The sequence below is a fragment of the Lytechinus variegatus genome, chromosome 3 (assembly GCF_018143015.1).
Source record: "Lytechinus variegatus isolate NC3 chromosome 3, Lvar_3.0, whole genome shotgun sequence".
NCBI lineage: Eukaryota > Metazoa > Echinodermata > Echinoidea > Temnopleuroida > Toxopneustidae > Lytechinus > Lytechinus variegatus.
In genome coordinates this window covers 64,442,576-64,558,345 of record NC_054742.1, presented here as the reverse complement: position 1 = coordinate 64,558,345, position 115,770 = coordinate 64,442,576, and the positions used below count along the sequence as shown (strand labels likewise).

The 115,770-nt window shown below is 35.6% G+C and overlaps 4 protein-coding genes and 2 long non-coding RNA genes across 12 annotated transcripts; 2 read left to right on the top strand and 4 right to left on the bottom strand.

Annotated features, from left to right (window-relative positions):
* Positions 1-2,894: 2,894 nt before the first annotated feature.
* Positions 2,895-12,336, bottom strand: LOC121411663 (ribulose-phosphate 3-epimerase-like). 2 transcript variants are annotated; one of them, XM_041604488.1, is made up of 8 exons: positions 12,202-12,336; positions 9,185-9,337; positions 8,306-8,382; positions 8,036-8,067; positions 6,728-6,835; positions 5,930-6,064; positions 5,087-5,173; positions 2,895-4,286 (listed from the first exon to the last, which is right to left on the bottom strand). In XM_041604488.1, the coding sequence occupies exons 2-8, from the start codon at positions 9,313-9,315 to the stop codon at positions 4,164-4,166; spliced, it is 693 nt and encodes a 230-aa protein (XP_041460422.1). In that variant the 5' UTR covers positions 9,316-9,337; positions 12,202-12,336; the 3' UTR covers positions 2,895-4,163. The 2 variants fall into 2 exon arrangements, with proteins under 2 accessions (XP_041460422.1, XP_041460421.1); XM_041604487.1 differs by having other exon boundaries at positions 9,185-9,340; positions 12,202-12,335.
* A 397-nt stretch (positions 12,337-12,733) lies between these two features.
* On the top strand, positions 12,734-56,824 carry LOC121411660 (ATP-dependent RNA helicase DHX30-like). Its single transcript, XM_041604483.1, has 22 exons — positions 12,734-12,917; positions 15,279-15,565; positions 16,213-16,377; positions 17,182-17,438; positions 18,512-18,662; positions 18,962-19,145; positions 19,668-19,827; positions 20,722-20,953; positions 21,542-21,619; positions 22,723-22,793; positions 24,821-24,950; positions 25,825-25,948; positions 26,769-26,900; positions 29,493-29,631; positions 30,620-30,710; positions 49,373-49,529; positions 50,268-50,386; positions 51,245-51,345; positions 51,947-52,034; positions 53,288-53,393; positions 54,675-54,907; positions 56,413-56,824. Exons 1-22 carry the CDS (start codon positions 12,773-12,775, stop codon positions 56,548-56,550), a joined length of 3,288 nt encoding a protein of 1,095 aa, XP_041460417.1. The 5' UTR covers positions 12,734-12,772; the 3' UTR covers positions 56,551-56,824.
* LOC121411664 lies at positions 43,707-48,397 on the bottom strand. The gene is made up of 2 exons (XR_005969518.1): positions 47,107-48,397; positions 43,707-44,028 (listed from the first exon to the last, which is right to left on the bottom strand). It is a non-coding gene; the product is annotated as an uncharacterized LOC121411664 (long non-coding RNA).
* A 3,159-nt stretch (positions 56,825-59,983) lies between the features above and the next one.
* On the bottom strand, positions 59,984-60,795 carry LOC121411659. Its single transcript, XR_005969517.1, has 2 exons — positions 60,640-60,795; positions 59,984-60,400 (listed from the first exon to the last, which is right to left on the bottom strand). It is a non-coding gene; the product is annotated as an uncharacterized LOC121411659 (long non-coding RNA).
* A 5,673-nt stretch (positions 60,796-66,468) lies between these two features.
* On the bottom strand, positions 66,469-91,338 carry LOC121411656 (ileal sodium/bile acid cotransporter-like). 4 transcript variants are annotated; one of them, XM_041604481.1, is made up of 2 exons: positions 90,719-91,338; positions 66,469-69,694 (listed from the first exon to the last, which is right to left on the bottom strand). In XM_041604481.1, the coding sequence occupies exon 2, from the start codon at positions 69,640-69,642 to the stop codon at positions 68,236-68,238; it is 1,407 nt and encodes a 468-aa protein (XP_041460415.1). In that variant the 5' UTR covers positions 69,643-69,694; positions 90,719-91,338; the 3' UTR covers positions 66,469-68,235. The 4 variants fall into 4 exon arrangements, with proteins under 4 accessions (XP_041460415.1, XP_041460414.1, XP_041460413.1 ...); XM_041604480.1 differs by having other exon boundaries at positions 90,723-91,338; XM_041604479.1 differs by lacking the exon at positions 90,719-91,338 and adding an exon at positions 77,051-77,405.
* Positions 79,163-112,051, top strand: LOC121411655 (serine/threonine-protein kinase DCLK1-like). 3 transcript variants are annotated; one of them, XM_041604475.1, is made up of 6 exons: positions 79,163-79,309; positions 92,956-93,639; positions 104,378-106,479; positions 107,223-107,355; positions 108,923-109,090; positions 110,944-112,051. In XM_041604475.1, exons 2-6 carry the CDS (start codon positions 93,054-93,056, stop codon positions 111,147-111,149), a joined length of 3,195 nt encoding a protein of 1,064 aa, XP_041460409.1. In that variant the 5' UTR covers positions 79,163-79,309; positions 92,956-93,053; the 3' UTR covers positions 111,150-112,051. The 3 variants fall into 3 exon arrangements, with proteins under 3 accessions (XP_041460409.1, XP_041460410.1, XP_041460411.1); XM_041604476.1 differs by lacking the exons at positions 79,163-79,309; positions 92,956-93,639 and adding an exon at positions 94,355-94,980; XM_041604477.1 differs by lacking the exons at positions 79,163-79,309; positions 92,956-93,639 and adding an exon at positions 95,607-96,445.
* The last annotated feature ends 3,719 nt before the right edge of the window (positions 112,052-115,770 follow it).

Below are 115,770 nucleotides of genomic sequence, written 5' to 3'. Positions count from 1 at the left end.
ATGTGAAGATGGTTTAATTTTCACTTACATGTAGTCTACGTTTTAATTTTGCACTTTGTCAATCAAAAGCTTAGGCAAGAGAGACAATATATTGTATTGTAATATAATGCCATTCCAAATTTTTAAAAATCAACTTTTCAGCTGTCTTATATTTCTGCCAAATGATAGTAAACAGAGTAATACGACTGGTGGAAATATCACAGAATTTTCCATTCTTACCTCTAGATTTTCTTAGAAATGGTACTATATCATACTGGGAATTAGGCTTGACTATTAAGGTAAAAATGTGTGTATTTTGAATACATACTGTATACATTGTATATATTTCAAGAAAGTGTGTACATGCATGAGATTGTATCATTTTATCTTGAATATAAATATTTGATGAATCAGAATATTTGTTTTTTCAATCAAATTCCTATATTTTATATTTGTATATTATTTTAGGATTGACATTTATATTGTATGATAATGTGATTAGATCTCTCATTGTAAGAACAGTTTTTTACATTACAAGGAATTTAATTTTTAATTGTTGATTTTCAAAGGCGATAAAAAAACCCAAACCTCAATCTGTTAAACTGATTTTGTACATTATACATGTATATATAAGGTCATTAGTTAATGAGATAATTACTTTCAAATCAATTCCTACAAACCTGTTGAGTATATACTTGTTCGTTATTTAACTCTTTTACATATATGTGAGTGCAGTAGATGTTCGCATGACAAAAATCCTCTTATTTCTTTTCATTACAACATGAAAACTACAGAAATTTGCTTAATTTACTAAAAATTTGAAATCATCTCATTTTGTAAATAACCAATCAGATGTGAACATTGTATGTAATTAATAAACAATCTTCTATTTTCAACTTTAATCTGTTCGAAGGTGCCTCCTCTGTTTTTACATGGTGTATTATAGATAATAAGAGAATGGTGTTTTAGGTTAATGTTTTATCAAAATATACTCCAAATGTTATTTCAAATTTGGAGGTTCATGTACCTTGGGTCAGGTGGTCAATGGCATCTGACAACACATAAAAAGTCCTAGGTTCAAAACCTGGCCACATTATCATTGCTCTTTACTTTCACACCTTTTAAATGGTGAGGTTAAAGGTCGGTCCAAGATTTAAAAAAAAATAATCAAATCTCATTCATACACGTCTGTAAAAGACTCAATAACACTCATGGTTCCCTCAAAAACGTAAACTGGAATAATGGTGGTGGGTGACTTAAAAAAGTGAAAGGTAGTCACTTTGTCCAGGATTCAAAATCACCTTTCAAACGACTGCAAAACTTCAAGTCAAGCAGGTTTTATATAAAGATCTACCATGCACAGTCTAACCTGTCTATTACAGCCACACAAGGGAAACAGAAAAGTAGCCACTGATAACAGGTGGACTTTATAGACAGGTTCTTGTAACACATATTCCTTCCAAGTGGGAGACAATTCTGGTGGCCACTAAAGACAGGTTTGTGTGATATAGACAGGTGGCCGACTGTATCAAGATATTTACCCCCGAATGATAGAAATTTCATGTCTCAATAGCATACCACCATACCATAATACTTCTGGTCTACATACATGTAGTTCTGTAAGTTAATGTGTGAGGGTGTGTGTGTTGCACATTGTGCGTTGCTCCATTTTTCATGTGCTGAGCTACCCGCTGGGCACTTTCATGTATGGTGTATGTCATACCTATATTACATTTCTTCTTTTCAATGATTTCCATTTGTCTAAAACTTTCATGTACTGTTGATTATACACTTGGAAGCATAAGAGTACATGTGCCTTTCATTCCTTCACAAGCTATAATATCAATCAATATAACTACAAGAATTATTGACAAATACACATAGCTTGATATCGGTTAATTGGTTTAACTTATGAATTTATTAATTATTATATTATACCTTTCTTCCAGACATATTTCAATGAGTAGTTTGCATCAAAAAAAAATTCTTTAACATACATAGAAGATCTCAAATAAAATCCATTAATACAATTTGCATGATGCTTGGCATCGTAATACAAAAAATTATTTTAAGTCATCAATTAAGATAATCAAAAGGGTCAACTTTGATATTGAATGTCAACATCTGATTAAAATCACTGCAAGTGCATGGACCATCTTGGTTTAATTATAATCTGGCTACAACCTATGATCGCTGTCAAGCCATGAAGCTACATTAAATGCTAGTAAACATCAACATTTCCTATCATTTGCTCTCTGACCATCTTGACATTGACCTAAAATCATACCAAAACGACAATAGGCCATCTATTATCATGTAATCAATGAAATGTATACTTGTATTTTTTACTTTGTAATTCACATGCAATTCAGTTTGTTAACTGCGATATGTAGAGAATTTTAATAAATACCATTTATCTATCTTCTGTTATTGCTACAAATATGTAGCAATAATATCATGCCATTATAGAATGATAGGCAAATCCCTAAAAAGTCTCAATTAATGTTGGTGGTTTTTAATAAGATAAATGGAAGACATGAAGTAGACTGTACATATGAATTTATTCACATGATATTTACAGGTTCCAGTAAGAGAACACCAACAATAATTGGTTAGTAGTACTGTAGAATATTAGTAATTTACAGCCAATTTAATTGTCCATGAAACATAATTTAGTGGAATTTCTATTTTCTAACATAAATAATTTGTTTCAAATTGATTGCAAATGTATTGTAATTGTCACACCAATGGAACAAACTCCAAGCCAACCAATTATATATCATATGGGATATTGGATTTGACATAATGGCCCGTATTCTGAAATTAAGTTTTACAAAGACCATGGTCTAACTCTGTGCTAAAATTATGGGAAGCCAATAGTGTCAAAATTTTCTTTAAGCTGTATGTTTCTTATGTTTACTGTGCTCTTTCCTGATTCATCGATGGTGAATACAATCATCGGTTTTTACTTCCTAGACAATTATGAATGACTTGAGAGGCAAAAGAGCTAAATATGATATCTGCCACTGTTAGTGATTTATGTAACAATAGGCTATCCATACTTAAACCACAACTTTAAACCTGGGTTTAAGTATGAGAATGAGTATGGATTAATTTCAATGCACTTTTAATGATGTTTCTATTAGTATGAATAGGCATAAATTGATGTGGAAACTTATTAAAAGCATATTACAGACTCCCAAAGTTTGTGATAACAGAACCACTGCAAAAATTACCATGTACACACAGTAACTGGAGTTGTAAGTAATAAGGAATGTTTTTTTACTGGTATTTTTTTCATTGCAAAATAAATGAACTTCAAATACATGAATACAAAAGATAGAAATAAATATCATTTGAAATATTTTCTAGTTCTCACACAATATTATTCATTATATAATTTGTGCAATAAAACTCAAATAGCATTCTGAAACAAATCCAATATATAACCGGCCACATTCTACAAGGCATTGTACAAAAAGCACCACTCATATAGTCCAACCATATGGAGTGACTTATAGTCCCATTTTCACGTAACATGCATTTGATGCATTAACAAGACATTTCACATTCAAGAAAGTCTAGCTTGAAGTAAAAATTGTAAAATTCTTATACCACAATGCGGCTGACCCAATAATGACAGTCAATCCTACTCTATGGGTCTAAAAAGTGGCCAGAACAATTTAAAGCCTCTTACATGTACATGTATGTGCTTTCCATAGTCAAGCATGAAAATGGCCCGGCTCCTCACATTAACCCTCCCTTGTCTACATGTTAAGCAGCTTAGGGTGCAAAATATACATATTAATTACTTTTAAACATTATCAGTAACAAAGAAAACAATCACTATCCTGCCGTCCAGTTTAACTTTGGCCAAGGTCTAACTCTGTGCTAAAATTATGGGAAGCCATTCTCACTGTATGTTTGCTACATTTACCTGCAGATTTTCCTCAAGCTTATTGTGAAGAAAACTAGTATGTTGATTTTTCCCAGAGAGTCATGAATGATTCAACTGTAAAATGTGCTGATAAATCCAGCCTGTAATGTTAGAGATATGTATAAATTGCAATTGGCTGTCCATAGTTAAACCACATCTTAAGACCAGAGCTTAAATCAAACCTGACTTGAGAATATGTGCTAATATGACTAGAAAAATATAAAATAAAACGGTACAAACATTGACGCTACCTCTCGAGATTGGCTTTCTGTATGGCATCTTGTACGCTGCCTCTCAGTGTTTGGATCACCTGTTTTGGGTTGTCACTCTTCATAATAGCGCTGCCCGACACGATCATGTTAGCCCCCGCCTGCATGAGAGGAATACATTTTGAGATATTGAAAGAATCAGCAATACATTATCTTCTGTCTTTACCTTATCTTGAACAAAATAATATTGTAACAATTTTCATAATGTGTCTCACAAAGTTAAAACAGATGAAAGCAAAAAACCTTCAATGTTTGAACTATACTATTGGATATCTAGACTCTGAAAAGTATTTAAGTCTTTAAGAGTCTCACTCAATTCCTTAAAAAAATTCATAATTGTATTCGAAATTAAATTTAATCACATACTTTTGGCCATCAAAAATGCCCAAAATAACAAAAGCTTAACTTTTTGGATCCCCTTGGGACAGTCACAATTTAATAAATAGGATGGTATGAAATGATGTTTGAAGGATTGCATGGTGGTATAGCATGGTTTATGGTACACCATGTGATGGTCCTAGAAGGACTAAGGAAAGTGGATAGAGGAAGTGAAATGGAGAGACAAGAATGCAGAAGTACAGTATTCTTTTCTGAAAATGAGTGTTGTCCTAAAAAGGGGCTGTAACCTAGAAAAGTTGAGATTCTTGAGTAGTTAGAGAGATAACAAGTGGAGTTGCAGAGCAGAATGAGACAAGACTTTAGGTTTCGTCTCAAACTCAAACAAGAGTCTCCAACTTCAGGACTTGACTGTCCGTCTCCAAATACTCAAGCCTTTTTAAAGCCTGCTCGTACTTGTCACAATGAGCAACATTTATGAGAGACAATCTTTCGAATCAAGGTACACTGTAGTGATGTCGCCATAGGAACAATAATCTAGTTTTTCAAGAATAAAGGATCTCACCTCTGCTACGGTGTCAATAGTAGAAGGGCCTACTCCTCCATCCACTTCAATGTCCAGAGTCTTGTACATCTCTCTCAACTTCTTCACCTTCAAATAAATGCAAAGACTGAATTATACATCACAGATAATTGAAAGTAGTTGCGGTAAGCACTGATTTTGCAAGAAAGTCTGTAAAACCAAGATTAATTATCACTACATCATTGTGGATCTAGATCCAGGATAGTTTCAGTTTTTATTTTTTCTCATTTCCAACAAAACAGTAGACAAAATCCTGATATAAACTGTGTTCTTAGGAAATCTTAACTGAAAAAAAGATCAGACTGTAAATCAGCAACAACAGATAATCAGCAACAACAGAGATAGAACATCTCGGACAGTGTAATATTACTTTACGAGTAAAAGGCCAATGTGCTTGAGTCATATGCTCAATTCGCTAAAATCTAAACAATTAAATAATTTCTTCCAGAATGCTTCGTTTGACACATATACTTTTTTAAAATGCACACAGACAATTGGGTGATCATTTGATTTGGGTTCTGTATAACTCATTTTGAAATTGTTCCCACATAAATGGTAACAATGGTTCCTTGCGCATAATATAATGTGGATTGCCTCCCCCATTAAAAATATGTTGGATGCCAACAAAAAGGGAATCTGAACTATGATTTGCTTTTCCTATATTGCTGAAGGTCAAACAAAGTTTTAATTTACAATTTAGAACAAGTTAACATAAGCTAAAGAGGTTATAAAGTCAAGAAACTATTTATATCTATATAGCAAAGGTACGATACTAGTTTAAGTTTCACATGGGTAAGGAAATGTAATATTGGTTTCAAACAATACCTTGGGCATCATATCACCCATGAACTTCTGTCCTCCGAATCCAGGTTCCACTGTCATGACAAGAACCATATTAACGTCTTCTACGTAGGGAAGAACTACATCTATAGGGGTAGCTGGCTTCACTGCTATACCAACCTATTTAGAGAATAATAGTATTTAGATGTTTCATGAAGGCCATGTTGACATATTCTCCAAATGGCAACATAATATCTATGGGAGTATCTGATTTTAGCAAATTAAAACAGCATTGTTTTGGAAAATAAGGATAAAGATCTAAAGCTTAGGACATCAACAGGTGGGCTGCATGATATTGAGTAGTTTGGTATTTCATTATTGCCAGCACTAAGCACAATAAGGAAATATACTGTCCCAAATGAACAGTTGGTAAAACAATGACAAGTAACATTCTCAAATACTATTTTTTAAAGCCAAGAATATCATATGCAGAAAAGGGGAATATTGATTAGGTATATTTGTATGACCCAAGTGAGTTGGATTGGGGTAATGGAATGTCTGCATTTTACCGCAATTCAAGGCGGATTTCTTGTCAGAAACACATTAAAACCTCAACTGTTACAATATCGTAATAGGCGATATAGCATGGATCCAATATCATGGTAGGACGGTTAGTTGGACATTTGGTTTCTTTTTAAGTTTAATCTTTCACTAAAATGATTTAGTTGCAGCTTTGCAATTAAATTTCTATATTATCATCACATTTTTTCAGTCTTCATCTGAAGCAAGTGGACTCCCTTTTTTTTTTTGGGGGGGGACAAAATGATGGATATGCGTACATACCTTCATGTCAGCCTCCTTGATACGATGAATAACCATCTTAGGATCATCAGTGGCTTCTACATGGAAGGTATATTGGTCAGCTCCAGCACTCTTCATTGGCTCTATCCACTAAAGAAATAAAAAAAGAGAAAAGATAAAGGAAATCAAATCATGCAACATGTATAAACAGGTTAAAAGCGCTTTATAAATCCAGCTATTATTGTTATTATTATTAATATTATCAAACACATACAGGCAAGCAGCGGCGTAAATCTGGAAGGGAGGTGATAGCAATATATCCCGCAGAAAATTTCAAATTTCATGGGCAGTCCCATACCACGGACAATGTAAATACACAGGGGAACATAAAATAGGTACATTATACTATCTATCTTCACTTTTGGTGATGGCAATTAAGGAGTATCATAACTGTTCATTTCAAAAGCTGTTTTAATGGTTTGTTGTGACATGAAACTACTTATACATTTAAAGGGCTGGCCATGACTATGAATATACAAGCGAGCAAAACAAGGGAGAAAATTTTCAGTAATTGAAAAACTGGATGGTGTCCAAAAATGTCTTTCAAGGGGTGTAAGTATGTGAGAAACTGAAAGCCTTCAAAATATACCTCCAATATCGCGAGCAAGCGTAGTGAGCGAGCCTTTAAAAAGTTGCTTCAGTCGTCTTTGATAATGTGCACCTATTAAGCAGGAAAATAAGGGGTCACTTAACAATGGGAAGAAAAGAAGGAAACAAAAAATTGTACTCTGAAACTGCGCAATTAAGGCTTGTCCAATGAAAACCCATTTACTCACTGGTTATCCTATAGGGAAGATGAGATCACAATTATCAGGAATAAGTGTGTTTTATGAAAAGAATCATGATAGAAAACTGCCTTCTTAAAGTGGATAATGCACAATGACTTTGCGTCTAGGGGTGCAAAATTGGGCCGATTGAAGCACTATAACAGCATCTAAAGATAAATTCACGCATTAAAAGTAGTAGTAAAAATCAATTGATGACTGTAAATTTTATTACTGTCTTGAAAAGTTGAGGATGTATAGACAGTCTACCCCCCCCCCAGATTTACACCAGGCAAGACAGGGTAAAATATTTTATCATTAAAAAAATAAGAATGATAGACTTCATTGGGAAGACACCAAATGTGACAAATTTTTCATATTAGTCCCATTGGGATTTTTTTAGACTTTGTTTTTCAGGTGTGGTGGGGTAAATCTCATAAGGATCCTAGGATACTTCAAATTCACCTGGGCTCAAATGTATTTTCATTATCCTTAAAAAAATTGTTTGAAACTCAATTAACTCTACCTTTTCTGGACTGAGCACCATCATATGCATATCTGCAAAAAGAAAAATAGATTGACAAAGTGAATGGGTAAATGAGCAGGATGAAAGTGCAGGGAAATTAAGAGTTTTCTTGACCACAACCCCCCCCCCCTAATGTCCACAGCATGCATGACACACATTCATAGCGCACAAATCAATGTAAAGAAAATAATAACTCATAACCCAGAAATATAAATAATTAAAACTACATTCAATAATCAAAGATAAGTTCACAAATCTATAAATACTTACCAAAAAATGCACTGGTGATCTTTTCTCTCAGACACTTGACAACAGGATGTCCAAATGTTAAATTTGGAACAAAATGGCTGGAAAACAAACGTTATAAAGCAATTATTCTGGGATTTAGTGGAGGCCAAATTATGCCAGCCTTGAACTTCAGGGGTTCCAAGACTCACATTAATACCTTGGTCACATTTGCTCTACGGCGGCCCTACGAGTCCAAAACACCCTTTTAAACATTTTTTTTGTACCAACTACATATAGGTGGTTTGCGTTAAAATTAATAAAACGGCTGTTTACGACTAGCCGTACAGCAAATGTGACCGAGGTACATCTCCCTCAATCGATAAACCACAACGATCACCACAATCTTAAGGCCTTATCTCTTGTCTGACATGCATGTATAAAATCCTTTTTAACTTCAGAACTGGATAGTGCATACCCAGAGACACAAAATAAAAAAGTGATGAAACATTGTTCTAAGCAAATTGTTGAAATTCAGACCTCTTGTGTGAAATCTCATACAAATGACAAAGGTTTTTAGTAAGTCCACCATGCTGGGTTTAAAAAAATACAAGATGTCAATGTAACTTGGCTATCAACTATTCTATTTCACAGTGAAGAGCAATCCAGATGTGGCTCAGATGTGTCGACATGAGGAAGGTCTCCAACCATAATACTTTATGTTTGATCTCTAAATCTCTTCTGGATTTGTTGTACCGGTACTTGGAAAATCTTTTTAACAACGTTATATGGACATCACATTTATATCTCATTGGCAATAGATTTTCAGGTCTGAAATTGCAACACATGATGTCTAATCAGTAAATCTTGTGGGATAGCATTTTTGCTGAAAGAACTTTAGGTGACAGTGAACAAACAAGTTACCCATCCATGACATCAAGATGTAGATAGTCAGCTCCACTGTCCATCATCCTGTGACATTCATCAGCCAAGGATGAAAGGTCAGAGTTCAATATAGATGGTCCAATTTTGCACTCATAGTGGGCACCTGCCATCTTTCGCCAACCTCGATCAGACCTCCTGGAATGGGAGTTTAAAACATGTTACATGGTGAACATATCTAACATTTAGATTCATCAGTCCTAAAGTGTGTAGTGTACGAGTATGGGTCTTACTTTAATAGTCTAATGGGGCATTGCAAGAAACTTGCGATCAATTGTGTGTTGGCTCAGTTGGTAGAGCATCCGTCTCATAACCGGGAGGTTGGAGGTTCAAACCCCGGCCGCGTCAGATCAAAAGACGTTAAAAGATGGGAGTTGCTGCTACCCTGTTTGGCGTTCAACGATTATAAGGGATAGAGCCTCGTCTATCTGGCGCTGCACAGTGGCTGCCGGGCCCACGATCAATTTGGCAAAGCAAATTTTCGGAGTATTTCATTTCATGTCTATTTCGAACAATAAATTATGGATTTTCATTTTTCAATTGCAAGTCTCTTTTCGTTCCTGAAATAATTAAGCATATGCCGTGCAATTAAGTGCAAATTTGCAATTGAATGCTAATCTGCTTCATGAAAAAAAGGAGTGTTATCTGATTTGCTAGAGCTAAAATTGATTTATCAATTGAAAAATTGCAAAAGAACATTTGCAATTGATTGCAAATATTTTCTTGCAACACCCCCTTAGCATTTGCCATCCCAGTTACATCCACGGCTTGAACATCAGGGTCAGAATCTCAAGACAATAGAAAAATATTAATGTAATCTTTTGAGATCATTGCCAATAATTGCATTGCAATGAACTCTCAATAGCTATCTGTATTGATACAAACTGTACATGTATATGTCAATATATGCATTTTTCTGTGTTTTCTGTTTAAAAAATGCTAGAACCAAAAATATTGCAGAAAAGTTTAACATGTTGAAACTTGGTCATGTATATTTCTTTCCTTCTTGTCTAAAAATTGATCGTCTTTGAATCCTTATAATTCTCTTTCATTCTTCTTTCTTTCAATTTCCTTTCCCTTTCATTTTCTTTCTTTCAATTTCCTTTCCCTTTCATTTTCTTTCTTTCCTTCCTTCTTAATATCCTTCTTTCATTTTTCTTATTTCTTTGCTGTTTTTTCTTTCCTTTCAATTTTTCTCTAGATTCTATTTTTATTTTTTAATTACTTTATTAGATCTATTTTGTATCTATTCTATTTATTCATTTATTCCTTCCTCACCAGGCAACACAAAATCCCCTTGTAAGTCAATTAAGGGATGGTCCGGGCTGAAAGTATTTATATCTTAAGACATAAGAGTAGAATTTATTGAGCAAAATGCCGAAAATTTCATCAAAATCGGATAACAAATAATAAAGTTATTGAAGTTTAAACTTTAGCAATATTTTGTGAAAAGTCGTCATGAATATTCATTAGGTGGGCTGATGATGCCACATCTGCACTTTCCTTTTTCTTATGTTATTACATAAAATCATTTTTCCATTATTTCATACTTGTGTGAATAATGTCTCCCTCATAATGAAATAAGTTGCAGCAATAAATATCTAATGCACTAAATCAGTTGTCAATCCAATTTTTCTAGTTCTTGGAGGAAACAATTTTAATAAACCTAATTTAATATAATAAAATACAAAAGAACAAGTGAAGATATGACATCATCAACCCACCTTATGAATATTCATGACTGTTTACACAAAATATTGCTAAACTTTAAAATGCAATACTTTGTTATCCAAATTTGATGAAATTTTCAGCATTTTGCTCAGTGAATTCTACTATATTTATAAAGTTTTACATACTTTCAGCCCGGACCATCCCTTTTTTTTGCAGTTCTCCCGAGTCCCCGCTCCCCTACTGCTCGCCTTACAAATTCTAAATTACTTATTGCTCCCCTCCTAATTCTAAATATAACATAAAAAAAACAAGTCCCTGTTGAGTCAATGGAAAGGCAAGTTAATACAGTATGTTAAGGTCTATTATTATTTAGACGTGGAGGTGCAGATATTTTTTGACGTCTTGTGAGATTGTTTCAAAGAGACCAGATATTAAAACTGAATATTTTGCCTCGCCCATAAACTTATCATTGGTTAATAAATGATTGTGTGCATAAAGCTATTGTTGCGTCACATGCATTGCGTATTAGTTGCCCGGAGGTGTGGGTAAAGGAGCGTCAATTTATTGAATTCAAATGCAATTGCACTATACGCTAGCGCATCTTTACTTTATTACAGATAATTCTTCTTTTAAAAATAATAATACTCAGGCACCATTCTCATGATTTACAGGATAACAATTTGTTGCAATAATTTAATGGTTAGTAAAAACATTTTTTTTGCATCAATACTTTAATGTTTAGCTTTGTCAAGTTTGTGGGGGTAGACTAAATATCTATCGAATGACCAATTTTCGTGGGATGCGTAACTTCAGAAATATTGTTACTCGCTGAAGAACAAGATTTCTTCAGCAGTACAATATTTCTTCCTATCCCACCCAAGCCTAAGGCCATTCAATATTTCCTAAACATTTAGGATAATTGTTTGTTGTGTTTTCTGTGATTGCGCAGTTGATGTCTTTTAAAAAAAATGACATATACTTCTTCATCATGAAGACTAAGTATAGCCGTAGTCACTCAGGCCTACGAACGAGGTTAACGTAAACGTTAAGACAGTGAACTTCCGCGATATCGCAAGAGAGATGCGAGGTAACCTCGCACAACAACTCAGCGATTTAGCTCCTTGGCAAATTTGAACGATATTATCACGGAAACGTGACTTATCTCTGCAACATGTGTGAATAAAAATCTCACAGAATGATAAAGCAGAGAGCGTCCATCCTGCGCAGCAATGAACTCAGCAGAAACACAGGCTTTATTAAGTTTAGATCTTAAAGTTAAACTGTAGATGTAACCGTATCGGTACTTGTAATAGGGTGACTTTACTTACAACAGCAGAGAATGAAATGAAAGCTCAGTTCACCGGCGCGGCTCGTAGAAATCGACAGTCGTCAAAAACGACTCCTTGGAGTTGAACGATAGCTATCTCAAAACTGAGTGGCCGGGGGTGTACCCTGGGGATGGCGCGGGTGTACGCCGGCCGGCCGGTCGAGCAGCTAGCGCCGCGCCGGGCAGCTGATCGACCGAAATCGACTGTGGAAAGCACGTGGAGGGTTAAATCAGGAAGTTGGGTAAATCGAATATTTTGTAGGGGTGTAATTCTAATCTAACAATTTGTGAATGTAATGAATATTGATTAAATTCTATAATGATTCACTTGTTGTTAATAAAAATATTGGATATTATCAGTTTTTCGCAGTATTCATTTTCAAATATTCACACAATTTTGTTTTGTAATGCATAAATTGATAGATATACCATATACCGATACCGGTACCTATATAAATTGCGCAATGTACAAAATGGAAACTTCCAACCAAACATTTGATTTCGCAACACATGAAGCGGTGGACAACGTAATAATTCGGTACTAGTTTTGCCTCGTCAAGTTCGTGATCAACATGGCCACAACAGTGCTCTGTCGTCCAATTTTAACTAGGAAGTGGAGGATCTTACAGTCAGATTTATTCAGTAATCCTGTATGTTTTTGTGTTCGGAATGCCTCAAAAAACTCTCGCAGATCCCAGAAGAAAAATAAAAATTCGGGTAAGAAACTGCAGTCCCACTGAACAAACAATGACAGGACTCAGGACAGGAGAGATCCTTTTGCTAGTAGTACTAGTAGTAGTACTATAAAGACTATAAGTACTATTGACATTTTAAGTTACCATTTTTTGTGATTTTGTTGAGCCAGGAAGATCGATTACGAATTATTCTTTATAAAGAGTATCACTATACTATCAGTGAATAGCGGGGGGGGGGGGGGGGCGGCACTCATTATATAATGCATAGTGGGTATGTGCCGCGGAGGGACCCCCATTTTTACACTCAAATTTCCGTTCCGAGGCATAACTTTTTTGTCTTGTTGAGAAAAAGGACAAAGAAAGCCGCTCCAAGGCATATCATTTTCTTCTTATTGATAAGAAAGAAGAGAGAAATCCGCTCCAAAGCTTCGCATATTTTTCGTTACGCCGCTCCGATCGCATCGATCTGCTACAATGAGCTGCAATTTTGGTGAAAAGCGGCCGCAGAGCTCACCCGGCGAAGGCCGCGCTAGCTGCATCATGCACGCATGACCGTTCCATAGGGATGCATACGCACTCACACGCTTGCGATCCGTTCCAAGGACCCCCGTTTTCACAAACATTTGTCGTTCCGAAGCCCGCTCCAAGGCCCCCGTTTTTTGTCTCGCCCGCGGCACACCCCCACCACTTTTTTGGTCGAGTGCCCCCCCCCCCCCGGAATATAGTTCAATAGGCCTACACTATAGTACAGGTAGACAGCTGGCAGCCATCTGTTTCGAGGAGTTTTTAAACATTTTTGTAGTTTTTTAATTTCTCCTCGTACATAGACGGCTGCCAACATTAGGGGACTTTCAATGCAAAATCCCCCCGTCGGGGCTCTTCAATTTTTGTCTTTAATGAATAAAAATTTTGAAAATAAACATGACAGAAATGCAAATTAATATTCCCTCTTGGCATTAATTGCCAAAAAACGGGGAAAATCAAGTTAAAAGGAACAAAAACAGTGACTTACCTCGGCTGTTGCGCAACTTCACTTCCTGTTTTATCTGAACTTATAGTACATAACATATGGCCATTGAGTCCCCTGTACAGATCGCACTAGAACTTCGGTCTCTGGTGAGTGAAGCCAACGGAGTTCAGCTGAGCAACCAATATAACAGAGACCGAAGCTTTTGGTCTAAATACAGGTGCAACTGCAAGACTGCACTAGTGTGACAGTGCCCATTGCCATTGTAACCTGCACCTGATATTAAGCTTAACGTGAGTGTTGTTAATGACAAAATGTTAAATAAAAAAATGTAAAGTATTCTTAACACATTTTAGAGAGTGAATGATTTTTCTTATTACACATGTTTTTCATAGACTCCCACCTGCATAACTGCAGCCCAGGCCTTGTCTCCATTGGGCATTAAGATGAGATTAAATGATGTTAATTAATTTATATACATGAAACACGTGGAAACTGATGTTTGTTTAATAATCTATGGATCGTTATATACAAAACTCCAAATACAGGAACAAAAGATGTAAAAAAAACCTGGCAATCTTGCCTAGAGGACCATATTTCCTCTGGTGATAGCCTCACCCGCTACACGAATGTCAAATACTTATAATTCTGACCCGAAAATGAAGAAGCCTCTCTGCCTGCTCCATGAATGGGGTGCAGTGCAGGAGTGAATTGGAGTAAAATCCTCTCTCCATTTTATGAAGTTATCACTCTCCATTCACAGATGCTAAGCCTTGACTTATTTTCGTCATGCAAGCTCATAGCTCTGGAATGTGATGTTTTGACCCAAAGACCATTCAGCATCACTCTTATACCCAGAAAGAGTGTGAATCATACTTCTTAAAAAGCATGAAGATTGTTTAACATTTCTACTACTTCCTGTGCACTCCCTGTGAAGGCATCTATTACTTAGAGACAAATAAGAGTAATGAAAATATATGAATTTCCATTACCTGTTACATAGATAAGTCCATAATTAGGTTTTTTTTCGTTTGATCTTTCTGACATGATGATGATGATACCAAAATAACCAATCATAATATAATGAAAAGTGGCCTTCATTTACTAATTCATAATACATTTAAAAAATGAATCGAAGAAGTTCTTACAACAAACTACATAAATATTAGTTCAGACAATTTCTAAATCTGTCCTTAAGGAAAATACTAGTATCTATTGACAGATCACAGGAAGTGAGTCCATTAGCTGAGTCATCATTGGTATGTACAAAACTAGTGTGTTTCAGCCAGCCTATTTCTGGAGCTCCTTGGATAGACAGCAAAGTTATTTGAAGTTTCCTAGAAACGGAACTCCACTGGTTACTTCATGAAAGCTATAATTTCTCTCATTTTTTTTTTTTTTTTTTTTGATAAACAGGCAATGCAGGAATCAGCGAAGAACATCAGCTGTTGCTGAAGACATTCCCCAACCCCAAAGGAATCCTTAACAATGTGATCCTCAGCAACGCGAAGTGCAGTTCTATCCAAGATGTCCTCACATACAACACGCAGGATGTACCCGGAGATGCCAAGAAGGGTGGTTCGGTCCTAAAGAAAAGCGTCTTGGCTCTTAGCTGGCCTCAGGTCATGGAACTTGAAGGGGTCGGTCGAAAGAAAAAGGATGCAGAACTTGTAGCAGCAGCACAGGCTTGTGCTAGATTAAAGGTATGTCAGAATGTCAGACACGCAAATGTATACCAATTCAGTACATTAAAGTCTTGCTTAAATTTTGTAATGAATCTATAATGTGGACTATCAGTATATCATTCCAGTGCTAGTGGGGGGAAAATTAAAAAAAGATCTCAACAAATCTCCAAGGCCAGTTAAGGGGCACAGGGGCCAATCTAAAGGTAAGCGGCAGCTATGGGTTTTGATGCCCTTGATTTGTTCAAGTCCTGGGGCCTATTTCATAAACTTGTAATAACAAATTTGCAATAACAGTTAAAAGCTACTGGAATCCTTCAATCTGATTGGCTGGTCGTAGATTTGTATAGAAAATGTGCATTTGTATAGTAACTCTTAATGAAATTTGACCCTGTTGTGTGCATTTTGTGGTATCTTATCTATTTTGTCTCTTGATTGGTGCTGCCCAGAGCAGACTGGATACTGTCTTTTTATCATTTCTAACTGGGCACAGCTTAGGTATGCATAACGAGAGATATCTTACAAACTTCCATTGCTGTGAACCAAATACATAATCATTACCCTTTTAAAAATTCATTTGATCTTCTGTGGAAGCCCCCAGTTATGGCTGCTATTCGTTGCAGTGCTCTTAAGTCAGATACCCATCCTTCTTCCTTGCTTTTTGACAGGAGCTTGGCCTGATGGATGACAACAACAACCCTTTACTTCCAGACAGGGTGGTTTACAAGAAAGAAGACATCCGTAGCTTCCTGAGGAAACAAAATCAACCCGATGTAATTGAGACGGATGAGAACATCAACAAGGAACTCTCCACCTTCTTGAAAACTCTACAGGTAACTGTTTCAAAGATTTGTTCAACAGTCATACCAATGAAGCCGACTACAAACCAACCAATGGTATGTCATTGGAATAACACATGAAAGCTTTGGTTGGTCTGGAGTCGGTTTCACCGTTGTGACTGTTTCCGTGTTCCATGTTTAGTGATCCACGGTGTGTGTGCATAAGGATAGCGATTGATCACACGCTTGATTTTCACGATTGATTGTACATTGTAGTCAATACAATCAATTGTAAAACTTTTCTTCTCTAATGGTAGTTGCTTACCTTTGTGTTACAGGCCCCTAATAAGACTTGTTAAAAAAAATTACCAAGGACCTTTGTACCCCTGTTTGCGTTGATGCAGTCTTTAAATTTTCATTGATTCGATTCAAGATTGCATCGGTTGTACATTAAATGATTTTACGGTCATTATGTACATGTACCCTATGATTAATCATTGTTACACTGAATTATTTTAGGATTGTGACTAGGTCTTTCACATACAACTGTTTGAAATAGCTTCAGTTTTTTTTTTCAATTCAATAAACATAAAGGTGCAAAATTTGAACTATTTCTTTAATATTAGTAATAATAGTATGTATGAGATGCTTTATACAGGTGTTTCAAAGCTCAACACTGACACTGATCTCCAAACTGTGTTTAAGACGTCTTTATATTGTAGTTCTTTAGTTGGATATTGACAAATTATATTAACTATCGAAATATATCAGAGATAAAAGCATGAATTATCATTGTGGTGATGATGACAATAAATCAGACCAAATGTGAGGAGTCTCACAATTTGTTTTTTTTCTCAGGACCAAGAAAAGAAGAAGTCTGAGGATGACAAGCAAGCCCAGGAAGATCATTCATTCTATTCGATGCTAATGTCAGAGGAGGAGATGCCGGAGAAGGTGATGGACATCATCTCTGACAGACCTTACCAGCGTCTTTCGAGATCCAAGAGGGATGTTAGGAATGGTGTTTTACTGCAGAGGCTTATCAACCAAAGAAACAATCCCGCTGTTGCTGAAATACAAAAGAAAGTGCAGACCCTGCCCATCATAAATATGAGGTGATTTACCAATTTTATTGTGCCTGGATTTTGATGTTTTAATGTGTGTGAAACAAAAAATATAAGGAGGAGTAAGAAAAGGAGGAGGGGGAGAAGAAGGGGGAGAGGGAGGAAGAATACTTGCATAAGTAGCGCTTTTCAATACTTTATCAGAAGTCTTGAAGTACCCTTCAAGAATGCATCATCACAACAACTTTAATCCTAAGAAGAACTTTTTCGCAACACCCGGGTACGCGGCTCAGAAATTACGCAACATTTTGTAAGTGCATGCAGACCCAAACTTGCTCAAAAACATGAATTCATGTACAAGTTCAATGCAAATAGTGTTTTAAGCCAATGTTCATAAATGTATCATTAATTTTCCTTTTACTGATTAAAATAAATCAATGCCATCTTGTTTATGGTCAAAATAAAGTCCTCAGCAATCGTCGTTGAAATAACAAAAAGTAAAGAAACAAAGAAATACATGAGAAATTTAGAAAATAAATATGATAATGAAGTACATTTTATCAGATCCTTATAAAGGGTATGTGTACCAAAAATTAGTATTTTAGGGGCATCATTTAGTTAATAAGAGCAAAATTTTGATTTTACGCATGAATTAGCATTAAGATTTGAGATTTTCGCATAATTTGATCTTACTGTTTTGTAGATTATGCCATGGGTAATATGTGTGCCAATTTTTGTCGCGATCGATGGCCAAGATCATATGGGGGGCTGAATCAGGCCCCCCCCCCCCATCTTCTTGGGCGTCGAAATAGCTATTTAAGTTTAATTAATGGCTGACAGTTGTAATTTGAAGCTGAAAACCTGTCATGCATCATATATAACTCCATCCAAAAATTTAGATCAGTTCTTCAAGCACCCTTGTAACAAAAACGGCATGATTCATATTGAAATGTCAAATATTATATGAAATATCTGCTCTTGACCAATTAAATTCTTCTCAATCTATTTTTTTCAGTCACTATTCAACAGTTATTCCAGTTATAAATAAATGAAAAGCTTGTGAATTTCAAATGTACATGTAGCTCAAATATATTTAAGTTCACATTTTTTCTTCCTTTTTACAGAGAGGAGATATTATCTCTGATAAATGCCAACCAAGTAGTGGTTCTGTGTGGAGAAACAGGCTGTGGGAAGACTACCCAGATGCCTCAGTTCATCTTAGATGATTGGATTCAACAGGATATGGGATCACAGTGCAATATAGTTATAACTCAAGTATGTACACGAAGGGTTTATAGTACACAAATAATACACATTATCAAGGGTGTTAGTAAGAATTATACACATTTGGTACCTATTGAATAGTTCTAACACGCTTGATTCATAGCTGAGGGTGTTTGGATTGTTTCAAAGGAAACAAATGCATGTTTTGATCTTGAACTCATGGTGAATAGATATCTTTATGCGATCAAGTTATATACATGTATGCAATGTGAGCAACATGACATTGCACCATTTTAGATGAAGATTCTTTGAAAAGATAACCATGAAACATGTTTGTGCCATTTTTCCAGCCAAGGAGAATAAGTGCAATATCGACAGCGGAGAGGATCGCATTAGAAAGAGGTGAACAACTTGGCAAGACGATTGGCTACCAGATCAGACTCCATCGTAGAATGCCTGAGAATCATGGGTGTATGTTGGTCTGTACCACTGGTATCCTACTAAAGAAATTGCAGCAAAACCCAGATTTGACAGGTGAGAGAATACAAGTGATAATAGATTTTGATTTTGTTCATATAAACGGGTGACTTGCATTTAAAAAAAAAAGGAGCTGAATGCTGAAATGTGCCGAGTTCAAGAAAAGCTTTAGTAAAGGGTCAGTAATATGAATTGTACTCCATTATCATTCCAGTCATTATAATATATTTATAATGATACACTTATAATCATATAAGAGTAGTGGCCATTGAATATTTTTCAACCGTTTAAAATTCAAATTTCATATTGTGGTGTATCTAGCTCCCTCTCTTGGATATATATTTTTTAAGAGCTTCTTTGACACTTATCTTACAAATTTAGTGATTGTGTATCAGAAAACTGCAGACAAATATGATATCCTTAATTTTTCAGTCCATTCCATGCTTTGGAATTGGTTTTATATAAAAATTAATAACAAGCACGCAGTTAGTTCATTTGGGTCGGGCTCCCGATGAAAATAGTTGTACATGTTAAATTACAAAATTCATCCTAACTCAAAGAGTTATATTGTTCTTGTAGGTATCAGTCATGTGATTGTCGATGAGGTTCATGAGCGGGATGTCAACACAGACTTCCTGCTTGTTCTGTTAAAGAACGCTCTTGAAAGGAACAAGAATGTCAAGCTAATACTAATGAGTGCTTCCATCAATCCAGGATTGTTCTCAAAGTATTTTAACAAGTGAGTAGAGTGGCTTCAACACTTTTCCCTTAGCTAGTGACTAAATTGTAACAATTGTATGGTTGAGGCTCGCGTTATAACCAGTTGAATCCATTTGAGACTTCCAATTATCGAACTTAAAACTTAGTAATAAGTGAATTAGTACTTGGTCTAATTGAGCAATCGTATTAAGTATTATTTTATTGTCTTATCAATGTGTTGTCTGCTTTTCCGTTGTAACAGAGATATGACACAAGTGTAATCCAACAAGTTGATTTATTAAAACAAATGGAGAAAAATCAGTCAAGTTTGAAACTGAAAAAGTTCATCACAACGAAATATGAATAAAGAAAGTCATGGCATTTTGAAGCTGTATCTAAATTTACAAAACAGTTATATGTACAATACCGGCAGTATGGATATGAGGGAACTAATTATGTCAGCCCCACTATTTCTTTTGTGTTTTATTGTATATTCATGAAGTAGCTCATATTCCTCCTCCCACATTGTTCTTCCAATTTCATTATAATTTGTCAGCTTGATCCAGTAGCATATGCCGGGGGGGGTATGGTTGCAGGGGTTCATACTCACCCTTAATTTTTTTTATACACAAACCCCACCCCCCCCTAAATTTTTTTTGGCTTGTCAATTTCTTTTAGGTATGAAAAGACGTAACATTTGTGGTGAAGGCCTTTTTTGGGGGGGAGGTAGGAAACAACCTAAAATTGGTGGTTAAGACTTTTTTTAGAGGGGGGTTGTTGTCAATATTTCATTCAGCTTGACCCCCCCCCCCCCTTTAAAAAAAACCTGCATACGCTACTGGCTTGATTGCATGATTCATCTCATTCATACAGTTCATGTCAATATTATTATAGCCTATGACAAATGTCTTTCAATTTTCATCCTATTCTTTAGCTGCCCCATGATCAATGTTCCAGGATTCATGTATCCTGTCAAAGAATACTTCCTTCCTGAAGCTTTGGCAGACCTTGGAATCAATCCCAACAAACACAAGAGCCCGCTCTTTGAAGAGGAATGCACCGCAAAGGATCAGTCCAAGAAGAGGAAGAAGAATCGGAAAGCGCCACCAACTAATGTTGACCTTGTGGTAGAGGTCGTCAAAGCCATAGACAAGAAAAAGCCACCGGTGAGTTGTTATTTTGGTTGGGGAATTTGAGAAAATTTTCTCAAAACTCAAAGTAGGGCAATTGTCAGTCTCTTCTGTTGCAGAATGAGTTGCAATCAAATGTAACTCCAAAAATCAATAACAACTTGTGTTCCATCCTTGATTATTACCAGTTTTACCACAATATTCTTTTTATCTAGAAAGTGATTACGTGATGCTTAATGTTCCTTCATTATATGAAATACCATATTCTTATTGTTCTTTTTTTTAATGATATATTGCTTGAACTTTCAAAATAGTCTTGCTACTTCATCCATTCGAATTTTCAATAGCTGATTACATTTTTTCAATTTCCGATGTAATAATATTTTTATACTAGTATATCACAGTTGTAATTTGCCTTCAGTTCCCATAGCAATGCAACTGGTATGAGGTAATGTTGGTTTGAATGTTCTTCCTGGAGGATGTTACTGTCTCACTTACCAGCCATATTCTTTCTGTATTTTAATTGACATATCGTTATTGTTGCATTCAGATGCCATAGCAATGTCTTTCCTAGAGGATGTTATTGTCATGAACCCACCTACTTATTCTTTCTTTTGATACCAGGGTGCTATACTTTGCTTCCTTCCTGGTTGGCAAGATATCAGGAGTGTTTATGACAAACTACGGGAGGCATGGGGCCAGGTGAGACACCAGAGCCCCGTCTTATAAAGAGTGATGTTTGATCAGATCAATCACAACTATGGACAGCCAGCAACATCAATATATAAAATGCATGTTTGTTCAAAAATCTTTCTAGATATGAATGTATATCCATAAATTCATTGTTTTCTTGACAATTTGGTGTGTTCTCCTTTGTTTACAACGGACATTTTGCAAACTTCCTGTAGAAAAATTTATGACACTGATGGCTTTACGATTGATTGGATCAATTGTAAGTCTTTGTAAGACGGGGCCCTGATCAACCTCAACTATATGGAAATCAATAAATTTCTTAATTTTTTCCTACCAGAAATTTTGCACAATGTCCTATGTAAACAAAGGGGAGCATACTGAATTGCCAAGAAAGAAATGAATGTATAAAAATACATCATATCCAGAGAAAAATTTGAACAAGCATGCATTTTATATGTTCACAATGTTGGCTTTCCATACATGTAATTGTGGTTGATTGGATCAATCACAACTCCTTGTAAGTCGGGGCTAGAATCATTCAGATGAATGAAAAGCAAAAAAAAGACTAAGAAATGATGAAGACATGCATATATTGATATTTTATTTATTGTTTGCCTGAAAGTGGATTATGTCTGGATGGATTGTGCTATATTGATGTAAATTAGCAGTGATGGTAGGAAGAGGGGGCCTAAATAGTAATAGTAGTGTTGGTGGTGATGGTGGTGGTGGTGAAGGTAGCGGTGGCGGTGATGCTGGTGTTGGTAGCAGTGGCGGTGATGCTGGTGTTGGTAGCAGTGGCGGTGATGCTGGTGTTGGTGTTGGTAGCAGTGGCGGTGATGCTGGTGTTGCTGATGCTGGTTGTGGTGGGGTTGATGTTTTATTACTACTTCACTGAGTTGAAGATATGACCTTAAGCCGTAATTAAACAGTCTGCTAAAGAGCAAAAACTGCTTTATTGGCACATGGTGCGATTTTGACTGTGATATTGAGTTATTAATCAACGTGAAAAACTTACAAGGCATTACAGTTTTTAAGATAGGATCAGAGATACAGTTTAAATACGTAAAATATAAAATAAATTAGCAAATTAAGTACTTTTGTTATTATTGCAGGACAGTAAGCATGAGATCTATCCAGTACACTCTCACGTAACAATCGACAATCAGCAAGCCATGTTTGATATGTAAGTTTACACACAACAAACTGGTACCTTACCTAACTGCTGTACCTTCTCTTCAAAGAGGTTGGATGTCATGGTTTTCCATCTTTCTCTGTCCAGTGCAATCTCCCAGCATTATCCCTCTGCTGTCATCTCTATATTTCCAAGCCAGCTTTTCCATTTACGTCCTCTCCTGCTTGAATTTTTCCCTTTATGATTTTTTAATTTGAAGATTTGAGTCTTCTGGGCTCCGTAAACAAAGAATAGCGATCAATCGCTAAAATGAACTGACCAATCAAGATCAATGTTACACGCATTTGGTTTAAAGTACTGACCAGGAACCAATCAGTGCGGTTCTTTCGTATTTGCAATCCATCGCAAACCTTTGTGTTACGGAGCCCAGGTATGGCAATAATGTTAGAGTTTGCATGTCTGTATTGATATTAGTAATTCTTTTCGTGTAAGATTCATGAGTTTCAGGACATCATGGATCTTAATCGGCACATTCTACGATAAGTCCACATTTCAAAGGCCTCTATTTTCTTTTTCATACATGACTTGAATATGGTATAAGGTGGAGGTTTTGATGGGATTGAAGTCTTAAGCCTCTGTCCGATATGATGAGACAAATGTATTTAGATTTCAGCCCCTTTTTTAGTACGTCCAGTATCCCACAGTGTCATTGTTAATATCTTTTTAACAGTTTTAGCAAAATGCATACAATTTATGCATTCAAGTATATGCATTTACTGCAAATGAAAGATAATTACAATTATATCCCATGTGTATGATGTGTCATAATTAAATATTAGGTAGCAGTCACATATTATTTTCTGAAATGCATTTTATTTGACTGGCTGAAAATCATCAAATTATTTTCATTATGGTACCAAAAGGACTTTTTGATATAAGATATTTTTGATTGAGTACCTCCTTTAGTTTGACATTTATATGAACTGAACGAACATTTAGCATTGTACGGGTGTGAAGTATAAACTAATTCATAAACTTCAAGATATTGCTACAATTTTTTGCTTCAGTAATCTTTCAGTAAAAATACCATGTAGAGCTTAAATATGTGAGTTATGGTAATTTTCTCATATCAAAAGTGGACAAAAAACTTGCAGTTATATTTCTGAGTGGCTTTTAATTTGCATTTTATTATCCTGCTATAAGCCCCTTTGAATGCAGCTTGCACCAACAATTTTTTTAGTCGCATGTAGTAAATTGAATTTGGACTTTCAGTTGAGGCCATGAGTTTACATACACCCAGGAAATTCAAAGAAAATTTGACACTTGCCAAACATCATAAAATTTACTGTTTCTTGTAAAATATTTGTGCTATCATGACGAATTTGATATCAAACGAATGAGTATGTCATGCCCCTTCATCACATTGCTTTGTCATCAGGAGCTGAAAAGTATTTAGGTGTTATTTTTCCCAAAAAAATCTTCATATTTTAGAATATTAAAAATTTGAACTTGACAAAAATATTTCATATTTGTGCTGCTTCTCAACAAAAGCATATCAGATTACTTTTTTGTTCATGGTGACATATCATGAGAGAAAATGTAATGTAAATCATAGATTTGACATTTATATTTCTATGAAACTATGTTTGAAAATATAATAACAAATGATAGAATACAATTTGCATGAATATTACTTTTTTCTTCAAAGAAATTCCACCTGAAATATACTTTAATTCCAATGGCATCCCAATCATGTGAAAGAGCTTAATATGCTCTTTCATTTGATTCCAAATTCTTCATGGTAGTATTAATATTTTTGAAGATTTCAAAAATTTCACTAAATTCTATGGGTGTATGTAAACTTTCGCCCTCAACTGTATATATATTTCTTATTTCTTTGAAAATGCAAACAAAAATAAACAAAAGTATGAAGATTACAGTTATATGCAGACCAACAACAACTTAATTTTTTCAGCAGTAACTGTCATGTGGTAGAATGATCAAACAGGAAGAAATCTTTGAAAATATTGAATGCTTTACTACCTTTAAGAAAATAATTTTGAAATCCATTTTTCCAGACCACCAGCAGGTGTGAGGAAGGTTGTCCTAGCAACGAACGTGGCTGAAACATCAATCACGATTGGGGATGTAGTGTATGTGGTGAATACTGGAAACCACAAAGAAGAACGTTTTGATTCAGACTTGGGGGTAAGTCTATTCTTCCCTTTATTTCCAAGGATTTGTGTCTGGGCAATTCCATAAATATGTATGCCCAACCCCTCAAATGTACATCTCTGTTTCCTAGTTCATTTGAAAAGCTGTAGTGTTCTCAGATTATTTTTGCTTGAGCAGTTCATAGCAGCGTTGGATGTACAACATGGTTGATTCTTTTAATGGAACTGCCCGTTAATTAACATTTTCATGATATTGTATTGTGTGATATAGTCTCGTCTGATTATTATTAGCAAAGTATTGTGACTGATCAAGTAGTCAGTTGTAGTGATCGAAGTTTTAGATTTCAACTTTGGTTAATCAGTCTTATGGTCCTTTTTATTAAGTAAACAGTTCTGTAGAATACACAAAGGTCCAATTGCTTGCTCATTTTTGACAAGAACACGTGATGACTAAGACCTCGGAACAGGGAGGGAGTATCTGCCCTTCTGAGATGAGTCCAGATAATATGGCTCATTAAGCTCTGTTAGGATGAGGCATGTGGGTAATTCCATAAAATATGTACGTTTGACCCCATGTTTTGGGGGACCTTCATGAAATATTCTGTCTCTGATTTCTGGTTCTTTCCTGTAATTCCCTTGCTTGATCATGACTTGTACAGTTTATGAAGTGAAGAAAAACTTGAGAAAAATAGGGGTTGGATGAACAAAAAGGTTTATTATTTTACGGAATTGCCCACATGTGATTTTTTAGTAGTGTACTAATTGGGGGGGGGGTTCGCTCATTTGAGATGAGTCTGATAACATGGCTCTTTGAGCTCCATTAGGGTTATAGGCATATGCCATTTTACAGTAGTGTAGTCGTAAATTTTCTTCATAATCTAGTGAGTGTTTATATGGTGTCATCACAGGTCTCTTGTCTAGACCTTCACTGGACTTCCAAGGCCAACATTAAGCAGAGGAAAGGAAGAGCAGGACGCCGACAACCTGGCGAATGCTTCCATCTATTTGATGAAGATGTCTACAAAAAGATGAGTAAGTTGGGAATTGGCAACGGAAGTGGCATGCTTCTAATTCTTTTCTTAGAAGTAATTTTATCCCTCCTCCACCTGCCATAGGTAGGTGCCAGAAGCAGTGTTTTGGGGGTCATCCATCTGTCCTTCCTGTTTTTAATCATGTGATAACTAAAGAATCATTTGAGGGATCATAGAAGCGACAATGATCTGAATAGATTTGGTGATATCAGGGTCAATGTTCAAAGCTCATAGGGGGTCATTTTATATACATTGGAATATTTTGTTCTCACTACAGGTATAAGTAGTTCAAAGGATCAACTTCATACTTTATTCATGGATGTATATTGGAGGAACGATTGTCTTTTTAGATTTGGGGTCATAAGGTCTCTCTCTGGATAAGAAAAGCTATTTAACGAATCAACTTTGTTTATGTATTTGATTGATTTTATGGTCTAAAGGTGAAAGGCCATTTTGTGATTTTAGAAGGTGGATGTGCATATATGTATTTCTAAGCTGACAGTGGCAGAGGCTTGAAGTTCTGCTGTGTTCATCCAAGAATCCACTTAGTGTAAACATTCATTTTATTATCAATAATGCAAGAACTATTAATATGCCTGTCAGTTGTGAAAATAGTAACTTTACTTTGAAGACAAGGTTAATAATGCAAAAATTTGAAATCAGTTTGTAAAGACAGAACTTGTTGAAAGGAATGATAACTGAAATTATTATCAGTAAAGAATATAATGTTATTTAATTCATTGATTACAAAAATATGACATACATTCACCCTATGGTTCAATAGAATTCAATGTCTGATTCCCATGCTGTATACATTTCAGGTCAATTTCAGACAGCTGAAATTCTTCGGATACCCTTAGAGCAGATAGTAGTCCAAGCCAAGGTTCATGATGATGGTGTTTCAGCAGAGAAGTTCCTTGCGCAAGCCATAGAACCACCCCCATCTCAAGCAGGTAAAACCGCTCAATCCAGGGTGGGTGTTTTCTAAAGCTGTTCGTAAAGTTACGCATAACTTTTACACTTGACTGGAACTTGTTCATAGGTACTAAGTCAGCTACATAGGAATGTCATTTAGCTCAAGAAAGGGTCACCAGTCACAACTGAAACAATTTCTTAGGTGCTCAGTAAGTTACATAGGGATATATCATTTAGCACAAGAAAGTGTCACCAGTCATGACTGGAACATGTTCTTAGGTGCTCAGTAAGTTACATAGGGATATATCATTTAGCACAAGAAAGGGTCACCAGTCATGACTGGAACATGTTCTTAGGTGCTCAGTCAGTTACATAGGGATATATTATTTAGCACAAGAAAGGGTCACCAGTCATGACTGGAACATGTTCTTAGGTGCTCAGTAAGTTACATAGGGATATATCATTTAGCACAAGAAAGGGTCACCAGTCATGACTGGAACATGTTCTTAGGTGCTCAGTAAGTTACATAGGGATATATCATATAGTACAAGAAAGGGTCACCAGTCATGAGTAAAGTAATTCATTAAACTTACAAACACTTTTATGAACACCCATCAGATGGCTGTTTCAGTTATGCATTAAACTTTCCAAATGACAGGAAAATGTTCTTATGCTTAATTTGATGCCCACAAAATTTCCTGGTGCTTCAAGAAAGTGCAACTGGATTTCTTCTAACCCTTCTCAAAGTTTGACAAGTGATAAACTTCGCAATCAATACTTGTTGTTGCGGTCATTCATAAATCATGGATAAGTGGACACACAGCTGTATGGAGCAGCCTCCTGTGTATTATAAGGAAGGGATAAAAAATGTTTGTTATTACAGTCAGATTGTTTTCATAGAACTACATGCTTCACTGAACAAACAAGTTCAACTGAAATATAATGTACAGAGTGCAAAAGTACAGAGTGCAAAAGTGCCCAAAGCAGATATGATTTTACCTGTCAAGTGGAACTCTTTTCTTGATTTTTTAAAAAACTTATAATTTAGATGTGATATCCATTGCATATTTGATTGCTTCAAATATCAGGTCAAAGTCATCTCTTGAAATGACTGTGGAATATCAAATGACTTTGAGGCTCACATGTACTGGAATTGAAAGCATCTGAAGTGACATTTAACCTTACATATTAATTTTGCCTTATCCATAACTCTGTGTGTAATTCAAGCATTGAGCTATGTTTGATTTCTGAATACCATATGTTTGCATACTTGCCAACCATTCCGCGCTGCAAGTGCATACGTGTGCAAACGTAAGATCCAGCTCAACGATTGTCGGATTAATGGCCAAAGGATATAGTTTTCCGTGAAATTTTGAAGCCAAAATTACAAATTTAGTGTGTGGAAACTGGATACCGTCGCCAATGCGTCGTTTGGATTGTGAATGTGAGTTGTGACTGTGATTCCGATCGTTATACAGTCAGTGCATGAGTGCAGTGGGCAGTATCGGTACCTAGCCCAGTCGCGGGTCGGAGCTCCCTGGGTTAGTGAGTACCGTACCGGTGCATTTCATGTGTAAGTTACATATGCATTTAGACTGTTAGTCTGTTTTCGTGAAATAAAGCCAAAATTATTTAGAAATACAAGGAGTATTCTGAAAAATATCCAGTTCTTATTGTAATGGAAATACATGTTTTTGAAGTAAAAAAATATGGTACAATTTCATGAAATGAATCCTGTTGATTTTCCTGTTTCATATTTCATTACTTTGGGACAAAATTAAGATATTTTTCTTCTTTGTGGACAGGTAAAGGCACTTCAAAAGTGAAGGAAAGCCCCCCATTTCATGTTCTAAAATTCCAGAAATTTCTAACCGTGGCAGGGAGGTACCCTCACACCCTTCCCGCGCAAAATGTCACACGCTCGTTACTCTGCGTGAAAAATGGATTCCTCTTTTTTTTCTATAGTTGGCAAGTATGTGTTTGTCTAGTGCCATAGATGTTCTGCAAGACTTGGTCTCCTCATTTGGGTGTCATCCAATGTCCATTAGTGAATACCATGTTGTCCGGTGTCTAGTGCTTATGGTATACTGCAAGACTAGGTCCAGACCTGCCAACCAGTACCTTTTTGGCGTATTTAGTATGTTTTTGCAACCAAAATACGACAGTACGTTTTTTCTTTAAAAAATAACATTTTTTCTAAAGTTTTTAAAAATCGCTATTTATTGAGAAAAATCATCTCTATATGTCTCTATTTCATAAAACTTACACAAATATGGTTATAAGATCAATTTAATTTCAGGTAACTGTTTTTTTTCAATCATTTTGTTAAAACCAAGGTGAGATATACACATGTTTCAATGTTTTTTTTCATCTGCACGAGCAGTGCGCATTTTAGCTTGCATGCAGCTTGAGCGTGTGTGCCACTCATTTTATTATGAAATACAATTTTTTGGGGAAAATACAGTTTTTTAATCACAGAATACAATTTTTCATTCCCAGAGGTTGGCAGGTCTTTTGGTCATCTTAGATGAGAGGGATGAACTGTTAGCTATTTGAAGGAAGATCTCTCCATTTCGATTTGATCCATTGTCTATTAATAGTGAATACCGTGTTTCTTTCTCTCTGTCCAGTGTCTAGTGCCATCGATCTCCTTCAAGACCTGACCATCTTGGATGAGAGAGAGGAACTGACAGCTCTCGGAAGGAAGATCTCTCGCTTTGGGTCTGATCCTAGGATTGCCAAAGCTGTCATCTATGCTGCCATTTTCAGGTAGCAACCCCACCCCTTTTATTATTACCTCCATCTTTAGTAGACACTATCTGTCATTTTCATCAGCCAACCATCTTAAAGGAGAATGAAACCTTCGAATTAAGTAGGCTTGTGTCGAAACAGAAAAATCAAAGAACAAGAACAAAGAAAGTTTGAGAAAAATCGGACAAATAACAAGAAAGTTATGAGCATTTGAATATTGCAATCACTAATGCTATGGAGATCCTCCCATTGGCAATATGACAAGGATGTGTGATGTCACATGTGAACAACTTTCCCTTTGATGGACTATAAAATACCCTCAAAATGTCTCTTTCTGCTTTATCTTGTGGTGATACAAACTCTTTATCCATGATGTATTCTTTAAAAATCTGTATTACATGCCCTCCTATAGAAAGAACACATGATCTACTGATAGATGTGATAAAAGAGGCAATTTAAGTGAAATATGTACTAAAGTAATGGGGAGAGTTGTTCATCAGTGACATCACACATCTTTGTCTAATTGCCAATTTGAGGATCTCCATAGCATTAGTGATCGCAACATTCAAATGCTCATAACTTTCTCATTATTTGTCCGATTTTTCTCTAACTTTCGTTGATCTGTTTCTTTGATTTTTCTATTTTGAAATAAGCTATCTTGTTTCAAAGGTTTCATTTTCCTTTAAGTGAAATTGTAAAAGTCAAGTCCCAGATAACAAAATAAAAAAAAGTCAACAGTAATAGTAAGGACACTTGAACAAGAAGCTAATACAAGTAACGCACATGTACGTCAACTGTACAGTTAGTGGTTATTTTTATCACTGGTGTGCTAAATTCTTTGCTGAAATTTTGCTAGTGATTTATCTGTGGCAAAATTTGGATTTTTGTGTTGAAATTAGGATTTTTCTTAGAAAATAGTAGGATTTGGGGTCCGATTACATTGGCCGCTCTGTCTATAATTTTAAATGGCTGATATTAATTCTGTTTATCTATTCCCTCAATTCAGATGTGTGGATCCCATATTAACAATAGCAGCCAGCTTGTGCATAAGAGACCCTTTCAGAGAAAACCTGGATAATAGAAAACTGATTATGGAGGTAAGGAATAATTGTTTCTCTTGTAACGAAAGAGCTTGAATGGAATGGAGTTAAGTTGTACCTATGAAATGTAATCTACATTTGGGTTTTTTAGTGAAAAGTTTGTGACAAATGTTGGCAATTGTGTCTTGTTCATTTGATAATTTCAGATTAACAAAGTCATAGACCAGTTCTTTATGAATAATGCTTTGGTTGCATTTTTCTTAACCTTCTCCTTGTATGCTCTCCTGTATAATAACCTTGATTATGACAGGGAATATGGTTGTAGTATTCATAATTCTAAGTTCAAGATTATTGAATTATTTTATGAGTGGAATAAAATTGATGTGGCAAGAAGAAATCTTTGTTTGGCACAGTCTGTTTTAAATTTATCCCTTTTAAGGGCAAACTTTTACACAAGACAAAAGTATATGTAGCGGCACAGCTTTGCAAGACGGCCGGTGGCCGCCCACCGTCTTGCGCTGCCCACGTACAAAAAAAGGACGGGAGTCAAAGAATGACAAGTTCGATGAAGTTAAGTTGTGTATCAGGTTTTATTCTAAATCAAAGTCAAATTACATGCTGGATAATAATAAATGTCGCATCTCTGGGCTGGACGACCGACGACAGACAAAAATTAAACCGACATGGCCTACGGCGGCAAAACAAATCGGGAACGAAAAACTGCCCCTTGGCAACTAATCACTCCCTTTTTATCCCTTTTTTGGTCAAACACCGCGTGGCGAAAAAGCCTTTCCAAGTCGACCCTATCACCTTTGGTGTAATGTGCGAAATTAATCCGCCTATAATGTAAGTATATAAAACGGAACTTAATTATTGTGTACCCCGATTCCAAATTCAAGTTCTTCGGCTTTCCATTATTCTTCCAACTTACGTAACTCTCTTAACCACTCCCCCAACTGCTCTCTCAGTCAATTAATCCTCTTTTGCGACTCTTGTCACTTCAGCCACTCCCACTCACAGCTCACTTCCACCAAGGAATTCACTCCTTGCTTCCACACCTGTTCACACTCTCGCTCTCTCTCTCTCTCTCTCTAATCACTGAAGAATGCAAGCGAGCCGAAGAACATGAATAAGAAGCAAAGTAGTAAAATAACTGAAGTTCCAATGGACTTCTATTAGCCCTGAACGCCTAGCAACCCAGTCAGTTTGCCCTCTTTCACTTCCACATTCCAATCGCTAGCCTGGCCCAAAAAAACTAGCAAACGAAATCAACACCTTTAAGGAATGTAAACAATGGAAGAAGGCGAACGAACTTCTTTACCCAAACAAACAAATCTCTATTTTCCATCCCGCTATAACTCTCCCCTACTGAATCGATCTGTTCCATAAGATCGCAAAAAATAAGGAAAAAAGATTTGTTGATACTGACGGTCGTCCATCCATGACACTTACAATTTGTCATAAACATTATAAACATTTCAACATCGTTCTATATTTATGCCAAATATTGTTTTTTCAAAATCTTCCCTTTTTTGGTAAATAGATTGCATGTATATACATTGTACCTGTACCTTCTTCAATTAAGAATAGGATTTGGAGGGCTTCCATCAGGGGAATGTCAACGTATAGGCATTGGGAAGTGGATGACCCAAGCTTCCTGCTGCTTCATCGATGACATCACCCCTTCAAAGATGAACACTCCAGACCCCTGAAAAAATGATTGAAAGATTTAGTTACAAATTCAACCTCTAAACATCAATTAAACCTTCATTATATCTCTTATGCACAACTAGTTATGTCAAAAATACTACAGGTACATAAACATACATGTACATGTACAGTAGTAATAATAGCAATGATACATGTGAAAAGTAAAATTATCCATATCCGATATCTGTATCCACCTTACAAAATTAAAAACAGCAGTAAATCTTGTCATCTTATATATATAAAAACCCTAAATAACCTTAGTTAACAAGTGCATGTTTCATGTCCAAAATGATACAAAATATTTTGCATCAGCATACTTGTATAATGCCCTAGTAAAAGTGTTTATTAATCAATCGAACATTAATCATAGTAGAGCGGATTAGCCGAACAATTGTGCAAAATTTGACTAAAGCATGAAACTTTCACAAGTATTAGTATATGCCGTAAGATTTATTTTAAAGATGGGAGGTAAATTTAAAAATGTCATTTTCGGCCGTTGCCATGGCAACGGAATAATTTCTCAAAAATGACATACATTCCCATGTAAATGGTAAATAAACATGATATAGATGAATAAAATGATAATTTTCAAGCTTCTAATTAAATATATATAAAATTTAGAAACATTCAAAATCAACAAGATAGTTCCATTTGGTACGTTGCCATGGCAACGGCTTGTTTTTCCCCAGAAAAATAAAATTTTGATTAAAAAAACGTTGTAGAATATGATTTATCTTTAATTTCCCCTAATTTTACAGTGTTAAACAAAGATATTTTGGTTGCTAGATGTATAAATTATATCTCAAGCCATTGCCATGGCAACCAAATAACAACTGATTTACAAAAATAACATGGCTGACAAGACAATGGGCAGGAGGAAAAATCAACTGGAATTGACTTAATCTGTATGCTTTAGTTTTGACCCCCTCATTTGAACCAAATCTACAGAAAGTGTTCTGCAGGAGTTCTTTATAAAGATAAAACTTTATATTGCATTGGTAATGCTTGAATTAAATTTAAAAAAAAAATGTTGCAAAGATCCGTTGCCATGGCAACAGCTTATTTCCCTCTAGAAAAGTAAAAATATTGATAAAAATGTAGAATACATGTATGATCATCAGTCCATTTTCAATCATATTTGAGGTACTAATCGGGATATGCTTGTGATTAAATTTATAAACATAACATCTTAAGCCATTGCCATGGCAACCAGATAACATCTAATTAAAAACAACAACAACAGGGATGACAAGACAATGGACAGGTGAAAAGTACAATGAAAATTAACTTATATGTACATGCATAAGGTTTGACCTACTCAATTTATTTAGGGGAAATAATACAGTGAGTGTTCTGCATGAACTAATTGGAATGATGCAGATTGATGTTGCCTTAGTAATACTTGAATTCAACAATAGATATCAATGTTGCAAATGACCTGTTGCCATAGCAACGGCTCATTTACCAAAGAAAAGTACTAGTTTTGATAAAAATGTAGAATACATGTACATGTATGATCATCATTCCATTTTCAATCATTTTTAGGTGCTAATCGGGATATGCTTGTGACTAAATTTATAAATATAACATCTTAAGTCATTGCCATGGCAACCAGATAACATCTAATTAAAAACAACAACAACAGTGATGACAAGGTTATGGAAAGGTGAAAAGTACAATAAAAATTAACTTATATGTACATGCATAAGGTTTGACCTACTCAATTAATTTAGGAAAATAATACAGTGAGTGTTCTGCATGAACTAATTGGAATGATACAGATCGATGTTGCCTTGGTAATACTTGAATCAAATAAAAAGAAACAATGTTGCAAAGAACCCGTTGCCATGGCAACAGCTTATTTCCCTCTAGAAAGGAAACAAATGATAAAAATGTAGAATACATGTATGATCATCATTCCATTTTCAATAACTTTTTTAAGTACTAATCGAGATATGTTTGTGACTAAATTAATAAATATAAAATCTTAAGTCATTGCCATGGCAACCAGATAACATCTAATTTAAAAACAACAACAGGGATTACAAGGTTATGGATAGGTGAAAAGTACAATAAAAATTAACTTGTATATACATGCGTAAGGTTTGACCTCATCAATTAATTTAGGGGAAATGATACAGTGAGTGTTCTGCATGAACTAATTGGAATGATTCAGATTGATGTAGCCTTGGTAATACTTGAATTCAAGGATAAAAATCAATGTTGCAAATGGCCTGTTGCCTTAGCAACGGATCATTTAGTACAAATTTTTATTAGAAAAGGACTATAGAATCTTATTTTTCTTGCATTTCCCCTAATCTTAGTGTGTTAAACATCGATATGTTTGGTGCAAAATGTTTGAATAACATCTAAAGCTATTGACATGACAACCAAATAATATCTAATTTACAAAAATATTCATTTGGATGACAATATCATGGGCAGGTGGAAAATACAATATAACTCAATGTGTGAAAGGTTTGGCCAGTCATTTGATTTTGGACAAAAAATTTACTAAGTATTCCGCATGAGTTCATTAGAATAATAAATTGATGTTGCCTTGGTAATACTTGAATTTAATGATAAATATTAGTAATTCAAATGTTAGTAATTCAAATGTTCCCCTCCTCCTAGAAAAGTATAAGCAACTTTGATAAACAAGAACATGGTAAAATTTGATTTTTCTTTCATTTCACCTAATTTTAGGGTGCTAAGCATATATATGCTTGTTGTTGATATGTAGAAAACATCTTCAGCCATTGAGATTAAGATGTAATTTATAAATACAAAAAAATTACTGTTGAAATGATAATGGTCAGGTGGAATGTAAAATAAAATTTTACTTAATCTACATAATGTTTGAACAGTCATTAAGTTTTGAACAAAAATTACAGTGAGTGTTCTGCATGAGTACAATAGCATGATAAAACTGATAAAAACTGATGCTTCCTTGGTAACGGTTGAACTTAATGATATCAATGTTTGCAAATGTGTGTTCGGTTGCCATGGCAACGGATCATTTTTCCTCCAGAAAAGACCATCTTTGATTAAAGAAATACCTAGTAGAATCTTATATTTCATTTATTTTTACTAAAGTTAGGGTGCCAAAGATACACGTACATTTTTGTTGTTTATAAATAACATATTGAGGCATTAATATTGCAATAACATAACATTTAATTTACCCAAAAAAATTATAGCTGACAAAATAATGGACAGACGGAAATACAATAAAATTAACTTAATATGTAGAAGATTGGACCTGCTCTTTTACATGTAATTTTGAACAAGAGTAACATTAAGTGTTATGCATTGTTCCATTAGGTTGAAAAAAAAATACTTATGTTTTGGTAATGCTGAACATAAAGATGAATATCAATGTTGCAAATGGCTCCAGAAAAGTACAAATTTCGATAAAAATATGTTTATTTATTCATTTTTCCCCTTTTAGGGGGGTGCTGAACATAAAAATGCTAAATGATAAGCACAATCTACCTTCATTATATACACAACAAAAAAAGTAAGTCCCCCCTAAATCAAACTGCTGTAACTTTTGAACCAAATAATTTTGAGATATGATATTTCATGGGTGGTTTTATACACTCATTAAGCAACTCCAGGGGAAAAATGAGATTGATCGGTTGAGTCATGCATGAGTAATTAAAGATTGAATTAAAAATGACCATTTTTGAAAGTCACAAGAGTCGTTTTTCAGATTGTGCAAATACAAAGTTGGGCAAAAATTGTTTTTAGGTGAACTTTATAGTGTTATGCTGTTTTACTATCCATCATTTAACCATTTCAGACCAAATTTTGATATCGTATGTTCATGGTTGAGTGAGCACGATGTATTGCAGGGGCCGCGGAAGCGGGGAGGGGGGGGGGGGGCTGGGGGGCTTCAGCCCCCCACTTTTTTCCATAAGCAAGTACAAAAATGTAATACGATTGTGATTTTTGACATGGTCAGCCCCCCCCCCCCCCCCCACTTTAAAAACTGCTCTGTGGCCCCTGTATTGTGACGTGTTATCATAGGGTTTTGTGGTATTTTCTTTTACAGCTTGTCAGATCATGTTAAAATTTGAAAATGTTGATGGCTCCCCCGATTATAGGCCCCTCCCCCATTTAAAATTCTGGATCCACCACTGATCTGTCCATACATTCAACTGATCCTGAGAAATTGTTAGGAAAAGAATACATTTATGCAGTATAAAGAGTATTCATTCCTAAATTTTCGAATGTGCTCGCTCAACCATGAAATGGCTAAAGTTCTGAAAGTGTTTGATGATAGAAATGATGGATGATAAAAACAACAGCAATTAAAGACACCTTTCAAACCAAATTTGCCCCCAATATTCACTTTATTACCCTTTAAAATGAGTCTGTGTCATTGAAAATACCAATTTTCCCACTTTGATGCGTGCTCACTCATCCATAAACAAGCAAATCGATTTCATTTTTGCACAGAATTCTGCCCATAGGTTGATAAACATTACTGCCAAACGACATTGCTATAGACAGTCTTGAAAAAAAGTTCCACCATATTGAATAAGGGGTTTACGTATGCTTAAACATATGCACCCATAATGTACACAAGTCTATGAGAGAGGAAGTCAAAATTTTAACAAATATGAAATGAGGGTTTGTTTCATGGACGGTTTTCGTTACTTCTGCCAACAGTTATTTAATGAAACTTCGCACATGGCTTCAGAGTAACACTATCCAAAATGTGCACACACCAAAATAACCATTCGATTCGGTAGAGAGTGGGGCCAAGGCCTTGAACTTTCTTCTCATTTGCATAATTTTCGAATATTGTGTGCTCACTGATGCATTAAACATCGGGATTTTCATGAAAATCAAATCAAATGAACTGTGCAAGGAGTTGTGTGACAGATATCCATAGTTACAAATTGCAGTTTTTCCAATAACGTAAAAAAGAGCTAATCATATTCCACATGTTCATATAAGCGTAAATGTTTAAGTTGACACCTTTGAATCATTGAAGCATGTTAATTGGTCATGAACATAACAAAAAAGTTGAGAAAAGATCATTTTCAGTTAGAAAAATGAAGCAATACTTGCCTACGATATTTGAAAATCGCATTTTTTTGTTTCCAATAAATGTTCATTGAACCGTGAAACGGTGAATGTTGTTGGAGATAGTCTTCCCCAAAATAACTGTCATCATATTCTAGCATTTTTTCTTGAAAAAAATGTGTAAAAATCCAATTATAGCAAATTTGGACTTGAGTTTATTCAACCGTGAAATTTAGCTTAAAAAGTTGTATCGTCTTTTAGAAAGTACCCTTTCCAAGCCTTCTGACTAGTTTTCATGATGAGAATGTGGAATTAGTTCCAATACAATGGAATCAAAGTCGTGATATTTTGCTTGTGACTTTTGAAAAGTGACATTTTTGCCTTCTGACGGTGCTCACTGAAGCATGACGTAAGATTCATCCACAACATTTACTCATAGGGTAGCTTATAAAATTACCTACACGCTCATGTAAAAATATATCAAAAACTCACATTGGTTCGGAAATTATTGATGTTTGTTTAGGGGGGGACTTACTTTTTTTGTTGTGTATACATGGCATCGAAATAAGAGTTTTGTGGGCTCAAATAAATGCCCGAAACACGATGCTGGACAATTTCGTTCAAAGTATTCGCAGGCGGCCATTTTGAAGAAAGCGTCTTGGGGTGATATGTGTTTTAAAGCTGTTCAACATATCAATATATAAGGGGATTATAGGGGTTGATAACTCAAAATCTTAGGTCTATGTAAGGAGTCGACATGGTCTTGATATCCAAATCAAGGTAAATACAGTAAATCATCTTTTACATGGAGATCATTGAAATCATGCCTTGTCTGACTGTTTTAGCATACTTGGCTTGAAATATGATAGCAAAGCACTATTAAGCATCATCTGCCAGGATATGCCTATTTCCTGCATATAAATATCAGAAAATTGTTACTTTTGAAAATTCCCATCATTTTTTTTTTAATTCCTGAAAATTGCCAAAAATTTAAAAAATTCCCACAAAAGTCAAATTTATTCCCATGGAAAGTTTCCATCAAGAAAATTCCCAGTAATTTAGCAACCCTTCTCCCCCCCCAAAAAAAAATCATTACTAAAAAAATAAAGAGAAAGTGAGAGATGGGTGAAATATTATTTTACGAATAATGTACCCAAAATGAAAAACAAAATGAAATTTTTTGCTCTGTCGCTGGCTCGGTGAGAACATTTTAAAGTAAATTTTGCTCGATACGTCATATCTGGCCCCCTCAAAATTACACTGCTGATTTTGACGAAGAAAATTTTGTAATACTGTGATAATTTTTAAAGTAACGTTTGAATCTATTCAACACGAAGTTTAATCTATTCACTGGTTATTTTACATGAAAAGTAGACTGGTCAAATACGATAAAAATGCCCTTACTGGTTGAAAGGTTAAAAATAATTTAAGCACTCAAGGGTGTTCCAAGATGATGCCCTCACTGGCTGCCGTGAGCTAAAAATCCACAATTTATCCATTACTTGATAAAATGGCTTTAATTTGGTTTCTATTCATTGGATTTAAGGATCAAGTAGTACATTTGGCCAAATACAAGGACAGCCAGTGGTTTGGAATGTCCAAAAATCCAAGATGGCTTCGAAAAATTGAATCTAGAATGGTTGCTGATACCTAAAGCGTACATAGCTCATTTCATATTGGCCTAGAGGATGATATATTGGTGTCTAAATCATTGGTTTCAAGAGTCTAACAATATTAGGACAAGTTACAATGACAGGTGTGTTTGAAAATCCAATATGGCTTCCAAAAACTATTCTAAAACGGTTGCTGATACTTGAAAATGGAATAGCTCCTTTTATATTCGCTTGTGAGATATGATTTTGGTCTTGAAACCATAGCTTCAAGAGTCAAATAATAAATTAGGATATAGTTTGCTCAATATCTGTCTGGGTAATATGATTTGTTATTTCAAGGGTCAATACATAAGGACAAGCTACATGGACAGTCAGTGGTCTAGTATGTCCACATTTCAAAGATGGCTTACAAAAAAAGTTTTGTAAAACCATATCTAATGTTACTTACAAATAAACATTGGTTGTTCAATATCTGTCTGGGGAATATTATGTTGCTGTCTAAACCATAGTTTAAAGGGTCGTGTAATGCATTAAGACAAGTTACAAGGACAGTCATTGGTCTGGTATGTAAAAAAAACGCAAGGTGACTTACAAAAATGGGGTCTAAAATTGACTGGTTTTAATCAAATCTGACGTAGATCATTCTATATCCGCCTGTGAAATGTGATTCTGGTGTCTAAAGCATAGTTACAAGAGTCAAATAATAAATTAGGACATAGTTTGTTCAATATCTGTCTGGGGAATATGATCTTGATGTCTCAACCATTATCATAAAACCATTTTTTAATGCATTAGAACAAGTTACAAGGACAATCAATGGAATGATATGTTAAATATCCAAGATGGCCTCCAAAATTGGGTCTAAATTGACTGTTTTTACTTCAAAATGGACATATAGTTCATTACTAATACACATTGGGGATATGATTTTGGTGTCTACAGAAGTGTTTCAAGGGTCAACTAATACTGTACATTGTGTCCAGTTGAACAGACAGTCAGGCGTCAATATTGTGTCCAAAAATTCAAAGATTGTTTGAAAATGGGGGTTTTAATGTTACTTAAAAGTGGACAAAGTACATTAAATACAAATTGGGATGTTGTTTTGGTGTCTACACTAGGATTTCAAGGATCAAATGATACGTTGGGACTGGTTACAATGATGTATAATTGTCCATTTTGCCTGAAAATCCAAGATGGCTTCCATAAATAGATTCTAAAATGGCGACTGTTACTTTGAAGTGGATATGATATCCACTTGTGAGAATCTACCTTGGATTTTGGACAAAATTGAAAACTAACCATCCTTGTTACTTGTCCTAATGTAATAATGGACCCTTCATACCACAGTGTAGACACCAAATTGTTTCTTACAGGTTTCTGATAATTTTTGAGTGATAGAAGTCATTTTGGATGCCATTTCGGAAAACCCTCTTGGATTTTTAGGCAAAATGGACAACTGGATATCATTGTAACAAGTCTAAACGTATCTTTTAAAACTTGAAACCAAAGTGTGAACACCAAAATCAGTTTTCCTTGGTGGATTTAAATGAACTATGTCAATTTTTAAGCAACAGGCTCCAATTCAATAGACTCCGATTGTTTGAAGCCATCTTGGATGTTGGAACATACTGGATTACTAACTGTCCTTGTGTCCTTGTAACTTGTTCCAATGTACATGATGTATTTACTGACTTTTAAAACCATGATTTTGATATCAAAATAATATGCACTTGGCAGATATTACACGAAATATGTCCATTTGTTAGTAACAGGGGCTATTCTATATTCCATTTTTGGAAGCCACCTTGGATTTTTGGACATACTTGAACACTAACTGTTCTTGTAACTTGTCCTTATGTATAATTTGACACATTTCACTATGGCATAAACTTATTCCAGGATATTAAAGAAACTACGTTTTTTAATGCAGCAACAGCAATTTTAAGCTCCATTTTCAAAGCCATCTTGGATTACTTTTAATATACAGGACAACTGGCTGTCCGTGTAACTTGTCATAATGTATTACTTGACCATTGAAACCATGGTCTAGACACGAAATCATATAATCATCCCAGACGGATATGAAGTGAGCTATGTCCATTTATATATCAACAGCCGTTTTAAACTCCATTTTTGGAAGCCGTCTCAAGGTCTTGGACACATCAGACCACTACCATGACTACAGTTTTTCTAATCAAAACTGGTACTTTTCTTGGGAAAATGAGCAGTTGCTATGACAACAGATCATTTGCAACGTTGATATTTATCATTGAATTCAAGTATTACCAAAGCATCATCAATGTTTATCATTCTAATTAGTTCATGCAGAACACTCATTGTATTGTTTCCCCTAGATTGAGGTCAAACCTTATGCATGCACATTAAGTGAAATTTTCACCTGTCCATAGTCTCCATACTCTTGTCATCCATGTTGTTTTTGAAAAAAATAGATGTTATCGGGTTGCCATGGCAATGGCTTAAGATGTTATATTTATAAATCTAGTCATAAACATATCTTGATCAGTACCTTAAAACAAGTGAAAATGGAAAGATGATCATACATGTCTGTATTCTACATTTTTATCAATATATTTACCTTTCTACAGGGAAATAAGCTGTTGCCAAGGCAACGAGCCCTTTGCAACATTTTAAAAAGAATTTAATTCAAGCGTAACCAAGGCAACATAATTTTTTTATCTTTCTAAAGAACTCCTGCAGAACTCATTCTATACTTTATGTTCAAATGAGGGGTTCAAAACTTAAGCATATACAGAATAATTCTAATTGTATTTTCCACCTGTCCATTGTGTTGTCAACCATGTTTTTTTTTTCAAATTAGATGTAATTTGGTTGCCATGACAATGGCTTCAGATATTATTTGTATGTTAACAGCAAACATATCAATTCTTATCACAAAATTAGGAGAAATGAAAGAAAAATCAGAGTCTATAGTCATTTTTCTAATCAAAACTGGTACTTTTCTTGTGTAAATGAGCCGTTGCTATGGCAACAGGTCATTTGCAACATTGATATTTATCGTGGAATTCAAGTATTGCTAAGGCAACATCAATGTTGGACATTCTAATTAGTTCATGCAAAACACTCACTTTGTTATTTCCCCTAAATTAATTGAGTAGGTCAAACCTTATGCATAAAAGTTATTTTCATTGTATTATTCACCTATCCATAACCTTGTCACCCCCGTTTTGTTGTTTTTTAAATTGAATGTTATCTGGTTGCCATGGCAATGACTTAAGATGTTTTATATATATAAATTTAGTCACAAACATATATCGATTAGTACTTAAAAAATTATTGAAAATGGAATGATGATCATACATGTATTCTACATTTTTATCAATATTTTTACCTTTCTAGAGGGAAATAAGCTATTGCCATGGCAACGGGTTCTTTGCAACATTGTTTCTTTTTATTTGATTCAAGTATTACCAAGGCAACATCGATCTGTATCATTCCAATTAGTTCATGCAGAACACTCACTGTATTATTTTCCTAAATTAATTGAGTAGGTCAAACCTTATGCATGTACATATAAGTTAATTTTCATTGTACTTTTCACCTTTCCATAACCTTGTCATTCCTGTTGTTGTTGTTTTTAATTAGATGTTATCTGGTTGCCATGGCAATGACTTAAGATGTTATATTTATAAATTTAGTCAAAAGCATATCCCGATTAGTACCTCAAATATGATTGAAAATGGACTGATGATCATACATGTATTCTACATTTTTATCAATATTTTTACCTTTCTAGAGGGAAATAAGCTGTTGCCATGGCAACGGGTTCTTTGCAACATTGTTTTTTATTAAATTTAATTCAAGCATTACCAATGCAACATAAAGTTTTATCTTTATATAGAACTCCCGCAGAACACTTTCTGTATTTTTGGTTCAAATGAAGGGGTCAAAACTAAAGCATACATATAAAGTCAATTCCAGTTGATTTTTCCACCTGCCCATTGTCTTGTCAACCATGTTATTTTTGTAAATCAGTTGTTATTTGGTTGCCATGGCAATGGCTTGAGATATGATTTATACATCTAGCAACCAAAATATCTTTGTTTAACACTGTTAAACAAAATTAGGGAAAATTAAAGATAAATCATATTCTACAACGTTTTTTTAATCAAAATTTTATTTTTCTGGGGAAAAACAAGCCGTTGCCATGGCAACGGACCAATTGGAACTATCTTGTTGATTTTGAATGTTTCTAAATTTTATATATATTCAATTGGAAGCTTGAAAGTTATCATTTTATTCATCTATATCATGTTTATTTACCATTTACATGGGAATGTGTGTCATTTTTGAGAAATTATTCCGTTGCCATGGCAACGGCCGAAAATGGCATTTTAAAATTTACCTCCCATCTTTAAAATAAATCTTACGGCATATACTAATACTTGTGAAAGTTTCATGCTTTAGTCAAATTTTGCACAATTCTTGTGATTTTTGGAGCTTATCCGCTCTACTATCAATGGATGGGTTGTAATTGTAAACCATGAACAATCAACTTCAGGCATTATATATCAACCATGAACATGCATCATAAACAGTAAACAATAAATATTTTGATATTGGACAGCATGCATGCACATGTTAGACCTCGCTCTGCTATGCTTACAAATAATGACGGTTATTCTGAAAGTTACTATTATTTTATGTGTTATACTTTCAGAACCATTACTTTACAGTGTTTTTTTTTTTTTTTTTTTATGTACAATTCATCCTTTGCTTCCAAACAGATGACATAGTGCACCTCTAGGGTAAACCTCCACATTAAAAAGATAAACAATTGTTTAAAAAAAATCCCTTTTTTCATTTGTTCAAATTTTACAAGTCCTATTACATGGACAAAAAAATAACCCAAACATTACTGTTTTCTACCATTTACCAAGACTTTGGGATGATATCAAAACTACCATCAGAGGTGGATATCCCATGCCTCCTCCAGTTCCGTTTGACACCATCCTGCCATCTGATATGTAGTTTTCCTATAAGGACAAATATAATTACATATTTACAGATTAATTAATATCACAAAATATATTAAATGATCCATGTCGGCAAACCAAACTGGGCCAGTCAATCAATAGAACCAAGCAATCATACATATAACCCATAATCACTGATGTACATCATTTATCCCACAATAATAAAAAACTAATTAAATCCAAAAATGTGTCTGACAAAAACTTACTATTCTACGTAGGTATAGCTCCTTCCCCCTTTCTGTTATGGGGTGCATCCGGCAGGGAACGGTGCTCCCAAACCCAGAACATATCCCTATGTATTTGTATTATGTAGCATTCTTTCAAAGTTGAGTCACCTTCTCCAAAACTTCTCAATATTTGTTATTTACCACCAATTTCCAAATACATGCTCCTTACCCCACTCCCTACTAATCGTTTCACAAAGCTATGTCCAAATAATAAAACTGTCAGTCATAAATAATTGGAGGCGGAGTCCAGCCCAGAGACCCAAGGTAAATTTTTAATTGTTTACTTATTACTTTATTTTTCCAATACAGACTTAGGTAAGTTGTATGGATTAGAATGAATGCCTTTATTTTGTCTTTAAGATCTCATCTGGACGACACTTGTTCCGCCTCTGGTACGCCCACTTGTACGCCCCCATCCGTACTCTGGTTAGACCAGTACTCTCCCCTACTGTTTCTGTAGTTACTCTTTCTGGTACTAAAACATATTCATCCTCAAAATCTTTTCTAGAATCCTTGTAGCTAGCAATGATTTTCCTTCTCTCATAACCCAAAATCTTCCATATTTTGGTCAACCACATCTGATTCAGAAGGTACTTTCCTTACTAGCCTACGATTCACTATCTTTGGATTACCTCCATTAATAGGTCGGATACGATAAATATCCTCAGTAGGATTTATCCAATCAACATATAATTCATCAAAACAAACATTCTCCAACTTGTGTCTTTTACTAAAAGCACACTTCTTTAAGTAAACAAGAGATCCTATGCCCAGGGGAGGGGGACTTGCAGAGATATTTGCATCAGCTCGGGCCTTATTCCGGGCTGCTAACTTGTCGGTCCTTTCTCTGACAACCTTTTGAGCCCTCTCAACCAACTCGGCTTGTTCTTTAACAAAGTCTTGTTCCCATTCTACATCAGACACACCCAACAAATGATCTAAAGGAATACGCTCTTTCCTACCAAACATAAGAGCAAAAGGGCTGACCCTCGTAGTTTCGTGGGGGGTGGTATTATACATGTAGACAAGATGAGGCAATAATTCAGGCCATCTACGTCTATCACGCTGATCCAGCGATTTGATTAGGCCAAATAAAGTCCTATTGAATCTTTCAGCCTGAGCATTACCCTCAGGATGATATGGTGTTGTACGAGTCTTACGTATACCATAAAGCCTACATAATTCTTTTATCACCTGACCCTCAAAATTACGTCCCTGATCACTATGAATTCTATTTGGAATTCCATACTTTGTGAACCAGTGCTCTTGTAGAGCTTTAGCTACTGTTGAGGCGTGTTGATTTCTACAAGGGATTGCCTGAGCTAATTTCGTATATACATCTGTAATAACAAGTACATCCTCAAATCCTCCCTTACCAGGATCTAACTTAACAAAATCAATAGCAATAATTTCCAATGGACTAAATGCCATTAGATGTCTCATTGGGGTTCTTACCCGAGGCTGCATCTCCTTTGCCTTAGCACATTTAATACATCTTTTAACATAAAATTCTATATCACGAGCCATGCCAGGCCAATAAACTCTTGACCTAGCTAATTGTTAGTTTTATTTCTACCTTGATGTCCCCATTCATCATGACATCCAACTAAAATACTCTTACGCAAACACTGTGGGAGTAAAATTTGAAATATATTACCAAATAAAGGATCAAGAACCTTCCTTCCTAATATTCCATCTTTAACAGTAAAATTAGACCATTGATATAACCATTGTTTCAAACTATCCGGTTCTGAAAAACGTGCGGGAAATTCATCCCCCGGTTTCCAGTGCGCACTTCACCGTTCCCACACAAATCTCAGTTCTTGGTCAATTTTCTGCATTTGAATGAGTCGTTCAGGCGAAAAGGAAGGAAACAAATTTAAAAAAGTGGTCCCTAACAAATTTTCCTGGTCAGAAACACCAGACTTCGATTGGATTTCATAAAAGGCTTGCTGCAAAGATTGCACAGTTTGTTTCTTTCCAAAATGTTTTTGAAATAGTTCAATAATACTTGTAGTATCTTATTTCCCCGAAAAACAACTTTTTTACGTGCTGCACCTTCCAAATTTGCTCTGATTATGCCGCACTTTTTGAGTTTCAGAGATTTGGTATTGTTCACAATAAAGATCTATTTCTTCTAACCATTCGGTAAGGGAAATGCCACCTTGTCCAGAAAATCTCTCAAGTCTGGTACTTCTATCACTAGGGGTAAACCTACACCTTTGTAATGCTCCGGTTAAACCGGTTACTAAATCTTCAACTAACTTTTCAGCCATAATTTTACTATGTATATGTGAATACTACTGAAAGGAGATGCAACCTCAACTACGATAAACCTTCAGTTATAACACACTTATTAAATAGTCTACTATCTAACTCTGGGAGAGAAAGGTAACCAATCGAACCAGACGCAGAACCTAGGAAAAAAGGCATTTAGTTAAAATTGTGAAATGTGTAAGTCCAGACCACAATAAACATTGGGGGTCTGATATAAAGGTAAGCACAAAAGACTGCAAATTCTATATAGATTTTCTGAAGATGTATTTTCATGTGTTGCCAAAGAACACTAACAGAATTTAGATTTTTACTATTATTATTCTATCTAGTGGTGTATTTGCAGAATTTATTTGTGCTATCTCCTTCAGATCCCAATGCACACTAATGCAAAACAGACATAATAACAAACTGCATAGCTACACACATATCTTAACACATCGTCATGTTGAGAAGATAACGAGTTCATATCTTTTCAGATACATATCAAGCATATCTTATAGTTTGTAATATGAGAGTCTACATTAAATGTGAATGACTGTTCTGGAAAAATCTTAACAAGGGCTTCACTACATACCAGCGACTCCTGCTGCTTCACTCGCCAAGGCTATCGGCTTCCAAACGACAGTGCCAGCTTCCACCGTCGAAGATATCGAAGACAGGGTCTACCACACCACGTCGATGACGAAGATGAAGGGCCGTGTCGAAGCGTTGGTTGGAAGAACGATGTCTCGGAGCTCCTCGATAGCGTCCAACTCCCCGAGCCGGACTAGCGCCTGCGGCCTTCAGTACCTAACCTCAATCCATCCTCATGAGACGACCAAAGGAAAAGCAATCGCCCTGCTGAGTTCCTTTACAGCCCCTTCCAAGATGATTCTCGCGCAGTTAAACGACTCCTCTCACCGCAGTGTAATGTGAAATCACCAGACTTCGTCGGTACCAACTAATCCGGAGGGTTTTAGTGGAAACCAGCTATGCTACCCCGTCAGGTCTATTTGCAGTGGTTTTCACAGGTCCCTCGACTCCTCGCTACAATGCAGCCACGCGTGAGTCCCAGGACGAGGGTTCTTTCTCCTGAGCTCAACGGCACATGTAAGGTCCCAACGTCAAAAACCCGGGCGATGTGGGGGCTCAATCCAACCCCTGCAGCTGAATTTCTCTCTCCAACGTTAAAGTTAAAATAATATCATAATTCACATCCTCGAACAAAAAATAAGCCGGAACCGGTGACATGAAGTGAAGCTCTCCTTGTTGAATTTATATCAATGTCCGATAAACATTGTGTTTATGCGTAAAACCAGACTGAAGGACTAAAACGTTCCCCGAACATGCTGAAGATGACGGTTGACCGACCCCATCCGTACTACCAATTTTGTAGCGGCACAGCTTTGCAAGACGGCCGGTGGCCGCCCACCGTCTTGCGCTGCCCACGTACAAAAAAAGGACGGGAGTCAAAGAATGACAAGTTCGATGAAGTTAAGTTGTGTATCAGGTTTTATTCTAAATCAAAGTCAAATTACATGCTGGATAATAATAAATGTCGCATCTCTGGGCTGGACGACCGACGACAGACAAAAATTAAACCGACATGGCCTACGGCGGCAAAACAAATCGGGAACGAAAAACTGCCCCTTGGCAACTAATCACTCCCTTTTTATCCCTTTTTTGGTCAAACACCGCGTGGCGAAAAAGCCTTTCCAAGTCGACCCTATCACCTTTGGTGTAATGTGCGAAATTAATCCGCCTATAATGTAAGTATATAAAACGGAACTTAATTATTGTGTACCCCGATTCCAAATTCAAGTTCTTCGGCTTTCCATTATTCTTCCAACTTACGTAACTCTCTTAACCACTCCCCCAACTGCTCTCTCAGTCAATTAATCCTCTTTTGCGACTCTTGTCACTTCAGCCACTCCCACTCACAGCTCACTTCCACCAAGGAATTCACTCCTTGCTTCCACACCTGTTCACACTCTCGCTCTCTCTCTCTCTCTCTCTAATCACTGAAGAATGCAAGCGAGCCGAAGAACATGAATAAGAAGCAAAGTAGTAAAATAACTGAAGTTCCAATGGACTTCTATTAGCCCTGAACGCCTAGCAACCCAGTCAGTTTGCCCTCTTTCACTTCCACATTCCAATCGCTAGCCTGGCCCAAAAAAACTAGCAAACGAAATCAACACCTTTAAGGAATGTAAACAATGGAAGAAGGCGAACGAACTTCTTTACCCAAACAAACAAATCTCTATTTTCCATCCCGCTATAACTATTTCCCCAATCTTGAACTGATGTAAGTTTTAAATAAATAGGTTTTGAGGAAACAACTTGAATAGTAAGGTAGAATTGACAGGGTCTCATGATGATTTGGAAAGCAACCAGGGTTCCGTAACACAAAGGTTGTGATTAATCATACGCTTGATTTTTCCAATTATTTGTACTTTATTGTCGATGCAATCAATATTAGAAAAATGTTCAACAAGGATTTCTAAGCTTTATGTTACAGGCGTGATTGAACATTAACCAGAAAAATAATTCACAAAATTAATTTGGAAATTAACTCTGAATTTTTGACAAAAAATACTTTGCATGTGATATTTGCTCTTCTGCTTATGGCACAATGGATTAATTCTCATTTTACATTGGAATTTGTTATTAAAGCACAGGAATGCTCTGACAAACAAATTTTGCTCAAAACCTTGAAATTCTACCATTTACATTTAGAAAGAACTTACATATGCTATGTTTATTTTTGTCGATTGAAAATACAAGAGTTTTGTGGAGAAAGTGAGAGTGATCTCATAAGAATAGCTGTATTTCGATATTTTTGTATTATATTTTTTGGATAGAAAATGCAAGAGTTTAGTGGAGACAGTGAGAGTGATCATCTGATGAGAGTAGCCATCTACCAAGGCTGGGAGGAGCAGAAGAAGTCCGGTGGTCAGAGTGCTTCCAGCTATGTTCAGTCCCATCAACTTTATCTTCCAACTCTTCAATTCATCAGAGGTATCGTTCGACTAAAAAACCATGCTCTTATTTTACAAATAATTAATTTTTTTCTCTCCTTCACAGCTTAGGGATACTGTAGGCGCTGCTTTCACGACAATATTGACAATTGCTTTTAATTTATAGAGATTAGTACATTACATAGATGCCATCTTTTTTCTTATAACTAGTGTGAACTAGTAAAAACAGATTTCTGATAAACAAAATTGTGTCAATTAATATTGTTATGATTTGTTTGGTGTCACCTGTGAGGCTCTTTATCCATCGAGCATCCGTCCAATGTGATTTCATTGTCTGGAATGGATGAAAACGGATGGAGCCACCCCCAAATCTTGCTTGTCCGCTGTATCCATTACGAATACGTTTTGTGTCCTTCAGCCAGTGGGACCAGGCCTTCAATGAGCAGTATTTATTGTGCATTCTATTGCCATGTTTGGGACATTGGTAAACGACTGGTTTGGTTAGTTGAAGTGGATGACGTAAGGCATGGTATTTTATTTTTTTTATTTACATATGGAAAAATTTCTTGTCACTGTGAGCTTTGTATCCCTGACAAAGACGTGAGATTTGTGTCAAAAATTTGGAAAATCCTTGGAAATTTTGTTGGAACTGCAATGCATTACTTCTTTGTCTCTTTCGTCTCATCTGTGTCCAACAAGTAGAATGTAATACCATTATAGTTGTATTTTACAATCATAATACATCAATATTAATATGTTTGTAATCTTGTGTTCCCAGGATTACGTAGGCAGTTTGCCAGCAATCTAGAAGATTCCGGGATGGTGATGATGTCTGATGAATGCTTTGATTCTTCAGCTCGATGCAATGAGAATAGCGATGATCCAGAGCTTATCAAGGTGAGATTCATAGTCAATATTTATTGTCAATTTCCCAATTACTTCTGGCCAATTCCATGCAGTGTGGTCAGTGTCTTCAGGAATTTATTTGTCCACTCTACAGTTATAAGACTAATAATGATATTATATTTTACCCAGGGTTGCCCCTCCAATTCTGAAAACTGTTCTCCTAGTAGGCCCTGCTTAACATTACAATGTTTTTATTACCCTGGCTTTAGCACAGCTACCTTGATTGGGCACTGGAGCATTCAAGGAATATCTTCCTACTGGGTACCCGTTTACCTCACCTGGGTTGAGTGCAGCAAATTATGGGTAAATTTCTTGCTGAAGGGGAAACACGTCATGGCTGGGAATCGAACCCATGACCAGAATCAAATGATGAGAGTCTTAACTACTAGACTATGACCCCCCCCCCCCAGGCCAACACTGATAATAGAAGATGAACTGTGCTGGAAAAAAATTGCTAACTGGCAATAATGAAATAAATCGACAGTATTTCAATGAAAGTGAAGAGTGCATCTTTTGTTTTTCAAAAGGTAAAAATTGTTATCAGGCATGCATGAATTATTATAAATCATTAGCTGCATTGATGTATATTTTCAGAAATTTGTATCAAATGAAAGCATATCATCTCATCTCTCTCAAAAAAATGAAATAAATCATGATCACTGAAGCTTATTATGATCAATGAATCATTGCCATTGTTGCTTCAGTGGTCACAGAAAGATTTGGTAGTGCCAGAGATTTTTTGTGTTAAGTGGTCATTATAAGGATTATATTCAGCTTTAGCTTTTATTTTTGTACCAAAGATAGATGTTCTGTATTTGTGGTTAATTTTATTATTATTTCATTTTGCAGGCCGTGATCTGTAGTGCTTTCTATCCTAACCTCCTCAAAGCAAGATTTGGCAAGCACGAGAAGGGGAAGCTAAGAACCAACAAATTAATCTTCAAAGACTTGTACGTATCTCCAGCCAGTGCAACTGCTATAGATGGTTAAATAGCAGCCTTTATTAACTGTAGTATAAAATCTTGGTTAATATCCAGGATGATGCCAAGGTGTACTCGATTTGAAGGAATGTGTGTATCTTAACCAATATTCTTGCCAAAGTAAGAGCTAAATTTATATGAGGCGTTATTTCATGACATCCAAAAAATACTTTAACGTAGATGATGTCTTTATATTCCTGCATAAAAGAAAAACAGTATTGAGAGTTTAAGTTTTGAAAGAGATGGCATTTCATTCATTACAGACAAAATGACTCTGCAACACAATGACATCACCAACGTAGCCAATTTGATATCCTGTAGGTGGTATATTGATAATTTTCGTAATTGATATTTTTCATATAATTTGTAATGTATTTATCATCTTATTTTGTTCAAATAGTCATCCATATGCTTCTGGATTTTTTACTGCCTATTTAATGACTTTCCATTTGGGTTTCTTAAAGTAGACTAATTGCTTTGCTAGTACACATTATACCAATATGACATTCGATCATTGTTAAATAGAACACAGCTCTTGTGTCATGATTGTTTTTTCCCTTGACTTTTCCAGAGATTCCAACAATGTTCTGCTCCATCGAAGATCCGTCAACTGTGCAAAGAAAGATTTCAGGAGCAAATGGCTGACATACTTCTCAAAGGTTTGTCTTTATAACATCAATTCGTCGCACGCACCACGAACCGTCCTCTCTGCGCAGATACCTTGCGCTATCGCACCTCGCGATTTCACCACGAACCGTCCTCTCTGTCACGATGCCCACTGTGGCGTAAATGATTCACTTCAAGAAAAAATGTAAAGATACGGGATGAAACTTTGGAACCTGAACTTTTTAACAAAGACACTGGTAAATAATTTGCTCTCCTTGTAGGTGCACTTATTGCTGGTTTAAAAAAAACTTTTTTAAATGCGTTCTCTGCAAAACTAATTTTCGCATCAAAGTGCGCAGAGAGGACGGTTCGTGGTGCGTGCGACGAATTATATTCTGTTGTGCCCTAATTATATTAATGATTCCCTTTCCCTTATTTTAAATAGGTGTACTAATTTGATCCTTACACTTGAGGTTTAGACTTAGAATTAAGATTCAAACTTGAGAATTGTGTTATGCTTTTCAATACAGACATCCTGCCCCCTAGTTGGTTCCTTTAACTCTTGGCACACTGAATTATTTTGATAGCAATGAAAATTGTTTTTATGTTTTTTTTTTTTAACTCTTGTTTTCCATTTTTCATTGGTACCAACAATCCTGCAGATGTTACCCTTTAAAGGGGGAGTGAACTGTGTGCAGTCTCTCATTGACTGTGTGTTATAAATACATAGTCGTAAATTACGTTTTCCGATATCTACTAATACTACAGAGAATAAATTGACCTATAATTGTATTTGTATAGAAAAACAACTAAAATGTTTTGAGAGGAAAAGTAATTGTTTTGCTACTTGGAAACATAATTATTGCGGTATAAATTTATTGAGTAGATAGTTAGCATGTTATCATTCAAGTGGGTCTATTTTACTAGACTACACTAGCATTATGGGTCATGAAAATTCCAGGTATGAGTAGTTGAGGACTCGAGATGGCGCTATTGGTTCGTATCTGCTTTATTTTTAACCAATTGTTGGCTTCTCATTATACAAGGTTAGGCCAGGGAGGAAACTAATAATTATGATTTTTCAATTCTATTTTACGAATGTGCAATATTACACACATATAAACAACAAAAAAGTGTTAGAGAAAGACCTGTATTTAGCTAATGATCTTATAGAGAGGTATATTTGCTAACGGGCAGAGATTAGGCCATCCTGGTTTTACTGGTTCTTTCTGACCACTGTGTTGTGTTGTGGTCAGGATGAGATACCATTCAACAATCCTTCTGTGTATCTCGATTTTTATGACAGGTACGATCTGATGCAACCTTTGTTCGTGACTGCTCCGTCATCCATCCTATGGCTGTAATAGCGTTTGCTGGAAACACTCTCTATGTTGATAAACTAACCCAGAGAGGTATGTTGGCTCAACAAGTCATGATCACATCTGGACCCCATCTTACAAAGAGTTGCGGTTGATCCGATCAATCGTAACTCTATAGAAATCCAACAATGTCATAATTTTTTTCTTTCAGAAATTTGTTTGATGTCCTTTGAAAACAAGAAGAAGCATGCTGAATAGTCAAGAAAACAGATAATTTATGAATATACATCATTCCTAGTAATTATTTTGAACAAACATGTATTCAAGATGTTTACGTTGCTGGCCCCAGGTCCCCATGTTACAAAGAGTTGCGATTGATCCAATCATTGCAACTATGGAAAGCCAGCAAAGTCAACATATAAAATGCATGTTTATTTTTTTTTAAATTTGAGATATGAATGGATATCTATAAATTCATTGATTTCTTGATAATTTGGTGTGATCTCCTTTGTTTACAAAGGACATTTTGCAAACTTCCTGTAGAATAAATTATGGCACTGATGGATTTCCATGGAGTTATGATCAAATGGATCAATCGTAACTCTTTGTAAGACGAGGCCCAGGACCCTGTTTCTTAAAACTTTATATAATAAAATACCTTCAATAACAGATAAAAAGCTACTGAAATTCTTCAATCTGATGATTGTCAGTAAATTTATTATTGAAATTTTCCATTTGTTGTTATGACAAGTCTTTATTAAATGACACCCTGCTTTACGCATACAGTGAAAAGGGTATCAAAATCAAGAAAAGCGGACATACTTTTCAACAGCCTATGCACATACGGCGTTTAGAAAGGGTATATATTGCAACCTATCATGAAAATAGAATAATTGGGATATTATTTAGGGGTGAGGGCAACATGACATGAAGTTGTGCTGTGAGATTGAAGCAAGATAAATTAATGGGCACCATGGTGGTCACTGGGTAATGATAGTTCCCAAATTGTAAATCCATGACAAACCTTGTACTAAAAAAATAATTTTATGATAGTAATAATAATTTGATAATAATGATAGGATGATAATGTAATAACAAGAACAACAACATCAGCAGCAGTATATTTACTCAAGGTAGCCAGTACAGTTCCAAAACTGGTCTCCCAGCAGGCCCTGCTATTATTACCTCGGCTTTAACTCGGCTACCTATGCGCTCAAACAGTCAAGGATTTCTTCTACCAGGTACCCATTCATCTCACCTGGGTTGAGTGCAGCACATTGTGGGTTAATTTCTTGCTGACCATTGTATTAATGTTATATCCTTTTATGAATAATATACAGCAATGACTTTTGCTTTCTGATTGTATTTCAATAGAGAAGAAAGAGATCGTTCTAGAACACGGTGGTGTCAACGTTGCCTCCCTTGTGAAGCTGGTGATCGACGACGAGCAGGTTTCACAAGAGAGTGGCGGAGATGAGTTCAGCCCATGGGAAGGATTGCCGATCACGTTCTATATGACGAAGGACACTGCAGTCTATACTATGGCCTTCATGAGAGCAATGAAACAAATGATTGAAGAATGTCTCACAGAGGAAGCCCTCATACCAGTGAGTACTTTGCTTTGTAGATCATCCAATGCAATTGCTTTCTATTTATCCCAACTAAAAATCCATGAACATTCACAAAAATTTGTGATGTAATAATATACAAATAGCGAATAGGCATGAGTGCGATGTTCAACGAGGCATTGATCAAGGTCCAATGTCATTTATTGTCAATGAACATAGTATTGTATCATTATGTGAATGTTGTTTTGTGAATAATTCTTTTATAGTAGTTTTCAAAGTCAGCACTGCTGCTATATTGAGTCGCGTGATGCAGGTGAGACTGCCAGAGGCGGTCCACTTGTTTGGGATACACATTTAATAGCATTCCAGGATTAGAAGCAATATAGGGCAAATTCTTTAAAATATATATATGCACATAATCCACCATATTGGGGACCTTCATTTGTCTCTGTTTTTTTAGTTCATTTGTAAAATAATTAGTGTTCTCAAGTTATCAGGGCTTGAGCTGAGCATGTTTTTTTTTTGCCATGATTATTACCGTTTTGCAATCAGAATTATGGCTGCTAATTTTTTTCTTCATAAAATATGATTCTCATTGAATTTTTTTTATCCTATTGAGAAAAAAATCTCTCTAAATGTTTCATACAACATACACAAGTTAGTTAATTTGATGAATTTAACTTCAGGTATCGGTAACTAGATTTTAGGTCAAAGATCATTTACGGGTTATTATTTCAAAATGCAGTTTTAAAGGCTCCCTGAATACAGTTTGTTCCCAGAGGTTGGGAGGTCGGGTCTGAATGGTTGTGTTGAGAATTTGTTTATGTTTTGTTGGAAATTCCCTTTTGGGGGTGGGGGGGCATTAAGATTCTTTTTTTTTAGGGGGGGTGCACAAGGTTGACAGCTCTGCTTTAGCAGTTTATAATAAGAATTGACAAGAAAGACTTACAAGACATGGGATTACCCTCTAATATGAATTCAGATATTAATGCATTCAATGGCCGGTATTCTGAGCTCGGGTTTAAATTAAACCCTGGTTTAAAGTTGTGGTTTAAGTATGGATAGCCAATTGTTGCACAAATCTTTATTAGAACAATTTCAATTTATTAACTCATATGACACTCAAATCATTCATAAACTGCTGGGAATGATAACTAAAGATTTTTCTGCATTATGCAAGCAAATGGGAATGAAATAGTAAACATAAGAAATATACAATGTAACCAGAATTTTATAGTTTTTGGCTCCCCATAATTTTAGCACAGACTTAGACCGGAGTCTAAATTAAACCTGACTTCAGAATACGGGCTATTGTCTAATCATACAAATGTTCCTGATTCATGATGCATTGTAGATAGTTCCTAGTTTTGGATTTTTATCATGTTATTGATAGATGATATAATTATATGATTAATTTCTTTCATTCTCATTTTACCCATTTGTATTTCAGAGCGCAAGGAGACTTAAATTGTAATTTAATGTGATATAAAAACTGAAGATTGCTAATATATCATTCCACTTCTATCCTCGATCTTTTTTAATAGTCTGGGCCTACCCTCGAGAAACACTCCGCTGTACTCGGTCTGTTCGGTAAGCTACTTGGTACCCAAGTCCTGCACTCCCAACAAGGTCAGCAAGCTGAACAACAGGGTGAGAAGGAGCAATCCACATCAGGATCCTGAAGCAAGTATTAGGTATCGACCAGATCAGTCACCGGTGATGGCTCAAGAGAGTCTTCACAAGATCTTGTGGATATCCTTGAAAGAAATTCTAGGAAATACTTGTGCACTGTAAAAGGCTGCCTGGCTTATGAAAGCTTATGGGTAATGCTGTCCAAAGTCCTTTACAGTGCATAGAGATGTTATGATAGCGTGATATGCGTTATGCAAGAACAGAATATTATTATGAAATAGAGGGAAAGGAAGGATAGTCTAATAGATGGTATGAAGTCTTACTTCCTAAATGAAGGGGGGTTTATGCCTAAAGGAAACATGTTTGGATGGATATAAGGAGGTAGAGGAAAATGTCGAACATTTTCAGGGCCTCCGTATGTTGTCTTCCACCAGCATGGAGAAGTTGAAGTTCTCATGCGTAGACATTGCTTTGTTAGACAATGATTAATAACTCATGAAGGCTATTGAATTAAACTGTATATAAATAATACACATAAGTGCATGCATGCAGGGCCAAATAATGAACGATGTGCGAGAAGAGCCAATGGATATACTGCATCGAGGTCCGCCGGACTGAGTGCGGTATATCCATTTGGCTAGTCGAGCACAGGGTTCATTATTCACAAGAATGCGTGTATTGTTTGTTTTATACAATCCTCACCCATGTTAAAGAGTTGCCCGAATGCTATATTTGATCTAAATTCTAGATAATTCCAGAACTCGCACTTTCCAGCACTCTGATGTCAGAGTGCAGGATAGTGCATTTGGTATGACGTCAGAATGCAGGATAGTGCATATACTGGATGCAATAGTGCAATTCGCTGAATATCATGTGACCCGATTTGGACCACTCAGATTACAGAACATTCTTGGGAGTTGTATGATTACCACTGATGCAATATGGATGCTGCTGTGTATAGGACAGATACAGTATGTGGTCTGATGATTGCATCCTTAGCTGTAGATACCAAGATAATTATGCTGCCTTATTGTATAGTGCATGCTGCATGGTAAATGCTTTATTAACAACTATTATAATTATAATCAACTGCAAGTTGTAGCAAGAACATACTGCAATCTTGTCTCCAAAGCCCACTTTGAAATTTAGGTCTGACTCTCATTATTGTTAGAAAGCTGGAGAAACTTAAGTAGATAAAGATAGCTAAATGGTGTATTTGAATAAAAAAACGAACAATAAGTGTACAAATCTCCATGCGTCATAGTTTGACAACTGAATTGTGCATTGGATAACAAAGTATTTTCACAAGGTAAAATTTCACATAAATAAGAATGGAACTTGTATAAGGCAACATTTAATAGTGAGATAAATTGATTCAAGTTAAAAGAATAGTAGAGAAGAGAAGTAAAATGGAAAACAAGGAGGGATTATAATGAATCGATAAACTTAACATTTACCTAAAATATGTATGAAATATACTGTATGTGGCGATAAACAAATTAGAACATTTCAACCCTGAAAATAATATTTGTATGTGGTTATTGCGAACTGAATAAGCTGATGTGAGGTAAAATTTTGAAAGTGAGTACATAAGAATAAGTTTGATTTTTTTTTAAATCATGTAAACAAGGTGTAATGAGCCCGATTAAAATACAAACTACCATTTCACATGATGCCAGTGGATTGTACATAGAATAAACAAAAATAGAAGAGCAGTAAAATTTAAATTTTTACATTTTTAAGCATTACATCATTACATTTTCAATTTCGATTAAATGAAATTATTGCAATTCAATTATTACATTGTAAAATTACAAAATATTATATTATCGATTGTTAAATTATTCCACAATATGATACAATGTATTCATAATTTCAAATTGAGTATTAAAACGAACACATTATTAAGAATTCAGTCATCAGTTGCTCTATGAGCATGGAGTTTAATAAGAGTTCAAATAGAATTCTATTATTTTGTCATGAATGGAATGGGGCTGTATTTACATCGATTAGCACGGCACCTCGGCTCAAAGTAGCGGTTCGTTTGTCTGTGTAGGCCTGTTTACAACCAGGGATTACCTACTCTTGTCTGAGAGTGCATAAGTTTTTCTTCTGATGGGTAAAATCAATGTTCACCAGAAAACCATAAAATGAAATTATATTTGAATCTGATTAGATCAGTTACATTCCAGTATACCCGCATAATTGAGATGGGGCCTATTATCTACCATTGTTATATTGTAGTCGCTCTTGATTTCTATACTGCGTGAGTCAAAGAAACTTGACACCTCACAAATCCCCAATTTAAGGAAAAAATATGTCATGAACACGTAATCAATTCCTTTTTCAATGAAATAACTTGAGAATTGATACTAAAAAGTGTTTATTAAATAATTATAATGAAAATTATTGAAAAGATGTTTTAATGCAACCCTTGTAGGATTATGACATCATTGACATTTGGATTCATTCATTGCAGGTATGCCTTACTTTAGCGCAAATCAAAATTTACATCACTGCAAAGAATACCTTCTGATCATCCAAGCATTAACACATACCACATAGTCTTCCAGGCCATATATAATAATCATGTGTTCATGGCATATTTTTTCTGTTAATTTGGGATTTGTGAAGTGTCAATTTATTTTTTATTAAAAGGTGTATAGCAGAAAGCAATTTTCCATCTCCATTTTTTTTTAGGGTATCAAATGGAATGAAATGCATGTCCTTATAGCTTATTCATATGTAATAAGTAGTGCAGAATTATTTTTCTGTGATTAAATGTGTTACATATACACTCAGTTGTAAGGCTATTAGTATCTATTCAAGAATTCTAGCACTGCCCTTTTCTCCATTTAACAAAGAATGTAAGTAACATGAACGACAATGTGACAGTATGTCATATATAGATGAAATATCTTGTTGTAATGATGTTTGTAGATAGACCTATTGCTCACAGCAATTTACGTTTTCTCTTCTTTCTTTTTGATTTGGTAAAGATTGGTGCTATTCATGTGAATTTACATTTCGTTGTGTGAGAGATTATGTTTTATTGTTTTTAACATGTGTAACATGTTTGTTTATCTATGCAAAATTTTGCCATAAGCAGCTGACAAAGCAATATTGTTTGCTTTAATTGATAGAAATTCGTAGAGGATTTCTGTGATTGTCTTTGTGTTTTTGGAGACACTTCCCAACGATGAATGATGTATGGGCAAAGAAAGGCAGATAAAACAAGTCCTATAGACAGAGAAAACACAGATACAGACAGAAGCTATCGAAATTTATAAAATGAATAAATTTTTTCCAGCTACTCTCAGCTAAATGAATAGAGTTTATGAACACAATCTGGGAAAAAAGCATTTAGTTTTATGTTTCTTTCATTTTAAAAACGATTTGATTTAAAGTATAGCCTGAAACTGAAGATGTCTCTAACCTTTTATTAAAGTTTAGTGAACTGTATGGTACATTTTTTGCCAGGTGTTACATGCTAGAGCAAGCCCTTAAAGCTATCAGCAGGTTGAGCTGAGACAGAAAGCTGGTTGAAAACAAGATCGACCGGTCCTCAGAAAGAAGGAGATTTTATAAGCAATATTTCTAGCTGGTGGGATTAACTTTACTTGAAGTCCATGAAACTGTATGCTTGAGTGCCTGTTCATCGATCTTAGTATTTTCTTTGATGGTAGTACAGATTCCATGATATTGAACGAATAAATAGAATTAATACGAGAAAGAACTGTCAGAAGTGTGTGCATGTATCATAAACTGAAGAAAGTAAAGACAATAGGTTCTACATCATTTTTGTGGCTTGCCTCTGTACACTTTCTAACTTTCTTTGTTCACTTAGTTTATATGGCAACCATGCATCTTGTCCATACTCCAATAGGGGTCTAATAAAATCTTTAAACAAATATGACATTTTAACTGCATCTAGACTAACAAATGTTCTTCTAACGATTCCTAGGACTCTGTTACCCTTTAATGCTGCTTCTGACACTTGGTCTTTGAAAGACAGCTTCGAGTCCATTAGTACCCCCCTTGGTCCTTTTCTGTTCGAACCTCTTTAAGTCTCTTTTGGTGGAGTTGAATCAGTTCTCTCTATCAGAAGGGGGAGAAGCTATTTTATCCTGAATTTTAACCTTTAAACAAATATGACATTTTAACTGCATCTAGACTAACAAATGTTCTTCTAACGATTCCTAGGACTCTGTTACCCTTTAATGCTGCTTCTGACACTTGGTCTTTGAAAGACAGCTTCGAGTCCATTAGTACCCCCTTGGTCCTTTTCTGTTCGAACCTCTTTAAGTCTCTTGTGGTGGAGTTGAATCAGTTCTCTCTATTAGAAGGGGGAGAAGCTATTTTATCCTGAATTTTAACCTTTTAAACAAATATGACATTTTAACTGCATCTAGACTAACAGATGTTCTTCTAACGATTCCTAGGACTCTGTTACCCTTTAATGCTGCTTCTGACACTTGGTCTTTGAAAGACAGCTTCGAGTCCATTAGTACCCCCCTTGGTCCTTTTCTGTTCGAACCTCTTTAAGTCTCTTGTGGTGGAGTTGAATCAGTTCTCTCTATCTGAAGGGGGAGAAGCTATTTTATCCTGAATTTTAACCTTTAAACAAATATGACATTTTAACTGCATCTAGACTAACAAATGTTCTTCTAACTATTCCTAGGACTCTGTTACCCTTTAATGCTGCTTCTGACACTTGGTCTTTGAAAGACAGCTTCGAGTTATTTAGTACCCCTTGGTCCTTTTCTGTTCGAACCTCTTTAAGTCTCTTGTGGTGGAGTTGAATCAGTTCTCATCAGAAGGGGGAGAAGCTATTTTATCCTGAATTAATTTTAACCTTTAAACAAATATGTCATTTTAACTGCATCTAGACTGACAAATGTTCTTCTAACGATTCCTAGGACTCTGTTACCCTTTAATGCTGCTTCTGACACTTGGTCTTTGAAAGACAGCTTCGAGTCTATTAGTACCCCCTTGGTCCTTTTCTGTTCGAACCTCTTTAAGTCTCTTGTGGTGGAGTTGAATCAGTTCTCATTATCAGAAGGGGGAGAAGCTATTTTATCCTGAATTTTAACCTTTAAACAAATATGACATTTTAACTGCATCTAGACTAACAAATGTTCTAACGATTCCTAGGACTCTGTTACCCTTTAATGCTGCTTCTGACACTTAGTCTTTGAAAGACAGCTTCGAGTCCATTAGTACCCCCCTTGGTCCTTTTCTGTTCGAACCTCTTTAAGTCTCTTGTGGTGGAGTTGAATCAGTTCTCTCTATCTGAAGGGGGAGAAGCTATTTTATCCTGAATTTTAACCTTTAAACAAATATGACATTTTAACTGCATCTAGACTAACAAATGTTCTTCTAACTATTCCTAGGACTCTGTTACCCTTTAATGCTGCTTCTGACACTTGGTCTTTGAAAGACAGCTTCGAGTTATTTAGTACCCCTTGGTCCTTTTCTGTTCGAACCTCTTTAAGTCTCTTGTGGTGGAGTTGAATCAGTTCTCTCTATCTGAAGGGGGAGAAGCTATTTTATCCTGAATTTTAACCTTTAAACAAATATGACATTTTAACTGCATCTAGACTAACAAATGTTCTTCTAACTATTCCTAGGACTCTGTTACCCTTTAATGCTGCTTCTGACACTTGGTCTTTGAAAGACAGCTTCGAGTCCATTAGTACCCCCCTTGGTCCTTTTCTGTTCGAACCTCTTTAAGTCTCTTTTGGTGGAGTTGAATCAGTTCTCTCTATCAGAAGGGGGAGAAGCTATTTTATCCTGAATTTTAACCTTTAAACAAATATGACATTTTAACTGCATCTAGACTAACAAATGTTCTTCTAACGATTCCTAGGACTCTGTTACCCTTTAATGCTGCTTCTGACACTTGGTCTTTGAAAGACAGCTTCGAGTCCATTAGTACCCCCCTTGGTCCTTTTCTGTTCGAACCTCTTTAAGAGTAACTAATTTTGACCCTCCTTTCATGTCATACTGGGTCCGTTCTTCTGTAGTGTTTCCCCCTCTCCTAGAATGGAGATGTCTCTTTGGAGTTGTTTGACACCGTCAACACAGAACATATATAAATCTTTGTATCATCTGCAAACAAAACAATATTAGACTTACAATTTTGGAAGATCATTGACAAAAAGAGGGTCAGACCAAACACACTACCTTTGCGGCAGAGGTGGACCTTCAGCCTTGCTTGCCGTTAGCCGGGGCGGTGTCTGGCCGATACCCCATTACTTCCGTCAGTAGCTGATATGTTGTTTGCTGGCTAGACCTCAATTTCCTACATCAAAATATCACAGAATTTCTTCTTGGCAGGGAGTTTCATGTAGTAGGATGATCTTGATTTTTTTTCTGATTTCACATCCATAATAACACAGATAGACAAGTCACACTATGGAACCAACTATTCATTGATTGTCTCTGTGTACAAGCTTACCCTACACAGGTAATGCAGCCATATCGTCCCTCATATTCAAGGCTTTATTCAATTTTGTTGTCGAGAATTCTAATTTAAGATGTTTAAGCTTTGATTGCATATTATATAGCCATGTAATAATGCATTCAAGCATGAAGTTATTTTATCAGTTAGTACTGTGTACAGTAATATTGTCATCAGTCTCACTTGCAGTCTCTTGTGGTGGAGTTGAATCAGTTCTCTCTATCAGAAGGAGAGAAGCTATTTTATCCTGAATTCTTGTGGGCTTTCTTGTCGTATGCTTGATTCCAAGGGCTTGCCTTTCTTCCTACAAAGCATACAATGTGTTCAGGTGGGTGTTTCATAACGCTGTTTGTAAGATAAGAGCAACTTTAAGAACGACTGGTGAACCTTTCTTACGCGCTTAACCATGGTCAATGAATATACCCTTTACCACCATGACCACAATAAATGATCACCAGTCGTTCTTAAGCGCTCTTAACTTACGAACAGCTTTATGAAACGGCCCCCTGAGGTAGACTATTTAGATTGGCTGAAGATTTTTTCTAGGTTACGCTTTTCAATAACTCGTTTGATTTCATTTTCAATCCACTCCAACTTTTCCTCTAGACCGAGGTTTGATCCATATTGAAACAGAGTTCCAGATGAATATCCAACTCTTGATTTTCTTGGAAAATTGTCTCACATACTGACTCTATCCAAATAAGTAATAATCTGCAGGAAAACAAAATAGCCCAACATTTCTTCTTTTTTTTAACCCTGTTAAAAATTTGAATGATTTCCTGTTGTAAAATTATCTTTATGTGGGGTATATGTCTTTTAATGACTTTTTATAGATCATTTGAATTTGATTTATTGCTTTTTATGATAGTGGAATACTTTTTCGTTGATATAGAACTGCATGCCATACAAAAAGAATTGTTTTATGGATGTGATGTGTGAAGATATTGACATTGATGGGCATGTGTGAATATTTTTAAAATGTTGACCTTGGTTTTATGTCCTCATATTTCGTACCAGCATATTTCTACAACCAGGGTTCATGGATTCCTTATTGTTCATTTTCTGTTATGAATCATGTAAACAGTTACTGAGTTCCACACTTTTTGTCCTGCATTTGTGTTTGTAGTTTCATATACTTTTTGTTGTTATTAGTACTTGAAACTATATATATATATGATCAGATTCCTTTTTGTCTCGCCTGAGCGAAGTTCAGCAGAGACCTAGTGATCACTTTTACTGGTAGTCTGTTAATAGTCTGTTGGTCTGTTACAAAAATGTTAAAGTTTTTGTTCAACTTGATCTCATTTCTTTATTTCTGCAAGTGTTTACACCTGGTACAAATAATCCCTGATGGGGTCAAAGGTCCTCTAGGGGTCAAAAGATCATATTGCATATTGAAATTGATGCAAGAACCAACGCATTGCGCAGAAACAACCTTATTGGCAGGTAGTTTTGGTCTGTTCTCGGTCTCTGGTACCGCTGGTAGCTACAGCTGCTAGTAGGTCCATGGCTACAGTAGCTGAACCCCACCATACATCTCGCCACACACCCATTGCAGTATTCTATACAAAGTTTTTGGTAAACTGAGATCCTTGGTCCAGAGTAGATCTTAAATTAGTTGGGAGAATGTTACCCAAGTCATTGAATTGTCTGGGGGGGCGGTAAAATTTGGCGAATACTAAAATTAGAAGAAAATTCGATTTGTTGATTCTATTGAAAAAGATAAAAATTCCAGATTTGATGAAAATGCTTGAAAGCAGTAAAATACCACCATGGACGGTGTAGTGTCAGCTATCATGTATTTGTCTCTTCACAAGTCCACATGCTGCATAGCTCACGTTATGCTGGCTTTTTCAAGTAATTACAATTATGATTATGACTGTAGTTTTTGCAATAGTTTAAAAGCCATATGAATAATCAGCAGCAATATGCATTAATAAAGTGCCCTTGGAGTCTCTACTTTGATAATTTCTTTGATTTATGATTTACCTACAGTGTCTGTTTCTTAGTGTTTGTGTATTGAAATTTGTAGAAAGCACAAGCTCTTCGTATCTCATCGTGATCCAATTCACAATGTTTCAACTCATAAGAAAGGTGAATTCTCAAATATTACATCTTCGGATGTGTGCAAAAGAAATGATTTTAAAGGACAAGTCCACCCCAACAAAAAGTTGATTTAAATAAAAAGAGAATAATCCAACAAGTATAACACTGAAAATTTCTTCAAAATCGGATGTAAAATAAGAAAGTTATGACATTTTAAAGTTTTGCTTAATTTCACAAATGCACATTCTGATCAGTATGCAAATGAGGAGACTGATGACATCATCCACTCACTATTTCTTTTGTATTTTATTATATGAAATATAGAATATTCTATTTTTCTCATTGTCAAGAGACACAACGATTAATTCATCCCCGAAAATGTGAAACGAGCATTGTTTAATACCTTATAATTCAGTCAAGTTGGTCCTTATTGTCAAATCTATAAAAAATGAAATATCGTATAATTCAATCAATAAAAAACAAAAATAATAGTGAGGGACATCATCGACTGTCTTCTTTGAGTCATGCATATCACTACTGTTCTGTGAAAAATAAAACTTTAAAATGTCATAATTCTCTTATTTTACATCCGATTTTGATCAATTTTTCAGCGTTTTGCTACTTTTATTTTTCTCTATTCAAATCAACATTTTTCTGGGATGGACTTGACCTTTGAATGTAGAAAGTATGTTCAATGATATTCAGTCAATAATAATGATGTAAACCTTCGTTGTAATAATCGTGTTTCAGAACATTGATGAGATGTTTATAATTCAGACTTGCAGTATAATTTCAAGAAAAAACACTTTTATTTTGGAACATTAATTATCTTGCCTTTAAATGTATTAAATATATTGTACAAGCTCTAATTATTGTCTCATTTGAGTTATTGTTTCACAGATGGCAGTTCAAAGTAACATACTGGATTGAAAGTGGCCTATTTCAATTTATTTACCTACTACAGAGTGAACATTTCTTCATTAAAAAAAAATACCCATGAATAACTTCCACTCGTTTTGAAACAGAAAATATATTTAAGTATTTTTTCTTAGATCTTCTTCCCCGCTATTGTTTTCTTTTGGCTTGCTGATCCAACAGGGTGGGAGAATGGGCCCCTGTATGTGTCCCTTGATTCTATTAATTTTTTCCTTCTCTTCCTCTTCTTATTATTCTCCCCTTCTCTTTCTTCCCTGTTTCCCCCTCTTTCGTCTACTTTTTTGTTCCCTCGATACGCCTCTTGCTCATGAAGTTGATAATGGTCATTGCCCCCTCCCCGGATGATTACTGCAGTTTTGCTGTTGTCAAAATGGAAATCTTTGTATAAAGATATACAAGATATGCTTGAAACTGCAAGAACAATGAGATTTAATTTATTGTATGCTTCCTAGCGATGACTTGAAGAAAAAAACAACACAATGTTTACCCTTACACACAAACAGATCTATTATTCACACCAAAATTATCAGTTCTTTAGTCTTTATTTCTTTCATCAACGTTGATCCATTGCAAAGCACACATCCCAGCCCCCTTAATGATAAATATATAAAAAGAAATTACATTAAAAATTATTCATTATTATTTATATTTTTATTATCAATTAAGCTGCATTCTCCCTATAAGGCCCGAAGCGGTTTATAAGATTATAATAATGATGACAATCATTATTTTTTTTCTTCCCCTACTGTTTCCAAAAACGTAATTTTGATGCAACCACATATCGGGAAAGCCGTTCGGGTGATCACGAAAAAGAGGACAAACATTCTGGTCATTTTCTTCATATATTATACTTATTCAGGCATTACCATAACAGCAACCATTTTTGAGAACTTAGTTTCCTCATAATCGAATTGAAATTAGTGAATTTTATCACTTCTACCGCCCTTTTCAACTATACTATACTATAATGTACTACTTGGCACTCTTGCAAAAATTACATTTCGTCATGCTTGGAAACTGCCGAAGGACAGCAAATATATTTGGCAACAAAAATATTTGTTCTCATCACCCCGAAATAGGGTACATACCACACACAGGACTCGATCATTCTTCAAAGATAATGAACTGGTCAGAAAACCCAAGAATTACCATGGTAACAACCATATTCAAGCGTTACAATCGCCAAGTACTAGTAATTAGGATATGTTAGAAAATTTATAAGTGCCCTAATTGGTCCATATTCTGAAAACTAGGTTAACACGGGCTAACATTATTGGAAGCTGAGAAGTTAAAAACTTTGTTTACACTATACATTTTGTGTGTTTTACTTTTTTATCATGGTTTAAGGATTTGATTTATTTATTTATTTTATTTGTCAAGAATATCACATGATATGATATACAATAAGTGAGAAGAATACCTTGACGGTATAACCCATGAAAGCCGAGTGGCTTATTTTCAATGGGGTCCCATTATAGGATATAAACATTATTGTAACAACAAAATGTAATAACTACGACAAGTACAAGAACATGGTAAAAACGACATATCAATCAAATATTTTGCAAAAACTTGAAGCAAACGGCAATTATTTACTTTATATTTTAGTATGCCCTATAATCTACAATACTGAAAACCAATTGTACAAAATGTGTGTTTTTACTGGTAATATTGTTCTGTAGTAGATTCCACTTTTAAGTATTTCCTTAGTGCACTCTTAAAGTGAGGAAAAATTTGAACAGCTTTAACTTGATTATTAAGAGAATTCCAAAATCGGATGCCATTGAAATAGAAAGTGTTCCCTATATGACCTTCGCGTTTTGGTAATACAAATCAAAATGACTATTTCTCGTATCGTACATAATTTTATGGATAATTGAGACACTGGTAAAATTATTGGCTATGTAATGATCTAATGTATCGGAATATAATTTATGCGTGTGGTGCAATACTAGTTGTTTCTCTTTGAACTACATGGAGTAATCCTGCTTTTCCAAGTTCATTACATCCGACGTGTGTTCTTGAGTGTCAAGTAATCTTATGAATTGAACCATTACTGTTGGAAATTTGTGTCACAGTTTCCATACTTAAACCACATGTTAGAACAGAGTATGTATTAAACCTGAGTTCATCTGAATACGATTCTTTGTCCCTGAGGGTTTTTTTTCAGTCAGGACTTGTCATTAATCGTACTAAAATTTCATTAAATAACCGACCTTTCAAATTGATCGAATGATTAAGATCTGTGGTAAGAAAAATAAATATCATTTTACATCATAAAGTCTGAGCATCACGCAAGTTGTCCCATTTGTTGATCTTCTCTATTATTTAGGTTAATATCATTTATGTCTGGGGGTTTTGGTACAGTTCTTCCCTTGTCCTCGACATCTCCGGTCTCTTCATCTAACTCTACATGAGGCACTTCTGATCTTGTCTTGTAGAAATCTCGTATTGCTTTGAATATGGCTAGTACCCCTCCCTCCATTACGACAAGGAGTCCAATGAGTGCAGGAACACGTCCAATCAGATCAATCTCGGGTTGATCATAATACAAAGTCACTACTGTGATGGCCAGGAGACTATTCTGGACTCCTGTCTCTATGGCGATTGTGACGGCGGGTTGGAGTTGTACGCACGTCGCACGAGCGATAGTAAAGCCTAAAAGACCTCCGATCAGCGGGAAGACAGCGGATGCGACCCATATCCTCCAGGACACAAGGACAACGTAGTACTGCGTCGGGATTCCTACTCCAAGAGCGACTACGACCAACCCAGCCAACATCGGCCGCAGCATCTTATCAAAGATTCGTTTCACTTTTGGAAACTTCTGGCTAAGCCCGAGACCGATGACGACAGGTACAACGAGAAAGGCTAGTTGTATGGCAAGCTGACCGTATGGTGCCCGAAGCTGTTGATTATGGTCAAGGAAGAAGCGGGTGTAGATGAAGAGATTTAAAGGCATCATGCCAAGCGCGAGGACTGTTGAGCAGAACGTCATCGTGAGACTGAGATTGAAATCACAATCGAGAAGGAGAGTGAAGACATTGCTAAACCAGCCACCAGGACATGTTCCATCGAGTATGAGCCCTATGGCAGCGGCGTCGTCCAACTTGAACATTTTGGCGATTGCTAAGGACAGAGGAGGCATGATTAGAAACTGGCATAATAAACCGATCAATACAGCATGGGGACGTTTTAAGTGATCCAGTATCAATTTTGGTTCGATTTTATTCCCCATCGTAACATAAGACACACATATCCATACCAAAAGGATTGTTGCTAACGCTGTCGGGGTGAACAAAGGCTTCCTTAAAACTTTCACCAAGTAAGCGTTGATCAGATACTCGCCTGTGGAATTCTGGAAGACTGTTCGCAAATCGGTCACACCTAATGCAACTCCATCAATCCATAGAGAATATGTCACATTTGCTTCCGTGTCTCCTGGTGAGCAAGCAATCGTACTCATGTTTTCTTCAACAGTAAACACCGATTCATCTGCTGACATGAATGTCATTTTCCCGCCATGTTTGGTAGAACATGTGATCGTCATGTTAAGTTCGATTTCTTTGAAAGCTTCAACGACCACAAAGTCACCATTGTCAAAGGAAACGCTTATTTCATCATCTGCGCTGGATCTCAAAGATAACATCAAGATTATAAATATTGTTAAATACATTTCAGGGCACCTGACAATCATCTTTCTCTGTTGTTGATTGGGACAGCTTATATTGCAAATGAAGTTAGGCTACCTGCAGTGAATGAAAAAAGAAGTGGGGAAAAATTAGATAAGATAAAAATGAATGAAATAAAAAAAAATCAGCTCGCTCCTCGCATTATTCGTTTGAAATACTGTATTCTATTCATGAAATATTCAATTAAATTTTTTATTAAACCATCATCACATACAATTACATAAATACATACAAATATAAATAATCATACAAATACTAAATATAACAATAACATGATGGTTTGGTGACCCCGGAGAAAGCAGAGCTTATAAAAAGGGGCCACCGAGTTAAAAAAAAAATGTACACTGAAAATATATACAACGAATAATAATTAAACTAAGTACACCGATGCAACAGCCGAAAAAAAAGGGGGAGGGGGATTATCAATGAGATAAAAACAAATAATTAACTGAAAGTTTTTTAAGTACGTGTTAATAATAATTTTCTGGCAAGTCTCTTGAATCTAGAAAGAGTGGAACTGGATTTTATGTCTGAAGGGAGGTTATTCCATAACTTAGGAAAACAAGTTTTAAAGGAATTGAAAGATATAGTTGATCGAGCTAAGGGTAAAAGTCCCTTTTAAGGTCAGTAGGCTTATTGTATATTAAGATTTTTAGCTCGCGTTTTGCTCTTGCGTCATTCCTATAGTTAGATACACAGCTTTTTTTATGATTACACAAACTGCTCAGAATGTGTAATTTTCATGTTTAAATACATGAAATAGGCCTATATCCGTGATATCCAAAGATGATTATGAGCTCTCGCTTCGTGCTTGCAATATTTATTTAGGGGCCCTCTGAGATATATTGTATTTTTGCGGCCTATCGAGCAAATGTGGATCAAAATATTTGTATGCCACCCCCCCCCCCTTGGCAAAAGCCAAATCCACCCCTACCAATACTGACCTCTGCATAATAGTTTGCTTTAATTCTCTTAAAGCGATATAGGAAGGTATAAGGAGAAACTGCATTTTTAACGAAATTTGCGCCAGAACTGACCACAGGTCGGGTTTTACAACTTCATCCCCCCCCCCCACACTTCAAAAACGGTTTGCTCAACTTAATTACCACGAAACACAAAGCTACTTCAGGCACAAACCTAATCTGATGGTGGAAATGCCCATACATTTCGACATGTACGCCTTCATCGTCTTTGCCCTCCCCCCCAAAAAAAAAATGATAATAATAAAATAAATATTTCAAGAGAAAGAGTTGGGCCTTCAATCGTACAAAATAATGTCCGCATTAATATTTTGTCACACACAGCAAAAGTGCTGTTTAAAAATTTTGTACACTGCCGTTATGAACCTTAAAATAGTTGTTTGAACAGGATGAGATAGTGTTTAAAATCTTATAGGTCAAGTCCATCCCAGAAAAATGTTGATTTGAATCAATAAAGAAAAAATCAAATAAGTAAAACGCTGAAAATTTCATCAAAATCGGGTGTAAAACAAGAAAATTATGACATTTTAAAGTTTCGCTTATTTTTCACGAAACAGTTACATAATGCGCAACTTTCATACACTATCTCATAAATTGGCGCGAACAGAAAAATCCACTAAATTCTAAAGAGTGAAATAGAATAATAAAATATGATACTTGCCAAAAAGTGTCCCTCTGTTTCACAATTAAGATTGGCCGAAAATGGATCACTTCAACACTTAAAAAACACTTTAAAACTCAGCATTATATTACTGTCTCTTTTCGCTCTCATCATGGGCTTTTATATAGGTCCATGCTACACTCCGGTTAACCCCACACTAATCATGTTAACCGGGTATGTTAATCAGGGGGGCTATAGTATTAGGAAATCAGATCAGATCTGACTCATGTGCATGCTGCTCATGCATTCATGGGTTCCATTCAAGCCCTTTCATCCTACAGTACATAATAGTTACATCAAAGTTTCACTTGTTCCCTCCTTCAAAACTTAATTATAATTTATGTAATTACATAAACTAAAACTCCCCTGTAATATGAAATGAACGTACCCTTTTCAGAGGTGTGTAAACACTACACGTGCCTTTAATAATCGTCCGGGAATTCCCCATAAATGGAGAGCATAATTATGCCCCCTTCCGGATGCTTGGTGGGTTTTTCCAGACTGTTATAAATCACAAACAACAGGCTGGATTTTATGCAGATTGATCGATTCGCTGACTCTGCATGTGTACTCGGTAGGTTTTTCCAGACATTCGGTCGGTATATTATCACACCGGCCTTTTTAAAGGTCAAGTCCACCCAAGAAAAATGTTGATTTTAATAATTTGAGAAAAATCAAGCAAGCATAATTATAATGCAGAAAATTACATCAAAATCGGATGTAAAATAAGAAAGTCATGAAATTTTAAAGTTTCGCTTATTTTTCTCAAAACAGTTATATGCACAACTCAGGACGTGCAAATGAGAGAATCGGTGATGTCCCTCACTATTTCTTTCGATTTTTATTGTTTGAATTATACAATATTTTAAGTTTTACAGATATGACATTAATGACCAACTTGACTGAACCACAAAATATAAAAACAATGGTAATCCCACATTTTCGGTGATTAAATTTGCTTCACAAGACAATTGGGAGAAAAATGAAATATTTCATATTTCTTATGATAATAATAATGGATATAATGAAATACAAAATAAATAGTGAGTGGATAGTGTCATCAGTCGACAGTCCCCTCATCTGCATTCTGATCAGGATTTCCATTTTATAACTGTTTTGTGAAATAGAGCAAAACATTAAAATGTCATAATTTCTTATTTTACATCCGATTTTGATGAAATTTTCAGTGTTTTGCTTGTTGGATTTTTCTCTTTTTATTCAAATAAACTTTTTGTCGGGGTGGACTTTTCCTTAAAATTCAGCACCACAAAGTTCGTCATTGGCATTTGAATCGTTTTGTTTTCATCTTGAGCACAGAAGTATATAGGGAAAACTAAATACTAACATAGGACCATGCGAATCGGGAGAGCCATCTTCTTTGTGTCGTATAATTTTGGTTAACGCATGTAATATAATGTAATGATATTAACTTCGATCTTTATTGAACACTATATACACTGAAGTACAGGCCTACTGCTATTCCTTTTTGCAAATAGGATAATACCATAACTATTTGGAAAAGGAATAGCGCAAAGATATATTTTTCTCTATACGGGCAGTAATAAGACTAAAAGTTGCACCATGCAGGCGGGGATAAGGATCACTGATCTGTATAATTAGTATAAAGATAAGATATATTTAGGTGTTGTTCAACATTATTGGTTGAATAAAATGAATAAGATGACCGAATAATAAGGAGTTTATTTCTCTCTAGCATGTCTATGTCGAAAGGGTTCCATTAGACGCTACATGAAAATCACCCCCCCCCCTTTCAAGTACAATAACTTTTTAGCGAAAAATTTTATGGTAAAAAAGTTAAGCAGCATTGCATTATAGGTCGACCTAAAAGTGCAAAGATCATGACATTATGTGCTCGCTCAACGATTACATTGTTACGATTACCCTCCTACGTGTATAATGATGCTTTTTGCTTGGAAGTATTATACTTCCAATTTTTATTGGATTTTACAATATTGTGTCTAATCGTCCCAAAATCCAGATAATTGAAGAAAAAAATAGATTCCGCGAGTGGACTTTACACTCAAAAATTATTTTCATACAAAGCAAAAACTGTGGTGTTAACCGGTGTACATAGAGGACCACACCAGTTATTTTACACCGGTGTTTGGTGGTATTACACCTATAGGTGTTATTACAACACCTTTGGTTGTTACATTTACACTCTTTGGTGTTACATTCAATCTTTAGGGTGTAATTTTAACACATCAGGGTGTGGTCCTCTATTAACATCAATTGGTGTCAGTTTTAACACCACAGTTTTTACAGTGTACAAAAGATGTGCGAGTGTATTATGATGGTTATGAATCCCCCCCCCCCCACACACACACACACACACACACGCAGTACCCTGACACATCTTGCACAGGCAAGTGGGTCCATGATTTTCTTCAGGCCAATACCAAAAAGGAGTGGTCGCTTTAGAACTCCTGGATCCCGGTCCTGGATACGTCGCTATGATGCCATGATATTAAAAACTTCCTACACTCTAAAAAAAACCCGAATAGCTACGAAGAGCTAATTTAGCTTGTACAGTGACTGCACTTCGGAGTGCTGATTTTTCTCGTTCAAATTTGAACTAGACAAATCATCACTCCGAAGTGCAGTCACGCTCTTTATGAGCTAAATTATAGCTCTTCGATTTTTAGAATGTACAAAAGATGTGCGAGTGTATTATGATGGTTATAAGTCCCCCCACACACACACACACACACACACATACACGCAGTACCCCGACACAAATCCTGTTTGTCTCTCATCCTCTTTCTTACATCATCATGAACTCTCATACCCCCGTTTCTCTTTCTTCATTCATTCCCTCATTGGTTTCCCCTTTTCCTTATGATGTTAAGAAAAATGAAGTGTGGTGCCCAGGGGACCACTTACATTGACGAGTGGATACCATGCGCGACAAAAAACACGTAAAAAGATGTCTTTTTCAAGACAGGACAAAAATAATGAAAAAAGGGTATCTATTTTGCTAGGAAAGTTACGTGCTTAGGGTCAAATTTGTGGGGATGATAAAACAAAATTAAAATGTTTTATAAAGGATGTCCTTTTTGCCCCAACACTAAGCGTTTAGAGTCCGCGATTTGCGCGAGGTGTGGAAGGTGGGGTCGTATGTGTAAAGGTAAACATAGGTGGACATAGCATGCCCAGGACCAAAATCCAATTGAAACCAGTTGGATTTCCAACTGGTTTCAAATGGTTTCAATTGGTTTCAACTGGTTTCAATTGGTTTTAACTGGAATAAAGCAATTTCCAGTTGAAACCAATTGAAACCACGTAGGCAACTGGAAATCATACCCGGGGGGCCACTTCGAGTGGACGACCAAAAAAACACGTAAAAAGGATGTCTTTTTCACGATAGGGCACGTTACGTACGTAACGTGATAAGGGTGTCAAAAACACAAAAATAATGAAAAAATGGTATCTATTTCGCTAGGAAGATTACGCGTTTAGGGTCGAATTTGCGGGGATGATAAAACAAAATTAAAATGTTTTATAAAGGATGTCCTTTTTGCCCCAACACTTCGTGTTTAGAGTCCAATTTGCGCGAGGTGTATAAGGACGTGGGGTCGTACTAAACCAAATAAGGTAAAGTCGACGACCGAAGGACCCGTAACAATAAAACATTCCTGTACTTGTTTAGGGGTTCATTTCAGGTAATATTTGCCAAGAGTATCGTTTTGTTTCTAATACTTAATAAGGGTAGGGTTTCACACGCCAGTAGGGGTGCATTTTCAGAATATGGAAATTACGTGTTTAGGGTGCTTTTCGAGACCCCATGGTCGCGCATGGTATCCACTCGTGAATGGAAGTGCCCCCCCCCCCGGGAAATCATATCTGGAACCAGTTGGGTAACTGCATGGATATTACTTCCAACTGGAATGATTTCTAACTGGAGTTGGGTAACTGGAAATCCTAACTGGAACCAGTTGGGCAACTGGAAATCCTAACTGGAACCAGTTGGGTAACTGGAAATCCTAACTGGATCCAGTTGGGTTACTGGAAATGATTTCCAATTGGAAATTTTCCAGTAACCCAACTGGATCCAATTGAAACCAGTTATTTTGCATATTTTTTGCCAGTGTGCACTTATTAATGTTTTATGAGATTCATCCTAATTTACAATGTATCTATTCAATTTTTTTCAATTTGAAGTACCACACTTTTTTCAGATAAGTGTTTAGAATACTTAGCAGAGAAAACCATGTTCATAAATGTTAAAGATTATAATTAGAACAGATTAAAAGATAATTAGTACACCACTAACTGTTATAGAATTACATCAAAATAAAAATACATATATTTGAAGATCTTCCATATACATATGAAAGTCTGTATTTTATCAATGCCCTTTACATTGGAATTACATTGGTATTAATAGACATATAACACTAGTTAGTGCAAATATTAATTAATTTGTAACTAATTAAGTTCATTCCAACTGGAAGGTCCAATTGGATCCAGTTGGAAACCAGTTGGTTTCAACTGGTTCCAGTTGAAACCAGTTGCCTCCAATTGGTTTCAGCTCGAACCGATTGAAACCAGTTGCCTCCAATAATTGTGTTCTGGTTTTGATAGGGAAATTGGAACAACTGGAACCAATTGAAACCTTAATTGCCAGCTGGTTCCAGTTGCCCAATTGGTTTTAACTGGAACCAATTGGCAACTGGTTTTCAATTGGAATCAATTGTTCAAATTTCCCTATTGAAACCAGTTGGCCTACTGGTTTCATTTGGTTTTGCTCTAATTGGTTTTAACTGGATTTTGGTCCTGGGTGGCTGTACTTGTTTAGCGGTTCATTTCAGGGAATACTTGTCAAGAGTATCGTTTTGTTTCCAATACTTGTTTAGGGTAGGGTTTTACACGCCAATTCTTGTATATGGAAAATACCTGTTTAGGGTGCTTTTCGAGACCCCATGGTCGCGCATGGTATCCACTCGTGAATGGAAGTGCCCCCCCCCCCGGTGTGGGGGCGACTCGCAATCTGCATGGATCTCTATCACACAGTTTGTGATTTGGGGACTATGGTCGAAATGTGACTAAAATACTTTCGGGACTAAATATGGGCCTGCATGTGAATATATGACACGAACATTAACCATATAGATTTTGGGAAAGCAGCTTGATTTCACCCTTCCAACAGTATGCAATAATTATTATTCACCACGTTATACCATGGTCACATTTGCTCTACGGCGGCCGTACGGCCAGTCGAAAACAGCCGTTTTATTAATTTTTATTCAAACCACCTATATTTAGCTGGCACAAAAATGTTAAAACGGCTGTTTTTGACTCGCCGTAGAACAAATGTGACCATGGTATTACTCGCTTGATCGCTTAGCTACCTCGCATGCCGAGAGAATCGACACCCATGAAAACGGCATCCTGTTTTTTTTTATTGTAAATTTCATTCAGTTTAATCAATGTTGAGCAATCAATTTTCTGCATAATTATTGCATGATTTTGTGAATTTATATTGGTTATAAATGGTTATTTTTTGTTACTGAAATTATCCACTTTATGTATATGAATATGTTAATACCATGACATTTTGTACGATTATTTGTATTATGGATAATTATTTGTCTTTTGTGAACAGTGTTTTGTTAATATTGAATTATGATATTTTACAATGTACCATTACTTTGATTTTGAACTGAATGATTAATAAATATTGATACAAAACAAAAATCCTTAATCAATAGACACTTAGTATTCAAACACTAATTGTATCACTCACCTCACCTTGACAGGGATGTGACACAATAATCATAGACCTAGGCCTATGCATGATACACCCACACCGCGATGAAAATGATACTCAACTGCAAATTATTAACAGGAAATGATTTGTGTGCCGATGAAAATGCGTTAGCTTTAATTGTTGACACAATGTTTCAATTTAACGTCTCCTCAGAAAATGCTACAGGTATCACTGATCAAAGATGCATGTTTTAGTCATAATATTTAGCAGATATGGTTTCTCCCATCTCGCGCTAGCTGACAACGATTTAATTGCACGGATATATAATACTACGTGCACGCTTTAAATATATTCATGGTTCACCCGTCATCTATTGTTGTATATTACTTTAACTGTGAGCAAATTATTACGTAATCACATAAAGGGCGAAAGTTCTTCTCTCGGTGTTGTGGCGAGAGGGCTGCTGTCCGGGGTCCATGGGTCTTTTGAAGGTGATATATAGGTCCCACCCACAGAAACATCCCTACGGGTCCCCGGGCCCCATTGATTGTTCCCTTCGTAATCACGGCTTCCCATTTTATATCCGTCTCCCTTTCTTGTACCCCCTATCTCCCCCTCTCTCTTTCTCTCTCTTCCTCTCTCTCTCTCTCCCACCCCCACCCATCTCTCTATCTCACATCGCTTTCACTTCCCTGTTTTCGTTCATGCAGTACGTCCTCTCGATCCTTATCATTTTCATTTCCCAATCACCTTGAAGTTCAGTGTTTACAGGCCCCGAATAATATTCTAAAGAGTAAAGTTGTAGCTATTTCTTATCCTTTTTTTTTTATCCAAAATATTTTTTACTTTGTCGAAAAAAAAATATGTTGGCTAGCCAATTTCTTAGCATGAAAAAATTATGCACGCAAAAGTGAAGACTGGCATAAGAGAGAGAGGGGGGGGGGGGGGGGAGAAGGAGCAAGCCCCGCAAAAAGCGTCGCCCCTATATACCTAGAAGTTCTGGGATCAGACAAACAAAACACTGAACATTTGATCAAAATCGGACAGGGAATAACAAAATCATGGCATTTTAAGATTTGCATTATTCCGGCGAAACAATTCTAGTCATGTCTCCCCACTTGTTCTTTTTTATTGCTGCAACTTATTTCATTGCATTAAGGGAAACCTAGTATCATTCGCAATTGTATGGAAATGAAAAAAAAATGATTTCATGTAATAACATAAGAAAAAGGAAAGTGTGACATCATCAGCCTATATTCATGACGACGTGCATATAACTGTTTTCACATTATTGCTAAACTTTATAATTCAATTACTTCGCTATTTGTTATCAGATTTTGATAAAATTTTCACCATTTTGCTTTGTGAAGTTTACTCTATTTATTAAGATATAAACATGTTCAGCCCGGAGCATCCCTTTAACCATCAGAAATATTATGTCAAGTTGGGGGAAATTGCATTTTTTTTCTTTGGGTTTTATTACCCTGGTGTCTCTGTTATCAAAAAGCTAACGAAAAAATATAATCTACGGTATAATCTATGTAGCTGAAAGATTTTTTGAATGGGGGAGGCTTAATATGCAAATAAATCATTCACAAAATGAATCATGTCATCTTCATCTTTTGTACTAGTTTATTCAAATCATTTTCAATTACGTTGTATTTCCAAAATTCAATGAACAAATATGACAGCAAATTTGCATAAACCAATATAAAAATATACGAATAGGACACAAATAGATATAGGCCTAATGACATCTTTTAAAATAATATCTATCTTTATCTTAAAATATGTATTTCAATCAGTTAAGCATACCATCTTCTTTCGAGAAAAAATGTAATTCAGGTCAATTAAAAATTGGGTCGTTTTCCCCAGGTCACTTTGGACGACATCTTAGACTACATCTTTCCCCCATGCAGATGGAGCTGAATCAATCCCTTAAATTATTGTTGTGAACTAACTTTTACAAATATATAGATCTAGTTCAAAAGAATATTATGCGATGAGTGGTTAAAACGAAAATCCTCAACCTTCTCTTGCCCGGATTTCTGGTTTTAGCTTTCCAATATCAAAATTTTCGGGCAAAGCTGGTTTGTTTAATGGAAATCTTCGGTCGCCAAGAAACGCAGCTTCCAGTATCTAATGACGTCACAATCGTGGACAAATATATTGACAACATATCCGTGTTCCCGAAAATCAATACCGTATCCTCAGGTTCTACCCCGAAAATATAAAAACTACACACCGAGGATGAATTGACCATTAAAAAGAAGGAAATAATTTGTGGAGTGACGGATTTTGTAAGTAGAATTACCATTATGTTGAAATGAGGAATACACAGATTAAAAACATGTCATTCAGGCGATTTTGTGTTGAGTTGGTGCTGTGTGTGTTGAATGGCCCCAAATTGGTTTGTTCAGTCCCACATCATTCATAACGATGTTTTGAGAGAACGTGTCGTGAGAGTGCGCTGAGCTGAGTCTGAGAGTGCATGAGCACTCTAGGCGACAACGCAATACTTACCCGTGTTAAGAAACTGGGACTCCACTCACGCGCATTTGGGCCGCCCTAGCTTAGAACTAAGCTTTGTTTCACGAAAAATTGAATATTCTTATAATTCAATACATGTAACTAATTAGATTAGTACTGTTAAATCGGTACTCACCGGTTCTTTTCTTGAATTTTCTTGAAAATTCCCACGCTTCTGGCTTCAATTCTGCGATAGATTCTGTCGCCATAGACAGCTACACGTGCAACTTTATTTATAAATGGAGCGCCCCTTACGAGAGTCGCTAATGCCGCGGAAAAATTGTTAGGCATTTTGGCCTGTGGTCAAGGCGTTCTTCTGTTCTATTTTTTTTATAGGTATGAGATCGAAATCACAGCGACTATTCACACTGTTCCATAATGATTCCGAAAGGAGGTGCAACACCCCCCACCCACATGGGCGCAAATCCCAGGGGGACACTTCCCCCTAACCCAAAATAGTAGGGGCACATTATCAAATGTCCCCCTACTATTTTTGTTCTTTTATATATGATGGAAAGAAATAGGCCTACATCATTTAAATCGAAGTAAAACATGTATTTTGGACGAGACGACCTTCTTTTGGGGGTGATAAACCTTCCTTTTTTTTTTTTTGTTAGTTTGTTTTTGTTTTTTTTTGCCTGTTTTCCAGCCCCTGGTCCCCTACCTTAGATTTCCACCCTTGCCTCCCACTACTCTTGATATTGTTTGCGAATCTGTTTTGTAAATTAAAGGGGAATTTCACCCTGATAAAAAGATGATGAAATATGAGAAAAATCATTTCAAAATATCGATGAAGGTGTTATTTGACAAAAAATGGAGTTGATAGAATTTAGAATGCTTGATTTATTGTGACGTCTATAACGAGCAGTTGCTCTATCCTAAATATAAAATGCCCAAATTTCCCATTTTTAATGGTCCGTAACGACCCACTTTTTTCTTTTTGATAACAAGTATGAATTGATGTACTAAATGTACCATAAAAATCATTATCATGTATTTCTTGACATTTCATTTACTTTTTTACCATAATAATAGCTGCTTGCAAAGGCCTACGCCGTCACAAAAAAACCCGGGGGGGGGGGGGGGCCACTTACATTGACGAGTGGATACCATGCGCGACCAAAAAAAAAGGAAAAAGGATGTCCTTTTCACGATAGAACACGTTACCTACGTAACGTGATAAGGGTGTCAAAAACACAAAAATAACGAAAAAAGGGTATCTATTAATTCGCTAGGAAAACCGTCGTGTTTAGGGTCTAATTTGCGGGGATGATAAAACAAAATCAAAATGTTTTATAAAGGATGTCCTTTTTGCTCCAACACTTCGTGTTTAGAGTCCGATTTGCGCGAGGTGTAGAAGGTGGGGTCGTACTAAACCAAATAAGGTAAAGCCGACGACCGAAGGACCCGTAACAAAACATTCCTGTACTTGTTTAGGGGTTCATTTCAGGGAATATTTGCCAAGAGTATCGTTTTGTTTCCAATACTTGTTAAGGGTAGGGTTTCACACGCCAATACTTGTTAGGGGGGCATTTTCAGAATATGGAAATTGTGTTTAGGGTGCTTTTCGAGACCCCATGGTCGCGTGGGGGTCGTGAATGGATGCCCCCCCCGGCAAAAAAAAAATCTTACCTTGGAAAAGATTGGTGGGGGTGGATATTTCCTCGAACGCATACCTTAATTTTTTTTGCTAATTTTTTTTATTTAACTTTAATTCAATTCAACTACTTTAAATTTTTTCAAAGACAAAATAACAATCATCTCGTCATCATCATCATACCACTATCATCATCATCATCATCACCATATCATCACCACAACCATCACAACATCATCATCACACCAAGATAATTTTCATCATCATTGCCATCATCATCTTTTTTTTTTCTTTATTTTTCCCCCATCCCTTCTTTTTTTTTCTTCCAATATTCCTCCTTTTTTTTAGAGCGGCACACCGTCATGCTCCCTCACTGATTATCCGCCTCTATATGCTTGGTGTTGTATAAATTGGCGGATACCTCATAAAATGAAATACTGAAGAGAAAATAAGGAAAGGGAAAAAGTAAGAAGAAAAAGAAGATGAGAAGAAGACAAAAAGAAAGCCAAACAAATGAAACAAAACAATGTCAAAATTTCGTAATAAAGTCTTCTACGTCAGTTTAATAATGATGTTTTCATTGAAATGAGAACAAAAAAAGAATTGAAACCATAGGCGGCGGAAGCGGGGACGTTCCCCCCTAAATTTGTTGTTGACCTTTTTTTTTTTTTTTTGCTTGTCAATTTATTTTCCTACGTCCCCCCCTAAAATGTTTGGGTTGAGAGCCTTTTATTTTTTTGCTTGTCAAAATTTTTTAGGTTGTCCCCTCCTAAAATTTGGGGCTTCCGCCGCCAATGATTGAAACAATGAGGTAAAAAGGACTACATTATATAGTGTAAAGAAATAGAGGGAAGCTCCGAGACAATAAAAAGGTTGAAAAAGAAAAAAATGTGAAACAACATGAGCATAATAACAAATAATAACAAATAAGCGAGGACAAGTAGCTGAGGGACCCCCCCAACTCTCTCTCTCTAGTTATCTATCTATCTATCCGACTCGATTATATAAGAGAAGAATTTACTAATCAAAATATTATGAGCAAAAAGCACGAGCTGATATTTTGTATGAATATTCAAAACTGATAGAGAGACGCAATCGAATTATTCGATTGCGACAAAATTGATGATCTGAGAATTTATTGTTTTTAGGAATTCATTAAAAGCATAAAGTTGATCAGCATAAAAATATGGCAGGCGCAACGCATGAGCTAAAGCTTTATAGGCATACACCGATAAAAAATTTTAAGTATTTTTGGTAATCATGAAAAAAATTGATATTTCATGAAAGAAAGCTCAAATCCCGAGGAGGAATATTCTTATGAATTGACTTTAAAAAAAACTGTGGTAAGCCCCATTTAATATTTGATTATAAGTCGAATAAAACAGTAAAAGCTGAAAAACGTTCGCGTGATATTTGGCAACCTCCCCCCCAAAAAAAAAATAAATAAATAAAAAAATAAAAAAAAGTTTTTAACTATAATAATGATCGAAGGTAATTTTGTCTCGCGTAGAACTGGACAAATGAAAAAAAGATTGTCACTAAAAAAATGAAGGTAATTTTGACCCACGTAAAATTTGGCGAGCCCCCCCCCAAAAAAAAAAGGAAAAAAGGTTTTAACAAGCAAAAAAAAGGCTAAAAAGAGAAAGAAGAGACAAGAATATGAACGAATTAAATATCCCCATTACAAATAATGCTGTGATCATCATAATTAGGGGTCGCATAACTAGTATGAACAACGTATTTAATTCCAAAATATTTACTACAAATCTCAATAGGGGGATCGGGCAGAAATGCTCACCCCCACCCCCCCCGATCCGCCACTGATTCCAATCAATAATGACATTTATCTGCAATACTGATACTTTGGAATCAAGATACTGAAGATTGATACGCTTTACATAAATTATGAACGTCTGACAAAAAGATAATCTACCGATCACCTGACCGATCAGCTGACCAGTTCGCGTATCACTTCGGAGTTGATCACTCGTCGCAGCTGTGTGGAACGCTCACCGAAAATCAACAAAAAGGGCCTGAAATGTAAGTTTATTGTAATTCATTTTAATTTCAACTCATTTTTGGAAGTATTTAAAGGCTTCCCACCAAATGAAAGTCATATCGCATAACTCCAATTTGTATTAAGGCGTACATTTACCAAAGTCTTGGGTTTGAAATCAGAACTGAATTGTCTAACCCATAATTTTGGGTAATGTCGCCTATGAGGTCCATACATGTTAATGTTTGGACCTCATTGGTACTAGGAGTGTGCATGAGGAGATCAACTAAAAATGCTAACAAAATGCGCAAACTAATCAGTTCATACGGAGGCAATAATGCATGTACATGCACTCTTCATGCCCAGATAATGGATATCAGATCTAATTATGCTATCAATCAGACATAATAACGCTCATTCAAAGAACAAGAAAATTCAAATTATCAGTAGAGGTCTATAACCTTGTTCATTGAATGAGTGGTCTATGGTCAGTTCTCCCATGTCTGCACGGTCTCCCAAGTCTGCGCACCCGCGTATCTGCGAGAACTTTACACATGCAATACATAGACAGGTATTCATAAAAAAATCTGACTCAAAATGGTGGAAAAATGATTAATTTGGGGCATTTCATGTCACTCTAGGTGACACCGCAATACTTACCCGTGTTCACTCCTAGTACCAATGAGGTCCAAACATTACATGTATGGACCTCATAGGCGACATCAGTGCTAAAATTGGGTTAGAGATTTATGTGGATCTAAATTTATTGTAATTTCAACAAAAGTACTAGCTAAATTTGAGGCTTTTGTTGAAATTTTGCTTTAATGATACATTAATGCTTCAATAAGTAACAAAAAATTGAAAGAAATGAAGGGGAACTTACATTTTGACGACTTTTTCCTGATTTTCTTGGCAGTTGTCCTTCACTTCTGACTCGCGATCGGACCTGATATGCAGATCACGTATACGCGTTCTCGTCAGGTGATCGGTCGGTTATTCTTTTCGCCAGATGTTGATAATTATATATTTCATAACGCAGCGTTCATCGCAAATTTAGCTGAAAGAGATTGAAGTTGAACAGCGCAAGCTTTAATTTATTCAGAAATAACGTTTGATTGCACAAGTTTCGCCTCGGACATTTAGGATCATTTGGTCCCATATTGGCGTAACTACGGGGGGGGGGTGTCCCTACCACCGTCCACACCGGGCGTCCACAAGCCAGCAATTATCTTTTTTCTCTCTTTTTTTAACCAAAATGCTTCCCCCCAGAAAAAAAAGAACCAGGGTTAAAGAGAAAGACAATTATGATAGAGGAACACAAAATACTTTATTTTTTCAGCTTTTAATGCATCGACTTATAATCAAATATTAAATGGGGCTTAGAACATTTTTTTAAAAAGTCAATTAATAAAAATATTCCGCTCTTCGGGATTTGAGCTTTCATGAAATATCAATCTTTTTCATGATTACCGAAAATACTTCAAATGTCCAAAAAAAATTATCGGTGTATTAGCTGATACCTTGCGCCCGCCTTAATTATTTAATGTTGAGATACTTTGCTTTAATTTAATGAATTCCTAAAAGCATTAATTCTCAGATCATTTGTCGCAATCGAATGATTCGATTGGTAAGCTAGTTGTATAATTATTATGATTCATGAATTGTTTAAAATGTGTCTCTCTATCAGTTTTGAATATTTAAAAAAATGTCAGCTCGTGCTTTTTGCTCGCAATATTTTGATTAGTAAGAAATTCTTGTGTATGCGAGTTTGATACATAAATAACTAGAGAGAGAGGGGGGGGGGTGTCCCTCAGCTACTTGTCCTTGCTTATTCCATATTTTTTTATTATGCTCGTGTTGTGAGTATTTCAAAGTCTTTTCTTTTTCTCACCCTTTTTATTGTCTCGGAGCTTCCCTCTATTTCTTTGCTACGATGTATAGCCCATCTTACTTGTTTCATTTTTTTATGTTCTCATTTCATTGAAAACATAATTATTAAACTGACGTAGAAGACTTTACAACAAAATTTTGATATTTTTTTTCTTGTTTGTTTGGCTTTCTTTTTTCTTCTCCTCAGTCCTTTTTCTAATTAGTTTCCCTTTCCTTATTTTATATTATTTCATTTCATGAGGCATCCGCCAACTTATATACAACAACAAACGTTAGAGGCGGATATCCAGTAAGGGGGCGTGGTGGTGTGCCCTCTAAAAAGAGGAAAATAGGAAGGAAAAAAAGCAGGAAGGAGAAAAAATAAGAAAAAAAGACGATGATGGCAATGATGATAATGATGATGAAAATTATCTTGGTGAAGATGATAGTGGTGGTGATGGTGGCGGTGATGATGATGATGATAATAATGATGGTGGTAGTGGTGATAAAGATGAGAATGAAGTTGGTGACGATGATATGATGATGATGTAATTTTGTCTTTAAAAAAATAATAGTGCAAAGGCGAAATCATTTAAAGTTTATTATGAAAATAGCAGAAAAAAATAATTTGAAAAATTGTACGTATGCGTATGGAAAATCCATCCCCCACCAAAAAAGAAAAAAAGTGAGATTTTGTTTTGTTATTTGTGACGGCGTAGGCCTATGCGAGCAGCTGTGTGATATAATTATGGTAAAAAAAGTAAATGAAATGCCAAGAAATACATGATAATGACTTTTATTGTACATTCAGTATATCAGTAGATAAATTCATACTCGTTCCAAAAAAGAAGAAAGTGGGTATATTATGGACCATTAAAAATGGGCAGTTGCTCTATATATTATATTACATAGAATATATAGAGCAACTGCTCGTGTGTAGCGGTAAGTTATTCACCTGATCTACATCATTCATGCGGCGCACGGCGTGTGCGCAATGTTTAATATTATTGCTGTGAATACAATGAATGTCATCAAAAACATAATCTCACAGATCAAATAGTGCCAGCTCGACGCGCAAAATGAGAAAAAAATAAATATTTTCTGCCCTGATAATTTGATAACCCTAACCTAACCCAATTTCTAAGTATTTTTTATCATAAACAGGATAACTATATACAATGATTGAAATTAACTTTATATTCTTTTGCGAACAAAATGAATATGAAAGACAGCTTTTTGATAAAGAACACAGTTTTAGAGCGTTAGAGCGCGATTTATACCTACAACCGCTAACCTAGGCGGATCCAGGGGGCCGAGGGGCCCGGGCCCCCCTATTGGCGGAGCAAAAAAAAAAAAAAAGAAAGGAAAAAAGAAAAGGAAGGGAAAAGAGAGGAAAAAAGAAGAAAGGCAAACATAAGAGGAGGAACATGATTAAATGAAATAACATTAGGGGAAGACTCTGAAAATAATTTTTTATAAATCTATTTGTTAGGATAAAAAATTTTCGCTCGCGCTTCGCGTCCTTATTGTCTTTTAGGGTATTTGCATATCTTGCTCAATATGGAGCTTGAAAAATCAAACTTTGAAGTCATTATACAAAACATATTTCAGCTGGGAAATTGAACTTTCATTATTTTGTTTCATTTACAAATTGATTTTTAAAAAGTGCTCTGTAAAAATGTCTGTGTTATCGTCTGAACATTATCATTTTCTGCTTGCGCTGCGCGCTCGCAAAATTTGAATTTTCAGGTACGTATTATTTTCCTGTATTCCATAAAGTTCTCAAAAAGTTCCCTATTCAGGTCAGATTGTTAAAACGTATCAGCTAGCGCCGCACGCTATAGCATTTGGATTAGTCGGTTATGTATATCCCAATATTAATTCTAAATCAAACTAATTTGATGACAGTTTATCAAAAAATTCGACTTGCGATTTCTGCTCGCATTGATAGATATATAATGCCTCTTATGCATAATTACAAAGTGCTTTAAATGTCCAGTTTTCAGGCCATAATATTAACACATTTCGCGCTCCCATGCGAGAGAAATAGGAAGATGGTCATCATTTTCATATGATGACATAATGCCCTCATAGCATGTTCCGGTCCTATGTAAAAACTCAAAGTAATAAAAATAAAATACATCAGCTCTTTTTAACTGTGATCCATCACAATTCACAATTTTCCCACAAAGTGTTTACATTACAGAGCTTAAATTCACCCTTTGTTATCATATATTTTTAGCTCGCGCTTTGCGCTCTCTTTATTGATTTTCATGATAAGAAAGTTACTTAGAATACCCAAATTCTAGGTCGAAATCTAAAACACACGTTAATTCAGATACGCAGATTGTTCTCTATTTAATTCATTATCCAGTTTCAGATCACAATATCAAAAAGTGTCTGCTCGCGGATAAATAACTTATCCTTTTCATGATAAAACATGAATAGTGCGTCCAGAATTTTTCCCCATAATTTTGTTTACCCATCACATTTCTCCCTATTTTCTCCTCCCTTTTATTTTCCATTAATTTTTCTTTCGTTCACTTTTTTCTGTCCTCTTTTCCCATAATTTATTTTACCCATCACATTTCTCCCTATTTTCTCTTCCCTTTTATTTTCCATTAATTTTTCTTTCGTTCACTTTTTTTCTGTCGCCTTTTCCCTTCTAAGTTCTATTTTTTTTCTCGTCTCACCGCTTTTCCTCATCCCCAGCCCTCGATCGACGCCCGTGCAGATTCGCAAACAATATCAAGAGTATGTCTACTTGCAAGGGCGGAAATCTCTCCCCAAAGGTAGGGGGACCAGGGGCTGGAAAATTTGACAAGCAAAAAACAAACAAAAAAAAGAAGGTTTATCACCCTCTAAAGAAGGTCATCTTGACCAAAAGAAATTTGACAAGCAAACAAGCAAAAAAAAGGGGGCATGCCAAAAGTAAGATCGTCTCTTCCAAAATACATTTCGATTTTGAACGAAATGACCAAAAATAGTAGGGGGACATTTCATAATGTGCCCCCTACTATTTTGGGTGAGGGGACATGTCCACCGGCCCTGGGGTTTGCGCCCATGTGGGTGGGGGTGTTGCGCCTCCCTATCGGGATCATATCACAGCGAGTATACACTCTTCCATATGGAAGAGTGTTTACTCGCTGAGATTTCGATCTCACACATAATTTTATAAAAAAATAGAACAGCTACGCCTATGAACACAGGCCAAAATGTCTAACGATTTCTCCGCGGCATTAACAACTCTCGTAAAGGGCGCTCCATTTATAAATAAAGTTGCATGAACAGCTCTCTATGGCGACAAAATTTAACGCGGAATTGTAGCCAGCAGCGTGGGAAATTGGCAGAAAATTCAAGAAGAGAACCGTGAGTACCGATTTAACAGTATTCATGTATTAATTAATATTTCACATAATATTGCACATTTCGGATAAGATCGCAAGTTAGATCTCAACTCGAGGATGCCGAAACGGGGCCGTAACACATCAAACAAAAAATCCGATGCTATAGCTTGTGTGTTAGCGTGCTCACCACTCACTGTATTCAGTGCAGGTGTGAATGCAGTTGGAAAACACTGTCCATCGGAAAGGACGCAAATGTTGGTCCCGTGTACAGGAGAGTCACAACCTATGGACATTAAAACCAATACACTGTTCTTCAAAGAGTAGGATGTTCACCCGATGTATTGCACCTGCCGGTCCCAGCAAAATTTAGGTCAAGTCAATATTGATGTTCGTATGCCATAATTAATAATACCCTGGTCACATTTGATCTACATCGGCCGTACGGCGAGTCGATAACAGTTGTTTTATTCATTTTTATTCAAACCACCTATATGTAGCTGGTACGGCCGCCGTAGAGCAAATGTGACCAAGCTATGATCAATACAATGATTGTGGGCATTAACAGAAAGACAAGACAAGGTGCACTTTGGAAGTAGACAGCTGGCAGCTGTCTGTTTCAAGGAATTTTTAACACTTTTTTTTCTTGTACACAGACAGCTCGCTATCGTGCAGCCACCATTAGTTGGGTTAACAATGCAAAATACCCCCCCCCCCCCCGATGGGGCTCATCGATTTTTTTCTTTATTTCATAAACATACATGTAAAAAGAACTGTGCCAAAATAAAGATTATTATTCTGTTTTAGCCTGAAATGCACCAAAATGGGGAAAAAACAGTGACTTACTTTGGCTGTCGCTAAGCCTGAGTCGTATCGATTGTTTTGAAAACCGGTGTTGGAAAGCTTTAATTCGATCGAACATCGATGCATCAAATTTTGAAAGAAAGAAAGAAAGAAAAGGGGAAAACTGGAAATATAACAATGAAGGAAAGAAGTAAGGAAAAAGAAAAATAGAAAGAAAGAAAACTATAAAGAAAGAAAGAAAGAAAGGAAGAAAGAAAGAAAGAAAGAAAAGGGGAAAACTGGAAATATAACAATGAAAGAAAGATGGAAGGAAGGAAGGAGGGCAGAGAGAGAAAGAAAGAAAGAAAGAAAGAAAGAAAAGGGAAAAACTGGAAATATAACAATGAAGGAAAGATGAAAGGAAGGAAGAAAGAGAGGTAGAGAGAAAGAAAATAAGGTAAAGACTGAAGGATGGAAAGAAAAGAAAGAATGATTAGATAATGTAGAGGAAGAAAGGAGCAAAGAAACTTTAAGGAATGAAGGAAATACTGGGAAAAGGAAAGTAAGAAATTCAAAGGAAAGAAAGAAAAAAGAATGAAGGAAAACAGAAAAAATAAAATAAATGGACACAGAAAGAAATGGAGGAAAAAAGTTGGGTTGAAAATAAAGATAGATAGAAAGAAACCATGAACAAATGAAAAAGGAACTTGGATGAAGAGAGAAAGAATTAAAAGAAAGAAAGTAAGAAAGATAGAAAGGAAGAAAGCTCAAATTCAAAACAAGCACAAGAAGTAAACTGCAAATATTTGTTTTCAATGAAATATTCTAGAAATAATCCCCCGCGTTAAGGCGCGTTTAGATCTGTCTCTCTCTAGTGTCACACTAGACAATCGTCTGGAATGAACACGGCATGAAATCCCTTATCAAAACATGAGGTACACATGCGAGGGCTGTTTAGATTTGAACATTGCCAAGGGGGATCCACACTTTACAAGCTTTGCTTTTTAGTGGACCCCCTCATTTCCATTTATGCTCAATATTATACTTTTTTAGTTTTACGAAGTAAGAATGCTCGTCTGTTAAATTGTACTTGATTCCTAATTACATTACTTTGTATTATGTTTTGAATGGAAATGGAATAAAGAATTGAATTGAATTGAACAAAAACGTCAGTGGTAATCACGAGATGCACTGTGATCGTACCTATTCCAGTGAAGGGAAAATGCGCACTCAATCAATTATCAAACATTTCTATTTTTTCATCTTTTTCAACAACTTTTCTTTCCTTTTTTTTTATATATTTTTTTCTATAATTATTTAGGTATGTTGTTTTAATATTTTCATTTTTTATTAATTCTTAAGTATATTTTTTGTTCTCTCTAATTTCTTATGATTTTCTTACATATTTCTATAATATATTTTAATTCTTCTTTCACTCTCTTTTCTATAAAATCTTATATATTTCTATTTTTCAAATCTCTTCTTTTTTCTTCAATCAGTTGTGTATTTCATTGTTTTGAGTTTTCAATCATATTAAGCCCCATATAAATGTTTCATATCAATACTATTATTATTATAATTATGTACTTACTTACTGTTGGGATATAGTAGTAGATGGTTCACTCAACGGATGGTTGTGTTTATGATCAGAATCTCACTGCATGTTCTTACTGGATGATGTCATTCACGGTCAAAGATTAGGGTCTCTGTCTCCATAGAAGTGCACCATGCAAATAATGCATACAGTGTTTGAGGGTGCAGAATATTTTTAATCTTCACTGTAAATCCTCATCGGCACATTATGCATAAGCTGTTGTCTCGATGCTTGGATCATATAAAGTGATGGCAAGTATTCCCTTTATCATACAGACTTGCACTGAATGTACACTTTATCTACAGTATGTTGCTTTGGCAGAATATATGAAACAAAATATTTCCTTATCTCAGATCAGGGAAGTGCAGTTAAATATTGTAAATGCCGAGATGTCTATGTAGACATGTGTTTCCTGAAGTTATTAGTTTGGTTTTTCTCAGTACAATTCTTCTCAAATTACATAGTAAAGTGACCTGAATCCAGACTTGTAAGCCTACTTCCTTAAGTACTCTGTTTCCTGTATTAAGTGCATTTATATCCTCAATCATCAAATTTGACTTAAGATGCTTTAGTTAGTTTGAAGTGTGAGATTGGTGAAAAAATTTAAGGAAAACAAAGATGTGAGCTTGGTCTAATTGAAGAGGAGGAAACGTGACATTTCCTCTTGATAAGAGCCGGTATTATCAGAGAATTTATCATTTTAATGAGAGTTTTGATTCGATCTTGTATAGAGGTGAAATCAGATCTTAAAAAGATATTTCTCCATTCCTTTTGTACGTTAGTTGCAACTAGCAATCAATTGTACTTTTTTCCTGCAAGTAGCATGTCCATCCTCAATACCTAATTGTAAGACTTATTGATTTAGGGGTCTGAGACGAGTGCTGGCAAATTATTGAACAGATTAATTGTTGTAGTTTAGAATGTCAGTGTTGTGGCACTGGTCACTTATTCCCCTTTCACAAACCCATACTCCAATTATTCGCCTAAGAGTAATGCGGATAATTCAATAAAAATTGCATTCACAAACCGAAAATAATCCACACTATTTTTACGAGCGCCCGACCTGATAAAGGCGGATAATTGTCATGGCAACTGCACACACCCCCTCCGATGGGGTTGTGTTGGAAAAGGATGACCTTGTGACCACACCATGGCAATTATCCTCATTAATTTGGAAATGCGTTCATACATTTAAATTCAAAATCTGGTCCCGATGCCGCTATTATGCGGATAATTACAGCATCAAAATAATGCAGATAACTCTGGTCCTGCTCCAGTTTTACGACCAAATTATGCAGATATTGTCCGCATAATTGGGTTTATGAAATGGGTATTAGTTAGAAAATTCAACATGATGATAATAGTGCTAATGCTATCAATAGGTGGTTTCAAATCGCCTCGATCATAAGAATCCCTGTTAAATTACAATAACTTTTTTAGGCTAAAAAATAACCATTCATTATTCCTGCATTCACACCGCCCCGAAACATACTCTTCGGGATAAATTCCTGAAGTTAGAAGCATGCGCAGTATGGTCTGATAAGCAGGCAAGGCGCGAGATTCAAAATCACTAGCTCAGCAGCCACCCACGGCGCCCACACTCAAGTACAAGCTGGGTTAAAAGTTCCCGTAAATTGCTTTCACATTGCCAAAATACATGTGATCTTGGAAAAATCCCAGTGAAAGTTCTCGTAATTTTGACAAGTACCTTCTATTTAGGGGGGGGGGGGTTTCAGGGTTTCAGGGAGATTACACGTAATTTGCTTTCACATTGCCAATATTACCTGGTATTTTCTGATCGGGTAAATTTCCCGATCAGAAAATACCTGGAACTGACGAATTTCGAGGCGGTCTGAAACCACCTAATACTGAATTTACCTCTAATTTGGAAAAGATTTATTTCCTCCAATAAGAGAGAGAGAGATACATGTATGGGGAGGAAGTGTTTCCTGAAGTGTTCTGAGTAAGTCATGCATGCATGTACATCTATATTTCTTTTTAATACAAGAGCATGATCTGATTCTGAGCTGAATTATTTCATTATTCATTTTCTGTCTTCAACTTGAGATTTAATTTGCGACAAAAAAAATGAAAAATAAAATGAAATGAATCTGTCACTCACTTCACCCTCATCAATGTACATGTAGTTTCATTCTAAAACATTGAATTGTTGTCTTTTTGCTCCGAGATACACATTTAATCAATTTTTTTGTTTATTTCATATTGTTTTGCAGCTCTACTCCAAGCCTAGAAAAACAAAGCATAATGTAGAGAAGAAGAGTATACTTTGAGATTGATGGCATGACCAAGCCAAGGCAACCCAGGCCTATAAATGGTTGGATGGCATCATCCGGGGCACGACACATTGCTACAGTACCCAATACCAAGTAGTACCGTCCGAGCCAGGAAAAGCAAGAGACGGCCTCCCCATACAGACCCACCGACTGCCATGGCCACCTCACTCAGTCCTCGTTCATTACATAACGACAGAGTCTCGTCCCTTTCGATGCCGACGAACATGCTGTCCCCTCGTAGCATTCAGCCATCGGAGGTGTCCCCGAGGACAATGGCTGCTGCTTCCCAGCAGCTCCATGACCTGACCCGCGAACAGTACCAGGAGAGGAGACGACCTCGTCAGATCATCTTCTACCGCAACGGTGACCGATTCTTCAAGGGGAAGAAGATGTTGATAACGCCGCATCGCTACACTTCGTTTGAAGACCTTCTGAGTGACCTGACGCGGAACATGAAGCTCCCGTATGGCGTAAGACAGATCTTTACGCCAGATGGGACAAAGGTCAGAGACATTGAGGAACTCAAGAACGGAGAGTCCTATGTCTGTGCTTCTTTTGAGAGGTTGAAGAAATTGAAGTATACATCTTCTACAGGACTTCCTGGCTGGAATACAGGGACCCAAAGTAAGTATCACATATTAGTTTGATTGCACTCACATTGACTCAAATATTATCCTGAAAGAAATTGTACAAAAATATGTTTTAATATTTTATTTATGTGGAAAATTACTTTTAAGCTTTCAACTTCTTTTCATTTTAAGGCAAACAGAGCAAATTCTGCTGAGCTGAGGATTTCCCTTCAAACCATAATTCTTATTAAGTTCATAATAATAATGAAATAAAACAGCTGCAATATTTGGGCTTACTTTTTGTGTGTGGTCCCATAAATTAATTTATTAGTGAATCCAAAGGGCATACATTGGGCTGTTAAAAAAGAATGGAGGAATTACATGTAGGGATACCCTATTTATCAACCTCTGTGGGTTGCCCTTATAGTCCTTTGAAATGAAACATTTTTGTTTATTAAACTTTAAAGCCAAATTTAGAATGCTACTGTGTATATAGGGAAATGTCATTGTCATATGTCATGTGCACAGTTAAGTGCAAGTTTCTGTCTGTAATCTTTGTACACACATACTTTCTCTGAAAATGCCCCTGCAACCCCATTTTTATCACAACTTTTATTTCAAATTGAATGACCGAAGGTAGTGTTGTTATGTCAAATATTGAGCATATACATGTAGTTAGAGTTTTCTACCCCCCCCCCCCCCTCCGCTCCTGTAGGATAGGGTTTTTTGTGGAGGCATGAGCCAGAATAAACCACAAAAAATCACAATCACCAAATGAACAATTATCTGTAGATTTAGACACTGCATGTCACAAGCCATTTGCATGGTAACGGTAAACAATATTCTTTAGCTGCCCTGTTGTGAATCCTGTCAGAGCAAATAGAAGAAACCTGTGCTTGGTGTTGCTATCTTAACTGCCCATGGTCAGGAGAGCTGAACAAATAGATTGTTGAATTAAAAGCTCAACTACCAATGTAGGTTATGTAACCCATTTTGATATTCACTTATTGCTGAACAGAAAGTTCCTCGGGCTAAATTACCTCAATTGTATTTTAATGAATACATACTGCAATTGATAAACCCCTTCAGGAAAGTAGGACACACTGGAAAATTTATAGAGAGTAGCCCGTTTTCTGATTTCTTTATATCAAAATTTATATGCCCAATAGGAGACTATGTTATATTTGAAAGCTCAACGCGATATTTTCACAGAAGTTTTATGCAGAGCTCTGTCAAAAAAAGTTACTGATATTTTGTCAGTTGCGGTAGTCAATAATTGGCAGAGTACATGTATATGAATGGATGTACTTTCAATCTATTATTGATGCGCTCTGTTCATTTTGTCTGTTCATCCATGAATATGCACATTCCACGTCATTGCTACTAATGAAAAGCGGTAAGCCATTTTTATTTCTTGTTGACATACATGTATGATCAAGGCTGAATGGACTACATGTAAATGTAAAAATGTACTACCAGATATTTTCATGACTGTGGTCTGGTACTTAGATTATTAAGAAATGGTGAATCCTATAATGAAAGTGAAACTAATAATTTTCTGCATTACCTTAATACTTTTGTATGTATCGTACACATTGCTGATTATATAATAATGCTTTTCAATTTCCTTCCAGATTTATTTTCATTCCTCCTTTTTTATAATGGAGATATTGGCTAACATATGATTGTTTGAAGTTCAAACATCAAAGTTTAAAAACAAATACAACCCATCTCACTGTAGACTTTGACACCCATATCGATTGACATTTACGTACAGTGGAGATGCAGTATTTTTTTAATGTTTGAAGAATGCTCATGAATGAATAAGGTGTATTCACACCTTAATGATCAAGAAAAATACAAATAAATTATGAGAACTTGCTCAGGCCTAAAAATAATGAGATCCTTCTACATAATGAGGCTTTTTTAGTTTACGGTAACTTTGCCGAATGGTATTCAGAACAACCGTGAAAACATTGATTTCTTTTGGATGCCAAATAAGACTACCAAGCCCTTTTACTACATGTATGAGAATTACTAGACAGGCCCATAGCAATAATTCTTTGCATTCACAAAAATTTATATAAAGTTCTTGTACATTTGGCTAATAAATAGGCCTACTTCATAATTTTATTTCTACAATGTATAGCGAGGAATGAGCATTATATTTTACCTTGCCTCCCTGCTTGTGTAAATATTCTCGTAATTTGCTTTCACATTGCAAATATGCTTGTAACTTTGGCAGATACATGAACTTTTACTTTTTCATAATTTTGATGAAAAAGTGCCTATTTTCAAGATACTTTAGTCACATAGGCAAACAATTAAATACTGTATATTGCCTATTGAGGCAGGTGTTGACGTGCCTACCTCAAGATCGGTCCCATGTTACCTCAATGAAACCTGGCTACCTTTAAGGATCTTTGGCTTATCAGGGTAATAATCTTGATAATCACCATGTTTGAAGACTAATCTGAAGTACATGAGTATAATCTTGTTAGGTGTTCTGTATAATGATATGTACATGTATTAAACATGTTTTGGTGGTTCTTAATTAGGAGAAAATAACTTGTGAGAGAAGAAGTTACATGTAGCATTCTCAATTCTGCAAGCCAGGACGATGGAGTAGCATCTCTGACATCTCTCTCATTCTTGCGGATATTTCTGGACTATATAACACTTTTTGGACAGTTTACCAGCATGTACATTGTTTTAAGTTTGGATCAGGATTTTAACATATCATTCATATTGTGAATAAACTTATTAATAGCATCCTGTTCATGTATTTTATGGAATAAACCATCCTTGAATGGGAAGCAGTCCTAGTGTAAACTCATCAGGCAAACATCGTGGACAGGATGGTTTGTATAATTGTATTTCATAACTTTTTTTTAAATTGGTATTTCATTTCCCATTCTAAGTAATACTAAAGTACCCCGGTACTTTTTCCCCTCTTTTACTTATTTCTATATTCACAACACTTTTTGATGAATTTTCAATGAAACCTGTTTGATTTTTCATATTAACAAGCATGCATTTTTTTTTATTCCGTTTGTGTTATCAAACATAATTCAATTCAATTCAATTCAATTTTATTCACATCCATTAAAAGAAAAATATACAGCATACAATATTATATGAACAATAAAAAACAATACATAAACAAATCAATATAATTACAAAATAGAAAAAGTAAGACCAACATGCGGTGGATGTGGGGGATTGGCAAAGGCCAAAGACCTATCGAGGCCAATCCCCCTTGGTTCCGCGCGTTGGTTAAAATAAAACAAATTAATAGCGATTAAATAGTTATAACATCAACATAAACAGGCAAAAGAGAAAAAAAAACATTAAAAACAAACAAACAAAGAAAAAAAACACAAGGCTCCCTTTTATATAAAAACTGACGGTGAATTGGCAAGATATGATTTATATTTCCGTTTAAAAGTCAATAATGAGGGCAAGTTTTAATTTCAGATGGCAAATCATTCCAGATGACAGGTCCTTTGTATCCAATAACAGTTCTAGAAAAATTATATGTATAATTTGGCAGATAAAAGTCATTGATATTTCTTGTTGAATACATATTTATACTACTATTAAGGGTGAAAAAATTATTAAAAATATCAGGTAAAGTTCTTTTAGAATAAGAATACATAAAACAAGCAACAAAATAGCGATGTAAATCATATATGTTCAAAATTGTAAGCTTTCGAAACAATGGGTCTGTATGGGCAAGAATGTTGAATTAGTGATTATTCTTATTGCACGTTTTTGTATTAAAATATTTTTTGTAATAAATAAGATGCGGTGCTTCCCCATATTATATTGCAATAGGTTATATAAGGCAAGATCATTGTATTATATAAATTAGTGAGAATAAAAGGTGGCAATGTGAACTTTAGTCTACTCATAACACCAACAGCACATGACATTTTATATGATATTTCATTAATATGATCTTTCCATGTAAGGTTATTATCAATCTTAACACCAAGAAATTTTAATTTTAATGAAGTTACCTTATTTATTTCTTTGTTATTAATATGTAATTTAATCAAGTCTTCGTTAATTTTCCTGTTTTTTGTTTTAAAATTATATAGTTAGTTTTTTCAAGATTTATCAATAATCTATTGGCAAGAAACCAGGAATGTACTTTTCTTAGTTCAGAATTGATTAAAAAACCTACGTTTGAAGGGTCATTACTGGCAAGAAAAAGGCTTGTATCGTCAGCAAATAAGATGAATGATAAAATATTGCTAACATTTGGCAAGTCATTTACATATAAAAGAAACAATAAGGGTCCTAGTACTGATCCTTGAGGAACACCAAGTAAAATGTCTAAGGAAGAAGAATTAAAATTATCAATATTTACAAACTGTTTCGATTATTTAGGTAATCTGTAATTAATTCTAAAGTAATACCCCTTATACCGTAAAAATACAATTTTTTAATTAAAATACCGTGATCAATACAATCAAAAGCCTTAGAAAGGTCTAAAAATATACCAGTTAAAAATTTCTTCCTTCAAAAGATTGAGCAATTTTTTCAGTAAAATCAATAAGTGCATGGAAAGTACTATAACCTTGCCTAAAACCATATTGTCGACGATATAAAATGTCATTTTGATCAATAAAAGATATCAAATTATTGTAAATTATTTTTTCAAATATTTTGCTAAAAACTGATAAAACTGATATTGGACGATAATTAGTTAAAAGTAATCTGTTTCCTTTTTTAAAAATAGGTATCACCTTGGCAATCTTTAACGAGTCAGGAAAGACGCCCTTCTCAATGGCAAGATTGATAATATTGCACAAAGGTTTAACAATTGCATAGCCTGATTTTGTAAGAACTTTTGGATGAATATTGTCGTATCCTGGACTCTTATTTGGATCTAACTTATCTATGATTGATATAACATCATTAGTAGCAACAGGTTGGATAAATACAGAGGATCTATAATTTCCTTTTAACCACTGTGAAATATTAATATGCGTATCATTTTCAGTTTCTGTACACGTAGTACTGAGTTTATCTTGGACAGTTTGTCCAATACGTACAAAAAATTGTTAAAGGCATTAGCTATGTCGAGTCTGTCTGAAATATTATCCCCATTAACTTCAACTTCTCGTATACTGTTCTGTTTTGTTTCTCTTTTGTTTAAGACATCGTTGACAATTTTCCAAGTTGCTTTCATATCACGCTTAGCGGTGGCGAATTTATTACAATAATAAGTGCGCTTTTCACTTCTTATTTTGCTGTTCACACAATTTCTACAACTTTTGTATTTTTCATTCAGGTCTGGGGAAGGGTTTTTTACAAACTTCTTAAATATCCTATTTTTACGCTTTATCAATAACTTAGTCTCTTTTGATATCCATGGCTTAAATTTCTTACAGTGCTTCAATCTATTGCGAACTGTAATAACAGGAAAACATTCTTCATACAATTGCTTATATATGAGTATGTATCGTGCATACTGTTACATCTTGTATAGAGTTCAAGAATTCCCAGTTAATTGAATCCAGTTTGGTACAAAATAAAGCAATATTTGTTTCACTTAGATCAAGCTTAGTGTAACTATGGGTGTCATTGGTTGGTACATTATCAAATTCAGTGACCATGAAGGGTGTTAAATGATCGCTGAAGTCAGTTGTGATAATTCCAGATTTCACAGCAATATCAGAATTATTATAAAAAATATTATCCAGAGTTGTAGAAGATGTATTTGTAATGCGAGTTGGTTTGCATATCTGTGGAACAAAGGAGTAAGAAATAAATGTATTAAGAAAGTCAAACATAAATGGGTTGTTACTGTTATTTATATCTACGTTAAAATCTCCCATAATAATGCATTCCCTTTTTTCGTTTGAAATTGTATCAAGGTTTTGAACAACTTTCTCTAGAAAATCTTGAAAGTTACTATTTGGTGGACGGTACATAACACCAACTACACATCTTTTATGTTTAGCATATAGTTCAATAAAAATGCATTCCAGACTCTCACAATGAACATCAAGATCTTGTCTCCTTTTAATTTGATATTCTCGTGGATATACAATCCAACTCCACCACCTCGTTTGACCTGGCGACAGTTTGCAACAATTCAAAATTGGGTATGCCAAGTATAACGTCTCGTTGTCCCTTAGCCAAATTTTCTGTCACTCCTACTATGGTCATTGGGTCTTGTATGACATCAACCGTACTTACAAATTCATCGAAGTTAGATTTTAGGCTACGACAATTGAAGTGATATGCCTTAAAAAAGGATCGGTTGTAATGTTTTAAAACATCTTTTTAAATTCGTCTTGTGTATAGTATTCATTCTCAATATGTATCTGCGGACGATAATTTGTTGAAATCATCCTGCTGTCGATTGAATAGACTGGGCAAAAAAAAAAGAATTATAGACTTGAGAAGAGTCAAGTAGAATACAATTCAATAGGGAAAGCAAGGTAATTTTTATTAATCCCCATCCTGTAGACCTATTGTAGGCCTATACCATGCTTGATGTATGATGTCAATCGCCCATCTCATTCCACTTAAGATGGAACTTTTGCAAGTCGGTTCAAACAAGAAAGAATATTTTTATAGAGTACAAACAATGTTATATTTGCCAAAGTGCTTATAAAACTACAAAATCTTTTTGAACTATCCACTTGTATTTTGTGACTTCTCCTACATTTAACACAGAGTCTGCAGCTACTCTTGCGCTACTAAAGTGCTCATTATGTTATAGGATATTCTCAGTGGAAACTTGGCTTGTTTCATTTTATTTTTGTGACAGAAATGGGTGAATTTTGCACAAAGATATTCATTAGGACCATCGATGAAATAAATGTTGCCCATGCATAGTGTGATCTATAGTGCTACCATCAAGCATGCACATTTGAAAAGTGGATTTATTTAATGCTGAAAATGTCAAATGGACATCCAATCTACTTTAAGAAATATGTATGGGGTAGGCAACAAAAATGCTGTCGTCGCTGCACTTGTGCCTGTGAAGGTAATTAAAAAAACAAACTTACCTACAGTACACGTACATATGTATTTTTATCAGTGATTTCTAATACTTAGACTGTGTTCCTTTGTTATTTTGTTTGCTCCTTTTTCTTTTGAGCACTATGAGCATCTCTAATGAGATGGATTTGGTGCATTTTGAATTGCATTCATTATTATCATTATTATTATCGTTATTATCATCATCATTATCATTATTATTGTTATTAGGTGGTCTGTCATTGACAGATCACCTATTAATTTCGTCAGAATTTTATTTTTTATTTTTATTCTTTTTAATGGCAAGGTTTTTGTCGCCAAGTTATCTCGAGTTTGACAAAATCAATTTCATTGATGTTTATACCATACATAGGGTCTCTCATGGAAACGTCAAAATTTGCTTTTCGATGTCATCAGGTCATGATGACGTCATCTAGGCGCCATTTTGTAAAATCACATTATCAATCATATCTCCATTATCAATTATCAAAAATTAATAATATTTACATCACATCAATTTCAGGTCAAGAGTCATCAGGTCATGTCATGATGAAAGGTCACCTGGAGGTCATGCGCGCGTGAGTGCGCGCGCGTCAAAATTTCAAAATGCTCAAAATCACTTTTTGACCAAATGAGAGTACGTTTCAGGTCATTCTAAGCATTTCAAAAATTTGTGCGCGTACAGTATGCGCGTGCGTTTCCGCCCGTAATGCCATAACGCAGTGCAAAAACACCGTTTTTTTTACATCATTGCATTGATAAATAATTGTGAGCAATTTCATACCCAATTAAGCTCTCTATGATCAACAATAACGAAATTAACACCCGTTAAAGTTTGCAGCACGTGTGCGCGCGAGCTCTCACTATAGGCCATATATGGGCAAAAACATGCCTATTGAAAATTCACTGTAGCTCTTTAAATAGTCCGTTGACCCCAATTTTTTTTCATATATCGATAGAGTATGAGTTGTAGATTTGATTTCATGTCACCATCGTCCCTAAATTATCTCGTGACGTCATCAAAATGGCGCCTAAACTAAAAATTTCATTTTTTCAAAAATGATGTCATCAAATTTATGCAAATTTGGTTGTAACTTCTCGAATATAGATCGGTTTTCGCCCAGATTTTGATATGTTGTAGTTTAGAATGTACTCTTTCTCCTTAGTTAACATGAATTTGAGAAACGCATCATTTCGTAAAACAGCGATGAAAAGAGGCATGTCATTTTTCCTCATTTTCCTCAACTAGATTCGACATTCGACTAGTGAGCCATATCTCCATTTTTTCTTGTCGGGTTTCCCTGAGCTTTTAGTATGTTGTAGCTGAGATTCTAAGCTTTCGGAAATGTGCCCTCCATTTTTTGATCAGATGCCGGGATCATGCCCGTATTTCGCTTGCAAAATTGGAATTGTAATTCTCAAATTTGCTTACGTGTAAAGTCTATGGGAAATATGCTAGCTCAATCGGTTAGGCGTCAGACTTGCATCTCATTCAATCATGCAGGCAGGGGTTCGAGTCCGCGGGTGGACATTTTTTTTTTTTTTATCTTGCGCACGATCAATTATAACAATTCTAATAATTAATAGCTAAAATATTGCAAAATAAAACAGATTATAATTACTTTTTTTCGTATTATATCTATCTAATCATATCCGTCCATCCGCTATCTGTTATAAATCTATCTATCCATATATATGTCTATCTGTCTATCTACCTACTCTGTATATGTATCTGTCTATCTATCTCTCTCTCTGTCTAATATAACATATCTATCTGTTTAGATATGTATATCTATCTATCGTTCTATATATCCATCAATCTATCTGCCTGTCTCTATCTATCTTTCTATATGTATGTCTGTCTGGCTATCTATCTATATCAATCTATTTGTCTCTATCTATCTATTTATCTATCTATATGTCTGTCTGTCTATCTATGTTTTATTAATATAACCACCTATCATTTATCTCTCAATCGATCACTTGATCCATCCATCGCTCCATCCATCACTCCATCCATCTATATATATATAATCATCTATCTTGTATGTATCTGTTTGAAGATGTATGTCTGACGATTGTCATCACCACATCAATAATCACATTTAGCAATGGTCAAAACTTATTCTTAGGATGTCTACGATCAAGATTATCAATGATATCTAAATGATTTATTTCATACATCAGCCGACACTGAACAAATCATGACAGACCACCTAATTCGTCCGCATGACGAATTAAATTCTAGTAATTATTATTATTATTGTTATTATTATCATTATTATTCATATTCGGATTGTTTGAGGAAAGACGTCTGAAATTGAAGCCTAATGTCCCCCCCCCTAAAAAAACAACAACTACTGTGATTAGCATACCTCACTCATCAAGTTGTATTTGTGCTTTTAACTTTTCTCATGACCCATTTATTTATGATCAATCAGGGTCTGCACCTGCAGACTACTTTGGATTATGCAATAATTATTATTGCCTTGAAAAAAAAATGTAGCAATTTGCTTTTTCTATCCTTTGCATTAGAATAGCCTTGTGCTTAAATCATTCTGCCTAAAAATATGCAATCAGTTGTGAGGAATTTTTTTTTGTTAGACAGGGTTTAAGATTACAGCCATGCCATCTTAAACCATGGAAATGTTGATTTTAATACACACATGTTGTTTTATCAGTGTTGACAAAGAAAGGGGGTTGAATCAATATTTGATCATTTCCATAAAAGGGCCCAGTGGGATGATAATACATGTACACCTAGAGACGTTTCCAGATTGACATTAGGCTGCATACATGTATTCATATTCAGTCACTGAAATTTTTATATCCAATGTCATTCCTTTCAAAAATTCATAAATGATATAGCACCACTTGTAATCTTGAAGGAAAATACAGACTAATGTCATTTAGTGTGAATCTCCCATCGTGCTTGTTGACTGTTCATGTCCACTACAGCAACTTATGTGTTGTATCGATGGCAACCACTTGTACAAGGACCAGGAATGTGCCATAAGACAAATATGGGCTTGCACCACTTTATTGGCTTTTGTCAACAGCTCTGCAATCCAGCCTCTTGTGTGCAGGAAAGATCCCATGACAACAAAACCAATACCCCCAAAAACAAACACTTGAGCTTTGTTTAATAATTCATATTATTAAGATGTACATGTACTTGAGATTTGGTTTAATTGGTGTCGGATATTGATGTGATTGGGATCGTTTTCTCCTTGAACTCATTTCCTTTGATTTTTGTGGATCGATACTTCTGTAATTCATTCACTTATCCCGGATCATGATTAAGAGATGTATTGGAACAAGAATAGGAGACTACTTTTGACATGTTAGTTTCTCAGACTATAAATTTTTTTTCATATAATTCTGTGAATATGCATTAATTTTGTAACTATGTTGATCAAACGTACAGCGTTTATATTAATCCAAGGCCACCAGAGGCCTTGGCCTTGGATGGTTTGTTTATTGGCTTCAATGCTATTCTCATTGGCGTTGGATGTTGTTGTGACTTGTGACCTTCTTAATTTGTCCGATTGTTGTACTGTAATAAAGAAATGTGACCTGTAGAACAGTGGGCTTACCCTGAAAATATCAAAATTAAAAGGCTGTATTATATATGATGTGATTGCCTTTGATATTAACTAAATTCCAATGAAATCCACTAGACTGTCATTTTCTTCAATGATATCCACTTTTGAATATTTATCTTTAAATTTATTTCCGCTTGGCATTTGTCTCTTACCAATATTCCAATTTTTTTGTCTTCCCATTTGCAGGGAGAGACCCAAAGAGTGATGCACATCTCTACACCCACATACCTGTTGGGTTGTCCTACCCGACTGAAGGAAAGTATGCAGAGATGTACGGAAGGACTACCTTTGGATCTGGTCACACCGGACCAGGCTCCTTTGCCCATCATAGGAATAAAGCTGGAGCAAGTCTTGATGGAGATTCCAAAGCGTTGGGCATCCTTCATTCAGACCGAAGCCCCATCAAGCCAAGAGTGGTCAAGATTGTCAAGACTGGACCCAAGCCCAGGAAGATGGTGTCTCTGCTGATCAACAAACGTAGTGTACAGTCTTATGAACAATTGATCCAGGATGTCTCAGATGCCTTTGGCCTGCCAAAGTACAAGAACAACAGGGTACGGAAGCTGTATACGGTGAAAGGGAAGGAAGTGAAAAGCCTTGTTGATTTTTATAGAGACAAGGAGGGAGTGTTTATTGCATCGCCATCTAGAAGCAGCCTCTCGGAGGATACTTTTCTTGACATTTATGAGGAACTCTTCCCAGACAGTCCATATGCCCAGAATTTCCGTAAGAGGAAAGGTAAAAAGAAAGATGGAGCAAAACATGATAGTGGAATAAGTGATGAGGAAGTCAAGATAGGAAAGAACAAAAGAGACAGAAATAAACTGAAGGACAGTGATTCAAGGTTGAACGATAGCAGGGGGTCAGATTTGACAACCGATGGTTCAAATATTAATCAAAAGGACAGTGATTGGAAGAGGGAGGAGGAATTGGAGAGGAGAAGGAAGGAATTGGAGGAGAGAATGCAGGGAGATATCAAGAAAAAGGAATCTGAGTTACAACAGAGAGAAGAAGAATTAAGATTAAAGGAAGAAGAGTTGAAGAGGAAGGAGCAGGGTGAACGAGAGAGGAAGGACAGAGAACGAGAAGATGAACTGGCAAGAAAAGAGGCAGAATTGAAAGCAAAGGAGGAAGAATTGAAGAGAAGAGAGAAAGAAGAGGGGCAGAAGCTGCAGGAACTCCTAGAAGCTGATGCACAGCGTAAAATAGAGGAAGCCAGGTTGAAAGCACAAGCTCTGGCAGAGAGAGAAGCCAGGGAAGCAGCGGAAAGGAGAGCAGCGGATGAAGCATCAAGGAGAGAGGAAGCAGAGAGAAACGCAAGGCTTGAGATTGAGAAAAGGAAAAGAGATGAAGAAGATCTCAAAAGGAAAGAAGAAGCAGAGAGGAGAGGAAGACTTGAAGCAGAAATAAATGTCAAAGAAAAAGAAGCAAGGAGAGCATCAGCAGAGAGGAGGGCACGCGAGGAAGCGGAGAGGAGGATCCAACAAGAACAAAGGCTCAAGGAGAAAGAAGAGGCAGAACGAGAAGCAAGAGAGGCAGAGAGGTTGGCTAGGGAGGAAGCACAAAGCAGGGCACTCTCAGAGAAACAAGCAAGGGATGAAGCTGAGAGGAAAGCAGAAGAAGCGCTTCGATACAAAGAGGGACAAGAAGAAGAACGGAGGAAACGAGAAGAAGCAGAGCGACTTGCACAGCTTGAGGCTGACCTGAGGAAGGAAGTCGAAAGACGTGCAGAGGAGGATTCCAACCAGAAGGATTCTCCTTCCCCTGACTCTCAAACCGATGGCAATGATAACATTGTCTACAAACAAGATGAAAGTAACACTCCTACTCCAGAAACACCTGAAGAAAGATTCATCCACCAGCCTAGAACTCTTGTCAAGAAGTCTGATATCTTGGTGAAGTATGATATCGGGGCTAAGATTGGTGATGGAAACTTTGCAGATGTCCATGAAGCCACCAAGAAGGAGACAGGGGATGTGTTTGCCCTGAAGGTCATCGAGAAGGCAAAGGTTAAGAACAAAGAACACATGGTGGAGAATGAGATTGCTATTATGAAGCATGTTCGTCATCCCAACATCGTAAGGCTGTACGAGGAGTACGAGACTCGGGGCCATATCTACCTTGTGATGGAGTACGTAACCGGAGGTGATCTCTTTGATGCTATCACAGAGAGTGTCAAGTTCACAGAAAGGGATGCTGCTCTGATGGTGACTGACCTGGCCAAGGCTCTCAAGTACCTTCATGACCTGAATGTTGTCCATCGTGATCTGAAGCCTGAGAACTTGCTGGTAAGTCCAAGGAAGATATATCATGATCAGAGGCTCGTTTCATAAAGAGTTGATTGTAACTTTTCTATTATGGCAACTACTATGCTAACAGGGTTAAGCAGCTAATCACTACTATGGAAGTTACAATAACAGCAAATTTACGAAAACTGTCAGTCTTTATGAAACTAGCCCCTGGAGTCTATTGCATAGAACCTACTGTAATAGTAAGTTTACAGTTACTCTTCATGGAATACTAGCTTTTGATTTGCTATGGAGCAATATGCCAATACAAATCCAGTATTCAATGAAGAAATCATTTGATTGCAAATTACTCTTGTAGTAATTTTTTATATGGTTCTTTTCAAGTCCTGGAGTATGTTTGTCAAGAGTCTTAGAGTATGTTTGTTTTACATTTATGCAATTGTGCAAGTCATAATGGAGTAGCGTTCCTCTGAAGAGCAATAATAGTTTCATCAATCAGGATGGCATTATTTAAATTCTTTTGTGATTCATCCACCTTGACTGACATAAATGCAATTTGTATTGTTTGTACTGTGATCTGTTTAATGAATAGGCCTATGTATGCTGACATTGAAAGAAATGGAATAATTGAATTTCAGAACCATTTCCTTCGTACATTTTCTTCAATTAGTGTCTCGTACAAAATATGATCTGTTTATGATAGTGTACATGTACAGTATTTGTTGACTGTGAGTGTAGCTGTAACTACATGTGTAATCTCATTCTGAATCATTTGTGTTTAGGTGAACAAATCCGAGTCCGGGGAGATAACCCTGAAGCTTGCTGACTTTGGTCTTGCGATGGAAGTGAAGGCACCCATCTATACTGTGTGTGGTACACCCACCTATGTAGCACCTGAGATCCTGGGAGAGACAGGTATTAGAAGATATGCTTGTTGCATGTTGAACCCATGAAACTTGCTCAGTGACAATTGCTTCCATGGATTCATCTGTACACAGAGATTCCAACCCTCCCGATTCCATCTTAAGGCTCCCACAAAATGGCCCCCTCTCTCAAATTCACTATCACCAACTTGAAATTGTGCCCCAAAAATGTATGTGAACATACTTGGTATTATTTAATTTTTTTACATTTCAACTACACTGCACTGCAAAACAATGCTCAGATTGCACCAGAGAGCATCTGCATGTACATGTAGCAATCCAGAGCTATCAGGTCCTGACTTAGAATCCAAGCAACATGGTTGGATGTCAGTTGAAAATCCTCTATTATTTCCAAAAGTTGGCAACTCTGCTATACATTGAGCTGTAGATCAATTACAACACTATCTCTCTTTCTTATTCAGACATTATTTTGAACCGGAAGACCTGTCTCAACCCCAATACTAGCCCTTTGTCTTCAGAAAAATTGATGCAGGGATGGTTGTTGCAGGAACATATCGTCAGTGATTTAACGAACTGGCTCAAACCTAATTTTCGGTCATATTTTCGAAATTTCTTTATATTGAATATTCTGAAAGCCTGTGATTCACTCTATTGATTTGCCAAATTTCAGATAAAAATTTGTATTATTTAAAGAATAAGAGCATATTTAATTTTCAAACGAACCGGCTCAAACCCCTCCTTTAATTTTTACAAACTGGCTTAAACCATTCTTTGTGTACTATACAGTCTATGTTATGGCGCATGAAGGTCAAAGGCCCGACCTAGATGCTGTGTGTATGTGGTTTGTGCCGATAAAAAATCATGTACATGGCATGAATGATTGTATGAACTGCCTCGAACCCCCTGTTTTCGGAAAATTAGTAGCTTCTGAAATGCATACATGCGCTTCATTGCAAATATTGAAAGAATGAATACAAATTTCAAACAAAATAATGTATGCTTTAAATTGGTATAAATATTTGTCTTGTTTCTTTCAAAACGTGGAGTTATGAGCATCTGAAAAACATCCAAACCTTGAACGCGATTTTCTCGAAATCATGTTTTGGAAAACCATCCAAAGTTTGAGCCAGTTCGTAAAATCACTGACGATATGTCGGGCCAGTATATGTATGTTTAATACAAAAGACATATTTAAAAGTAATGGTTCACTTTAAGATTTGTAAAATTGGCTTTCAAAAATCTTGATTTTTCTCATTTACCACATAAAGCTGTTATTTGTTGTGTGTACGTTTGTGTATATCTTTCAGGATTCATTAATGCTGACTGTCCTTCCTCTCACTCTCTCTGTGCATCTTTCTGTTTGTCTCTCTCCCCATACCTTATAACCATGATTCATGCAATATGATGCTAACCTGGGTCCAGTAACACAAAGGTTAGCGATTGATCGTATGCTTGATTTTCACGATTGATTGTACATTGTAGTCAATGCAATCAATCATAGAAAAATGTTCTACGATCATTGCTAATCTTTGTGTTACAGGCCCCAGAACAGCATCTCATTGAAATAATTTTTATTTGATGTGTTTGTATTCTTGTAGGATACGGTTTGGAGGTGGACATGTGGGCGATAGGAGTCATCACTTACATCCTGCTGTGTGGCTTCCCGCCATTCCGGAGCCCAGATAGAGACCAAGAAGAACTCTTTGAACTCATCCAAGCAGGAGAATTCTCTTACGTCTCACCTTACTGGGATAACATCTCCTCGGGTTAGTGAATTTTTATCATTCTCCAAGAGCAAGTCCACCCCAACGAAAAGTTGATTTGCATGAAAAGAAAAGAAAATGATACAAAAAATAATACTTCATCTAAATTGGATGTAAAATAGAAAGTTACTGCATTTTAAAAGTTTTGCTTAAATCTATTGAAGCAGTTATATCCTAGTTCGTGTACAAATGACACCAGCCAATCACTTTTTCTTTTGTATGATATTATGTAAAAAATCAAAAAAAAAAATTTCCTGCTCGTAATATGTAATGATGTTTGAATTCCTCCTTGAATAGATGGGATTGCTATTGTTACAGTCAGTCTAAGTTTTTATTCTCATTTCCAGCATAAGTACGAAATTCATACAGATACCATGAAATTTAACAATTAAAGTAGAATACTTCCAATTTAACTTTTCTGTTATAAATTTGAAAGCAAAATGAATAAATACTCATTGCAATAAAAAAAAACTATCACAAAATTAATACTGTTCAGAAATTTATTCAACATGCTCTGATTCGATGAAGATGTTTCCTTATTGTCAAATTTGCAAATTTGAAATATTCTATATTTCTTATAATAAAATACAAAAGAAGTAGGGATTGTGCTATGTCTCCTTTCTCATTTGCATATGAACCATATCATGTAAATAACTGTTTTTGTGAAAAGAAGTGAAAGAATTTATAATTTTCAAAATTTAACATCAGATTTGTGGGTCATTTTGCATCATTCAAACTTCCATTTTGATCTTCATCTAAATTTCGAATCTTTTTTTGATATGCCAATGTCCTAAAACAAATAGAATACAAATCGATTATTCCTGGATTTCTGTCAGCCAGAAAGCTCTTAAAAGTTTGTTTATACTATTATGTAAGATGGACAGCTGCAATCCAACTCCACCGCTGTGGTCATCAGCCTGTTGTGGTGGTTGTTGTGTGTTATCAGCTGTCAGTCCACCCCTCCCCAGTTTAAACAAGAGAAATTAATGAACACTCCCAAAAACTGAAAGTTGGGTGGCAACCCGGGGGTGCCCACTTACATTGACGAGCGGATACCATGCGCGACCAAAAAAACATGTAAAAAGAATAAAGGATGTCTTTTCAAGATAGGGCACGTTACGTACGTAATTAAGGGTGTCAAAAACACTAAAATGATGAAAAAAGGGTATCTATTTTGCTAGAAAAGCTATGTGTTTAGGGTCAAATTTGCAAGGGTATGAAAAAAATCAAGAGTAAAATGTTTTATAAAGGAGTACTTTTTGCCCCAGGAGTCAACACTACGTGTTAAGAGTATAATATGTGCGAGTTGGGCTGTACTAGACCCAATGATGTAGGAAAAGGTAAAACCGACGTCCGTGACATATCCCTGTACTTGTTTAGGGGTTCAATTCAGGGAATACTTGCCATTAGTATCGTTATGTTTCAAAATACTTGTTAAGGGTAGGGGTTCACACGCCCAGGGGTGCATTTTCAGAATATGGAAAATATGTGTTTTAGGTGCTTTTTGAGATCTCATGGTCCCGTATTGTATCCACTCGTGAATGGAAGTGCCCCCCTCCCAGGGGGGTGGTAAATACCCCACTTGAGCTCCCATTGACATAACACGCAGGGCAATGGGGTTCCTGTGTTATAAGCTGGTGGGGTATTTTTTAAAGAGAGGAAACATGTGATGTTTATCTATCTCTCTCTCTCTATCTATCTACTTATCTATTTCACAAGCTCTTATCCATGATTCATCGCATATTAATCAGTACCTCTCTGATCTTCCAAATTTGTTCCTTTGAAATAATTTATTCCTTTTTCATTTCCATATCATCATTTTACCATTATGATTTTTTTTCCCTTCCCTGTTCCAGCTGCCAAGGATCTTATAAACCACCTCCTAGTTGTCGATAAAGAGAAACGCTACACAGCTGGTCAGGTTCTCAAGCATCCCTGGGTCACCAGCGAGGGCGCTGCAGGCAAACAAATCAACCTGCAGCGGGAGGTGTCGATGAACCTTGAGAAGAACTTCAAGGATCGACGGAGTGCGAAACGAAAGCCAGTCGCTCCCAAGAACTGAAACAGTCGTCAAAAAATGAATGGAAGATCTAGTGTAAATATATATGTATGAGCATTTATTTTAGCACAATATTCTTCATATTTATATATATATCATACACTCACCAGTGACAATTCAGGAAGTTTTACTAGTAATTTATTATGTATATCTAGATATTCACAATTCATGAGTTCCATGACGTTTGCTCCTGCGACAATTGCTCCTACCAAAAAATTCATATACTAAGCCAAACATCATACTGAACTTTAAACATAACGTATAGCTTAATCCTTTTCCTCACATTCTGAACCATAAACCTTATGACAATCCTAACCTTCACATAAAATCTTAAGAGAAATTTGCTGAGGAGCATTTGTTGCAGGAGCAAATGTCTAGTTACCATTTCATGAAATGTTTGACAATTATGAGGAGTGCATCTGATTCAAATTAAAACCAGGTAATCTTCAAATATATGTTTGAATAAAATCTGAAATAATTGTATTATATTGTGAATAAAGTCTGTATATTCAAGAAGTCTTGGTAAATGCAGGGTTTTGGTATTTTGTATACATATATCATAATCAAGACAATTAGAAATTGAATATTTATCATCATGCACTGACAAAAATTGAAATTTATTTTCTGTCTTTATGATATCCTGTAAATCTTGTTTGTGATAGATAAACATGGATTTAAAGCCTGTCTATCAATCTGTCAATCGGAAGAAAGAATTGCTTTTCAAGGCTGTGTATTTGAGGAATGACTTTTACACCTCAGGAACATTAACAAATATTTGATAGTCAGCTTCTGATGATGTCATGTTTGTGGGGTATATTTGTATATGTGCCGTGACCATGATTTTTTAGTTAGCTTTGTGATTTCATGTTCAATGTGAAGATATTTTGTTTGCATGTGGCAAGGAAGACCGTGATGTTTTCTGATCATTGGCCTTGAATACAGTAATATGGCGGTTCTTACTTTTTGATTTTCAAGTTCAGGCTTTATTGTTAGTGTAGATAATAATATTATAGGATTTTTATAGCGCATGTATCCACCTTGCTAGGTGCTCAGGGCGCTCCTATATTACCCCGGCTAAGCTAGTCTACCGATTCTGGTGCACACAGCTTTTTGAGGAATTACTTCCTGCCGGTACCCATTTACCTCACCTGGGTCGAGTGCGGATAAATTTCTTGCTGAAGGAAAACACGACATGGCTAGGATTCGAACACACAACCCTCTGAAAAGCAAGAGTCAGAACCACTAGACCACAATGCACCCACCCCACCCCAGTGTTGCTGTTGGAAGCACAATTGGAATTTACAAAAATGGTCCAAATCACAATATTGATATTATATTACTAAACACCAAGTTAGACTTGAGTTAGCCAGTCTTATTTCAAGTTCGGTGCTGTGCTGATGTAAAAATTGGCACAATTCCAACATCGAAAGGTCAACACGGAACTTTGAATTGCCCGTTGTTCACTACAGAGTCAAGGAAATTAAGATGTGCATGTGAAAATGAATCTACAACAGATTCTAAAATTCAGTGGGTAATGATTGTGGATGTTAGATTTCAGATTATTGAAAGTTTATTTTAATCAGTACATGTATGAAGAAGTTTTGGAGGCTACTTAGCAATGTAGTATCTATTGATATATAGTATACTTTGTAGGCAATTCATGTTTGTCATCATTTTCCTGCTTCCACCCACCAAAGGTGGTTACTCTCTGAAGCCACTACATTCTCAGGTTATCACTCAAGTCATGGCTGTTTTTTTTTCTCATATAACCAGAACATCGTTTGGGGATTGACTTCTAACTTTGCTTAATTATGCTTGATAGAAACCTGTTCAATTTGGGGTTATTAAGGTCACAGAGGCTTGCTGTGATAATTAAAGAACAGTTTGAAGGGTCACCTTCAATCTTAGGTCATATGAGTTTTACAGTGATATACTGTACCGGAGACTAATGGTGTTCTGATTAGATTTTTAGAAGTTATACTGGTCAGACATTATATTTCAGGCCCGTGTCTTACAAAGAGTTAAGATTGGTCCAATTGACTGTAATTGTATATAAATCCATCAGTGTCATAATTTTTTCTACAGGAAGTTCACAAATGTTCTTTGTAAACAAAGGCAAACACACAAACGATGAATATATGAGTATGCATCATATCTAGAAAACATTTTGAACAAATTTGCATTTAAGATGTTGACGTTGCTGGCCGTCCATAGTTGTGGATGATCAGATCAATCGCAACTCTTTGTAAGAAGGGGCCCAGATCTGGCATGGCAGAGGCATAAATTTCAATTGCAAACAGTTGAGACTATCTTTCGGCATGATGGTATGTTTGTGTCTTCAAAAATTCAAAGAGCCTTGCCTCTCTTGCTTCTTGATTTGGGACATCTAGTTATTTGATAATGAAAAACAATGTATTTGGGGAATAGAAAAAATCATTTTGATAGGACTGTGTATAAGAAATTTTTTCAGAAGTGATTGACTGACCAGAAATGCACTGACTATATGCTGAATTAAACTTCTCAGTGAAAAAATGGTTACTCAGGAAAAAGAAAAATTCTGTACTGTATGGTGTATTCCGTCAAGTTATTGTTCCCTAACACGTACAAGATGATGCTAAATCATGCATTTTTTTGGTGTTGTTTCATTTAATACTATTTTATGTTTATTTGTTTTATGTCAATGGGAAATGTCAAAATGTCAATTTCTTATCCTGCTTTCTAGCAAAAAGAATGCAGTATACTTACATATTCTGTTTAACATATATACATGTATATTTCTCTTTGAAAAAATTTGACAAATTTTGTTATTACCGGTCACGTTCTATTTGGATGTATAAAATGTTGAAGCATCTCGTAAATCAGCAACTCTGTAATAATCCAAGATTGTAAATGTTCCTGTTTGGCGTGTGGAATACAGTACGTAGAGCTTTATAGTATGTGTGTATATGTAGTTCAAACTTGTCATCATTCAAGTCAAGAATAGTCTGTAGGTTGTCATGACTTATTTGCACCACTCAACATGGTATCCAAGAATGATACTGATATATCTTTTAAGTACAGTGCTTTGCAAATCTGGGTAAGCTTATAGAAAATCATCATTCTGAAGAAAGTCAAATGTAATATTTAAACTTCAAATTCAAATGCGATATACATGTACATCACTTATAATCAAATGTTAGTATTTACAATTCAAATTCAAATGTAATATTTCTTATTCAAAATTGAAATGTAATTTATGATTCAAATCGAAATTCATATGTAAGATCATCAAGCTTTCAAGCATGCACTGCCATCGCCAGTTTTTATGGTACAATAACTGGCAATACCCTAATATAGAAGTGGTTATTAGTAGATAAGGGAAATAGTGTGAAGTATATTTTTCATTGGGTTACTGTACATGTAGATTATTAACATCACATTGGATTCTGACAATTTGTTTAAGATGCATGATTGAGAACATCCACTTCAATATCCGAAATCTTAATAGGACCATTCATTTTGATTGCTAGTTTTTGAAATCACTGTTTCTTTATGGGGGAAACTCATATCACAGTTCGGCAATACAATGGTAATAATGGTTATGTGGAATCATTCAAGTTACTAGTATCAGAGCTGCCAATTACAGGATTTTATCATATTTAGTAGGATTTTTAAGGGAAAAGTAATATAAAATACAATATTAATCCTGTAAATAGGATTTTGAAAGTAAGAATGGTGATTTTGGGGTATGTATTCAAAATTTTAAAGAAATATAGGATTTCATGCTTGAAAATAGGTTAAAAGGAAATAAAGAATAGGTTTTTCACATTTGAGAATGGCAGCTCTGTTGTATAAACGTAGGCATGTCAAATGCTAATTAGGGGGATGTCATGGGATGCAAGTACACCCTTTGCTATTTTTTCATATTGAATTATCTTTTATTGATGTTTCCCATATTCACTTTATAATATTCTGTGAATTTACAATGTACTCATAATCTTATATCTTAGATTATTCTAGTCTCCATTTTGGACATTATTTGCAGCTTTAATAGATTTATTAGATACACTGTGCAGTACTCATGTGCTCTAGCTACTTAATTTACAGTTGTAGTATGATATGCATGTTTTCTATTATAAGTTCTTCAGTTCAATTTCTTCCATCATTTAAGTATAACACCTTGAACAAAAATAAATTGTAGTATTATTGTAATCAGAAAAAAAATGTTTTTATGCTTAGATTTAAAAATCATGTACAGTAATCTAGTATGTTTTGTATTATATGTTTTTTTGTCAGATAGTTTAAAGTGTATGTATTTAGAGTCAAAGTAAGGAATGTTTTTTTTTCTTTGTTAGAATGGCTAATGTAGCCCAAACTATAGTTTTTATCGTCACTTTTGAAATGAATTAAGGTATGTGATTAAATAGCTGTATTAAGATGGATGAACAGGGACATGTCTTACAAAGAGATAGGATTGATCTGATGAGTCACAACTATGGAAAGCCAAGAACACCAAAATACTTTATCATCTTGACAAATCAGTGTACTCCTCTATGTATCCAAAGAGGCATTCTATAATATTCTTCGTTGATGAATTATGACATAAATGGCTTTCCATGGTTAAGATAATCAGATCAATCACAAG

Coding starts and splice junctions, on each gene's coding strand:
- LOC121411660 (XM_041604483.1), top strand. CDS start 12,773: ATGGCCACAACAGTGCTCTGTCGTCCAATTTTAACTAGGAAGTGGAGG. Junction 21,620..22,722: donor TACGGGAGGCATGGGGCCAG/GTGAGACACCAG, acceptor TTATTATTGCAG/GACAGTAAGCATGAGATCTA. Junction 52,035..53,287: donor GGCTGACATACTTCTCAAAG/GTTTGTCTTTAT, acceptor TTTTTATGACAG/GTACGATCTGATGCAACCTT.
- LOC121411663 (XM_041604488.1), bottom strand. CDS start 9,315: ATGGCAGGTGCCCACTATGAGTGCAAAATTGGACCATCTATATTGAAC. Junction 8,383..9,184: donor CATCTTGATGTCATGGATGG/GTAACTTGTTTG, acceptor TTTGTTTTCCAG/CCATTTTGTTCCAAATTTAA. Junction 8,068..8,305: donor GATCACCAGTGCATTTTTTG/GTAAGTATTTAT, acceptor TTCTTTTTGCAG/ATATGCATATGATGGTGCTC.
- LOC121411656 (XM_041604481.1), bottom strand. CDS start 69,642: ATGATTGTCAGGTGCCCTGAAATGTATTTAACAATATTTATAATCTTG.
- LOC121411655 (XM_041604475.1), top strand. CDS start 93,054: ATGGTTGGATGGCATCATCCGGGGCACGACACATTGCTACAGTACCCA. Junction 106,480..107,222: donor TGAAGCCTGAGAACTTGCTG/GTAAGTCCAAGG, acceptor ATTTGTGTTTAG/GTGAACAAATCCGAGTCCGG. Junction 109,091..110,943: donor CTGGGATAACATCTCCTCGG/GTTAGTGAATTT, acceptor TCCCTGTTCCAG/CTGCCAAGGATCTTATAAAC.